The sequence below is a fragment of the Xenopus laevis genome, chromosome 4S (assembly GCF_017654675.1).
Source record: "Xenopus laevis strain J_2021 chromosome 4S, Xenopus_laevis_v10.1, whole genome shotgun sequence".
In the NCBI taxonomy this organism is placed as follows: Eukaryota; Metazoa; Chordata; class Amphibia; order Anura; family Pipidae; genus Xenopus; species Xenopus laevis.
This window is the reverse complement of record NC_054378.1, coordinates 15,537,526-15,671,645: the sequence shown is the minus strand read 5'-3', so window position 1 is coordinate 15,671,645 and position 134,120 is coordinate 15,537,526. Positions and strand designations below refer to the sequence as shown.

Below are 134,120 nucleotides of genomic sequence, written 5' to 3'. Positions count from 1 at the left end.
GGTGAGGTACTGGGCAGATGGGAGGTAGATGTGGTAAGAGTGGGCATTGGGGTAGATCAGAGGTATAAATGGACGGGATGTGGGCCCCCTGTAGTTACACCACTGCTAACGTAACGAGTGTAGGAGCTGTAGAGCCAGACACACAACCCTGAGCCATCAATATATCTGGGCAGTGTCGGACTGGGATGCCAGGGGCCCACCAGAAAACCTCAGGTTGAGGGCCCACTTTCCAAACTTCTATACCTCCTCTCCTCACTCAAACTCTTTATTCTCCTAGTCTCTTTTCTTTATATACTATACTATATTCTTCCATTATTAAGCCTCTTTGTTCTCATAAAGAAATAGGGAATGACCATGAAATAGGTCAATAGGCCGTGGTTAAAAGCAAAAGGCCCACTGACCCCTGGGCCCACCGGGAGTTTTCCTGGTATCCTGGTGGGCCAGTCCGACACTGTATCTGGGCCATTATGATTTCAGGCAATTTATTAGCAGATGCTCTAAAATAAGGACGTGATGGCTCAGATATGAGGCACTGCCTGCGAATCCTGCTGTAATGACTCCGTAGCTGTAGGACAATTATCCTGTCCCATAACATGAGTATCACACACCCTACAAAATTGGACTCATTCATGGTCTTAATCCCAGCCGTGATAGAGAAGAGCTTGCCTTCTGTTTATCGTTCATCCTCGTTGCTACGAGTAGGGAGCCTAGCAACAAAGCAATGTTATATTTAACCGTTGAAACCAAAGAGCTGCAAATCAAAACAAATATAAAGAAAAACATATTAAAAAAATGTCTCGTTGCTACGAGTAGGGCGCCTAGCAATGAAGCAACATGTTATATTTAACCTTTGAAACCAAAGGGCTGCAAAACCAAAAGAAAATAAATAGGAAAAACTTTTAGAAAAAAGTCTTGTTGCTAAGAGTAGGGAGCCTAGCAACGAAGCAACATGTTATATTTAACCTTTGAAACTAAAGGGCTGCAAAACCAAAAAAAAAACATTAAAAAAAGTCTTGTTGCTAAGAGTAGGGAGCCTAACAACGAAGCAACATGTTATATTTAACTTTTGAAACCAGCTTCATAAATGGGAAGAAATGTCTTTCTCTACGTTTGACAAATTAAACCTGGAATTCTGGGGAGAAAGGGCTGATTTTGTTTATTTTTGTATTTTGCTTTTTGGACTTATTTGCCACTTCTGTTTATTGTGTCCCTGTATGGCCCATATTCATATAGGTAAACAAAGGAGATCAGAACCGCCATTTCTGCTTCTGGGCTGCTTTCTTTCCGATGGTCAGGCAGGGGATGGGGATTAGACCCACTCGAAGGACTCACTAGGGTTTTGCTGTTGATTTGATCTCAGTGGAGCAGGGGGAGCATTGCAAAGCAATATAATAATGCAAGGGCACCCTCTAGAGGCCAAACCCCAAATTAGCTTTTCATTGGGGAGCCAGTTCCCTGCTTGCCCATGGGAAAGAGAACAGCCCAGGAGAGGAATTACTAGAATAAAGAATCTGTGCTTTATAGTGGGGTCACGTTTCTAGTATAGGTCAATGACAACAAGCCTAGGCATCATTAAGGCGGACTTACCCTGTTGGTATTTCTTCACCCCAACCGAAATACAAAATACATGTGCCCACACTGCTAAATATTCCTGGGGAATTACCACTGAGCCCCTGTGTGAAAGTGCAGTTCCCAAACAAGGGGAGGGTAGGTGAGCGCAGGCCCTGCACAAACCCAATGTAACTCTCACTTCTCTGTTTATATCAGTCGGAATCAATGAGTCAACGGCTTAGCAACAACCTCGAACATCGAAATCGAACATATACACCTCCCCATTCACTCCCTTCTGTCTCTCTGAGCTGACTGTCAGCTAGCTCATCCTGGGTGTCATCTGAAGTCACTCAGCATTCCCCCATCCTTTTTTACTGTAACCTAATAGGGAAGTTTAGCCAAAGAATCTCCTGTATATACAATACCTTGTACTGGATTCATACTTACTGTACCCCAAGTAATAAAAAGGGCCCATCATTCAAACAGCACCCCCTAATGGTCAGTGTCTACTGCAGCTGCCTTCATGTTTGCCCCTCAATAAAGAGTGAGAATAAAGACCATTCCTTTACCTGTGGGATGCTGTGGTTTTAGTTAAACATCTCTATAGAGACAGATTGCCTGTTCACCACTGGTACCAATTACCAACCTACGTATAAACCACAGAGTCACATCTTACCACCACACAGGAGCCTCAGTTGGTGCCCATAGCCCACAGTGGAGTTAAGAATAGTTTTTAAGTCTCTCTCATCTCTTACTGTAAAGGGAAGTGTGTGGGTTCACTAGTGAGTTATTCACTAAGTGACAACTGTCCACATTTGGGTGGGGGTTTCCCTGAAGATATGAATCCCCCTTCCACAATTAGCATGCCATTCTATATCAATCCCATAGTAACAGTGGGATTATAGCCTCTGGGAAGGGAGTGTGGCTGTGGGATAGCAGGTATAGTAGGGAGAGATGGTGCCTATAGTAACAGTGGGATAATAGTCTCTGGGAAGGGAGTGTGACTGTGGGATAGCAGGTATAGTAGGGAGAGATGGTGCCTATAGTAACAGTGGATAATAGTCTCTGGGAAGGGAGTGTGACTGTGGGATAGCAGGTATAGTAGGGAGAGATGGTGCCTATAGTAACAGTGGGTTATAGTCTCTGGGAAGGGAGTGTGACTAAGGGATAGCAGGTATAGTAGGGAGAGACGGTGCCGCTATAGTAACAGTGGGATAATAGTAAGGGAAGGGACAACAGTTACAATCTATTTTTGGACATTCCTTTCTAAAGAACTGTATTTAGAGTAATCTAAGAGTCCATCCACTGCTTTAAGTGACCACCCACCCATGAGCTGTAAATCAAAAAGGCAGGAGTAAGACACACAGAATACAAGAGAGGCTGAGCAGTAGGTGTTGGATTTCTGAGCACAGGCCAAATATTTCTTAGAGTCAAAAGACCCTAAAGTATTAATTTAGCATCATCAACAAAGAGAGCCACAGGGGAAATAGTAATACATCATGAAAATGTGAAAGCTCATTATTCATATTTATTCTATTATTCTTACACAAACATTTGCAATGAGCAGTTACCAAAGCTCAACCTACTTTGTATGCAAGAAATCTGGTAAAGGAGTCATAGTTTTACTTCTTTATAGGAAAACCCAAATCTGTTCCTCTCAGCAGCACTATACATTTATTTCCATAGTTCAACAAATTCCATGGGACTCATAATCAGTGCTTCAGATGTAGACCGCTTGGAGACACCCAACATATTTAGTAGTTCTCCAAATCCCTAAACACAGGGAGAATATCCCATCCAAAGATAGGTCTGTAACTCTGTATGCTCTGTGAAAGGAAGGTTCTCTGTTGGACCAGGGATCCATAACTATTTTTCCCCTAGTTTATAGGGAGCCCATAGCTCATTTCCACCTAGTACCATGAGTGGGTTTGCTGGAGAGCCTGAAGCATAATGCACCAATATCAAGCTTTGATCCCAAAGTTGATCAAAGTCCTTAGAAACATTAGGGATCCGGAACCCTGTGAACAAGAGCAGCTTCTGCTTCACCAAGGAAGAAACACCAGCCAAGTGTAGAGGCTGCTGTCTGGAATGAGACTTCTATTCATCATGGGGATCTATTTCACCAAGGTGTAACTGGTGAGACTCTTTACACTTTAACTGTCTACTACAGGTAGTAGACAGTAGAAACTGCTTATTCTTGCTATACCACTATGCTTCACATTTGCTTCTCTGCTTTTACATCAGTTATGTCTTCAGTTCATATCTCACCCTAATTGTTTCTACAATAGCAAAGCCTCAGCATTCTCAACAAATCTCAACCCTAACTGGCCTGACCAGGTCCAACCTCCATGGGGCAGCCCCATAGTTTGAGAATGACTATGTTAGATCCGTTTAGACAATGTACCCTCTGCTTTAGATTATAACTCACTGGGGAAAAAATAATAGAAGAGGCACCTAGATTTGTGAGATCGGTGAGGGCAAGTTTCTCCTTCCACTGATATCAATAGATACAAAGCTTTGAGATGTAGACCAAGATCTTGCCCCTTTAAAATGCTTCCCCTTGTCCACAAAGATTAATGCAGTCAGTCATTTTACCTGGGTACAAGCACCAACCCCAAACTTGACCATGGGAAGGAAAGCAACAACGGAGTAGGACATGTAGATCTTAAGATCTATCCAAGAACCAGGACATTGGATTAACTTCTTCAATGGAAAGTTCCTAGTAGGGTAAATGCAAATGAGCCAAGGTGTCATCCCTCCTCGACCATATAAACCAATTAATAAGTAAGAGATTAGATTTGGGCGTAAGAAGATGGGACATAGTATCCAAACAGTATGTTGTTGATGATACGGAATGTATCAGACCCCTGACGGAGGAAGTGTCAGGCATGACCTGTAGGGAGTTGGCTCTGGAGAATGAAAGACAGCTACTGGCCAGGAAAGAGAGAAAGAATGTCAAACAGGATAGAGTCCCCCCGTGACAGGGTTGGGTATCTGAGTGTTATTCAGGTGGGGCAGGTATTGAAGCACATGGCAATGGGATATGATTTCCTAAGAAGGAACAGTCAAGCTTCTGGAATTGGAATATTTACTCTTTGTGAGAGGACAGTGCAAAGTGGTTTGAGAAAGGGAGAATTATCTGTGATTCTGAGAGGACAGAACTTTGAGTGGAGATGCTGAGAAACCGTCCTCTGCTCCATCCTCTTGTCCTCTCTTTCTTCTACTATTTTTTCCATTATGCCCCTCCTCTTTGTTCTCCACACTTTATCCATCTTCTAACCCCATCTTCCTCTTTTATTTCCTAGCCTATTCTCCAGTTTTCTTCCGACGGGTTCTTTCCTACCTTCTCCATTTTTCCCTATTCCTGCCGATTTCCTTTCTGCTCTACCCTTATAGTCTTTCCCTCCTCCCATCTGCTCTCCCTATGTTTTACTTTTCTTTAATTTCTTCTTTCGCATCAATTCCCACCTTCTCATTCAACCCATTCTCTCCTTCATGTCACCCTTTTCACACTTGCTTTGCTTTATATGTTCCCTAACTTCTACTTTCCAACTTACTTGAGGAGCGGGATGTTTGATTTCAAACTGAAGATCAGCAAATCCTTCCGGCTGATTGGTTGCTATTAATTACATGTCAGTCTGTAGTATGTCGAGAAGTTAGAGCTCTAAAACAAGATCATTGTATCATTCATCCATAGCTCCAAGAATATCTAGAGCAGCAAGTCTTTTCACCCCAAATCTCATTCAAGATGGGTTTTCAGGTATCTCTATGTCTCCTAACTGGCCTACAAGCTGAGCTCCCCTGACCCCTTCTCCATGCCCCGCAGTGGGTCAAACCCTCAGTTTAGGAACCACCATCTTTCACTGTCCCATTAGTTGTGACACAGCTCTGTATACTCCCAGAGTCAACATACTGCCAACTGCTGTTATATGTTATGTTACTAAACACAGAGCCACGTTTGCCCCATTATTACATTTCTTTATAAGGCTTGGGATATTGGCTGCTACAGAGATGGGATTGGAGATGTTTATTTAAGGATCACATTGCTCATCTGACCACAGGAGACAAAAGCAGAGCCAGTATAATGAATGGTTCCCTGCTGACACAGCGTTTAGTAACTGCATTTCTGCTCACACTTTCCAGTGCAGGACAGATCATTGCTGGGTTGGTCACTGGTGGGGGCTGTGCTTTGTAATTGCCCCTGTGAGATACGCACCCCGGAAGGTTTCCCCTGCAGCTGTGTGTCATGGGCTGGATCATTGGCTGCTCCCACACACCCAGGCAGCAGTACTACTGGGCCATCGGAACTGGAAGGGACACAAAGTGACAGCTCTATTCACTTTTAGACTGTTACTGTATTCTACTGGGATGCCTGAGCTCATGGTATAGCAGGCAGGCCCCAGCAACAGAATTGTTTATTAAGCAACAAATAGGGTTTCCTCTTCATCCTTTTAATACCAGGCATGTAACAAATCTACCCCTTTAAAGGCAGATTAACTGGATTCTTCATGCTTCTCCACCCAAATGTTGCTGCACTACAGCTCCCAGAATACTCCACACATATTATCAAAGGTTAAAGCAAGCTGGAAGCTGCAGTTCAACACCATGAGGGACAAATCCTTAAAGCAACAATGCTCAATAAAACTGTTCCACCGCCACTCAGACCTGATGCAAGGTTTCTTTAGAGGAAGAGACCTCTTGCATTTGTAATTAGTATTAGTAAGACTGCTGGAGTTATAGGGAAGGGTTGTCTATGTATGTCCCTTTAAATAATTCATTTCTCATTGGCATGTGGATTTAATATGTGTCTGGTTTTAATGGAATAAGGTGGAAGCTCCATGGCATAACACATCCACCAAGTGGTAATAATCAGAATAATGTTTACTGTCTGTTTATATGCAAATGGAGTTTGCACAAACACCTGAGTGCTGAGCTTACTTTTTCCCAGTCATTTCAGCATGCTGGGAGCTATAGTCCAGCAACATCAGAGGAGTAGTGCACAGTAAAACTATTCTTTAACTCCCCAGGGCTGGCAGCCTAGTTAAAATGTAAAAGAATCCTCCAATCAGAATCCCAGTTAATCTGTATCAATCTGCCTCCGTGTTCCTGCAACTGGAGCCGGGAGCTTTAAATCCAGTTTGTCTGTCACAGAACATCTAACAGCAGTCTGTCCTCCCTTCTGATGTCATTCCAGTGTCATGTCATGTACCCCAAATAACCCACTAATCTCCCTATGTAACATAACAGCAAGATGCCTGATCTTAATTATAATGGCGTATCTCTGCTATTAAACCAGCAGTTTTGGTTTTTGGTTTTAAGGCAGTGCTATATGGTATGTGAATTGTCTCTGTTTTAAGAAGACTATCGTTGCATGTATTGCCTTTGAGAAGGGCTCTTCAGCTCCTTTTAGGCCTTCATACCCTACCAGTATGGTTCTTTTGTTCCCATAATGCTAGTAAGCTGAATTCTCTCATGTCTAATAGACAGACAGACAGATACAGTAGGTGATAGATGGACAGATGGATGGATAGATAGATAATAGATGGGTAGATTGACCGAGAGATAATAGATGATGGATGGAAGGATAGATAGACAGACAGACAGACAGACAGATAGATAAATATATTTGGATGGATAATAGATAGATAAATAGTTAGATAGATGATGGATAGATACATAATATATAGATACATAGATAAATAATAGATAGAGATCGATACTATAGATCAGGGGTCCCCAACCGCGGGGCCATGGCCCAGAACTGGGCTGCGGACACTCCCGAACTGGGCCACAGAGCCCAGCCCACAATTAATGTGGCACACCGAATTGGACACCGGCACACAGAATTGAACAGCAGTGTGCCCAAATTGGATGCTGCGTGTGCAAACTTGCCGCTGGACCCGCCGACCCCACCCTGACTCTACTCCCGATCCCGCCCCGACGCCAACCCCGGTCCTTGCAAAAAATGTTGCTTTTGCACCGGTCCCCGATCCAAAAAAGGTTTGGGACCGCTGCTGTAGATGGATAGATAGATAGATGACAGACAGACAGACAGATAGATTGATAGATAGATAATATATAAATAAATAAATAGATAGATGATGGATATATAATAGATGGGTAGATTGATTGAGAGATAATAGATGATGGATGGAAGAATAGATAGACTGACATATAGATAAAAAGATAGATGATGGATAGATAGCTATATGGATGGATGGATACATAATAGATGGGTAGATTGACCGAGAGATAATAGATGATGGATGGAAGGATAGATAGATAGATAGATAGATAGATAGATAAATAGATAGTTAATAGATAGATAGATAGATAGATAGATAGATAGATAGATAAATAGATAGTTAATAGATAGATAGATAGATAGATAGATAGATAGATAGATAGATAGATAGATACTGGATGGATAGATTGATTGATTGATTGATTGATTGATTGAAGAGATAATAGATGATGGATAGATAGATAGATTCTTACCCATAAAATATGACAGGAATGAAATAGATCGTAAGATCACCAGTCATTGCTTTGCTCAGTCAAAATAGAAATATTTATTGAACTTTTTGCAGCGTGACACATGGTTCACAGGAACATATATCATTTTGTCTCATCCCTTTATTAAGAGGTGGAACAGCGAGCAAGACACACATATAGAATTATTCATTATTGGCTTTTGTATTTATCATTTTCCCATAAACGGATTCTGAAAGATCAGAACAAAAGCAAAAGGCCATTGAGTAACATGGTAGGACGAAGACTCCGCTCCCACACGTTCACACTATTGTTCTTGTGCGATCAGCAGGCACTTTGTGGTGCAGAACTTGTGCAATCAACCAGGGCTTTGTATTCAACTCTGAATCATTGATAATTACATAAACACAGGCCAAGGGAACGTACAGCCAAAATGCCAGCTGGGGGTATGTGAGTATATTACAGAACTGACACTTAGCTACTGAATACTCTCACATCCCAAATAGATCTGACTATGGGGCAAATTCACTATGCGCCGAAGCGCCTATAGCTAGTGTCAATTCGCTAGCGTTGGTCATTTTCGTTACTTCGCAAATTCACTAACGAACGCTGGCGTAAATTCGCTAGTGTTACTTCGCACCCTTACGCCTGGCGAATTTTCGCTACGGACGTAACTACGCAAATTCACTAAAGCACGCAGTGTACTGAACGCTACCTTTTACGCTAGACTTCCTTTGCCACCTCAGACCAGGCGAAGCCAAATAGAGTAGATAGGGATTGTTTCAAAAAAAGTTCAAATTTTTTCTGAAGTCCCAAAAAACGCTGGCGTTTTTTCTACATTATGGGTGATAGGCTGAAAAAGATCGATAAACTTTTTTGGGGCTCCCCTCCTTCCCCCCTACATTTCCTAACTCTTGGCAACTTAACTATACAGTGGGCACATGTATAGGGCAAAAAAAAATTATATTTGATGTTTTGAAGGTTTCCCAGGCATTTGTAGTGATTGTACATATTCCTCCATTGAAATTTGACTTTGGCGCCGAATGCAAATTAATCATCGCTGGCGTAACTTCGCTTCGCTTAGCGAATCAACGCTAGCGCAACTTTGCAACCTTACGATACCCCTGAGCGCAACTTCGGATTTTAGTGAATTTGCGTAGCGCTGGCGAAACTACGCCTGGCGAAGTGTGGCGAAGTTACGCCTGGCGCAACTACGAATCTTAGTGAATTTGCCCCTATGTGTTTATAATTACTCTTTTCTCTCTGTCCAGTGGCAGATTAATAGACATGGGGCCTCTAGGCTACACCCATAGACATTGCGGGGCCTCCCCAAAGCGTGTGTGATCGGCTGGGAGCAATCGCAACGCCCAGCATCCCTAGTAGCTCCTCCACTGTCCATAGGCCCCTTCTAGGCTGCTGATGGGTCCGTATACTTGCACATATCCAGTGCAAAAAGATAATTCAGGTATGGGACCTGTTATACAGAATGCTCCAGACCTGAGGTTTTCCGGATAATGGATCATTCCGTAATTTGGATCTTCATACCTCAGGTCTACTAGTAAATCATGTAAACATTAAATAAATCCAATAGGCTGGTTTTGCATCCAATAATATTTTAGTTGGGATCAAGTAGAAGTTACTCATCCCTAGGGGGATTACTGGAAAATGACACCCTGCTTGACCCATTGGGAGGTGCCGGTCAATTCTTTTTGACTCCCGATCTGAGGAGATCAGGGCAAGTACAGAGGAAGCCCTTGTCAGTGTTCTATATGCTTCTATAAATAATAATGTATGTCACAAATGGAGAATGGAAATATAATTTAGTGAGCAAGAATAATAAGACAAACAATGGGACCTGGGAACGCCACCTTCAGCTGAACCTAACTCGTTTTCTTTCCACACCAACCTGGCCTACTCCTCCTAGTACATTACTACCAATAGCAAATCCAGAAACCCTGTTCTTTCAACTTCTTTGGGAAATCACTGACCCTTCCCTTTCCTCCTCTTATCACGTAAATACAACTGCCGAACCCTGTTGCCTTTTCCTTTGTAACCTTTCCTATAGATTCTGCCCCTCCAAGATATTCTCTGTATTAGACAATTATACGAGAAAAATAATCTTTTTGTCCTTCCATCAAAACAACTTTCACTGGGAAAATGTGCCTGGGAGAGTTTGTACCTGTTGTGCTTCCTCATACCTTTGTGATGTTTCGATATTAATCATATAATAATGAAAAAAATGCTATTTTCAATCTTGAGAAATCCATAGAGATGCTGAGGATGAGAGATTTGTGAATGTGTCATGTGAATGTTCCCGTTCTCTTTTGGGAGAACATCAGCCACATTGCGGTAAATGTAAAAGACTTTAATTGTTTGAGTAATATATAGAGATTACTTAGCCTGTCACCTGTAGTTGTACCCTGTCTGCCATGGAGCACTGAAATGTAATGGGGGGAGGGGTGGCCAGGTGTGTATGGCCAAAATTAACCCAGATGCCAAACATGTGTAGTGGCTGGTCCTGTTTATGACTGATATCATAAAATGTTAACTAGGAATACAGTGTTATTTTTTTGTAGTGAGGCCCGAGGAACCACAATTTACAGGCCCAGATATAAATAAAGTAAGATGTTCTGTCCTTCAGTTATTGGGGATGCTACTATACCTTATTTCCCACAGTCACACTCACTTCCCAGAGACTATTATCCCACTGTTACTATAGGCACCATCTCTCCCTACTATACCTGCTATCCCTCAGTCACACTCCCTTCCCAGAGACTATTATCCCACTGTTACTATAGGCACCATCTCTCCCTACTATACCTGCTATCCCACAGTTACACTCCCTTCCCAGAGACTATTATCCCACTGTTACTATAGGCACCATCTCTCCCTACTATACTTGCTATCCCAACGTCACACTCCCTTCCCAGAGACTATTATCCCACTGTTACTATAGGCACCATCTCTCCCTACTATACCTGCTATCCCACAGTCACATTCCCTTCCCTGAGACTATTATCCCACTGTTACTATAGGCACCATCTCTCCCTACTATACCTGCTATCCCAAAGTCATACTCCCTTCCTAGAGACTATTATCCCACTGTTACTATAGACACCATCTCTCCCTACTATACCTGCTATCCCACAGTCGCACTCCCTTCCCAGAGACTATTATCCCACTGTTACTAGAGGCACCATCTCTCCCTACTATACCTGCTATCCCACAGTCACACTCCCTTCCCAGAGACTATTATCCCACTGTTACTATAGGCACCATCTCTCCCTACTATACCTGCTATCCCACAGTCACACTCCCTTCCCAGAGACTATTATCCACTGTTACTATAGGCACCATCTCTCCCTACTATACCTGCTATCCCACAGTCACACTCCCTTCCCAGAGACTATTATCCCACTGTTACTATAGACACCATCTCTCCCTACTATACCTGCTATCCCACAGTCACACTCCCTTCCCAGAGACTATTATCCACTGTTACTATAGACACCATCTCTCCCTACTATACCTGCTATCCCACAGTCACACTCCCTTCCCAGAGACTATTATCCCACTGTTACTATAGACACCATCTCTCCCTACTATACCTGCTATCCCACAGTCACACTCCCTTCCCAGAGACTATTATCCACTGTTACTATAGGCACCATCTCTCCCTACTATACCTGCTATCCCACAGTCACACTCCCTTCCCAGAGACTATTATCCACTGTTACTATAGGCACCATCTCTCCCTACTATACCTGCTATTCCACAGTCACACTCCCTTCCCAGATACTATTATCCACTGTTACTATAGACACCATCTCTCCCTACTATACCTGCTATCCCACAGTCACACTCCCTTCCCAGAGACTATTATCCACTGTTACTATAGGCACCATCTCTCCCTACTATACCTGCTATCCCACAGTCACACTCCCTTCCCAGAGACTATTATCCACTGTTACTATAGGCACCATCTCTCCCTACTATACCTGCTATCCCACAGTCACACTCCCTTCCCAGAGACTATTATCCCACTGTTACTATAGGCACCATCTCTCCCTACTATACCTGCTATCCCACAGACACACTCCCTTCCCAGATACTATTATCCACTGTTACTATAGACACCATCTCTCCCTACTATACCTGCAATCCCACAGCCCCACTGCTACTATAGGCAACATCTGTCCCTACTATATTTGCTTCCTTCAACAAGGCTATTGGCATTTTCTCCCCACATCTCTCTACTGAGGAAAGATATGCTTTGGATACAAAGCGCTAGAAATTGGCAAGACTGCCACCAGTAAGATAAAGGTTTGCTTGTGTGCTTTGCAGCTGATGGCAGAATTACAAACTATTCACCACTAATCAGACAAGCAATTAGATGGTTGAACCTGGAGACGAACAAAATAAATATAATTCTAAATAAACAAAATATTGCTATTACAGCTTCTAATATCAGATGAATGCTGAAAGCAGGCCTGGAATCAGTTGTTAAACTCATGCTTGGGCTTGTTAGTTTCATCCTAAGATGCAGCAGTGTTGCTTTGTACCAGCACGTGTGCAGCAACATATCCCTCCCTGCCTGCCAGTCAACTGGAACTCAAACAAGCCAAGCGCCTTGTTGTTGCCCTGGAGACAATAAAGAAGGCAAGTCTATTCTACCAACCCCATTGTTTGAAAGTGGCTCTTATTTCTTTTCATTTATGGATTTGGAGCATCCCATTGCTATTAGATTTCCATATGTGAAGGAGCAGGAACTGTCACGTATCTGATACATACGCTGGTAAGTGTCAGCTCTAGTCCATATATTTGATGAGGCATTGTGCAGAGCAGGAATCCTTCGACCAATCAGTAGTTTCAGATGAAAAATAGCTTGGATATCCCTTACAGTTTATATACTAAAAATAGAGTATACTGTATACACTGTCCTCTGGTTTTATTTTAGCTTTACCCCCTGGGAAGTTAAACATTACACCCTACATTAAAACCAGCCGTGCCTATAAACCAGCCTATAGGAAAGTGATTCCTCTTGTGCAAATTGCAAAGATTGGATCACCTCTTGTGCACAAACTTCATCTGACCTCCTTCTGTAACCCCCCTGCTTGTACCTCTCCGGAGCCAGTGATTTGGTATTTACGCTGTAATAGCGCCGATTGCATGCCGAGATCTGAAGTGTCCAATCATAGCAGGAGAATGACATACCGCACTATATAATTTTGTTCTAAAGAAAGCCAGAGAGGTCACATGTTCATGTTCAGGCACAGGAATAGGCAGTCATTTCCCTTATTATGAGCTGTCAACTTGGAAGTGCCAGTTGCTATACACTTAAGGCATAAGATTTTTGGTATGTGGCTATTATTCACTATACTATATGTATGATGTGATATGTATTACTATGGATAGCGGTCGGTTTCGGGTAGGACTTACCTGATGGTCCCTTCAACTTTTCTGAAGCACAGAGCATTCACTCTTTATAATCAGTTCTAGGTTGTGCTTGTGTTTTCATTCATCCCCAGCAGTGTTTTTTTAATTTGGCCCATTGGGTCAATCAGTTCTGTGCCATATAGGATTGGCCAGTATTTGGCTGCCTTTACAGCTACACAGGCCCACCTTCCTGAACTAAAGTTCTTTCTATACTTGAAGATCGCAAATCTTTGTCTGGTATGGACACCTTGTGGTGGCAGATATGTGGTGGAACAGTTGGGTCATAGTAGGTGCCAGCTGGAGAGGACCATATGGTTCTTGCTGCAACAGTATTTTAAGCCTGTCTGCTAGATATCAGGCCAATTGGATTGGCCCTCAAAAAGGGTGCATGTGCAGGCAGATAAGCTGTCAACTCGGTCTGAATGGGCCAAATAGGCAGCGTAAACCTGCCCATGCCATGCATAGCTATTTTTAGATGCAAGGACCCAATGGATCATGGGTCAGGGTTATAAACCAAAGCAAAATTGCTTTTGGGAATTAAGGCATGGAGCCTGTTGAAGACTAGAGTCGAGTCAGGAGCCCAGTCAAAGAGGAAGGTCCAAATGGTTGTGAAAGAGGTAAGGTTTGGGCAGACGAGGGTTGGGTGGATGGCACTGCACCTTAGAGAATGACCAATATCCATGGCTTACTCGCCTCCACGAGCTGCTTTATGCTGTGCTTCATTACCTTGTGACATCTCCATGCAATTAATCATTTGCGTTAATCATAATTACATGTAATTCTCAACGAGAGAACTCCTCAATCACTAATTACACGCTAGCGTCCCGGGCATATGCTAATTGTCAGGGGTGCAAACAAGTGTCATTTCTAACATAAAGATCAAGCTTTCCGGATGACAAATGTCAGTAATTAGTAGATTTGGTTAATTGGGAAGAGAGAGGCGCTGATTAGTACAGAGAACTCTGGGACTGGGTTGGCAATTCTGCTGCTGACGGAATGCACCACCATCAGAAGAGGGGACTCAGTAAGAAGATTATAGCTGAGCCTTGATATTACATTGGGTCCTGGACTGTTCAGAAGACATGGAAATGAAGTCAGAACTAACCCTAGCATCCACCCCAGGGTTTAGAGGTTACGATTCCTCGAGAGCAGTGGTCCAGTGGTTTGCCGATAACATGTTGCTCACCAACTCCTTGGATGTTGCTTACCAACTCCTTGTATGTTGCTCCCAGAGGTCTCCTGGTTTGTAGACAATTTTGGTTGCATAAAAACCAGGTTTATGGCCAAACAGAACCACCTGTAGGATGCCAGTCCACATGGGGTCTATCAATAGCAAACCACAGCACTTATTTGGCATCCCCTGGAACTATTTCCATGTTTGTGTTGCATGTTTGAATATCCCATAGGGTGAGGACCACATGGGTACATTGAGGCTGTCTTCTCCTGTCAGGTCTCCTTAGGCTCCCTATTATGATCCAATTAATGGCAAAGGACCCAAACAGTCAGATCATCCAGATTTGTCAGATTTATTCAGATTATCCAGATTTGGCACAGCATGTTGCCAAACTAGTAAACATTTGTGCTACCCACGCCAGACAAATGGATGCTAGAGTGCACACCCAGCTTCAGTGGCTGATAATGAGCTTCCGACAGACATCAGCCAGCATCACACCCAAATTCGGTGCATCACCAGTTCTTAAATCCAGGGGTGATTTTGGTTTTGCTCCCAACTGGTATGCATGGCTGTGTGCCACTGTAATTTTTTTTGCCCCAGCTTTGCAGAGGAATCTCCACCACTTCTTCTCAAATTCATTCCTTGTGTTCTACATCTTCCAGAAGGGTAATCACTAAGGAATCTGCAAGCAAGGGGTTGGCGTTGATATGTGGGTCATGACCAAGGGGTAGGTGCCCAGAAATATTTTTGTAAGGGCCCATGAGGTTTCAAGTTGCTCTCCTGCAGAAGACACAACTTCCAAGTCAGCTAAACATATATTAAATAAAGAGTCGTTGTAGGAAATATCTAGATTCTTGTGGGGCAGAGCTGATGGGGGCACAAGAGTAGAAGGGTTTCAGTTCTGCCAAGCCCATCTCCCTGGTTTCTAAGAGATGGCGCCTCATATGGGCAAGTTGTGACACTCCAAACCTCAAATTATTACGCAATTAGATTAAGAGCGTGAAATATAAGATGGAATTCACTGGAATGTTTCCCTTTTATAATCCCTAGTTGCGAGTGGGAAGATGTAGGAAATAATAATTTCATTATTACTCACAGGGAAAACCTGCCAGAGTTCGGAGTTGGGGGGGGGGGATTGAGCCAAGAAATCTGGCTGCCGTTCAGTGTCTATTATTATATCTGCTCCTGCCATTCCTGCCCAGGGATCTGGCACGGAGGGGAGTCAGTGTTCCCGCCCGGCAGAGGAGAAGCCTTTATTCAGGGTTTAGGAGGAGTAGGATCCAGGCCTGGCCTCTATTAACCATTATTGCTTCTGCTGCAACGCGGCCCGTTAAACCAAGAACACATGAGATTCTTGGAAGCCGCCGAAACATCGGCATTTGGGTTTCAGTTGAGGAAATGTGATTCTGATTTGGCTGCTAGATGGGCCCAAATTTCTCTGGGTGATATAAAAGGGGAGGTAAACCCAAATACACAGTTTTGCATATAGTAAACAAATTTCATTCTAAGATATAATACACATTCATTGCAATTTTCAATAATTTGAAACATTTGTAACCTGAGTGGTATCTGTCTGTGCGTCTATTCACTGCACTGCTGGTTCTGACTACATGCATCATTGAAACAATGTAGCAGCTGTGAGCTTGGCTCAGACCAACCATGCCTTCAATTCCCACAATGCTTTGTGTAGTCTGTGATGAACAGACTTGCAATGAAGGAAAATCACAGAGATACAAGGCATTTTGCTAACTGAAGTCTTGGTTGAGTGGAGAGCTAACTTTGACCTAATCTTTACTGTAATGTAGAAAGTGATATTCTGAGATATTTTGCAGTTCATTTTTTATTATGTTTTTGAGTTATTTAGCTTTTTGTTCAGCAGCTCTCCAGTTTGTAATTTGATCAGTAGGGTTGCTAGGGTCCAAATTACCCTAGTAACCATGCACTGATTTAAATGATAGACTGGTATATGAATAGGAGAGGGTCTGAATAGAAAGATGAGTCATAAAAAGTAGCAATAACAATACATTTGCAGCCTTAGAGAGCATTTGTTTTTTAGATGGGGTCAGCAACCCCCATTTGAAAGCTGGACAGAGTCAGAAGAAAAAGGCAAATACTGAAAAACTACACAAAATAAATAATAAAAACTGAAAAGTTGCTTAGAACTGAACACTCTATTAGTTAACTATTTAATTACAGTTTACGGCTCCTTTAAAAGGACACGTAAAACTGTATATGAAATTGGATGCACATGCAGCAGAAATAGACCAATATGTAAACTTTATGGTAGGGATGCACTGAATCCAGGATTCAGTATGGGATTCGGCCAGGATTCAGGCTTTTTCAGCAGGATTCGGATCCAGCCGAATCCTTCTGTCCAGACAAACCGAATCCTAATTTGCATATGCAAATTAGGGGCGGAGAGGGAAATCATGTGACTTTTTGTCACAAAACAAGGAAGTAGTGCATCCCTACTTTATGGCGAGCTCAGATATTACTACACACTACTCTCTACACAGCAGGATTATGTTGCGTGCCACCAGCTTCTACAGTAGATTTATATAAATGCCTTTCCTCTTGCTCAGGATCACAGAGGTATGAAGTATCTCTTGGCCAGAGATTGGCCGCCCCAGCGTGCAGTGAATTGTAATTTAATTTGGGGTGGCATGTCAGTAAGCTCTGCAGATATCACATCATTGTTGTGCTTGACATGGGTCAAATTGTTTGATTTGTGCAAGGGATTTGGAGGGAAGCAGAATGGGGCTGAAGATGGAAATCCCATTATCAGGCCAAACCCCAGGGACGGGAGAGGAAAATCACTTTACAGGTTTCAGGAATGAAATGTAAAAGCTTTTTCTCCAAGCTCTGAGCTCAGGGGAGGACGAAGCAGCTTCCATCCCAAACACACATTCAGACACACCGATTGCCACAATTACTGCTTGAGAATGGGAAAGTCATCGGATCCTCATGAGCCGCATTATTCAATAAGCCCCAGGCTTCACACCTGCACTGAACAGAGAGGCAGAACCAGCCCAAGCAATACCGTTTACGGGCAGCCAGTTCTTAGTCAAAACATTTCCTCTAGGATACTGCTCATCCCAAATAACAGTCTATATTAGTGTTGATTTGTTAAGTTCAGAACCAACCCCTCCCTCAACTTTGTGGTCCGGACGAAGGGTCACTTTCTAAACATTGACTTAATTATGCTAAATTCAGGACTGGAACTGGGAGTAGTTGGTAGAAGCACTGACCTGGGTACACCTTTTTTTGTAAAAAGGTGGGGAGGGTTATTCCAAAAGTAGCAGCACAATTTTTGAAGTGTCTCATCATCATTGGACCAGTTCCTTGTCATTCCTCTCCCTTCTTGTATCACCTAGACTGTGTCCACCACTAATTCTTCCAGGTAGGAGTAACTGTGTAGTAGGACCATGGGGTGATGGCACAGATAGCCACCCTTGCTGTGGGTGCCTAAAACTTCTTTGCATGCAGTTGCCTAAATCTTTGACCCAGAACAGTTAGTTGGCAGTATCCTACATTGCATTGCACCTGAAGAGAGGCTGTGGTGCCTCATGTGACTCTTCTACCGTTGCAAGGAGAGCAGTGGCATAACTAGATGTTACTGGGCCCCATAGCAAATTAATTTTAGGGTCCTCAGCATATTCAGAGTTTGACCGGTTTTACCAAAATCTATAGAAACTGCTCATTAGTTAGGGCCTCATGGGCCCCCCTATACCTCCTGGGCCCCCCTGCAGCTGCAGGGTCTGCTTCCTCTGTAGTTATGCCCCTGAAGGAGAGGTCAATATAATAAACGGTGCTGAGTCTTGTTTCGAATATGTCACAAGGGTTTCTCAAGATTTCTTACCTACATATAAATCTAAAAGCTTCAGACAAGCGGAAAAGCGAAATGAGCCCCATGGCTTTTTTTAACCATAGGTATCTTATCAGAGAGGAAGCTGCAAAATGTAAATACACATCCTTCTGTTTAATCATTGCATCTAGGGAGCAGAGCTAGGGGTTGTGTTGTGACAACCAAGGGTTGTGTGCACATAGTAAGGAAAAAAACATGTAGGACTTACTGTTTTAGTCTGGGACTTTTCTGTTGCTTGGAATAAAGTCTAGTCATATAAAAACTACATTTACCGCATCATGGGAAAAGAAAGGATTCCTTTAATTTAGCAGGTTCAGATATTTCAGGTTCATTGTCTCCACTGCAGGCCCCTTTACCCTGTGACAATTGGAGATATATATAACATTTAGCCTGCTTTGGTGTTCCAGTGGTAGCAAGAACAGTAAATCAGAATTCACTCAAAAATATTCCCTGTTTTTTGTTCATGCTTCACCAACCAGCATCCATTGCTCTGGTTTCTCTTTTGTGGGGTGGGGTCACTGAGGTTGAATAGACAGAATGAAAATTTTGAAACGAGAATATGATATGGAATAAACTTCAGACCAACCATCAGATCCCTCAAAAAGATCTATAGGCTACCACCTCCCCACCCTCTTTTTATGCCACTTATTCCTTACTGCCTTACGTCCTCCCTCAAACTTCTCCACCTCTCCATGCACTAGCCTTGGATATCAGTCGTCTCGCTGATCATACAGGATGGAAAAATTTTATCAGGTACCACTGAAGAAGCCCGAAATATTGGCAAAACTTTTATTCTGAATCATCAGATAGAGGTATGATTCTTGCATATCTGACTATCCAGCTCTTAATGTTAATAGAGAGTCGAGCAATCTTTCCCTGCGACTAATCATAATTGTAAATGGGTATGGACACCTTTATCCTCTCTCCCATCTTTTACTCCACTCCTTAAGGTGGCCATACACGCTCGTTTGGCGATGTCGCCAAACGAGCGGATCTTTGAGTCTATGGTCACCTTTACACCCCAACCTCCTCTTATCTTACCCTTACTCCCATTCTCCTGTTTTCTATTCCATTTCTCACCTCAATTCTCCCTCCCTGCCAATGTGACCCTCACTCCCATCTCTTCCCTCCTATTCCCTTTCTCAACTCTTACTGCCATTTTCCTCCCTTCTATCACCTTTTACTCCTCAAATCTCCTAGAGCTTCTCTAAAGCTGGCCATAGACGCAAAGATCCGATCGTACGAATCATCGTACGATCAGACTTTCCCATCTCTCAACCTGCCACTAACCATTCAGATCAAATAAAGTACAAAAGAACAGATCAGCAGATGTTCTGCCCCTGACAGCAATCTTTTGAAAGTTACGTCTGACAAAAGCTAGTGTCTCCCTCTGAAAATCGTACAATCGGCAATAAATGCAGAGATATTATCGGCAGCCGCTAGATATCTTTTAACCCATAGTCTCCATCTCCGCCGGACGAAAAATGTCAGGGCTCTCCACACACGGCCCGAAAATCGTACGAATCCTCCATACGTATGATGAGATCTTGGCCAGCTTTATACCTACTCCAATCCCAAAAAAATTTCCCTCCACCCTTACATTTTCTCAAGCCTCCTCGAATCTCACATTCATTCGTATGCCCAGCTTTCTATTGTCTCTTTGCATCAAACTTCCTCAAAATTGTCCTCTACAATCAGCCTCGACATTTCACACCCTCATTCCCATCTTCTCCCTCTTATCCACCTCCACTCCGCAAAATTCCCCAATGTCTTTTTATCTCACTCTCATTCCCATTTTCTCCACTTATTCCCTTCCAATTATCAAACCCCAGTCCCCTCTAATTTCACACACTCATCCATTTGTCTCCTTTCCTAAAGCTGTCCATAGCCTTGTGTCTGACAAAGATCGTCCATTGCAATCGACCTACCACTAACCATTTAGATTAAATAAAGTAGCAAAGAGAACAAATCAGATGATTTTCTGGCCATGATTTGAAGGGCAGCAATGGTACGAAAGTTATGTCTGACAAATAGTAGTGACAGTCGCCCGTTGATATAATCAGATAAGTAATACATGCAGAGAAATTATCGTTATCAGGCAGAAACTTTCTTACCTGTCCAATTAAATGACCTATCGCCATGGCAAAAAAATGTAGGGACAATCCCCACATGGTCCAAATATCGTACAAACTTTCCTTTACCTTTGTGTCTAAAGCCATCTTTACCCCCGTACCCTTGTAATCTACAGTAATCGTAGTTCCACAGAGACAACTGCATAACTATGTGACTGCTTTGGGGGCCAGGCATAAAGAAGACTTTTGGAAGTTTGATTGACACTTTATATGCATATGAAAGAAAGATTTTTTTGCAAGCTATACAAATGTTTCTGTGGGGCCCAGTAACTTCTATCCATACCACTGACTTAAAGAGAGGAACCACTTGCCTATTAGTGAGCTCTATGTTTGCTTATTCCTCCTGCTCTCTCTGCTCACAGGCCGGACTCTTTCTCTCTTTCAGCCCTTATCAACACCCATGCGACCTTTCATCATCTCTGCTCTATTGTTACACTCTCCCAACGGGAGTCACAGGTGCCGGGAATAACACATGAGACAGGCTGAGGTAACAAGGAGAGATGAGAAGAATTATCCAAATATTATGGTGGCTTCTGGGTCACAGTCTTTAGCAGTTTCTATTGTTATTATCAAGCTGATGAGAACTAACATGTCATTTGTTAAACTGTTGAGCCTTGCAGGATATACTGGATCTCTAGCAGATCTATCACATCACTGGCATGTGGCCACACAAAGGAGTATGGGCCGTTGTGTATCCCATTCCCTGCTTCTACACACACACACAATTACTGTGTACTGACTTATAGTACTGTATCCTCTTAAATGAAAACATAACCTACAGATTTATTTGCTAATGTCCCAAAGAATATTATAACACCTATAGCATATACATATCAGTGGTTTTTACATTGTTGCCCTTGAGCCACCATTTTGTGGTGTTCTCTGTGTCACTCACTGACACCTGACAGAAAAAATGATGACAGGAAGAAGCGGGAAAGTAAAGGCACAGTTCTGCTCACTGATTGGCTGATGTAACCTAGCATGCACATGTGACCATAGTTGAATACAAACAATGCAGCAAAGACTGCTCTTCCCACAATGCCTTGCACCCCTTTTACAGGTCTGGTAGTCTCAGAACATGCAAGGCATTGTGGGAACTGTAGTCTTATTAGGAAGAGTACTCAGCACTCAACAGGTGCGAATGCTAAAATACTACGGTTCCCCCCTTTTCTATGTACAATAAGTGCCTTTTAACATCTACCTCGAAGAGGGGCTACACATGCAATAGATTGTCAACTATTGAATTTATAATCTATTCCCACACAAAAAAATGTTGGTCTGGAAAGCCTGCTACTTCCTGTCCAATTACGGTGGGGTTTTATCTTGTAAACAGGAACTACAAGAGAAGGAAGAGCTGGATATCAGCCATCTTGTTCTTCTCATGAGCACAAAGCCAAGAAGCTGATGTATAAATAGGGTTGCCACTTTTTCCAGAAAAAAAAAATGGTCTTATATATTTAACCTTTTTCCCAATTAATAACATTGGGATCAACCATCATTTTTACCAGCCAGGCCGGTAAAATACCGGCCAGCTGGCAACACTATGTATAAAGTAGGTTAGATATAGGATATCTTTGCCAGTGCATACAATGTTCTGATGATGAAACAAGTCTTTGATAGGCAGATAAAACATATTTCTATTTATATATGAGATAGCTTATATCTAATTGCCCAGGTGGATAAAGCCATGAAACATTAGCTATGCTCCACGTAACACATTACCTGCTGCCTGGGGTGTCACACACACATGATTAAGTCCAGCCATTCTTATATTATTCATGTGATCCTCTCACATACTGCAATAAAAATACTTTAGTAGCCTTACAGAGCTTTTTTTTTTTTTTTTAGACTGGGTCAGTGACCCTCATTTGAAAGCTGGAAATAGCCAGAAGAAGACGGCACATAATTCTAAAACTATTAATAAAAAACCGTTGAAGACCAATTTAAAATTTGCTTAAAATTGGCTATTCTATAACAAACTAAAATGTAACTTAAAGACGAACCACCACTTTAATCTGTATATTTATACTTTTGTCTGTACAGCTTTATACATGTTTATTTATTAAATACTGTCAAAACTGCATCCTCATAATGAAGCATCTAGAGCAGTGATCCCCAACCAGTAGCTCGTGAGCAACATGTTGCTTCCCAACCCCTTGGATGTTGCTCTCAGTGGCTTCAAAGCAGGTGCTTATTTTTGTATTCCAGGCTTGGAGGAAACTTTTGGTTGCATAAAAACCAGTTGTATTGCCAAATAGAGCCTCCTGTAGGCTGCCAGTCCACATAGGGGATACCAAATAGCCAATCACAGCCCTTCGTTGGTATCCTCGGGAACTATTTTCTTGCTTATGTTGCTCCCCAACCCTTCTTACATTTGAATGTGGCTCGAGGGTGAAAAAGGTTGGGGATTCCTGATCTAGGGGAAACGGTATGGCAGCATGCATCCACATTTATAAATACAAATACAGGTATGGGACCCAGTGGCGTAACTAGAGTGCGCTGGGTCCCCCTGCAAAAAAGTCTTCCGTGAGGCCCTGCGCACTCCATCCCCCTCCTCCCGCCAACTTCCTGTCCTGCCTCTGCCCTGCCCACATCCCACCTCCATCCCACCCACTCCCGCCCAACTTGCATTCCCCTTCCTCGCCACAGGTAAGAGAACAGCTAGGGAGGAGTTTTTTTTTATATTAGCTAAAGAGGAGTCTGCTTCCTCTAAAGTTACGCCACTGATGGGATCTGTTATCCAGAATGCTTGGGATATGGTGTTTTCTGGATAAGGGATCTTTTTGTAATTTGGATCTTCATACCTTAAGTTTACTAGAAAATAATGTAAACATTAAACAAACCCAGCAGGCTGGTTTTGCCTCCAATAAGGATTAATTATATCTTAGTTGGGATCAAGTACAAGCTACTGTTTTATTATTACAGAGAAACAGGAAATCATTTTCAAAAATGTGGATTATTTCATTGTAATGGAGTCTATGGGAGACAGCCTTTCCGTAATTCAGAGTTTTCTGGATAAAGGGTTTCTGGATAACAGATCCCATGAGCCCAGAATAACACCATCATATTGAAGAATTTTACAGAAATGCTTAGAGAGCTCGCTAAGCTGCCCCTGCCTCATATCGGATTGTCTAGGCCAAAATAAAAACAAAAAAATGTAAAGACTACAGGTAAATAAGGTGCATTGTGGCTATATGTGTTCTGATTTATGGAACACAATAAGCTATACGCCTCACACAGCCGCAAAGCCTTCACAAGAGACAAATGACGCTGCTCGTGATTTGTGGTGCTATTTTCCATCAATTAATCCAATTGTATTATTTTCCACAGATTCCCCCATCCCCCAACTTGCAATGAAAGTGTATTTGGGCCTGTTCTCCACACAGGGGGACATGTTGGTTTCTATAACAACACATCAGATTGATGGTGTGCACTGGCTGTGAGGAGGAGGTGGCTCTGACTGACTGAGGTTTATATACGTTATCCTGACCAGAGAGAGAGAGGGGTAACAACAGTAGCTGAACTGACAATGGCCCAATGGAATATGCCACAACAACAAGATGGCTGACTAAACACAGTGACACGGTGGGTACGACATCCTGTGAGGAGAATCCCGGCTTCTACATTCTCATACCATTTCAGATCTCTATTAGCTCTTTCTTTGCATATTGCTGGACCATCCCTCGGGGGAATCATTTAAAATTCTAATTATGATCTGATTGGTCGTGTTCCCATCACATTATCAAAGCAGTAAAATTGCACCAAGGTATAAATAATCTGTGGTGACATAAAATAATTACAACTGCAAAATTGCAGCTATGGAACCGCGAGGAGCAAACGTTTAAAGGGGTTATTCACCTTTAAATTAACTGTTAGTATAATGTAGAGAGATATCCTGAGACAATTTGCAATTGGTTTTCATTTTTTTATTTGTTATTTTTGAGTTATGTCGCTTTTTATTCAGCAGCTCTCCAGTTTGCAGTTTTAGCCATCTGGTTGCTAGGATCCAAATGACCCTAGCAACCATGCATTGATTTGAATAAGAGACTGGAATATGAATAGAAGAGGCCTGAATAGAAAGATGAATCATAAAAAGTAGCAACAATACATTTGTAGCTGTAAAGAGCATTTGTTTTTAAAGACGGGGGTCATTGACCCCCATTTGAAAGCTGGAAAGAGCCAGAAGAAGACAGCAATAAATTCTAAAATTATTTAAAAAAAAAAAATTTAAACCATGCACTGACTTGATTAAGAGACTGGAATATGGAGATATGGAATAGGAGAAGCCTGCTAAGAAAGATGAGTACTAAAAAGTAGCAATAATAATAAATGTGTTGTCTAAGGGCAGGGGCACACGGGCAGATTCGGCGAGATTTAGTCGCCTGGCAACTAATCGCCTCTTCTTCGGAGCGACAATCTCCCTGAACTTCCTTCCCCCTGCTAAAATGAAAAATCGACTGCGACAATGCACTCACGGCGCTTTGATTTCTGAAGTCGTCCGAAGTTGCCTTGTGAGGCAACTTCGGGTGACTTCAGATATCAAAGCGCCACGAGTGCCATTGCACTGGCGTTTTCTCATTACAGCAGGCCCCGAAGAAGAGGTGATTAGTCGCCAGGCAATTAAATCTCCACGAATTTGCCCATGTGCCCCTGTCCTTACAGAGCATTTGTTTTTAGATGGGTCAGTGACCCCAGTTTGAAAGCTATAAATAGTCAGAAGAACAGTGCAAATAATTAAACTAGTAAAAATAAATAATGAAGACCAATTCAAAAGTTTCTTGGAATTGGCTATTCTATAACATACGATCTTTCTGGTCAGGGAAGCCACCATAATGGCTGTGGCTTTTAGATTCAGTATTCAGTGACTGATTCATAAGCTGAATTTAACCAATCAGTTACTCTTCTTCTACACACTTTTGTTCTATGGAGTGTTAGAGCTCAGCTGCAGCACTGAACTCCAACACTGCACCAAAATAGTAGCCAGGTATTGTCTTCAGGGTGGGCGAGACAGTTTTACTGTTCCTCTCAGTACTTGCGTGTCCCTAAATGGATTCTTAATGAAAAGATTAACTCTTGAGTCTGAAACCGCCACGGCTTTGGATAAATTCCTGAATTCTGAGTCCAGGGAAAGGCAGAGATTACACAGAAATGATCCTACAGGAAGATGACATAACCCCAATGTGTCGGTCCAGAGGAAACGTATGAAATGGATCACAGTGCTGCGTGGTGGGAAGAGATTCTTTAAAGTCCTTAAGAGGGAGCGCAAAGTGGTGACTGTATCCAAGGCAGACAAAACAGTAGGGACAGGATGAACGGTTTGGAAATGAAATCTATGCAGCCTGAGAATGAGGGATTTCGTCTTCATCCAGGCCCAGCTGTGTGTCCTCTCCAGTTCCATAGGAAGGGGGCTTGCTGCCAAGTACATGTATGGGATCCGTTATCCGGAAAGACGCTCTGCCATTTTTTTAATCAACTTATCCAAAATTTCAAAAATGATTTCCCTTTTCCCTTTAATAATAAAACAATACCTTGTACTTGATCCCAACTATACATAATTAGTCCTTATTAGAAGCAAAACCAGCCTATTGGGTTTATTTACTGTTTACATGATTTTCTAGTGGAGATCCAAATTATGGAAAGATCCATTATCTGTAATACCCCAGGTTCTGAGCATTCTGGATCACAGGTCCCATAACTGTAGTATATTATTTTCCATGTTGAAAAACCAGTGATTGATCAGGTTAGTGACATCAGACTGCGGTTATTCTGAACACAACTGTATATGTAATTGTATATACACAACTGGGGTTGTGCGCCAGAACAGATATAGTATGTGTATATGTGTGTATATATCTTATAGCCATTCTTATACACAAAGGTATTCCATAGAGAGAGACATTACATTAGGAAAGGAACAATGGGACACCAAATCACTCCCACCTCTGGAAAGGTTTATAGTCTAGCCTTTAGATGTCCCACAATAAGCACAGAGTGTGTATAAGCACAGCAATTCTGCAGGAAAGGGCTGAGCTTGAAGGTTCAGATAAGGAGTTAAATTTAGTGTTAGATGTTGAATTGTGTAAAACAATGGTAAGAAAGGGTTTTACACAAAACTTGGGTAGTAGGAAATATTCTGAATGAGTGTGTTACACAACTATGTTTTAACAGGAACAGAAACAATAGTACAGGGAAGAGAGTGGGAAACGGAATTTTTAAAATTTTCATTTTGATACATGGGCGCAAATTTACTTACCTTCGAAGTTGTGCCAGCGTTGGCTTGGCCAGGGCGCCGCTAATTCACTAAAATCGGAAGTTGTGCTCAGAAAGGTAGCAAAGTTGCGCTACCGTTAATTCATCAAGCAAAGTGAAGTTGCGCTAGCGATGCCTAATTTGCATACGCGCCAAGTTAAAGTACAATGGACGTATATGTAGCAGCAAATACATTACACTACACAAGCCAGGGAAAGCTTCATAAAATAAAATATATTGTGCCCACTGTATATTTTAGGTGCCATATGCTTGGGAATTAGAAAAAAATTCAACTTTTTTTGAAGCAAGCCCTATCTACTCGCCTGGTCTGAGGTGGCGTAGGCAAGTCTGGCGAGGTAACGTTCAGTAAAATGCGCAAGTTAGTGAATTAGTGTAGTTACATCACTTTGCCATAGCGCAACTTCACCTGGCGTAAGGGTGCAAAGTAGCGCTAGAGTAGGTCCACTTCTCTAGCGAATTTACGCCAGCACCCGTTAGTAAATCAGCGACGTAACGAAATGACGTCACACTGGCGAATTTTCGCTAGCGTTAGCCACTTCGCCCTTTAGTAAATTTGCCCCATGGTTTCCATAATTGGCAAGAACCATTTTACACCTCCCTATCAGAGCTTTCTTTTAATGGGCGAGTCCAAAGTTGGGCTTGCCTAAATATAAGCAATAACTCCTGGGACTGTAGGATAACAGGTATAGTAGGGAGAAATGGTGCCTATAGTAACAGTGGGATAATAGTCTCTGGCAAGGGAGTGTGACTGTGGGATAGCAGGTATAGTAGGGAGAGATGGTGCCTATAGTAGCAGTGGGATAATAGTCTCTGGGAAGGGAGTGTGGCTGTGGGATAACCGGTATAGTAGGGAGAGATGGTGCCTATAGTAACAGTGGATAATAGTCTCTGGGAAGGGAGTGTGACTGTGGGATAGCAGGTATAGTAGGGAGAGATGGTGCCTATAGTAACAGTGGGATAATTCTCTGGGAAGGGAGTGTGACTGAGGGATAGCAGGTATAGTAGGGCGAGATTGTGCCTATAGTAACAGTGGGATAATTCTCTGGGAAGGGAGTGTGACTGAGGGATAGCAGGTATAGTAGGGCGAGATTGTGCATATAGTAACAGTGGATAATAGTCTCTGGGAAGGGAGTGTGACTGTGGGATAGCAGGTATAGTAGGGAGAGATGGTGCCTATAGTAACAGTGGGATAATTCTCTGGGAAGGGAGTGTGACTGTGGGAAAGCAGGTATAGTAGGGAGAGATGGTGCCTATAGTAACAGTGGGATAATAGTCTCTGGGAAGGGAGTGTGACTGTGGGAAAGCAGGTATAGTAGGGAGAGATAGTCTCTGGGAAGGGAGTGTGACTGTTACCTATTAGGATGCCTTTTCCACAATGACACTGTACTTACAAGATTCAAACATGAATTGGATATTGGATAGTATAGTCATGTCAGTTGCTCAATCATACAGTGGTGGAGTTAGCCAAGTCCAAATAAACTTCAGGGTACAGACAATAATTCCACTGGAGAGCTGGTTACAATGCAGTGTTGTGTTTGTAAATGTCACGAGGTTTTTGTTACAAATAAAAATCTAAACACAGTCCTAAATTAAAGGGTAAGTACAGTGTCAGACAATAATTCCACTGGAGAGCTGGTTACAATGCAGTGTTGTGTTTTATTGAAGATGTATAAGCACTACATGTTTTGGACCTCTAGGGTCCTTCCTCTGGTGCAGTTGAATGAAGTGTGCTTTTTTAAGGCCTTCAACCCCCACAATCCATCAGAAAAAGTGATATCACAACCCAGAAAAAAAGTGACCCTAGAGGTCCGAAACATGTAGTGCTTATACATCTTCAATAAAACACAACACTGCATTGTAACCAGCTCTCCAGTGGAATTATTGTCTGACACTGTACTTACCCTTTAATTTAGGACTGTGTTTAGATTTTTATTTGTAACAAAAACCTCGTGACATTTGGGGTTATCTGTGCCTTATCTAAGTATCAAAAGTTTAAAGAGCCAAATAAAACCCAAAAATACGGGTGAGTCCATCAGTACACAGATATAATCGTGCACCATTAATGGAATTTTCCAGGCTGGGTATTTACTTGCCAACTGCCTCATTCCGCCAGGACGAGATTTTAAAGATGAGTTGCAAGTTGCCAAACCGGTTGTGTTGCCTTTTTTGTTGTTGCAGCAAAGATGGTATTGTTTAATCTGGGCGACAACTGTCTATGTAAGTGAATCTCCAGTGCCGGAACCATGACTCGGTTTGATTGGGGGGCACAGTCCTGACTTGCAAAATATTCAGAAAGACAAAGAAACTGTATCCAGCCATATTGGCTGTGAACCTTGAGGGTGGTATCTGTTTGGATGATGAACAAAGAGAATGCCAGGTGGCTGCCAAAGGACAAAGGATCCCCTTCCCTTAGTAAAATAGGGAGTGCCCATTATAATGTTAGTATAAGGCAGACAATGGGAGGAAATACAAACATCGGAGGGAATCAAACCTAGAAGCCCACAAGTGCAAGGCAGCACTGCTACTTTCTGTTCCATTATGCTGCCCCCCAAAACTTTGGGAACATGGACCCCTAGCAGGCAAATATCTGCCTCCCTTATTGTAATACCCCTTAAAGCGGTTGTTCAGCTTTAAATCAACTTTAAGTAAAACGTAAACATTGATAATTTATTGTGGTGTTTGTGTTATTTCGCTTTCTGTTCAGAAGTTCTCCAGTATGGAATTTTAACAGCTGTCTGGTTGCTAGGGTCCAGTTTAACTTAGATACCAGGCAGAGGTTTGAACAAAGACTGGAATATGAATATTTCGAGGGAATGAAAAGTAAGTTAAGTAATTTAAAGTAACAATAAAATTGTAGCCTTACAGAGCAATACCTTGTTTTTGGCTGCCGGGCTTATGGACTCCAATTTCACCCCCATTTTCCGGGCTTAGTGACCCCCATTTTATAATTTATTGTGGTTTTTCAATTATTTAGCTTTCTGTTCGGAAGCATTACAGTCTGGAATTTCAACAGCTGTCTGGTTGCTAGGGCCCAGTTTACCCTAGCTACCAGGCAGTGGTTCGAACGAAAGACTAAAATATGAACAATCGAAGGAATGAAAAGGATGTTAAAGGATAAATAAACCTTTAAAATAAGTGAATGTAAAATGAGTGCTATTCTAAGCACTTTTGTCATTTACATTCATTATTTGTTTTTTTATTCCAAGATATCAAAGGACTCATGTATTGTTAATATGAATGAATTATGTTACATCAGCGCCACCTGCTGGTCAGTTCCGAACCAGCCTGACCACCAAGTAGTCAAGGAAGTTGTCAGGAGAAAGAAAGAGGCTGCACTGATGTTCTTCTGCTTAGGAAAAAAATTGAAACCTCTCTCACATCTTTCCTAAGCAGAACATCAGAACAGCCTCTTTCTTTTCTCCTGACAACTTCCTTGACTACTTGGTGGTCAGAAACTGACCAGCAGCTGGCGCTGTTGTAACAAAATCCATTCATATTAACAGTCCTTTGATATCTTCAAATAAAAACAAAATAAACAATGAATGTAAATGACAAAAGTGCTTAGAATAGCCCCCTCCTCAATTTTACATTCACTTATTTTAGGGTAAGTCCACACTGGGCTGTTTTGGGGAGATTTGGTCGCCTGGCGACTAATCGCCTCGTCTTTGCGGCGACCAATCTCCCCAAACGCCTTCTCTCACTCTGCGCCAGCTAAAATGAAAAAACGCCGGCGCTAATCACACACGGCAATTCGTTTTCCGAATCTCCCAGTGTGGAGTTACCCTTAAAGGTTCACTTATCCTTTAAGTAATGAAAAGTAACAATAAAATTGTAGCCTTACAGAGCAATACCTTGTTTTTGGCAACCCCTATTTGAAGGCTCGAAAGAGGCAGAGGAAGAAGAAGAAAACAAATGATCAAGACCAATTGCATACTTGCTAGGAATAGGACATTCTATAACATACAAAAAGTTAACTCAAAGGTGAACCACCTTGGTAGGGAGGGAAAATACAAACCCAGCTTGAAGGAATGGATTTCCTAGGCACGCTCAGGGCATTCCTGAAGCCTTTCCAATGGAAACTGCCCTCCAAAAGTGTGGGTAGAAGACGGAAAATACGCACAGCGGCCGATATAAAGTCATTTGTCATGAAAAGAGAAACAGAAGGATTAAACAGGCAGAATATTCCATGAGTGGCTGGAGGAAGAAATATCACACAACTGTCAGCCTTTCACATGCCGAGAACATCAACCACCAAAATCCTCTGCTGATTAACGGAGCAGCTGAGCAACAGGGCACATTACACAGAACAGAGAGACTCGGAGGGCAAGATTATTTCTAGCACAGAGAGGGTGCTGGGGGGTTGCGGTGGTGACGATTTACTAAACTGTATGGCAGTTACAGTCATGCTTTTGGACCTGCCCTCCTGCTCTCACACTGTCAGCAAGCGGCTTGGCCAAGTCATTTATTATACAATTGGGAACCGGCAAGAGCAAAACTCTTCCCAAATTACACTTGTTTCATATCCCTTTTTCCAGGCTGTGTATTTTGTCAATGGAGAGGCCACAGGTTGGACAGAACTGACAGAAAGACATTTCACCCTACTCTTGTCTAAAGTTGTTCTGCATGGCAGTTTACCCTCCACCCCCTGCCAGTCTGCATGGCCCTACCTAGTGCAACAGACAGGAATTAGGAGAACGTGGTGAGTGTTTCAATGTTGGCACCAGACTGGATTCACCAAATCCAAGATTTTGGGATTGAACCAAAATACAGCCAAAATGTGCAGAAATTGTTACAAAGTTGCCCAGAGCGTTGAGGTCACATGACAAAGGGTTGGGATTGGGTTCAGCTTAACACTTTGGGATTTGGGGTATCCCTAAAGGCAGCATCTGCCATCACCGGTGTCTTCTCTGGAAAGAGGAGTATGATAGGCTACCATGAAAATTATTTTATTATTTTTTTCAGGTAAAATTCAAGACAAATTCTCCGCATTGTTCCCAGCTGCATACAACCAGCAAATGAGGCCTGCAAACCTGTAACTACATAGACGGACAAAGACAAAGAAGTGCTACACAAACACTCTCACCGCTTTTTGTAGCCGTCTGTGACTCTGTCTGCCCAGATCTGATTCATATACCAGAAGATATTTCAGCAGCACTCCGACTATGGTGTCATTTTATTCGTGCCTCAAGCTAAGCGACGTTTCGAGCTTATCCAGCCCTTTATCCAACCCTGTGACTAGTTAAATACATAGATAATAAATACATACATAATAGCAGTTTAAAAGCCTTCTCAATATGTATCAAAAAATAACAATAAATTCCAGTGTTCAAATACAAAGTGTCCAAAAGTAAGTAATTGGACACTTTGTATTTAACTACTGGAATTGGATATTTTATTGTTAAACTTTTGATACATATTGAGAATGCTTTTAAACTGCTACTATGTATGTATTTATTATCCATGTATTTTAAGGGATCCTGTCATCGGAAAACATGTTTTTTTTGTTTTCAAAACGCATCAGTTAATAGTGCTACTCCAGCAGAATTCTACACTGAAATCCATTTTTCAAAAGAGCAAACAGATTTTTTTATATTCAATTTTGAAATCTGACATGGGGCGAGACATTTTGTCAATTTCACAGGTGCCCCTGGTCATGTGACTTGTGCCTGAACTTTAGGAGAGAAATGCTTTCTGGCAGGCTGCTGTTTTTCCTTCTCAATGTAACTGAATGTGTCTCAGTGGGACATGGGTTTTTACTATTGAGTGTTGTTCTTAGATCTACCAGGCAGCTGTTATCTTGTGTTAGGGAGCTGTTATCTGGTTACCTTCCCATTGTTCTTTTGTTTGGCTGCTGGGGGGGAAAAGGGAGGGGGGTGATATCACTCCAACTTGCAGTACAGCAGTAAAGAGTGATTGAAGTTTATCAGAGCACAAGTCACATGACTTGGGGCAGCTGGGAAATTGACAATATGTCTAGCCCCATGTCCAATTTCAAAATTGAATATAAAAAAAATCTGTTTGCTCTTTTGAGAAAAGGATTTCATCGCAAAATTCTGCTGGAGCAGCACTATTAACTGATTCATTTTGAAAAAAATGTTTTTTTCCCATGACAGTATCCCTTTCACAGGGTGAATGTCAGTGGCACTGATTGGGAGCGATGTTTTGAATTGAGTGAACCTCCCCCCTCATAAAACTATTTAAGGATTGTTTGTGACACGTTTTGTAAGCTTGATAAAGGGCTGGATAAGCTCGTTATGTCGCTTAGCTTGAGGCACGAATACATTTACACTTTTTTCCCCATAATCGGAGTGCTGCTGAAATATCTTCTTGTATTTGTAACTACATAGACTGAGTCACTTAGTTGATAAAAGCATATAAGCAATATGGCAGCTCCCAGCAAATCTGCCGAAAAGGAATGCTCTGAGCACACTCTGGCCTTTCCAGTCCATTTAGGGGAAAACAAGCCTTACTTATAAACAGCGCTGATTTACCCTTTAAATAAACAAGTCCTGCCCAAGAAAGCACTTGAGACGGCACCTGAAGCTGCAAGTGCATGACGTATTTGAAATCACGGCTGGATATTACAAACAATGTCACATTAGCTCAAGCGAAGGCACCGATCCAGGCTGTTAATTTATTTCGGGGCAGGATGTGATCCAGACGACAAAAATAGCAAAGCAGAGATGAGTAGCATCTGCATCAAGTCAAACAGCAAAAATGCCTTCCGCGTGGATGGGCCCCATTCACCAGGGCAAGTAACGGATTTCCACGATAGATATATAGCGCCAGAATCGTGCAAGCAACAAGTCCAAATGAGGACAGCTGCACGCAAGACCCTGAACACACAAAGTTCTACTGCAACGGTCTTTTAAAGGGAAACTATACCTGACTATGCTTACTCGGAAAGCTCCAAACATATGTATTCTCCATTATAAGAGTACTTGTAGCTTGTGCTTTGTTATGTATATGCAGTCAATGGTTCCTAGGAAGCAGAGCCGGCCAAGTAGCTTTGGGTGAATACAAGGGGTGCAGCCTAACAATAAATGCAGCTAATAGGATTTGGACAAGAAAACACACCAACAATGTTTTCTGGTATTGCATTGCCCCTATTTTTGAAAGATGGGTTGCACCCTCAGCAGGCCCCTTATTTCATATAAAATTCTCCAGTTTCTATTACCAAGCCTGGCAAGGTACAAAGTCTTAAAGGAGAACGAAAGAAGTAGGTAGAAATGCTGTAAATTATATTTTGGGCTTCTGAACCAGCCCAAGGCAACCACAGCCCTTTAGCAGGGAAGATCTGTCTCCAAAGATGCCCCAGTAGCTCCCCATCTTCTTTTCTGCTGATTCACTGCACATGCTCTGTGCTGCTGTCACTTACTGAGCTTAGGGACCCACTCACAATATACAGTACACATAGCATATAAATGTCACAATATAAGGCTGATTAGTAATTAATACAGATAATTACTACATGGCAGCACAAAAACCAGTGCAATTAGCATCAGAATTTAATAATCAGCAAACCTGTAGCATCAGTTTATATTACAGGGGAAGCTCATTTTCTCCTTAATAATTTGTGACGACCCCTAAGATTAGCTTCTCAACAGCTGTTCAGAGTAGGGATGCACTGAATACACTATTTGGGATTCGGCCGAATCCCTTGTGAAAGATTTGGCCGAATACCGAACCAAATCCCAATTTGCATATGCAAATTGGAGGCAGGAAAGGAAAAAGTGGGAAAATAATGTTTTACTTCCTTGTTTTGAGATGAAAAGCCACGTGATTTCCTTTCCCACACCTAATTTACATATACAAATTAGGATTCTGTTCGGCCACACAATGATTCGTACGAATCCTATTGAAAAAGGCCGAATCCTGACCAAATCCCGAACCGAATCCTGGATTCGGTGCATCCCTAGTTCAAAGCCCACTGAGCATGTGAGTGTCACAGACACTTTCCAAGATGGTGACCCCCTGTGACAAGTTTGAAGTCCTGGATCATTGCTGCTATTGACAAGCTGAAACTTTAGGCTGGTGCAATAAGTTCAGTATATAAAATATGGCATTTTTAGCCACATTAATTTTAAGGGTTTAGTTTAAAGGAACGGCAGGGAAAGACACTAGGAAGAAATGTAGAAAGTTCAAATGCTGGCTTTAAAAAGTAGTGGGATATCCAACTAAACCAACACTTTTCCCACTCAAAATGGAAAGTTTAGAACCTTTAGGCTTGGACTAGGCGTTAGTTTGCAGGGAATTGCAACACTGGAAATGCTGTCAGAACTGCCCTCTAATCAGTTTAGCTGGCGGTTGCATCACCAGAGGTTCCCTGTATGTAGAAACAGTCAAATAATATACTATTTCCATTGTTTCCTATAAAGAACAATGGTTGGCCAGGGTTAAGAAGGTGAACAATGGAGTCTATAGACAAAGCTGCCGGTGCTTCCGCATATGGAAGAGCACGAGGATCTATTGGGCAGTTAACATGTGGCAGGTGAGGGGACTATTCAATGTCACCCAACACAAGATACCAGAGAGTTCTAAATAAACAAGGGCACACAAAGGAACAGCAGAGAGACGCTGGCCATAAGCCATTGATAGTGCCTAGCTTATTGCAACACAAGGGGGGCATTGAATCAGGCACGCACAAGGGCTGGCACAGAGCCGGGTCTCCAGATTTCAGGAGTACACACCATTTAAGGGATACTGAAGAGGGACAACAAAACTCTTCTCTGCTCAGGTCAGCTGGAGTCTGGCATAGAAAAGGGCTGCTTCTGCTTCAATTGAGACCTGCTAAAAAACCAAGACTGGCATCCCTTATAGTAGGGGTGTCCAAACTGCGGCCCGAGGGCCACATGCGGCCCAGGATGCATATGAATGTGGCCCAGCTTGGTTCCAGAGGAAACGTCATGTCGCAAAGGATATAGGAGGAGGAGGAGGGACTCTGTCCATTGCCCAGCTAGTAATAATATTATAATAATAAGTCTATTTAATATCCAGGTGTCCCATATTCCAGTGTATAGCTCCATCTGGTTATCCAACTGACATTGTAGTTCTTTTCTGTGTATTCCCTTTACTTTTACAAATCAAACGTGTTTGTGTATTTCATGTGTGGCCCCAGACAATTTTTCTTTTTCCAATGTGGCCCGGTGAGCCAAAAGTTTGGACACCCCTGCCTTATAGGTAACAATACAAATCATTACACACAAACTAGATAGTGTCAACACCTATTGACGGAGTGATACACATTTTATGTTGCATATAGAGAGGCCGTCCATGTGCAGTCACTCATGTCAAGTCTTTATTTCCCACGGGAGCAGCCCAAAAGCCTGCAATGTAATAAACACAAGCAGCCTGTTGGGTTCTAATAAATTAATGTGTATTATTGACCCGACGATTGTAATTTGGAAGGATGGACACAGGGGATGTTGTTCTACAACTCATTGTTATACAGTTAAACCCTAAAACCATCCCTGGCCAATAGAGGGGGGGAAGCAATTTTCTATTACACGCCTCACTTCCTGCTGTGTATCGGCACAATTATGAATGGGGAAAAAATAAGGGCATGTTATACCTACGAGTGAAGGTACCAATAGGCTTGTATTTAAAGGATAAGTAAACCTTTAAAACAAGTGAATGTACAATTAATGAGAGTGCTATTCTAAGCACTTTTGTAATTTACTTTGTTTTTATTCCAAGGTTTCAAAGGATACATGTACTATTTATATGAATGAATTTTATTCCAAAAGCACCACCTGCTGGTCAATTTCCAACCAGTCTGACCATCGAGTAGTCAAGGAAGTTGTCAGGAGAAAGAAAGAGGCTTCTTCTTAGAAAAGATGTGAGAGAGAGGTTTCTAATTTTTTTCCTAAGTAGAAGAACATCAGAGCAGCCTCCTTCTTTCTCCTGACAACTTCCTTGACTATTTGGTGGTCAGACTGGTTTGAAAATGACCAGCAGGTGGCACTGTTGTTACAAAATTCATTCATATTAACAGTACATGTATCCTTTGATACCTTGGAATAAAAACAAAATAAATAATGGATGTAACAAAAATGCTCATTCATTTTACATTCACTTATTTTAAAGGTTTACTTATCCTTTAAAAGCATATTGTGTTTCAGTAACACTGTCCCTTTAATATAAAGGCTCACTCAGTCACACCAGGGCGCAATGAAGGGGATTCTCCAGGTTCTTGCGGAAGCATTCTAGAAACTTAGAGGCAAGCTCATCATCCACCAGCCGACTGTCGCTGGACAGGGTGACATTCATGACTTGTTTCTGGCAGAGCTGCGGGTTTCCTTCCTCCCCTTCGGTCAGGGCCAGCTCGACTCGTGATCGTCCGACGGCCAGGATGCAGGATTGCGGGGGGTTGATTACTGCGCTGAACCCGGTGATTCCAAACATGCCCAGATTGGAAATGCTGGAGGTCAGAGCAAGGTAAGAGAAAAAAAAAAAAACACAAGGTGAGATAAAAGTATGACAAAATAATGAACAGGGAAGACAAACTGAAAAAAAAAAAAAAAGATACACTGATGTTGCACTTCCCCTGTGGCTTAGGTGCCAGCTCGCTAGGTTTTAGAGCAGAAGACAAGGGGGTGACAAGCAGTCACACCAAACACCCAATAGACTAAATCAGAGGAAGTACTTCTAAGGGCATAGACACACGCTCAGATTCTGGGAGATCAGACGCCCGGCGACAAATCTCCTCTTCTTCGGGGTGCTTAATCTCCCCAAACTGCCTCCCCGCCCGCCGGATGGCACTCGGAGCGATTTGTTTGGCCGAAGTCACCTGAAGTTTCTCCGTGAGGCAACTTCGGGCGACTTCGTAAAACGAATCGCTCCGAGTGCCATCCCGCCGGTAATTTACATTCTAGCCAGGCGGGGAGGCAGTTTGAGCCGATTAGTCGCCCAGAAAAAGAGGAGATTTGTTGCTGGCCGACCAATCTCCCTGAGTTTACCTAAGGCAGCATAGTACAATTCAGCCCTTTTGGTTAATAAAGACTGTTAGGCTAAAGGCCCCCATACACGGAGAGATAAAAGCTGCAGACAGACCGAGTCGGCAGCTTATTGGCCGGCGTGTGGGGCCATTGAACGGGCTTCCCCGATCAATATCTGGCCAATCTCGATTGGGCAGGTTAAAAAATCCCAACGGATCGTGGTCGCATCTGTGCGTCCATGCGGTCCCACGATCCGACCGTCCGTATCAGATCCATTATGATCCGATAGCTGGGCCCTAGGGTCCACGATCGGATCAACCTGATATTGCCCAGTTCAATGTGGGCATATCTGGAAGAGATCCGCTAGTTTGGAGACATCTCTAAACGAGCGGATCTCTTATGTCTATGGCCACCTTTACTCACTAACTTACCTGAATGACCCTCCTTGATATTCCTCAGGTAAAAGTTTCCCATCTCGGGCTTTCTGTGCCAGGACCTACAAAGTGGAAGAGAAGTAAAGTCATGCCAGCCAGCAAAACCCAGTAAAAGCCACATTAAAATGATCCAAACTGGGCCCTGCACTCGGTTCGATTCTCTAGAGACAACCCATAGAAAGCAGAACACTATTTAAAGGGGCACTATCACCAAGTCTTTATATAAACCTATTTATAGCTTACCCAAGTTTGTTAAGCTAGTTTATTTTCTTTAGAATAGATGCTCAGATATTGTTTTGTTTGCTGTGCTTTAGCTAAGTTTTCTTATCCATTCCACTCTCCTGGCTGAATCATACCGATGTTGCTAGACAGCAGTGCCCTAAATTAGCTGCTCGGATCTAAACACCGAAACTAAACAAATGGGTTTATTTATTGTTTACATGATTTTCTAGTAGACTTAAGGTGGCCTCATACAGAAAGATCCGCTTGTTTGGCTATGCCACCAATGAGTGGATCTCTCCCCAATATGCCCACCTTGTGGCCGATATCGTACTGATCCAATCGTGAGCCCAACAATCTGATCATAATGAAAGGAATATGGGCAGTCGGATCACGGGATCACATAAAGGATCAGATGTGGTCCGCAATCCAACGGGATTTTTATCCCTGCCTGATCGACATCTGGCCAAGTTTCAGCCAAATATTGATCGGGGAAGCCCATTGGAGGGCTGTCGGCAGCTTTTATCGGCCTGTGTATGGCCACCTTTAAGGTATTAGGATTCAAATTACAGAAATATCCATTATTCGGAAAGCCCTAAATCCTGAGCATTCTGAATAACAGGTCCCATACCTGTGCAATAAATGCGGAACTACAGTTGCAGGATTAAGAATCCAACATCCCTACTTTAAGCAAGAGGTGCCAATAGATAAACACTGAATATATAGTGAATAAAGTACCCCCTCTTGTAAAATATAAGGATATTATAAGTTACCGAGGAGTTTCATGACCATATAAAAACACGAGGCCGAAGGCCGAGTGTTTTTATACAGGTCATGGAACTCTGAGGTAACTTCTAATATCCTCATATTTTACAACTGGGGGTACTTTATTTATTATAATACACAAATTTCAGTGAGTCATGTGACAGAAATGACATCAGAACTCACCGTTTATAACTGATGACATCAGAACTCACCGTTTATAAGGATATAATTTACAGGATATTCATATCTTTTGTGTATTATAAAGATATAAATTACAAATCACACATGGGAATTAGAATAGTATTTACAGGACACTAACTTATGTACAGGCATGGGACCTGTTATCCAGAATGCTCAAGACCTGGGACATTCCGGATAACGGATCTTTCCATAATTTGGATCTTCATTCTTAAGTCTACTAGAAAATCATGTAAACATTAAATAAACCCAATAGGCTGGTTATGCTTCCAATAAGGATTAATTATATTTTAGTTTGGATTAAGTACAAGCTACTGTTTTATTATTACAGAGAAAAAGGAAATCATTTTTCAAAATTTTTGATTATTTGGATAAAATGGAGTCTATGGGAGATAGCCTTTCCGGAACTTTCTGGATAACGGGTTTCCGGATAATGGATCCCATACCTGTATTATAAGATGTGTTGTAACGTACTACGGACATGTGGGTGCTATTGGGTTCCTAGATCACAAAGTTGGGTGTAGAAGGCAAGGAAATGGCCCTTTCTTGCAGCTTAGAAAGCTTCTGCCCTACTATGATGGTTATTATGGAATTAGATGTGTTTACAGGCAGCAAGTGACAGGATGGTTTCACCGCTGGTGTGTAGGAGAGAATGCTGCAAAAAAAAGGTATTCACTGCAATCATAATTCACCAGTGATAAGCTTTCTCCGGGCACCTACTCACTGGCAGATATAAATATATAAAGGCACTATCCTAGAGGAAATAAGTTTCACACAAAACACGTTATCATTAATTCTCCCCAAGCACGCAGAACGTTAAACACAAATGGCTTCCAGCGGGGAGAAGTTCAGAGAACACGTTGATTTTCAGAGAGAGAGAGATGGTGCAGCCAACACTTTCATGTATAAATAAGGCAGAGAACCCACAGTATTGGAGCATTTAATAACTTAAATATTAAGGGAATGTTAGCAATAAAATGCAGATTGCCTGCAGAAATATCTCTGGAATTAGTTAAAAGGATTCTATTACCTGCAAATGTGTATATTATATTCCCCTTTTTGTGCTTACTCATATAGCTGGCCTAGTCCTGCCCTGCTTTATGGCTCAGATTCTAGCTATCTGTATAACAGACCATTCTGTCCCAGTGGCTGCACAGATCCTGTCTGATCCCCATTTGAAGCAGCAGTCCTGGTCTGCTTTATGGCTGAGATTCTAGCTATCTGTATAACAGAGCATTCTGTCCCAGTGACTGCACAGATCCTGTATGATCCCCATTGTAAGCAACAGTCCTGTCCTGCTTTATGGCAGCTGAGATTCTAGCTATCTGTATAACAGAGCATTCTGTCCCAGTGGCTGCACAGGTCCTATCTGATCCCCATTGGAAGCAGCAGTCCTGCCCTGCTTTATGGCCGGGATTCTAGCTATCTGTATAACAGAGCATTCTGTCCCAGTGGCTGAACAGATCCGATCGGATCCCCATTGGACGCAGCAGTCCTGCCCTGCTTTATGGCTGAAAACATAGAGTGGTCTTACCACAACTGCACAAAATAACAGCAGTACAACTGCCCCTGCCAACCTGTAACTGTTCACATGAGCATCAGACAGGGAACCTTGAATTCCTTAGTTTTTTATGGAGTGGCGATTGACCTCCGTGCAATAACACTTCACTGTCTGTACCTACCTTGTGCCCTACCTTATACCAGCCCCAAGTATATTAAGTAATATTAAGTAATGCTGCTCAGTTGCATAATAAAATGATTGCACAAGCAACTCTGCGTCACTAGACTCTCCCCATATACAGTGAAGCAGCACAAATGGCAGCTGACACAGTGAACTATATCGCTAATAGAGAGGTCAGTTAACACTGAATTCCATGGAGCTAATGAGATCAGATGGCAGGGAATGAGCTTTGGTGGGGTGTGAGGGCAGAAATATTACACTGTAGTACAGTTCTGTCTGTACTTGTCTCTGAACAGAACCTTTGTGCAACAGGGAGAACGCCCATCTCACATGGCTGCTGGTGCATGGATTGCTTCCAAGTGTACTCTCATGGCGCTGGGATGCCTCTGGTGGTGTGGCACACAGTTATATGTGAGTTGGGAGACATACAAACACCTTTGCCGGATATTCAAGAAATTACACTAAAAACAAATTTTTTGATTATTAGGAACATACACTTAATTCACCAGCACATTTCACTTTGGGGATCTCAAACATATGGCGTCACGTTATTCTGCACAGAGAGGGTTAAATACCTGCATGCTTGTGTGCTGCACACCTGTACACTGCTATGTATGTTTGTGCCTGTCTCTTTATTTCTACATTGCAAATTATGTAATATTAGGTATAGCAGAGTAATAGAAAACCAACAGTCATGACTTGCTGCTGATTCTGTGTCATTGAGTCATTTATTGAGGCTTGTTCCAGATAATAGCAGTGTTCAACATAATAATAGCTTGTTCTAAATAATAGCAGTGTGGAGTTCAATTAGTGAGCTCATTCATTCTGTGAAAAAAACAGGCGTCAATTTTGGCCCGTATTTAAGGAAGGAGCAAATGTCGTGCTGCTGGTTATAGTGCATTTCTCTCTGAAAATCGGAGTCAAATTGGTCGTTACAGACTTTGATCAGAAGAACAGCTTACTTTGATTAGAAAGTCGATTGGAGAGGGGATCGTATAAAGAAGTACAGAAAATGATAGGCTGAAAATTATCTCAAATGTTTTAAAAATGGCAAAGAAAGCCTGAAAGACATGGAAGAAAACGGAAAACGACCATTGGAATGGACAGAAGAATAGCCAAAATGGCAAAGACTCAGCCAATGATCAGCTCCAGGAAGATGAAAGAAGGAGTAAAGTTACCTGTGATACGGTTACAATTAGAAGCCAAGCTATCGGCAAGAATCCCCTGCAAAGTCCCATTGTTGAAAAAAAGATGTGCTGAAGAGCTTACAATTTGCCAAAGAACACATTGACTGGCCTAAGAGAAATGGCGCAACATTTTGTTCTTTTTGGGTCTAGAGGCCACAGACAGTTTGTCAGATGACCCCCCAAACACTGAATTCAAGTCCCAGTACAGAGTGAAGCCGGTGGCACAAGCATCATGATATGGGGATGTTTCTCATACTATGGTGTTGGGCCTATTTATCACATACCAGGGATCATGGATCAGTTTCAATACATTAAAATACTTGAAGAGGTCATGCTGCCTTATGCCGAAGAGGAAATGCTCTTAAAATGGGGGTTCCAATAAGACAACGACCCCAAACACACCAGTAAACCAGCAACATCTTGGTTCCACACCAACAAGATTGACGTTATGGAGGGGCCCACTCCCCAGATCTTAACCCAATAGAAAACTTGTGGGGTGACATCAAAAATGGTGTTTGTGAAGCATAAGCAAATGAAAAGAAATGCAGAAGAATTGTGGAACAGGTTGTTAGAAGTTGGTGGAGTCCATGCAACACAGATGTGCAGCACAGAAACACTGCTTATACAACTCAATATTAGTTCAGTCATTCAAAGGAAAGCAAAACCTTGAAACGTTTTTCAGTTTATACAGTAAATGTTTGAGTTTGGAAAGAAGAATGGAGGGACCGTTATAGTTTGGAACAGCATAATATTCCCTTTTCTGAACTTTCTGTAAAGGAATAACAAAAATAAATCGATTTTTCTTCCCGTTTTTATTTGGAAAAGAATGTGCAGTGGTCCCAATGCATTTGTGTGTATGGAAATAGAAGCTATTATAAGGATTTTGAGCTTTCTTAACTTTTTTTTTTTAAACACACTGCTATTATTCTGAACACAACTGTATATTAATATGCCTCATTCTTAATGGACCAGTAACACCAAACGTGAAAATTATTAGTTTTAACAGACATACTATTTATTTCTATCTGCACATGTAAACATGTTTCCTTGTGTTCAGTAACCTGTAGAATGTTTAAATTTTGGAATTGCCCCCAACTAGAAGTTAACTTTCATGTCCATTTGAGGTCTCACTCTGGGCAAAGTCAGACAATTACCAAAACTGCAGTGGTTCAGACTCAATAACACAGAGGAAGTCTTTTATGTTTAATGAAGTCACTGAGAGCTGCTGGAGTGAGAAGCTGAGGACAATAGGGTTTGCTGAACTGATAAATAAACCCAGCAGTGTCCCAACGTGCCACTGATCGGAGACGAATTGGACAAGCCAATCCCAGCCCCTTGGCATTATTATATGATTGCGGGAAGAATATCTTATTGGGATTGGGCAGTGACTAAAAGGCAGGACCCCCACCGAACCCAGGGTTCTCTTGGAATTGATTTAAGCTGGTTAAAAAGAAATGTTGCTTTCATGCTTCATGGGGTCTGTGGAATTCCGTACACAAAATTCAGTGTACATCAGGGATTTGTCTCCCTCCTGATGCTGCTGACATTCAACTCCCAGCAACCTTGGATAGCTTCTAGTAACCCACGTTCAACCAGTGTTAGTTTAAATGTTTAGGACCCAATAATACTGGACACAATAGATGGTACAATTAAAAGCTGGATGGATGGATGATTATAATCTTACACACCTTCCAAAGATGACATTACCCAGAGTAGAGGCCCTAGGACTCTGTATATCTTTAGATTCTGCCCCAGTCTGGACACACCAGAGTCCCTCTCACCTTTGCAGAAGCAGCGATCTCCTGGATCCCCTTGCTGGCTGCTTGCTTGATGATAGGAGTGATGAGTCCACGGTCGGTGGCCACTGCAATGGAGATATCAATGCTTTCCAGTGGTGTAGCTTCCTCCCCGTTCCAGGTCACATTGACATTAGGCATTTGCTATGGTGGGAAGAGAAACACAAATAATGCAGGAGTTTCCACTTGGAGCTTCTGCCCACCCCCATTAACTCAAGGCTATATATATATAACAGCAAATGCCACCTTAAAGGAATTGTTCAATATAAAAATAAAAACTGGGTAAATAGGCTGTGCAAAATAAAAAAACGTTTTTTAATTGTTAGTCAAAAATGTAATGAATAAAGGCTGGAGCGACTGAATGTCTAACATAATAGCCAGAACACTACTTTCTGTCTTTCAGCTCTGTGGTTTTCTCCGAGTGGTTACCGGGCAGTAACCAATCAGTGGCTTGAGGGGGTCACAACTGTTTGCTTTTGAATCTGAGCTGAATGCTGAGGATCAATTACAAACTCAGTAAACAGTTATGTCCCATGTGGCCCCCCTTAAAGTCGCTGACTAACTCAGCGTTAAGCTCCCCATAGACGCAAAGATTTTTTCTTGCCGAACGACCGGGTTGTTCACCTTTGAGAACTTTTAGTATGATGTAGGGAGTGATATTCTGACAATTTGCAATTGGTTTTCATTTTTTTTTTTATTATTGAAGGTTTTTGAGTTATTTAGTTTTTAATTTAGCAGCTCTTCAATTTGCAATTAAGCAATTTGGTAACTGAATAGAAGCCCCTGAATAGAAGGATAAGTAATAAAAAATAGCAATAACAATACCGTATATACTCAAGTATAAGCCGACCCGAGTATAAGCCGAGGTAACTAATTTTACCTACGAAAACTGGGAAAACTTATTGACTCGAGTATAAGCATAGACACAACTACAGCCCTGTCTCCCAGCAGTGCACATTCCGCCAAAGCGACCCCCCCAGCGATCAACCAAACTTCTTTGCAAAGTTGATGGTGACAGAGAATTGCCAAACGGATTACTGTGTGCATTGTCCCACTGTCCCACTACCATGTGCAGAGGGTGCTGTGTGATATTGCCATCACTGTTATTCTTTCATATAACCAACAGAGGGCGCACTGTTATCCTTTCATATAACCAACAGATGGCGCTGTGTGATATTGCCATCACTGTTAATCCTTCATATAACCAACAGATGGCACTGTGTGATATTGCAGTCACTGCTATTCTTTCATATAACCAACAGAGGGCGCACTGTTATTCTTTCATATAACCAACAGAGGGCGCTGTGTGATATTGCAGTCTCTCCCCAAGCGAACTGTTGATATAGGAATGATTAAAAGTGACTGCAATCTCTGCTACTGCCCGCTGATTTGAGTATAAGCCAAGGTAGACTTTTTCAGCACATTTTGGATGCTGAAAAACTCGGCTTAATACAGAACATTTGTTTTTTAGAAGGGTGTCAGCGATGCCCATTTGAAAGCTACAACGAGTCTGAAGAAAAAGGCAAATTATAAAACTATAAAAAATACTAAAAACCAATTGAAGAGTTGCTTAGAATTGGACCGTTCAATAACATAATAAAAGTTACCTTAAAGGTGAACCACCCCTTTAACTATCACTCCAATTGTCCTATAAGAAGGGCTTCCTAACTCCTGCCACTGTACCAAGTTCCTCCCTTGAGGCGACAGTCTCACAATCTGGGAACAACTGCTGTAAAATGTGAGTTTATGCACACATATGGCACCAGTACCCACAAATAATCTGGGAGCGCACCAAAAATATTTGTTGGACTTGGAACAAACATAATTCAGTGTTTGCTTGGACCACCCAGCCCTGGGCCCACCAGAAGTTGATAGTCTGCTGTCCATATTGCTATGTCCCAGAATGCACCCAGTAGTCCTGCAGAATGCAGCCTGCCCATAAGAAAAGCTCTTTAAAGATCCAAATTTCAGACCGGAAAGACCTAAATGACACAGATTCAGAAAACAAATGGGGCACTGATAGGAATTACACCTCCAGTGCAAGGACAGCGGCCTGGCACAGTTTCAGGAGTTAGAAAATTATTAGTTGAGTAAAATACAGCACATGCTGTGTAATTTCCCCGACTGAAATCATGGCATATGGGCAGGTCTGTGGTTAGCCTGGGCGTCTGTGACAATGTAAACGGGGAGGGATGCTGCATGCGAGGAGTCAGTGAGCTGCACGGAAGATGAAGTGAACTTTAACTCCCCAGCGGTCAAATTTTAGCATTTAAAACAAAAGGCAGAAGGGAGGCATTTGTTGCCTCTAGACAGTGAAATGCTCTATGTTAGATGAGGAATTTCCCTACCCACTACAGACGGCCCTGCTGAACATGGGGAACCTTGGTATACACCAAGTAGAGTAGAGATGGGGTACAAAGTAAACGGAAAGTAAAAGACTGAACCCAGATTTCATGCGTCTGAACCTGCCAGCTGCTAGGGGATGATGTTTGCAACAGCTGGTGCTTAATGCAGTGATTCTGTTTCTGAACAGATTACAGAAGCAAGCTGCAATAGAAGGGGGACCTGCCAGGCACTCAGAAAGGGTCTCTTTTGAGCATGGTACAATGTGTCTAGCATTAAAGGAAGGTACATGGGTAGGGCACGAGCAGTTCCTTTGGGCAAGGTAAAGTACAGCAGCACAGCAGGCCTGGCAGTGCACTGAGCTTCTGTGCCAAATATGCTCAGGGGTGCTGTTGCCGGGTGAGACCTGGCACACGTACCCCAAACTGGCAGGAAGGGTGCTCATTATGACCATAACCTAGAGAAGAACATTAAAGCCAATGGCAGTAGTAGGCCTAAAACAAAGCATCAAAGTGCCTTGAATGTAAATCACCCGACAAGTGTCTGTGCAAGTAAAGTAGCCAATACTATTTTGGTTTAGACTGTTGCTCTGATGAAACTAGGTCTTAGAGCCAGCAATGGAGCTTAGCATTCTTAGCAACTATCAAATGTCACTGGTGTCTGCGGCAGTCTCTAGTAAATGGCTCAGCTGGCGCTTGCCTGGCTACAGCCATAGGGGGGCCCAACAGGGCACTGTTGCAAACTTTCAGCATTTAAATCTCTCGCATGACAAAAATGAACACAGATTCCCAGTGATTTCAGTGTTTGGGTTTGTGGGAGTGTCATTTATACGATACCACGGCCTTCACGGACAGGCTTTAGGTCTAGAAACATGATATACATTACGGCAAGGGTTAAGCTCGACAGTGCAACACAATACCGCACACAAGTGTTGCTGCTGCCAAGATGTCCCGTTACTGTTGCGTGAATGCAGTGTTCCTGGGATGTGAGGAATGTGTGCTAGCAGTCAGCACAGCCAATACCCCTATCAGATTTAACCAGCACTCTGATAAGAAGGGGTCTGTGCCAAGCATGAGAGAGACAACTGATATTAATCTCAAATGTAGCTAATACTGCACTTGGCTGCCTAATAGTGAAGTTGTTGTGCAAGCGAAGTGTATACTAATATACAGAAACTTAAGTACATATGCTGTACTGAGACTGCTATAATGATTATGGAACCATTATTGTCTTTTGTTATTAAAAATGCAAAATAAAAACCTTTTAAAAAAAAAAAAAAAATACTGCACTTGGGCATCTACAGAGTAATGGCAGCCTCAGACATTCAAGGCTTGAATGCTATTCTACTGCATTTTTTAAAAGGACAAAAAAGGTAAAGTCACTGGAGAGTGCCAATTTTTTTAGTCACTCCAGTGATTCCAATAGCTAAGCCTCATACCCTGGGCCAGAGCCTCTCTTCTTTTAAAAAGCCTGGGGTAGGAGGTTAGTATCGTATAATTTGGCAACCCTCTGTGACTTTCCTTTCCGTGTTCTTGAACGGTTTTTAGTCAGGACCCCTCTTGTTTGTCTTCCAGTCTGTCAGTCAAAAGACTTCCTAGTTGCTAGAGGAGGATCCGTGAGGCCATAGCAGTTGGGTAGCAGCTAGAATTCCAAAATGGAAAGCAGCAGGACTAAATCAAAGTGCAGATAGTGTTTCATCACTTCACACATTTAGTGGGTGCACCCAGAAAATCAATGAACACAAAAATATAGATTTCAAAAGAGTGCAAAGACTAATTGCATTTACCTTCAGTGCTGCTGCGGTGGCTTTGATGATAAAGTCATTCACTGAAACCTTTATATTATCTGGGGAGGAAGGAAAAAAAATGTGAGACTTGCACAGGAAATATTGCATCCCCTATAAATTACAAACATTTTAGTGGCACTCAAGGAGTTCCATAACTATTGAAAGTCTGCAGTCTATTATACCGATCACAGAACGAATACAAGGGGGAAGTGACATCAGCACCAATTATAACCAGATTTAGGATGTTTTGCCAGGCCTGCTGCAGTAGGGGTTCCTGGTCATGTTGCATTAAGAGAGCAATGCGATCCTTTGTGTTGCTATACAGCTGGGCATTTGCAAGCTGTCTCTGCCATCATATTGGTCCCACAAAGCTTGGCAGGTGCCAGCACAAGCCAAGGAGAGTTGGTCAATAGACATTCAGATATTGCTGTCCCCCTGTCATGGAGATATACTGATCAAGCCTGCAGTGGGAAATGGGTGCCTTTGTTCCGGAACTGTCAGACTGAGCCAGTGACCTGCTGGGAACCCCTGGCCAAAGAGAGAACGAATGACAAATTACGGGAGACGCCAATATGCACATTGTATGGACTCTTCCTTTAGATCATGGGTGGGGGAAAGTTTTCACAAAGAACAGGCTGGTGTTGGAAGAGGGGGCTCTTGGCAATGCACGGTCCGAGCTACTTTAGATCAGGGAAGATTAAACAGCTACTGTCCAGTTACTATATAACTAAATTATTTGCACTGACTTTTAAGGACCCACACAGAAAACAAATGTCCTCAAAGAGTAGGGATTGCTGTAAGATTTAAAGGAGAAGGAAAGGCTAAACTTAAGTAAGATTTATCAGAAAGGTCTATAAAAATATACCAGTAAACCCGCTAAAGCAATGCTGCTCTGTCAAAAGAAACACAACATTTCTTTCCTTCTATTGTGTACGCATGGGCTTCTGTATCAGACTTCCTGTTTTCAGCTTAAACCTCCAGGGCAGGGCTTGAGCATGCTCAGTTTGCGCCTCTCTCCCCCTCCCTCCCGTGATATGAGCCCAGAGCTAGAAGTGAGCAGGGAAGTGATGTCACACCAAGGTAATATGGCAGCTGCTATCCTAGACAAACAGAGAGCATCTAGAGCTGTTTACTCAGGTATGTTAAAGCATTCTGCAGAATCAATACAGTCTTATAGCTTGCATTACTGTGATTAATCTCTTGGCAATAAACTGGTTCGGAAGCTTTCCTTCTCCTTTTTTGGAAGCTACCCTGTATATGTAAATCCAACTGTTTGTAGGTACAGAACTTAGATTCTCTATACTGCTCCTGGGCTGCTCTCCTACACATGGTCTGGGTGTAGGAGGGGCTTGAGGAGGATGTTTTCCTATTGCACTGATCTTGGGAAGTAACGGTAATGACAGAAGGAAATCTTTTGCCCAGAGCACCAGGTTTTTAAGCAGCCTGGCAGAAAAATGAAGCGCAGAGTAGTGGCATCCAATAGGCCATTTACCTCCGAAATAATAGTCTGACTAGATGAGATTAATTAAACAATGAAATTGCATTAAAGTTCCCCTTGTAATTTAGGGCCACTATGTGTAAAACAGGCAACATACTATCTGGAATCTGCAAATTGTCTATTCATTTTAGGGCGACAAGTACAGTTGTTGTGAGAAGCAAATACATTCCAGCAGCACCTAAATGGCTCCCTAATTATGAGCAGAGCTCCTCTGAATACTCGGTGTCCCTACTCCACGGAAATGTCAGACACCAGGACTGTGACACCGTAGGCTGTTGTTTCAATTATTGCAAACCAAGCGAACATTTGCACAACGATTAACTAGAAAAGGAAGACGCTGCTTGGCAGATGGAAAGGGCAGAGGGTTCCAGGCCACAAATGGGGCAGAAATTAAAATCAAAGGGGAACGCAATCCAAAAACTGCTTTTTGCCTAATTAAAAAAATATGTAATTCTAAGCTACTTTCCCCATACACATTCATGATATATTTGTATTGGTTATGTGTAAATGTCATTGCTATGGCAAGGCCATATATATATATATATATATATATAAATATATGCCTTTTGTGTATTATATATATATATATATATATATATATATATATATATATATATATATATATATATATATATATATATATATATATATATATATATATAATACACAAAAGCCATGAATCTTGTAAATTATATCCTTATAAACGGTGAGTTCTGATGTCATTTCTGTCACATGACTCACTGAAATTTGTGTATTATAATAAATAAAGTACCCCCTCTTGTAAAATATAAGGATATTAGAAGTTACCTTGGAGTTTCATGACCTGTATAAAAACACTCGGCCTTCTGTTTTTATATGGTCATGAAACTCCTCGGTAACTTATAATATCCTTATATTTTACAAGAGAGGGTACTTTATTCACTATATATATAAGTAGAGGGAGGGAGTGGAGTGCACAACCATAAGAAAAAATCGATACCTGGGTGCTAGTCTATAGATATATAGAACAATACTGCACAGAATGACAGCACTCCAAGGAAGATCACAGCGAGTCGATATTGCTAAAGTGGAGGTCTTTATTGAAGATCCAACGTTTCGGTTCCTTACTGGAACCTTCGTCAGGGATAATAACACACAGTGCACAAACAAACAAACATTTAAAGACCAGAAAATGGCGCCAAAGGGGCTGTCTTAGAGCGCCCATCAATCATCATTAACTGTACAATCAAAAAAACACAACAACGCTTTAGTGTCAAAATAGAGAAATGGGTATATTATGTAGGGGTGAACCTGGTGCTTAGCAAACGTACGAGTGACCCCCAGAGAGTGTTGGGCAACAAGGCGATGTACAGTGAGAACCTGTCCTTCGTGCAGTATCAATGGGTCGGAAGTGAATACTTCCGTAGGAACTGCAGAGCGGAGAGACGCTCGCTACGTTGCTAGGCAGCGCGCCTAGTGTTAGCGTCTCATAGCGCCAGCGTGGGTAGCAACCGATCGAATCTCGCTGTCACTCCTACCCATTGAGGTGGAGTAGGCAAGGCATCCAGTACTAAGCGGGGACACAGGTGGACCACGCTACGGACCCCAGTCGCACCCGGCCGGGCCCCGTCGCAGTCCACCCACATCACCGCCGTAAATGGCGACGGGCTAAGCGAGGGCATTATGCGTGCAGGCAGCACTTACGGATACTCCTGCCATATGAGGTGGAGTATAGTTAGAGCCTAGTCTCGGGTGGGGCTATAGTGCAGGCCGGATCATGCTGCACAACCCAGTCGCTTCCGACCGGGCCCCACAGCAGTCCGGCCATGCCCCCACCGTCACAGACTACAGGCAATGTTCGAAAGAAAGATACTAACTGGCTATCTAAAAATACAAAATTGGGATGCTATAGGTGTCCGACCCATTGATACTGCACGAAGGACAGGTTCTCACTGTACATCGCCTTGTTGCCCAACACTCTCTGGGGGTCAGTCGTACGTTTGCTAAGCACCAGGTTCACCCCTACATAATATACCCATTTCTCTATTTTGACACTAAAGCGTTGTTGTGTTTTTTTGATTGTACAGTTAATGATGATTGATGGGCGCTCTAAGACAGCCCCTTTGGCGCCATTTTCTGGTCTTTAAATGTTTGTTTGTTTGTGCACTGTGTGTTATTATCCCTGACGAAGGTTCCAGTAAGGAACCGAAACGTTGGATCTTCAATAAAGACCTCCACTTTAGCAATATCGACTCGCTGTGATCTTCCTTGGAGTGCTGTCATTCTGTGCAGTATTGTTCTATATATATATATATATATATATATATATATATATATATATATATATATATATATATATATATATATATATATATATATATATATATATATATATATTTTATACATACTGTATATATTATCATTGAGAAAGAGCACAGTTGGTGTTTGAAATTTCTGATTTTTTCAATAAATCTTGATTTTTCACAAGTATTCCTGTTGAGTGCGGTACTATGTTACTTTATTTACCAGCACCCGGGCAAGTTGAACATTAAGCGGGAGTGCAATGAGATTGTGACTACAAAATTCACTTAGACAAATACAAGAGATCCTCTGCACTCAACCCATTATCAATATATTAAGGACATTAAACCATTTTGTGCCTTAAGCTACTAAAAATGCCTTACCCTTTAAAACAGGGATTGTGTGTCCATATATTGCAATATATTTAAGATGACCAACTACGTCACAGTCATCCCTTGTATTGCCAGTCCTACACTCACCTTTCATCGAATTCATTAAGAATCAAATTGTTCATTCTACAAAGGGACTAAGTTTAACCTACAATTTACTTGCAGCTTTTTTAGTAGCTTAAGGCACAAAATATCTCAATGTCTTTAATATATTGATATTGGGTTGAGTGCAGAGGATCTCGTGTATTTGTCTTCTGAATTTTGTGGTCACAATCTCATTGCACTCCCAAAGCAGCAAGTAACTTGCAGGTAAAACTTAGTCCCTTTGTAAAATATATAATTAAGCAATTGAATTCTTAAGGAATCAGATGAAAATTGAGCGTAGGACTGGCCAGATATGGGATGACTTTGACGTAGTTGGCCAGCTTAAATATATTGCAATATATGGACAAACAATCCCTGTTTTGTTTAAAGGGTAAGGCATTTTTCAGTAGCAGTATGCACAAAATGTCTCTGTCTTAAATATATTGATAATGGGTTGAGTGCAGAGGTCCTCTTGTATTTGTGAATAAGCAATATGTGCCCCAGATCCAAGGCTGAAAGTGTGGTACCAAGTCTTGCACAGATAGATGGCATCAGCGGATAAGCCCTCCATTAGCAGCACTAAGTCGGCCATGCACAAAACACTGGATTAGTTTGAATATATATTTCTTAGGCTTTTCTTTATCTGAAAATGCATGGAATGGACAGCCCTGCTGTGCAGAGATAAGCTTTTCTGCAGAGCTCCAGTGGTCTGTGTGGGATATATTTAACCCTGTCTGAAGCTATAACAAATTAAGTGGAAATGGACAATTGCCCCCATGAGATTCAGATGGTACATAAACAAACAGACAACTGCTCTGTAGCTGTATGCCTTTTTAAAAATTGGCTGCTTCAGATTTTGGCCCTTCACTTTCTGCCAGAGCCCAGGAATAGTGGTGGCAGTGAAGGACATTCTAAGTGAATTTAGCCTGCACCTGGCCTGCTCTCTTTCCTGTGTTCTGGAATAGGACACTGGCCTTGGAGCTGGCTGGATTTTTCCCCCAATGCAAAAATGTAAAACCACTTGTGGTCATACAACTTTGCTTTACACCAGCCATAGACATAAATCTAATGGCAAAAACACCTTAAAAGCGTCTCGGCAAGGAACAAGCCCTTCCGGACCAATGGAAAAGAGAGCAGCCCAAGAGCAGAAATGACAGCGCTGTAACTAGTCTGTTGATTGGCTAACATAGCAGTAGTAGCTTGTTCCTATGTGTCTTGTACTTGAGAATAGAGACAGGTTATTTCAGGTTATTCTGATGGCCGACGGGAAGCAGCAGCATCAACCCTCCAGGATTTTGACATACAGACTCCGATTCTGACCTTTGGCCAGCTCTTTTCTCAGTTGCAGCACAGCCCCCAAGTCGCAGTCTGTAGTGGCGTAGGCGTGTGGGATGCTGGATTTAGATTCTGTTAACCTCTTGGCTATGACTTTTCGGATGTTGCTGGCTGGTATTTCAGAAAACATGCCCTGAAAAGGAATTTTAGAAACATGGTTACGCTGAAGCTCGCCCGCTGGTGTTGTCAGGACTTCCAATGTGCTACAGGATGTAGTAGGGTATGGGACAAGAATACAGGCATTTTAAATGTGCATTTATTTAAAGTAGCATTAAGTAGCATTTTGCACAGCACTAATACATGCCCTTATAAAACCTATTACCGCAACTGCACTTACCTCTGTATGGGGCTTTCCAGGGATGGACACTGGGGGGAAACTTGGCCGTCCCGAGACGGGTGCTGGAGACGCTGCAGGTGGGGACGTCGGTATCTTCTCTGGAGGTGGGGTCGGGGTGGCTGGTATGGGCTTCTCCCCTGGTGCCTTCTTCTGTGCTAGGAATTTTAGAGCATCCCTAGGGAAATATAAAGCTACAATCATATTCTCAGTAGGGATGAACATTTGCTCATATTTGAATATACAGAGTGAATATTTTATGAGAACTGAGATTATACCAGTAGCTGAGATGATACCAAAAGCTTGTGGTCAATGATGACCAACACCAATAGCTCATTCTGACCAACTCCAAAAGCTTTCAGTCTATGCTGACCAAATCCAATAACTCACACCTAGGGAATCAACCTCAAAATACCCATCTTAGATGCAGGCGTGTGTGTGTATAAAGTCCATCAGGTAGCTACTGGCTGATTGATAAAACAACAGTCGTGAACAATACTGTGTTAATGGTACATAACTTGCTCCTCATTCAATTTCTCACTTCTCTCTCGCTCCCTCAACAGCATTCAGTGTGATTAATAGCAGCTCCTGCTAAACCCAAGGAACCCATGTCAGAAAATCTATTTATGTTACAGAGTGATATATGGTATATTAGTGTACAAAGGCGTGCAGCACAGTCTGGCCGCTGAATCCATTGTGGTTATACTTGTGGTTAAATGGGCACAGCAGCGGAGAATACAAAATCATTTGGGAAATTTTTATTGTTGATTTAAGGTATGTGGGGTTTTACAAGATTACAAACAGCAGTTGGTTTGTCAAATTGATTACTCATTCAAATGACAATTTACACTTTAAAAGTATAAATCTATTTTACACCATGCTCACTTTTTCGACTTTGCTCCCTGTCCCAACCACTGTAGATACAGGTCAGTGGAATATAAGAGGTTATCGTAATCTCCATTTTGCTGAAACCCTGGAGGTAGTCACAGCAGGTCACTGGGGTATAAGCTCCAATTCTATGTAAGTTAGGGATGCACCAAATCCACTATTTGGGATTCGGCCGAATCCTCCGTGAAAGATTCGGCGGAATACCGAACCGAATCCGAACCCTAATTTGCATATGTAAATTAGGGGTAGAAAAGGAAAAAGTGGAAAAATCCTTCTTTTGTGACGAAAAGTCATGTGATTTTCGTACCCACCCCTAATTTACATATGCAAATTAGGATTCGGTTTGGCCAGGCACAAGGATTCCACCGAATCCGAATCCTGCTGAAAATGGCCGAATCCTGGATTCGGTACATCCCTAATGTAAGTGGTGGGGGCTAGAACCCTAGTCTGCACCCAATCAAAGCCATGATGCTGCAACCCAATATGCATAATGTTCTCTTCTATGGGTTCTTTACAATGGACGGTAAGGGAAGAGGACTGTACTAGAGTCCTACAGCGGGTCAAGAACCCGCAAAAACCCGCGTTAGGTTGCAGTTGCACTCTCTAATATGTAGAGAGTGATATTCTGAGACAGTTTGCAATTGGTTTTTATTTTTTATCATTTGCGGTTTTTGAGTTATTTAGCATTCTATTCAGCAGCTCTCCAGTTTGCAATTTCAGCCATCTGGTTGCCAAGGTTCAAATGTCCCAAGCAACCATGCACTGATTTGAATAAGAGGCTGGAATATGAATAGGAGTGACTGAATAGAAAGATGAGTAATCATAAAATAGAAAAAACAATAAATGTTTGGTCTTACAGAGCATTTGTTTTTTTAGATGGGGTCAGTATGAGTAATTTTTATGTAAAGGTCTGTATTTAACTTGCAAATGGAAGCTTTGTCCCTAAGGGTAAGGACACAAGGGCAGATTCAGGGAGATTTATCGCCCCGGAAATAAATCGACTCTTCTTGGGGGGCAACAACTGCCTTCCCCTAGCTTACAGCCGGCTATAATGAAAAATCGCCAGCGTCATGGCTCTCGCGACACTTTGTTTTCCGAAGTCGCCCGAAGTTTCCTCATGAGGCAACTTCGGGCGACTTCGGAAAACGAAGCGCCGGACATCCCACTGGAGATTTCTCATTATAGCCAGCGGGAAGGCAGTTCGGGGAGATTGTCGCCCTGAAGAAAAAGGGGTTTGTCGCTTGGGCGACTAATCTCCCCGAATCTGCTCGTGTGCCCGTAGCCTAAAGAACACTGCAAGATGTCAAGAGATTAATCTATGTGTATGTAACTGTTAAACATAAGAGCAGTAACATTTACTAAATATCCCAAAGAGCACACAGCATTGCTTAGAATTCATTAAGAGAGGGGAGTATCTGCAGCCCGTTGCACACACAGCATATGATCAGCGAGGACAGATAAAACCCCAAAAGGTGAAGAAGAGTGGAGTCTATTATTTTCAGGGCAACAGAAATTAGCAGGTAAATTGGATGTCAGATCGTGCGGAAGAACCAAAGAAGCCCAGGGCAGGAAAGACAGTAGTAAACTTACTATACAGAGATAACTGTGCAGCTTCTGAACCATAAGCAGCTCCATGCTGCCCCCTACAGATCTCAGAAGGAACTAGCAAGGTTAATTATCATCTCTGGTCAAAAAGCTGCATGAGAGTAGGGAAAATATGGCTTGTGTGCCTAGAATGCCAGTCTTAAAGATCCAGATCTATAAAATGGGGCGTTTAATACCACAAATCAGTCTAACAGAATGCTCTGGGCACACAATAAACTATACCCTCTGTACTGACTAAGGGAATCAATATGGCACCTCCTACCCATATGTATAAATACAAATATACAGAGAAGGAATGTTCTGGGCACACAATAAGCTCTACCCTCATACTGTACTGTCTAAGGGATTCAATATGGCACCTCCTCCCATATGTATAAATACAAATATACAGAGAAGGAATGTTCTGAGACAAACACTGTGTCTATTAAAGTAAAAAATAAAGGGAACACATAACATACACAACAGCAGAGGCAGCCATGCTGACAATATAATACTATAATGTATGCACAATTCCCCATATACCATGCAGTTCTTCCCTCCACCATAAAATAGAACGACTGTAAAAACGAAGAAAAAAACATAAATATTACAAACAGGGTCTCCTTAAAGGCACAGACCGCAATTATTCTTGTGCGATTTAAATTATATGGCATTGCTTTAACAATTTATCTTTCTAAAAAAAACTTCAAACTCGTTTTCTAGGACATAAAAAGAATGCAATCCGACGGTATTTGAATTTATAATTACAGCAAATGCGCTCGGATTATAATGGCATAAATAAATCGGGAGTACACATTTAGCCGTTTCTAAAAATATATCTTTCCTTGCTTATTTGTAATTCATCCAGAAGTAACTGGAGACCCCCCAGAGGACTTTCGATTTAGAAAAAGCTTTTTACTGGGTTAGAAGACAGCCCCCATCTGCAAAACAAATGCAAGTGCTCTGCTCGAAGGGGGCGGGGGGGGAGATGTTATTTAACCATTGCAACCCTGGAGAGTAATCCTGTAATCCTATTGGTTGGAGTGGCTGTGCATGTGGGGGCGGTTAAAATTATTTTCAAGAATAGTAAATTAAAAGCAGCGGCTTTAGGGTAATGATTTACACGTTTGGTGGCGAAGAAATGAAAGCGGATTGTTCTGTAGTGCCCCGGGGTATTTTTGGCACATAAAGGGACAATGTTTCATGCTGAAAATACAATTATTTTTTTTCCTTGGGATGAATTAGAGGATCAAACAAGCTCATTTGGTTCAAAGAAAACATTACAAGAAAAACATCAAATAAACGAAATTTGCAACAAAAAAAAAATGTAAAGGGGCCGTAATGCCCGCGGTACCAATTAAATGGATGTTGTTGTTGCCATGGTAACTCACCACCAGTTAGGCTGTAATAAGTCCCTAGGGATGAAGGGTAGAGAGGGGGGGGGATGTTGTCTTAACAACTTCGAAGAATTGAGAAAGCATAAATTAATGTGACACGGACATAATTGCCGGTGCCCAGCAGCTACGAGTCCTACAACTGTAACCGACATAAAATGAATGGTGTTGGATGGATTATCTGCTGCCAGCTAAGGTCACAGGGGTTTTAACCAGGTGAAGACTCACAGGACACTGCTGCTTCTAGTAAAAACATGCTCATGTATATACACCACATTATTATACTGATGATGATGAGCACCTCATGATATTATGAGCATCTTCTGCAGTTTCCAGCTATGTTTGCTTTTGTGCAACCAACACTGTAGTGAGCAGGGTTAGAACCAACGTGTAGCCCATCAGAACATGAGAATGTTTATAAAGGGGAACAGAACCAAGTGTCAGTTACGCCTGAAGTATGAATTGTTTTTAGATTGACCTATACTAGATATACCATGACCTGGATGAATGAAAATCTTCATAGTCAGAATGTACAATGTACTGCTGGGCTGAGACAAGACAGGACTTCGTACCAGAGAGCACGCAAATCGGATTTGAACTGGAAGAAGAGCCTTGGTGTGTCAGGATTCAGACAAATATCTTATCACATGGTCATGTGCTTTAATATTTGGCCCTGAAGCCTGGAGACCTGGAATTTGCATGGGCAGTAAAAGTGCTTGCCATTAAACTCGTCAGCGGAGTAAGAGGAAGCCTTTAGTGAAAATGCAGTTTATCCTATCACTGCACCGGTACATTAAAAAAAAAAAAAAAAACTTACTCTTTTGTGATTATTCCTCGATGCCCAGTGGGGGTGATGGAACTGGTGTCCAGCCCATGCGTGTCAATGATGTGTCGAGCTGCAGGACTCATGCGCAGCCTGTGGAAGGAGGAAGAATAAAAGATCATTTACAGTTATATCTGGGTCAGTGGTTAACATTGCTGCCTTGTAGAGCTAGGGTGATTCGAGCCAAGACCAAGGTGTATGTTTATTCTGTCTGTGTGGGTCCCCCCCACTCTCTAAAAATATATAGGCAGGTTAATTAGCTCCTAATGAAACTGACCCAATGTGTGTGTATATGATAGAGACCTCAGCACACATCACTGACACGTGGATCCAAAACCTTCCCCAATTCTGAGCGTTTTAATGTTGCATCTCTGTAATGCTTTTCCTAATCAGCCCAGGGCTGTCAAGGTTTGATATTCAATGTTATGCATAAAGAGCTAAAAGGCAGCTTGAAATGCATCATGGAGTCACACACTCAAAGCAGACCCAACTGGTGATGTGTAATTAATATCACAGATAGGATTTTCACACCATCAAGTGCTCATGCAGTGTTAAAGGGGACATATAACCTCCAAAACAACCTAATCGGGGGCCCATGCCTGGACAGAACTGTACAGAACAGAAGTGATAGATCAGTAATAGCATAGTCATAGAGAAGTATTGAAAAACCACAGTAACAAATAGACGAGGAGACAAGTAGCTGCAATAATATATAAAACGTAGTTCACACGGCATGACGTGAGCAGGAAATGCGTACGGAAAAAAGCAGAACATCAAGTCGTGAGTACGTATCAAATAATAATAGAAGTATACAAGGAAAAATAAAATAGCCAAATCACTATTTCCCATTTTTAAAGAACCAAACGGAGAAGACGCTGAGAAAACACACTGAGAAAAACACGCAGAGGTAACACAGTATTCTGCTTCCTCCTGCTATCCCATGATGCAATGCGGTGCACCCTATGGGCGGAGATAGTCTTGCAATGCAGTGGGATATAACTCACTAGGAATATTCGGCTGTAAAATAAGCGAGCGACTTGTCGCTGAGAGTCGCTTTTTAAAAACGCGGGCGACAAATCTTCCCGTGTGAACCAACCCTAAGTGACAGAAGCAGAAAGTGTCTCCTGATGCTTCTCCGCTCAGTTCAATAGCTCTGATAATACAGCAGTGTGTTAATATCATGAAAATGAAAGGGTAAAAAATGATTAATGCACATTGCAAAAGTGCTCAAAAGAGCACTGGGAGCAATTTTACATTAGGTTGCGTCTGAGGGTAAAGTACAAATGTGGCCATAGACGTAACAATTCCGATCTTTCTTGGAAAAGATGTTTCCAAGAAAGATCGTTTGTTTCAATACACACGTGTAGCGCTGAATCGTCAGATATACAGGTAGAAACAATAAAATTCTACCTGTATCTGACGATTCAGCACTGATAATGGACGATGTTTGGGTTCCTTCAAAAACGCCCGATCAAAATTTTCAGTCCAGCCCGATCGACGAGCCGACCGATATCCAAGTCTTTTCCCACCATACTCGCACAGAAAATCGTATGAAAATTCCTTTCGTACGATATTATCTGTGCGTCTATAGACCCATTTAAGAGTGGCGTAGACGTACCTTTGTCAATGTCATGACATTTCCATTTCAACATTGAAAGTGCAGTAAAAGGGACTTGATCTTTACTTACGCCAAGCCTGATGGTATCTCAGTATAAAGGTGGTACTAATACATGTACTTTGCCAACATTCTTGGGGCAGCAGAACATGCCATTATATAAGAATTCACCCCGCTCTACCCAGAAAACCCTGTGGTGTCTTTGTGCATCATCAGTAGGTACAATGCAGTGCAACAAAACCAATGGACACTTTTCTGCTAATTATCAGTTGTCAATATGCTGATCAGGGACACATTACTGGATATGCAATGAACCAACAAGGCAGCCAGACAATATGGAATGATCAACTAAAGGGGTTGTTCACCTTTAAATTAACTGTTAGTATGATGCAGCAAGTGATATTCTAAGACAATTTGCAATTGGTTTTCATTTTTTATTATTTGTGGTTATTTAGCTTTTTATTCAGCAGCTCTCCAGTTTGCAATTTCAGCAATCTGGTTGCTAGGGTCCAAATTACCCTATTAACCATGCATTGATTTGAATGAGAGACTGGAATATGAATAGGAGAGGACCTGAATAGAAAGAGGAGCAATAAAAAGTAGCAATAACAATACATTTGTAGCCTTAGTGAGCCATTGTTTTTAGATGGGATCAGTGGCCCCCACGTGAAAGCTGTGAAGAGTCAGAAGAAGGCAAATACTTCAAAAACTATAAAAAAAGAAAAAATGAAGGCCATTTAAAAAGTTGCTTAGAATTAGCCATAATATAATAAAAGTTAATTTAAAGAGAACCACCCCTTTAAGGTTTTGCATTAGCCACTTTCTTATGGACCACAGATTAAAGGGAACAGTACTTTTAGTTAGCTGAAAGGGCTCCTGAGATGCAAGTAGATATACTATGGCAGTCTGTAGACCGAAACTCATTTTGCTTATGCCCCCCCCCGGCTTGTGTAGCCTCTAATTACATGTGCCATACTACATGTGACCCGCTTAGGGACTAACAAGAAGGATAAGAATTGCAAAGCAATACACAAGCGGGGAGACATACCCAAGTTTTACAGCTGGGGCCACAGGCTTGGGAGCTGGCACATCAGTAATTTGGGTGGCTGTTGGGACTGCTGTCGGGGACACTTTAACACTGGGTACGTCCACTTGCTTCCAGTCTTTCCCTTCTTCCACCAGCAGGGCGATCAGGGAGCCAAGACGCACGTTCTTACTACCCTCTTCCACCTGCAGTACACAATATTCACATTAGAACGGAAACAATAGAAACACTCGCGTGTCGAAAGAGTGAGCATTTACCGGTATTCATGTAACAGCAATCTAATCTAAGAAATCTTGTTAATAAATATGCTAATCATGTTTGCACAAGTCAGAACGATGATTTATGTGCAGATAACCAGAGCAAACAAGATTATAGACATGAAGAACATGAAGACTGCCTATTTTTTGGCTAACTGCAAAGAGGTAACTTAAGGTACAGGTATGGGATCCAATATCTGGAATCCCGTTATCCAGAGAGCTCCGAATTACGGAATGGTCATCTCCCATACACCTTTCTTTTATCCAAATAATCCAAATGATAAAAAATTATTCCCTTTTACTCTGTGATAAAACAGTCGCTTGTACTTGATCCCAATACTTAATCATTATTGGAAGCAAAATCAGCCTAGAGTTTATTAAATATTTACATGAAAGATCTGTTATCCGGAAAACCCCAGGCCCCAAGCATTCTGGATAACAGATCCCATACCTGTACTGACAAGTAGGGATGCGCCGAATCCAGGATTCTCTCTTTTTCAGCAGGATTCGGATTTAGCCAAATCCGTCTGCTTGGCCGAACTAAATCCTAATTTGCATATGCAAATCTTTTCCCCCTCCCAACCCTAATTGGCATATGCAATTAGGATTTGGTTCGGTAGTCGCCGAATCTTTTGCGAAGGATTCGGGGGTTCGACCGAATTTAAAATAGTGGATTCAGTGCATCCCTACTGACAAGTCACCACATATATGGAGCCGTAATACAGTAGAACCCCTCATTTTACATTTTTGTTTTGTGCTCCCACGTATATATATTATGCAGAATACATTTTCCTGATTTTACATTTTCCTGGTCCACGGAAAAACGTAAAATGAGGTTTCTACTGTATTTCACTTTCTATTTTAGTCTTTTGGCTCAAGAAAGACACAGGTGGCGAGTCTCAGCAATGTTTTGAGATGTCACCCTACCAGCTAAGGTCCATTCCGCTACAAAAGGAGAGGAAAAGATGCTTAATCCATTCGGCCTGTCAAAATGAAAATATCGATTGCGGTCTCTGCCTGGTATCAGAGATCTGATAAATAGCACCTATTGACCCGCTGGTATTTCAGGCACAATATCTAGAGCTGTAGCTAAAAGATGGATCAATGAAACTGATCTTTCCTAGCTGATGTGCAACGAACGCTCGGGTGGTATAAAATTCCTAAATATCCCCCAGCCTCCACCCAAAAATAATGAGAAGAAATTAAAGCTGCTAATACCAGGGGTTAAATAGAACCCGCTTAAAAAATAGAACAATAAATGTGCAAGAAATTCCTTATTTAACGGTTTCAATAAAAATGGCAATGGCACGTCAGCCAGTTAATGAGATGTGTATCTGCTTTGTAGCAACGCAGTGTATGCAATAAAGTGAGACTTGATATGTATGCAACATGGGAAGAGAGACAGTTTAGTTTTATAGGAACAGAAGGTTAGATTCCGATACAGTCTGGGTCACACAGGAATTCCCAGTTTGGCAGGAGAGCGCCCCCAGCAATTTTACACTTCAATGGCTTTTAGCTTTAAATTAATAAAAAAAACATATCCGATGGCTAAAGGCTCATTCTGATATATAAAGCAGTTGTTTGAGCATTTGTAGCTGCAGGTACATTCAGGTCACTACAGACATTCAAACGCCATAACAGTGCACCTAATTTTCTACAGGTAAAACCCATGTCAAAGCCCCTCCATCCAACTGAAAAAGGGAGAAAATATAATGTCTTGAATACTGGTGAGGACTACAGGTGAACTGACTTTCACTACAATATTAAAGAATATGTAAACCTTTAAAATCAGTGAATGTAATATTAATGGGAGTGCTATTTTAAGAATTTTTGTAATTTACATTCATTAAGTATCTATTTGTTATTCCAAGATATCAAGAGATACATGTACTGTTAATATGAATGCATTTTGTTCCCACAGCGCCACCTGCTGGTCAGTTTCCCACCAGTCTGACCATAAAGTAGTCAAGGAAGTTGTCAGGAGAGAGAAAGAGGCTGCTCTGATGTCCCCAACAAGACATTTTCCACTAACGTATCAGTTCCACTGGACCCCTTATAGTTCCCCAGCAGTTGCAGTGTCTGTTTAAATTTGTGGCTGCAAAGGGCTTTTTTACTCTGAACACTAGGGGGCAGATTTATTAAGGGTCGAATAGAAAATTTGAATTTTCAAAAATTTTTATGGTCAAAACTGTCAAATTCAAGTTGTGAATAATCCAAACTCGATTCAAATCTTAATACAAATTTCGAGATTTATCAAACCGTGGCGCTTCAATTTTGAATTGGACTTATTCACCACCTAAAACCTTCCCGAATTCATGTATAAGTCAATGGGAGAGATCCAGGGACCAATTTAAACAAGTTACTAGCCTTCCTGACATTCGAGTTTTTGTCTGAGAAAAACTCAATTCGAGATTAGTCAAATTTGATTTGAGTTTTTGTCAGTAAAATTAGTTCAAGCTTTAGATATTCGATTTTATTCAGTAAAAACCTTCCAATCGAATTTTGAGGATAATCGAATTTATTAGAATTAAAAAAAATAAATTAAAAAAAAAAACTCACATGAAACCGAAATTCGACATTTGATACGTGGGCCTATAACTAGGGATGCATCGAATCCAGGATTCGGTTCGGGATTCGGCATTTTTCATCAGGATTCAGATTCAGCCAAATCCTTCTGCCTGGCCGAACCCTAATTTGCATATGCAAATTAGGGGCAGGGAGGGAAAGTGCGTGACTTTTTGTCAGATAACAAGGAAGTAAAAAATGTTTTCCCCTTCCCACCCCTAATTTGCATATGCAAATTAGGGTTCGGATTCGGTTCGGTATTCGGCCAAATCTTTCCCCAATGATTCAGGGGTTCGGCCGAATCAAAAAAAGTGGATTCGGTGCATCCCTACCTATAACGTTTGGCTGTTTATATTCTCTTCACTGATGGTTCTGACTCTTGAAACACTAAACCAAGCAAGCGGATTAACAGATCAGAAAAAGAATGGACTTCTCTTTCAAAATGCAGAGCCAGAGAATGAAAAAGGATAAGCAAATGCTGCTTTCAATATGAAATACATTTACAAATAAATAACTTTAAAGCCAGTGCAAACTTAATCAGGGTTGGACTGCGGGGCCCGCCAGGGCTGCTGTCCAGGGCCCCCCTGCATGCTGTGCATTTGCGCACTATGTTTTGCCAGGAAGGAAGAATCCAGCGAATCTGGGTGCGGATCTGGGCGAGCAGGGCCCACAAGAGCTGAGGGCCCACCGGGTTTTTTCCCAGTGTCCCACCGGCCCAGTCCGACCCTGAACGTATTTAATACGGAAAAGTAGCTTAGTTACATTTTCTATTCTTATGCAAAGACTTACTCACTTAATAGCCCAGTGCCATATTTCAAGCACGGGGCAGGAAATTAGTGTGCCTGAGTAAATGTAATCAACAATAAACATAATAAGGGAATATGAGATTCAATAAAAGCTGCGTTTTATAGAGAGAAGTACTTAATGCAGAACACAGGCTAATGAAATGAAAATAAATGCATTCTGAGCTAAACAGCAAAGCGGAGAGGCTGGGATATAAAAAAAAAGGAACATTTGGCTTGTTCAGAATGCAAATGGCTTGTGAAGCATACAATGCACATCAACATTCTGCCTGTCAGTCTGGAGACAGAAGGCATGAGTCGTGAACGGAGAAGAGCAGTGGAATATGTTGTTCCTTTATAAATAAATCCAACGCTGTATCAGGTCTTTTTTCCTTGCAAAGGAAATAATTTGTTATTTAGGGTGGAATCCATTTAAATGGTATACAACAGTTTCCTTAAAATAACTATATACCTTACATACATATAACAGCAAGGGGCTTATTCCATTTATACTTTACTGATAATGATTCCCCGCCCAACCCTATTAAATATTTAAAATATACTCCAGTTTCCTGCCACATACCAAAAACATACAGACAGGTTTATTGGCTCCTAATAGCTGCCTCTAGCAAGCGGGAATACGACTGGGACATTAGATTGTAAGCTTCACTGGGGTAGGGACTGATCTGACTGATACACCGCCTCTATAAACTGCTGCAGAATGTGTCGGCGATATATAAATATTAGTCCATGATCTCAATAAAAGGCATGTCTGCTGAATGGTACATTAACTTGGGAATCTAGAAAGGCCACACATATACAAACAATCACAGTGTGTGTGCATAAGAAGCACTGGTTTTTATAAGCTGCTTAATGGTTTCATCATGGAACATAAACAGAAAGAGAGTGAGTCCATGGGCACAGAGGATTATACGGTTTTTGGACCCATGTGGGTCATAAAGGGGCAGATACATGCTCAGAACGAGCCTGCTGTTATAAAGGCAATTGTAACAATGTTTCATTAGCAGTCGGGCTCAGTCCGAGGGCCCCCTGTAAACACTATGGAGGTTAATAAACAAACAAAAAAAAGTGAACTGTTTCACTATAATTACCCATAAAAGTCTCAGAGATGCTGAAAGCCAAAAATGTGCCGGGCCTCATAGCTAAGAATGGGCCCTCAAAGGCAACTACAGATACAAAGAAAATAGGAGCTCAGTGTAGAAGTTTGTGTAGCAAAAGACTAGTTTGTTCAGCGTAAAGGGGGTTATTATCCTGCACATTATCTCAGCCGTTTTTAATTGACACTGTTAAGGTAAGGGCATACCTGGAGATTCGGGGGAAATTAGTTGCCCGGCGACTACATTTCCCCGAACTGCTTCCCCCGTGTCTTCCACCTGCTTCAATGAAAAAACACCAGCGCCAATGCACTCGCGGCTCTGCGATTTCCGACGTTTCCTCACGAGTAAATCTCCCCGAATCTCCAGTTGTGCCCTTACCATAAAAGCAGGGGATCTCCTAGCTTGTTCTTGCCCCTGTGTACCAGTTATTTGTTGTGTTGTTCTATATTGAGATTAGCCCTTTCAGACTCACATCATGAAGTCATGAAAAGAGGTGCTGTATGAAGTTGGGTAGTGTTGATCACTGAGCAACTGATCACAGAGACAGACAGGATTGGATACATCATATATTCTAGGCAGTGTCATAGAATCCAAGGGTCCACCATCCTGGCCAGTGACACCGATCCCCTAAAACAAGAACAATCAGCCACCTCCATTATCAATGATCCGGGGCAGTGAGGTCCACCATGATTTCTCCAGGCATCCCAGTAGTCCGGTCCAACTCTGAATGTGGTTGTAATAAACTATGAGAGCAGCAGGAGTGAAGGCCACTAACAGTGAAATTTGTAGACAATGTCTATTATCTACAACCCTGATTTTATGTACCTGAATCTACATAAAAAGAAAAAAAAAATCAAAGTTCTACTGTACATGCATGCAAGCTATAGTGCAGCCTGAGGGTCATTTAGGGTGAGAACTGAAGCAAACGCATAAATGCTGCCAAAAGGTTTTCTTGGAAATATGTCTGATATAGACATGTATATAATTATTGTTATGGGCTAAGGTGAGTCCCGGTCCAGGCTACAATCATTTATGTACTGATGTATAATGGGAAGATGAAAGCATCCAAGGTTCCAGTTAGGCAACAGGCAGAACATGTCCTCTTTAAACTGGAAAAGTTACCAAAGGTCTTGTCTGCCAATGGGATTTTGAACATTAAAGGGGTTGTTCACCTTCAAACAACTAGTTGTTTTCAGATAGATCACCAGAAATAAAGACTTTTTCTAATGACTTTTTATTTCCTATTTGTGACCGATTTTCTAATATTTAAGTGTAAAGTGTAATTTTTCCCCTTTTGAAGCAGCTCTGGGAGGGGGGGGTCGCCGACCCTGTAAACTGTTCTAAATTGATACATTTAGTTGATACATTTCTTATCTTTGTCCCTGCTGAGCAGAATCTCTGGGTTTCATTACAGGCAGCTGTTAGAATTGATACAATAGTTGCCAATACTGCAGAGATGCTGCTGAGAAATATATCAACTAAATGTTTGCAGAATAGTAACAATTTAGAATCTGCACCTGAATTACTGAGCTGCCAGACTGAAACACCAGAGACATTAACATTCAACTTTAAACTTAGATTTTGGAAAAACAGTAAAAAAATAAATAATGGAAAATAATTGAAATGTAAAAACAACTGAATTGAAAAAAGTGTTTGGAAGGTGAACAACCACTTTAAATAATCAGATTATGGCCTGACCAGAGTAATGGGTTAACATATAAACTATGGCTGGTCTGTACTCTCTGGCTGCAGATCCCAAACCTTAGGGATACAGATCCCACTAATAAGGTCAGCCTGCACTCTAAATATTTCATAAGACAGAAAATGCAATAGGCCTCTGAGCTATTCCAAGTCCCAAGGGCTGTAGGTTGTGAAGAAAATCCTAATGGCATTCCAAAGAAAGGACACAGAGGTCACGTGGTGTGAAAAGGACAGAGACTAAAGAAAATCCATATAGAATATAGAGAATATAGAAACAAGCTGGTTCCAGAGACAGCATTTACATACAGCTCTCCAACTGGGAGAAACAGTATTTGTCTTCTTAATAAATATCATTTGAGCAGCCAGAAGACTGGCTTTGTGACCAAAACATAGACATCCTGTTGTCACTCCAGGATAGTAAAGGTGGCCGATCTCTCCCCGATATGCCCACTTTCAAGGTGGCCAATATTGGGCTGATCCGATCATGGGCCCTAGGCCCCAAGGATCGGATCATAATGAAAGCAATATGGGCGGTTGGATCGCGGGACTGCATCAACGAACAGATGCAGCCTGCGATCCGACAGGTTTCTTTAACCCTGCCCGTCGGAGGGCCCCACACAAGGGCCAATAAGCTGCCGACCCGGTCTGTCAGTAGCTTTTATCGGCCTGTATATGGCCATCTTAAGAAAGGAAGGGTGACCAGAAAAGGGCCAAGGAGCTCTGCCACGTAGCCAAGGATGGATATCTATACATTAAGAGTCCTGAACGGGTCCATTTTTTTGGAACCCGGACCCCCAAGTACCTTATCAGCAACCTGGAACTGCTACCCGCTGACCATCAAGAATCAGTAAGTGCTGTCATTGTATACTGGAAGTGACATCATCGGAACTAGGCGCGATAAGAAAAAAGGAGTAAAAATCGCTACTGAGAAGACCCACAGCCAACCCGCGTCTATACCCACACCCGGAATTTCTACCCGCAGGGTACCACAGGTTTTTGCCGGTAACCCGGAGGTACCCTACCAGCTGCAGGACTCTCAGAAACATGGTAAGGACAGACAAGGAGATGGTTTAAAGGTGGGCACACATGGGCTGTTAAAAGCGGATAACTCGGTTCATCCAGACCAAAAAAAAAAAAACAGCTTACTGGCCAACTGTTGGATCTTTATCTGGCAAAAAAAATCCTGCTTGAGGACTGCATCACAGTGTCGATACGGTTCTCTACTAATTGGTCTGCCTAGGCCTCCATAATAATTCAATTGTTGGCCTAGAAGCTAAACAATAATAAATTCAGATTAGGCCCAGCACAGCAGTGGCCAATCAGGTAAAGCTTCTCATTTAGCGACCTCACCAAATAAGCAGATCTTATAACACAGTAATAATGAATGAATTTAATGAAATTGTACCCCACCCCTTCCACAGAATAGATGCGCCCTAGGCAAATGCCTCTGCTGTTGACCCTTAGTCCTAGCGCTAAATTTGACCACTTTGCAAACAGCATGGACGCACATTCTCACACTAGCAAATGCTGGTATGGGTACTATTATAAGGAATTCTTGGGACATGGGGTTTTTCCCCCCGAAAACTGCATCACTAGACCTTAAGGATACTTAAAAAGAAAACCCAAGAAAATCAGATGTATCTGCTTATAATGGACTCGATGGCACCTTTAATTAATGGCTTTCTCAATAACGGGTTGCCGGATAAGGGATTCCTATAGGATGCATGACAGGCCCTGCGGGCTAGAATGATTTATACAACAGGGTACCAGTTGGCAGACACTACTTGCATCCCAATTATGAGCTAAGAGGGGGGGGAGGAGGTGGTAAACAATACAAAACTATTTATGTATATTTATTGGAAGAAACCTTTTTAAAACCCATTCCAGGTTTTATATTGCCATGAAACAGATGGTAAAGTATAAGTGCCTTGTTTATGGAGCATCACCATCCCATTCTGCATTTTAATTGTATATAAACAGGAGGGAGCTGCCTGAAGGCATTACCCATGCATTCGCTTATTTTTGCTCTTTCCAGATACAGGATTCCAGGTACAAAAATTCAACATTTCAGGTGCAAAAATAATTCTATGCTGGTGGGAAAAGACTGGGGCAGTGGACACATTGTATTCCAGCTATCTCACAAACAGGACCCAGTATAATGTAAATATCTGCAAATGGGCTCAAACTTAAACAAGCAGAATTACCTGTGAATTATCTCCTTATACTACACAATGGTCATGGAATGCCTCTGTGACGACCCAAAGATATTAATCTACTTCACAGAATAGTTCCTTAGACTCTAATGTCCCTACAAGGCACAAACGCACCCCTCATTCACTCCCACAAATTCAAGTCTATATTTACACCTCTTCCCAATGAAATGTCTTGTTAGTCAGCATTCCAATCAGTCAGCTAGTCCCTATCCAAAAATATAGTGCTAGCAAGGCAATCAAATCAGCACCAAGGACAGTGCAATGTTCGAGAGATAGAGAGGGGCAATGGTTAGTGTATTTATATCTATCTATCTATCTATCTATATATATATATATATAAATACACCAACCATTGCCCCTCTCTATCTCTCGAACATTGCACTGCCCTTGGTGCTGATTTGATATATATATATATATATATATATATATATATATATACACACCAAGTATTGTACAAAAACCGCACTCTCAGGGCTTCTCAAAGGTGTAGAAAAAGAAAATGTATTTATTTCGACGTTTCGGCTTCTGTACTGAAGCCTTTCTCAAGTGGTGTATATATATATATATATCACACTGATGGGGTCACTGACCCCAGAAGCAGAACCTTTTGATCTATGAAACTACAGTTGTATTGTTACTGTTACTTCTTTATGCATTATCTTTCTATTCAGGCACTCTCCTATTCAGCAACCAGTCTCGTATTTAAACCCTGTTAGGTTGCTGGGATAAAGTGGACCCTAAAAACCAGATCACTGCTGAAACTCCAAACAGGAGAAAGCTGCCGAACAAAAAGCTTAACTGAATCAAAACCACAGAAATATTTTTTTAAATGAAAATCATTCGCAAATTGTATTAGAATTTCATTATTAATCTAAAAGGGGAACTATCGCGAAAATGAAAATGTAATTTAAGCTTCATCATACTGAAAATTTCTAAACACAATCAATGAAATATTCTGCATCGTTTCTGAAATAAACAAATGTATCTTTCTCTCTCAGCATCTGTTTCTCTTCACTCTGTTTTCATGCAGCAGTTGGGTGTCAGATAGTCAATGACAGTTACATCCAATATATCTTATAGGGGGGCTCCTTTCCTAGCAGATGTATTAGAGCTCACTCAAATATCTGATTCCAGTACAAACAAAATCTAACAAAATAACTGCCTTTTGCACAAATTTTGCATGTAGAGAGACATGATGGCTGGTGATTTTAATAGAGTGAGCTCTAATACATCTTCTAGGCAGAAGGAGCCCCCTATAAGATTTATTGGATCTAACTGTCAATGCGTATCTGACACCCAACTCCTGCATGAAGAGAGAATGAATAGAAACAGATGCTGAGAGAGGGACAGTGAAGATAAATTGTTTCAGAAACACTACAGAATTTTTAATTGATAATATGTAGAAAAGTCTTATTTCAGTGTGATGATGCTTGTATTAAATTTTTATTTTCGCAATAGTTCCTCTTAAAGGTTAACTACCCCCTTAGTATGATATTGTCTGTAAGTTAGATACAAAATAATTGTCCTATTAATTGTCCATGCTTCTTTATGCTGTTTCTCTCCTTCATTAATGTAGCTGTTGAAGACCATAAGGATAGTACAGTATACAAATACATATATAATGCTCATTTTTTCTGTGAGCAATGTAACAGCTAATGGCTCTATGGATATGATAAGCCACACAATAACACTTTCATATCTCTCATCTATAAGCCAAACCAATTGCTGCTACAAATAGCCTCTATAAATAGCCCTCCCGAGCGCAAGAGAAACCTCCTTTAGAGGTACATGAACTGAGCTATTTTAGTAGGATTTGCCTGCGGTGCTCAGCTCACTGGTGTGTGCAATAAAATCTAGACAAGGAATGATGCTTTTCTAAGTAAAAAGGGCCCCTGCCAAGGGCCGCAAGCAACTGTAATTCTTTCCATCAGGAGCGAGATGATGGCACGGAACACTCCCGACGGAACAAAGAGGAGAATCCCAGAAAAAGCCAGTTCTGAAAAGACTGAATTTGTAGACACAGTGCTGTCACAAGCCCCTAAATACTGTATCTAAAAAAAATAAAAAAAAACAACTGTTTTTATTTTTACCAGAATTTTTGCCAGTACACCATCGTCGTTGGATTCCATGGTAACCACGGCTTTGTCCGTTTCGATTTCACACAGGGCATCTCCCGCATTCACAGCCTCCCCTTAAAGACAGTAATGGTTTAAACAATGTTAAAGGGGTGGTTAACCTTTAAGCATGTTATAGAATGGTCAATTCTAAGCAACTTTTCAATTGGTCTTCATTATTTATTTTTTATGGGTTTTTTTATATTCCTTTTTCTTCTGACTCTTTCCAGCTTTCAAATAGGGGTCACTGACCCCATTTAAAAACAAATGCTACAAATGTATTGTTATTGCTAATTTTGTATTACCGGTACTCGTCTTTCTATTCAGGCTCACTCCTATGCATATTCCAGTCTCTAATTCAAATCAGTGCATGGTTGCTAGGGTAATTTGAACCCTACCAACCAGAATGCTTAAATAGTAATCTGGAGAGCTCTTTCATAAAAGGGTAATACTAAATCATACTAAGGGTAGGGACACACTGGGCGATTTGGGGAGATTTAGTCGCCCGGCGACTAATCGCCGCGACTTTCCACAACCAATCTTCCCCGAATGCCTCCCCTCGCTCTGCGCCTGGCTAAAATGAAAAATCGCCTGCGCTAATCACACGCGGCGATTCGTTTTCCGAAGTCGCCCGAAGTTTCCTCGTGAGGCAACTTCGGGCGATTTCGGAAAACGAATCGCCGTGTGTGATTAGCGCCGGCGACTTTTCATTTTATCCAGGCGCAGAGTGAGAAAAGTCGCTGCGATTAGTCGCCAGGCGACTAAATCTCCCCAAATCGCCCAGTGTGTCCCTACCCTCAAAATGAGCTCAAAGCTAAACAACGTAATCATTAACTTATCTAGCCATGTACTGACTAAAGCAGAAAGAGGGGTCCTGAACAAAGGTTTAGGTTTCATCCCTACACACCCCACAGATAAATTTTAATGCAAGGTAGACTTTCATAAATTTATTCAAAGACTAAAATTAAAAATGCATATTCTGGACAGAAATTGTGAACCTGCTGGACATGTGTTACATAAAAGTGATTTACTGAAGGTTAAAAGTTCTTTACACCTGGTGTTACCTGCCAATCGTTAGAAACCTTTCAGAATGTCATCTTACATGAGGTTTCAGAGTTGTGGGGTGTACATAATATATCTGACAAAAGAAAACTGTATATATCACAAAACCTGAAAAGGAGGCATTGAAAAGCCTACAGAATAATGAGAATATTGTAATCAAAAAGGCAGATAAAGGGGTAGTATAGTAATCCTCAATAAGGAGGATTACATTAAAGAAGCAATGAAACAGCTCACTACCCCTGACCATTATTAATTAGTTGACCATGACCCCACATGGGATATTAAAAAAATGGTTGATGATAACTCTCGTATGCCTTTGATTGTGAGATCATCACTGAAAGTACAAAACATTTTTAATCACACCACACCCCAGAACTCCATTACTGTACCCGTTACCCATGGTACACAAAAAATTGGTTAAAGGAAAACTATACCCCCAAAATGAACACTTAAGCAACAGATAGTTTATATCAAATTGAATGACATATTAAAGAATCTTACCAAACTGGAATATATATTTACATAAATATTGCCCTTTTACATCTCTTGCCTTGAACCACCATTTCGTGACTCTATCTGTGCTGCCTCAGAGATCACCTGACCAGAAATACTACAACACTAACTGTAACAGGAAGAAGTGAGGAAGCAAAAGGCAGAACTCTGTCTGTTAATTGGCTCATGTGACCTTACATGTGGTTTGTATGTGTGCACAGTGAATCTTACGATCTCAGGGGGCGGCCCTTATTTTTTAAAATGGCAATTTTCTATTTATGATTACCCAATGGCACATACTACTAAAAAAGTATATTATTATGATAATGGTTCATTTACATGAAGCAGGGTTTTACACATGAGCTGTTTTACTCAGTATCTTTTAATAGAGACCTACAATGTTTGGGGGGTATAGTTTTCCTTTAAGCCGTCTGGACGTCCCATAGTTTCAGGAATGGGCAACTGTTGTCTCAATATGTTGATACCTTTTTACAGGAGGTTGTACAAAAAATACCATGTTTAAAAGATACCGACTTCTTGATAAGACTGTCAAAACTGGGTAAGGTGAAGCCTGAAAGCATCTTCTGCAGTATTGACGTTCAGTCCCCTTACACTTCAATTCCCCATGAGGAGGGAATGATATACATAGAAGAAATGCTATTGCTAGAAAATATACCGCACACTAAGGGGCACATTTACTATAGGTCGAATATCGAGGGTTAAATAACCCTTGGTTAATGAACCCTCGATATTCGACCATCGAAGTTAAATCCTTCGACTTCAAATATCGAAGGATTTACCGCATTTTGCTCGATCAAACAATTAAATTCTTCGAATCGAACGATTCAAATGATTTTAATCCATCGATCGAACTATTTTCCTTCGATCATAAATTACTTAGAAAGCCTATGGGGACCTTCCCCATAGGCTAACATTGGTGCTCGGTAGGTTTTAGGTGGCGAAGTAGGTGGTCGAAGTTTTTTTTAAAGAGACAGTACTTCGACTATCAAATGGTTGAATAGTCGAACGATTTTTAGTTCGAATCGTTCGATTCGAAGGTCGAAGTAGCCAAAAAAATACTTCGAAATTCAAAGTATTTTTCATTCTAATCCTTCACTCGAGCTAAGTAAATGTGCCCCTAAGGTTTACTTTATCCTAGACCTACTGGCCTTGGTTTTGAAGAAAAACTATTTCAGGTTCAACAAGGACCATTATATACAATTGCAAGGGACGGCCATGGGGATTAATTTAGCTCCAAGTTATGCGAATATCTTTATGAATGCTATTGAACAAAAACTCATCCTCCAGAATCCCTTGTATAATGATAAAATCGCCTGCTACTATCGGTTTGTGGACGATATCTTCTTGATTTGGGACTCAACGATAGAGGAACTAGAATCCTTTCTGTCTTTCCTAAACACACAACATCAAACGATAAAGTTTACAGCAGATTATAGTCCCAAAATCATACATTATCTTGATGTAAAGATTAATATTGAGAAAGGAGATTTAAATACTGGATTATACACTAAACCCTTGGAAAGGAACAATATTCTATTACATGATAGCTTCCACACAAAGAGGTTTACCCAAGGGACAATTTTTAAAGGATAAAAAGAATTTCCTCTGACAATACTAAATATTTGGAAGCCTCGAATAACTTGATTGAGAAATTTGTTGATCGGGGTTATGACAGAAACATTCTAAAACAAACAAGGGATGAAGTATTATTACAATCACGTGATGTCCTTTTAAGGAACACTAAAGAGAGAAACACAAACAATAGGATCCCATTTGTTACAGAGTAAAAAAATTGAATTTATTATTAAAAAAACATTGGTCCTTATTAGGACAGGATCATACTTTTGGTAAACTTTTCAAAGACTGACCGATATTCTCATACAAGAGAGGGAAAAATTTGCAAACTCTCTGGTAAGGGCTGAGCTGGATAGATCTGACCACAACAGCAACACCAGGTTCCAGCTAAACCAATAAATTGGACCTTTCCATGCCTAAATTGCAGTAAATGTAACTCAATAATAAAGGGTGATTACATTACACACCCACACCAAGGGCATAAGTATCACACCTGTAATTCAGATCACGTAATATATGCCCTTAAATGCCCGTGTGGCAAACTATACTTGGGACAGACTATACGGGCAGTCAGGATAGGGGAGCACAAGAGGTCTATAACTTCCTTTGATCCTAAAAATAAAAAGACAGACACACCAGTTGGCCATCATATCTTTAATGAAAGACACAGTGCAATAAGCCTAACATGGATAGTTTTACAGAAGGTGAATATGCCTTGCAGAGGGGGTGACAGAAAATCATTGCTCTTACAACAGGAAGCCAAATGGATAGAATTACTGAACACAATAGAACCAAAAGGAATGAACGAAGCTTGGAGCTTAAAGGGATATGGTCATGGGAAAAAAAGAATTTTTGAAAATAAATCAGTTGATAGTGCTGCTCCAGCAGAATTCTTCACAGAAATTAATTTCTCAAAAGAGCAAACAGATTTTTTTTTATATTCAATTTTGAAATGACATGGGGCTAGACATTTTGGCAATTTCCCAGCTGCCCCTGGTTATGTGACTTGTGCTTGCACTTTAGGAGAGAAATGCTTTCTGGCAGGCTGCTGTTTTTCCTTCTCAATGTAACTGAATGTGTCTCAGTGAGACATGGGTTTTTACTATTGAGTGTTGTTCTTCGATCTACCAGGGAGCTGTTATCTTGTGTTAAGCCGGCCATAGACGCAAAGATCCGATCGTACGAATCGTGGATTCGTACGATTTTCGGACCATGTGTGGAGAGCTCTGACATTTTTCGTCCGGCGGAGATCGGTCGTTTGGTCGATCAGACAGGTTAGAAAATTTCTGTCGCCTCCCGATAATATCTCTGCGTGTATTGCCGATCGTACGATTTTCAGAGGGAGACTGTCACTAGTGTTGTCAGACATAAGTATCGTACGATTGCTGTCAGGGGCAGAACATTGGGTGATCTGTTCTTATTTGATCGGAATGGTAAAGACTTTGATCTGAATGGTTAGTGGAGGGTCGGGAGATGGGAAAGTCAGATCGTACGTTGATTCGTACGATCGGATCTTTGCGTCTATGGCCAGCTTTAGGGAGCTGTTATCTGGTTACCTTCCCATTGTTCTTTTGTTTGGCTGCTGGGGGGGGGAGGGGGTAATATCACTCCAACTTGCAGTACAGCAGTAAAGAAGTTTATCAGAGCACAAGTCACATGACTTGGGGCAGCTGGGAAATTGACAATATGTCTAGCCCCATGTCAGATTTCAAAATTGAATATAAAAAAATCTGTTTGCTCTTTTGAGAAATGGATTTCAGCGCTGAATTCTGCTGGAGCACTATTAACTGATTCATTTTGAAAAAAAAAATTTTCCCATGACAGTATCCCTTTAAATGTAGTATACATTTTCTAATCAGAATGTAATACATATACTTGGCCTTAAGATGGAGCTAGTATGTAATTGTTTGATCACATGATGGTTGTGGGATGGGATTGTTGGCCTTAAAAAGCCTTGTTCACTCAGTATGTTGTTAACTGCACCAGAAGAAGGACCCTAGAGGTCCGAAACATTTAATGCAAATGAATCTTGAATAAACTTATTACCCACTTCAACACATCAGCTCTCCAGTGAAATCTTATTTTCAACATGATACTTCCTCTCTGGACTTGGCAAAACCAGATTACTGTTTGACTGAGCTATCAACAAGACACACGGTTTGTGGCATCAAATTATCTCTATTTTGGACAAAGCTAAACAACTCATTTAATAACTGAATTTTTGCAAATCTGTATCCATAATGAAAAATGATTCAATAAGTGGGTTATAAACACACTGTCTGGCACTGCCAACTAATTAGAATAGTACCCTAATTTAAAAAACAAATTACAACAGATCTTTCCGTAATTTAGATCTCAATACTTAAAGTTTACTAGAAAATCATGTAAACATTAAATAAACCCAATAGACTGGCTCTACTTCCAATAAGAATTAATTATATCTTATAATTAAGTGCACGGTACTGTTTTATTATTACAGAGAAAAAGGAAATCATTTTTATTTGGATAAAATGGAGTCTATGGGAGACGGCAATCAGTAATTCGGAGCATTCTGGATAAAAAATATCTATATATTCTATCAGTTTGTCCAGCGGCTGCAGATACATGATATGCTTGCCATTAACAGTTCTCTCTCGAGAGAACAGGGTTAATCTTAGATGCCTAGAGTAAAAAATATAACATGACCCCTCTACTTAAATGCTAAAAACATTGTATTCAAACAGCTTATCTGTGGGCCCTACAGCCCTAATGGAACATAAATTACCTATTATTATTATCTGAATCAAACACACAGATGTTATCAGCATAGGATAAAATGACATGCATACAGGACCCATTTTTCTCCTGTTACTGGGCTTACTTGGAATTAACTTGCAGAATGATTGGCATCGCAGTTTAGCTTAGCTGCAGTTTATGCAGTGCAACAGTGCCTTCTGCTGGCTACACAGAAGTTCTAAAAAGTATTGGATAGAAAAGAACAGTAATGACAGTATATATAATAACCATGCCGGCGGTACCTAAAACAGAAACCATATAAATCTGTGAATAAAAGGGAACTTAAAGGGGAACTAACAATCAGTATACATATGCTATGTTTAAAACCTGGTATTATTTAATTTTTTTTCCAAAGCCACAAGGCTATAGTTAGTTGTGTGCCCAGATGAAGGGAGGGTGTTAGGGTGTTCCACCCCAGAAACGTTGAATGGTTTGGTTGCTAAATAAAAGGGGATACTCCCCGACTGCATTAACTTGAGTGTGTGCGGATCCGACTCTATACGTGTACGTTGCTAGGGGGCCCGGCCGGGTCAACGGAAGAACGCACCACCATTGCAGGACTGGTGAACTACAGGTGTGCGGTAGGAAAAATTACATTGTATTCAAGTTGTGTGCCCAGAACATTCCGTCTCTGTATGTTTTTATTTATACCTTTAAATAGCTAAATACTAAAAGTATTGCGTACACAGAACTTTCCTTCGTTGCAAATTTATAACTAAAGAAATCGGTTGGGGATGCTGTGTTTCCCTTAGACTGTACAGTATGAGAGTATAATCAGCGTTAGTGCTTGGGGAGCACAGTAGGAGTGCTGAGCACAAACACCTCAATGAGACTGCATGGCTTTGATTGCTCAAGCAGTGGGTGATCAAACTCACCTTCTTTTTTCAGCCACTTAACGATGTTTCCCTCTTCCATGGTAGGGGATAGGGCTGGCATGAAGATCTGGACGCCGGGCACCCCTAGAGGGGAAGAGAAAGATATCAGTTAGAATATCCAGGCCTATATATACCATACGACTGTAGGTTCCTACACCTGACAGCAGAGCAAGGCATTGAGATGCTGAATAAACATGAGCATCCCTGTGTAAACAATCACATCACTGTGCCTCTGGGCATCTTTTAGCTTCATGGCCACCAGAATGTGCCGTCACCGCTCACTGCATATAAATGCCACTTGCCATAGGAACTGCGTAGCAAACTTGATTTTTTAGCTCTATAATTGGGATTCTTAATTAACCTCTCCCTTTGGAGGTTTGCGCATTGTCAACACTCCCTAGCAGCAGCGTAATGAACCATAAGGGGCCTGGGACCAGCGTGCCAAGTGTTACACCTGCTCAGGAGAAACCATCTAATGGGATTAGCAGGATTACACAGGACCCGATTTAGAAGGTCAAAAGCAGAAGATCTTATTTTGCTAGTAAAGCTGGCCATAGATGCAAAGCTCCGATCGTACGAATCATCGTACGATCGGGCTTTCCCATCTCCCGACCCGCCACTAACCATTCAGATCAAAGTCTTACCAGTCAGATTAGTAAAAGATCAGCAATGTTCTGCCCCTGACAGCAATCGTACGATATCTATGTCCAACCAAAGCTAGTGACAGTCTCCCACTGAAAATCGTACGATCGGCAATACACGCAGAGATATTATCGGCAGCCGACAAATTTTCTAACCTGTCCGATCGACCATCGACCGATCTCCGCCGGACGAAAAATGTCGGGACTCTCCACACACGTTCCGAAAATCGTACGAATCCTCGATTCGTACGATCAGATCTTTGCGTCTATGGCCAGCTTAAGAGACTGAATTCACATAAAGACATTTTTGTCAAATTGTGTGTAGTTTCCCCTTAATGTATTACTTAGCAAGAGTCCAGCATGGGAACCTTTCAGTTACTGTAATCGGGTTATGGCTGGCTGACTGTAGGGGGTGCATGTTGTTGGATCAGATTGAGAGATCCGCCATGACAGCAGTGAGGCAATTCCTGGAAGGAATGTCATGTTGGTACAGATGCTCTCTGAACACAGCAACACTGGGAAATACTAAACCACACAGACGCTTATCCAAATGGCCAAGCTGATTTCAGTTGGCATGGAGAGGGTACCCAATGAGAATATGAGGCATGGCAGCAAATGAAGGCCACAGAGTCCTTGCTTGTTTAATGCGGGTCAGTTCATTTGCTCAGCACCTGCAACCGCCCCCCACCAACGCTAAACCACCAGGCTAAAATTACGGCCTTTTTTTAAAGAGAAGCAACAACCTCCATTGTGGATAAAATATGTATACATTTGCAAAATCAAACCTAGCACTTGGCTCATGGCTGCGTTTAGCATTCCCATCGAGCCTACAAACAGCAGCAGGGAAGGGTGAAGACTCTTTACACTATCCTTTTGTATCAACAGCTTTGTGTGTTTAACTATAGGAATGTTTGTGCTATACATGCACACACACATAGAATACAGTATGGGCGTGTTTATGAAGAATGAGGGCGCAGAAGAGAACCAGGGGATGTAAACAGATGAAGAGTCATCTGATAATCTGTTATCTACACACCATTTTACCATTACACTATTCCTAATGAAATGAAATGAAATTCCTAGCCCCCTCTTGAGGGCTGACCTCATTTTATCGGCTTCCCTGCAGGCAGGGGGTAAAGCAGCCGGAACATCAACTGGTCAGCTAGTGCCACCTACTGTATTTAATGCACACAGCAGCCAAGAAATCTATGGAAGACAGCACTGAATTCCCCAGTATGCCAAACTGCAGTCTCACTAACCTAGAGGCTAGACCAATTAGGGCTCATTATTTAATTGATATCTGTTACCTTGTTATGAGCTAAGGGGGCCCAGCATGAACGTCAGTTAGGGGAGATTTGAGTATTTATTTGTGCCCTGGGTACCCCTGGAACTATAGCAGGGTGACTGTTACCCCCCAATGATTCTATATATCTGTAACCTTGTTATGAGCTAAGGGGGCCCAGCCTAAAGGCCAGTTAGGGGGAGATGCTTTTTTGATGCCTTTGATTTATTAGTAACAGAATGACTATTATGACCATAAGGGTAGGGACACACTGGGCGATTTGGGGAGATTTAGTCGCCTGGCGACTAATCGCAGCGACTTTTCTTCTCGAATGTCTCCCCTCACTCTGCGCCTGGATAAAATGAAAAGTCGCCGGCGCTAATCACACACGGCGATTCGTTTTCCGAAATCGCCCGAAGTTGCCTCACGAGGAAACTTCGGGCGACTTCGGAAAACGAATCGCCGCGTGTGATTAGCGCAGGCGATTTTTCATTTTAGCCAGGCGCAGAGCGAGGGGAGGCATTCGGGGAAGATTGGTCGTGGAAAGTCGCGGCGATTAGTCGCCAGGCGACTAAATCTCCCCAAATCGCCCAGTGTGTCCCTACCCTTAAGGGCAGATTAATTTTCCCTTTGTGCCCTGGCTGCACCACATTTCCCTGGCCCCGCTTGTATTTAAGGGCACCAGACGACTGCACAGAATTATGTAAATCCATCAGTGATTATCATGTTTTTTCATATCTTATCATGAATATATGGGTTTAGTGAATTTTGCAGCCACAACTCCCACACCCTGGACATGGACTATGCTCAATTTTTGACACTACTGGAGTGTGATAGATATTAAATATAGTCATATGAAAAAGTTTGGGAACCCCTCTCAGCCTACAAAGAACATCTGTATGGCAGGACCCCTCTCAGCCTACAAAGAACATCTGTATGGCAGGACCCCTCTCAGCCTACAAAGAACATCTGTATGGCAGGACCCCTCTCAGCCTACAAAGAACATCTGTATGGCAGGGTGATGAGAAAGAAGCCCATTCTGCACTCACGTCACAAACAGAGTCACTTGTTGTATGCAAAAGCTCATTTAGACAAGCCACAGTCATTAAAGCCAATAAAGTGCTTTAGACTGATGAGACAAAAATTATTATTTGGTAATAACAAAAAGCGATTTGCATGGAGGAAGAACACCGCATTCCAAGAAAAACACCTGCTACCTACTGTCAAATTTGGTGGAGGTTTCATCATGCTGTGGGGCTGTGTGGCTAGTTCCGGGACTGGGGCCCTTGTTAAAGTCGAGGGTCGGATGAATTCAACCCAACATCAACAAATTCTTTAGGATAATGTTCAAGCATCAGTCCCAAAGTTGAAGTTATGCAGGGGTTGGATACTGCAACAAGACAGCGACCCTAAACACACTTTCAAATCTACAAAGGCATTTATACAGAGGGAGAAGTACAATATTCTGGAATGGCCGTCACAGTCCCCCGACTTGAATATCATCAAAACATCTATGGGATGATTTAAAGCAGGTTTTCCATGCTTGGCAGCCATCAAATTTAACTGAACTGGAGAGATTTTGTATGGACAAATGGTCAAAGATACCGCCATCCAGACTCATTAAAGTCTATAGGAGGCGTCTAGACGCTGTTAGGCTCAACTAAGTGTTAGTGATGCACCGAATCCAGGATTCGGTTCGGGATTCAGCCAGGATTCGGCCTTTTTCAGCAGGATTCGGTTTCGGCCGAATCCTTGTGCCCGGCAGAACCGAATCCTAGTTTGCATATGCAAATTAGGGGTGGAGAGGGAAATCACGTGATATTTTGTCAAAAAACAAGGAAGTAAAAAATGTTTCCTTTCCCACCCCTAATGCAAATTAGGATTTGGATTCGGTTCGGTATTCGGACAAATCTTTCGCGAAGGATTCGGGGGTTCGGCCGAATCCAAAATAGTGGATTCGGTGCATCCCTACTAAGTATTGATGTAACAGCTCTGCTGGGTGCCCAAATTTATGCAACTGTCTAATTTTGTTATGATGCATATTGCATATTTTCTGTTAATTCAATAAACTTTGTCATTGCTGAAATACTACTGTTTTCATAAGGCATGTTATATATTAAAATGAAGTTGAAACTTTGAAAGCTCAGCCAATGATAAACAAAACTCCAAAGAATTAAGAGGGGTTCCCAAACTTTTTCATATGACTGTAACAATAGGGCTGACCTTAATGCCTAAAATACCTTACTTTCCTAAAGCTGGCCATTCATATGGAGATCCGCTCGTTTGGCGAGGTCAACAAACGACTGGATCTCTCCCAATATTTACACTTTGAGGTGGGCATATCACAATGACCAGAATATGGGTGGTCGGATCGAGGACCGCATCAACAAACCAATGCAGTCCTTGATCTGATGGGATTTTTAACCCTGCCCGATCAACATCTGGCCAATTTACACTGCCCAATAAGCTTCTGACTTAATCTGTTGACAGTTTATGTCTGTTTGTATATGGGGACCTTTAGGGTGGTGGCAGTCGGGGAGATAAGTCACCCGCAGTAGAGAAGATTTGTCACTGGACGACTAATCTCCCCGTCTGCCTCCACCCTAACTCTCTCTGTAATCAGTCTCTATCTGATTTAGACAGCCAAGTGTTAATACAATAAATAACAAATAGTACTATAAATTTAAAATTATAAAGAGATACTTATTAAAGGAATCAGCCAACAAGATTAAAAACACAAGAGCAAGCAGTCTTCACTATAAGGAGGGGCCCCTGCACTCACATGTATACAATTTATATTAATAAGATGCAGAGAAGTTAAAATTCTAGACCCAGTGAAAAAAAAATCCCTGATGCGAAGGTCCAAAAAATGCTTGGGACCTGGTGCTTTCCGGATAAGGGATCTTTCAGTAATTAGGCTCTTCATACCTTAAGTCTAATAGAAAACCATTAAAACATTAAATAAACCCAATAGGCTGGTTTTACTTCCAATAAGGATTAATTACATCTTAGTTTGGATCAAGTAAAAGCTACTGTTATTACAGAGGAAAAAGGAAATCATTTTTAAAAAATTGGATTATTTGGATAAAATGGAGTCTATAGGAGACGGCCTTTCCATAATTCGGAACTTTCGGGATAACAGATTTCCGGATAACGGATCCCAAACCTGTACTTTGTTTTGGTGAAAGGTGATAGCACTTGCAAGTACTGCTCTTTGAGAGGAGAACTAAAGCTTAAGGCTAAGGGCATACAGGCTCTGGCTGTTGTCAGGCTGCATATTTTTGCAGAATGAGAGAAGCAGATCTGCTCTGTGCCCCTGCTCCATTGATTTGAATACGATCAGCCCGTGTGCACTCACACACACCGGGTGAAGTCAGCCAAAATACTGACCTCAGATTCAGCTGCGCTGTGTGTTGCCGCACCCTGGCTGATCAGATTCAAATCAATGGAGCAGGGGCACTGAGGAGATCTGCTTCTCTTATTCTGCAAAAATACGCAGCCTGTGTACCCATAATCTAACTAAAGAAGTAGCTGGAAATGTTGTACATAATGTTTTGGGCTTCTGTACCTGCCCAAGGCAACCACAGCCCTTTAGCAGTAAAGATCTGTGTCTCCAAAGATGCCCCAGTAGCTCCCCATCTTCTTTTCTGCTGATTCACTGCACATGCTCTGTGCTGCTGTCACTCACTGAGCATAGGGACCCACTCACAATATACAGTACATATAGAATAGAAATGTCACAATATAAGGCTGATTAGTAATTAATTCAGATAATTACTACATAACATGGCAGCACAGAAATCAGTGCAATTAGCATCAGAATTTAATAATCAGCAAACCTGTAGCATCAGCTTATATTACAGGGGAAGCTCATTTTCTGCTGGATAATTAGTGACGAGCCCTAAGCCTAGCTTCTCAACAGCTGCTCAGAGCCCACTGAGCATGTGAGTGTCACAGACACTTTCCAAGATGGTGACCCCCTGTGACAAGTTTGAAGTCCTGGATCATTGCTGCTATTGACAAGCTGAAACTTTAGGCTGGTTCAATAAGTTCTGTATACAACACATGGCATTTTTATCCATATTCGTTTTTAGTTCTTTAAACATCTTCAGAGCTGTCAACTTAAAGGAAAACTATAACCCCAAACAGTTTAGTTCTCTATAAAAATATATTGCATAAAACAGCTCATATGTAAATCCCTGCTTCATGTAAATACACCATTTTCATAATAATATACTTTTCTAGTAGTATGTGCCATTGGGTAACCATAAATAGAAAATTGACATTTTAAAAAACAAGGGTCGCCCCCTGGGATCGTACGATTCACGATGCACACAAACAAACCATACTTGTTAGGTCACATGAGCCAATTAACAGACAGAGTTCATTCAGTCTTTTGCTTCAACACTTCTTCCTGTTCCAGTTAGAGTTGTGGTATTTCTGGTCAGGTAATCTCTGAGGCAGCACACAGACCATCACGAAATGGTGGCTCAAGGCAAGAGATGTAAATATTTACTTAAATATATAGACCAGATTGGTAAGATTCTTTAAAATGCTACTTAATATGATGTAAACTATCTGTTGCTTAAGTGTTCATTTTGGGGGTATAGTTTTCCTTTAAGACAGCTGCCGCACCAGGGAATTGTGGGGTTGTTCACAGGAGAGGAAGGGGGTGCCTTCGTGTGATGTCACTGCTCAATGCACAGTGACATCACTGAATTCTCGCTTGGTGTGTGCAGTGGACAAACTGGGGGAACTGAATAACTTTCAGGAGGGAAAATCAGCGGACGACTCTGCATCTTCCAGTCTCTCATTCAAATCACTGCCTGGTTGCTAGGGTAATGTCATACCTCCCAACATTTTGGAAGTAAAAAGAGACAAAATTTTTTTTCCTGCACGTAGCGCAGCAATTTTTTTGACCACACCCCTTTCTGTGGCCACACCCCCTAATTACCATGTTTGTTTTACAAAATTTGGCAGGTTATGAAAGTTTGAAAATATTTCTCCTTATCTAAACTGTGTTTTTGTGTCTCAAAATTGTTACAAAGTATATTACCGTATATACCCGAGTATAAGCCGAGTTTTTCAGCATCCAAAATGTGCTGAAAAAGTCTACCTCGGCTTATACTCGGGTCAGCGGTATCCGAACCGAGTAGCTGAGTTTGCAGTCACTTTTAATCATTCCTATACCAACAGTTCACTTGGGGAGAGACTGCAATATCCCACAATGCCCTCTGTTGGTTATATGAAAGATTAACAGTGACTGCAATATCACACAGCGCCATCTGTTGGTTGTATGAAAGAATAACAGGGACTGCAATATCACACAGCGCCATCTGTTGGTTGTATGAAAGAATAACAGGGACTGCAATATCACACAGTGCCATCTGTTGGTTGTATGAAAGAATAACAGGGACTGCAATATCACACAGCGCCATCTGTTGGTTGTATGAAAAAATAATAGGGACTGCAATATCACACAGTGCCATCTGTTGGTTGTATGAAAGAATAACAGGGACTGCAATATCACACAGCGCCATCTGTTGGTTGTATGAAAGAATAACAGGGACTGCAATATCACACAGTGCCATCTGTTGGTTGTATGAAGGAATAACAGGGACTGCAATATCACACAGTGCCATCTGTTGGTTGTATGAAAGAATAACAGGGACTGCAATATCACACAGCGCCATCTGTTGGTTGTATGAAAAAATAATAGGGACTGCAATATCACACAGCGCCCTCTGTTGGTTGTATGAAAGATTAACAGTGATGGCAATATCAAACAGCACCCTCTGCACATGGTAGTGGGACAGTGGGACAATGCACACAGTAATCCGTTTGGCGATTCTCTGTCACCATCAGCTTTGCAAAGAAGTCCGGTTGATCGCTGGGGGGGTCGCTTTGGCAGAATGTGCGCTGCTGGGAGACAGGGCTGTAGTTGTGTCTAGGCTTATACTAGAGTCAATAAGTTTTCCCAGTTTTCGGAGGTAAAATTAGGTACCTCGGCTTATACTCGAGTATATACGGTATTTGCACCTGTACCTGTTCTGGGCTCTTTGCTAAAAGCCAATTAAGTGAGAAACTTTGTTTCTTTTTCTGGCTGTTCAGTGCATGGAAAAGAGGGACTTTCCAGTACAAATGAGGGACTGTGGGTTGAGCTGTCAAAAGAGGGACTGTCCCTCCGAAAAAGGGACAGTTGGGAGGAATGTAATGTGTCCCCTTGCTACCTGCTTCAATTCCAAACTGCACAGCTGCTGAACAAAAGCTAGATATTTTAAAAACAGCAAATAATAAAAAATTGGATTTACGTCAGGGGCAGCTGGTGTTACTAATGGCAGGAGTTTTTCCTCAGGGGCAGTTGGGGAATTAACGGGGAACTCCAGCTTCCAAACCAAAAGTTGATAAAAAGGCCTACATAACACAGAAACCCCTAATATACCCATAGTTACATGTTTCTTAAAAAATTATGAACAGAAGCCATTTTCTATGCTGAAATCCAGCGGTTTACCAGTTCTTCTCTTCTTTCTGCATCATTTGAAATCCTAGGAAGGAGGGACTAAGACAGCTTACAGACAGCATGCAGGAACTACATAACCCACAATGCATTGCCCTTTCCTTATTGAAATCACATGTGCAGGGAGTTGTGGGGTTTGGAGGATGCAGGCTGAGGACAGATGGCTGTTGATACAAAGTAACAGTAGTCAGTCAGCTCAGCAAAGTAGTCAGACAGATTAGCAGGAGAGCAGGGGGCTAGGCTTAGGGAACCATTAAAAATCATGAAAAGTCTGCATATTTTTTAATGGCTGTATATTGCAAAGTTGCTTGAAATTGTGTTTACTTTTCAAAAAGCTTAAGTTATGTTTGTGTGGAGTTCCCCTTTAATATTATAAGTTTTAACTCAGGGGCAGCTGGGGTTCTAATGGCAGGGGTTTAATCCCAGGGGCAAGTGGGGAACTCCAGGAGTCAGCTATAGAGGCAGAGAAACAGTGAGTTAATGGGTTAATAGCATTTTCCAGCAGTAAGCAAAGCCCTCTTGTTCTTACTTACCCCTGAGGGTCCTGGCTGTGTGAAACGCCCTCAGGTTGCATTCTCCGCTACGAGTCCGGAGACCCCCGAGAAATGACCTAATAAATCCCTGACAGCCAAGTCTCAAGGAGGCGGCCATATTGTGACACCACCTGAAACCAGGACCCCGCCTTGGGCTGCCTATTACCCGCCTGATAAATAAAGCTGCCGAGGATACTGCCGACCCACCGCACAACCCGAATAAGAAAGATCCCCGTGTCTACGTTATTAAGAATAGACAGAAATATTACAGCGCTGCACCCGGGTCCTGGGGGACAAAGGCTGCCCCGCCGCCGCCTGGTTTCCGATCAGGACCCGAGAATAGCGGTCCGTCACGCTGCCTGACAAAAAATCACAAACAATATCCTCGACTGTGCTGGTTAACGCTGCTGTCGCATTGTAGGGCTGGCGTAGCGTAAAGCGACTTTACTTCTGTTTAGGAAATGCGCACAAAAACCCGAAACGATGCTTTACATCTAGCAGAACTGTGAGGACCCCGGATAGGGTTGTCCTTAATTATGCCTGTGTGATTGTTCTCTAGGCACTGTATGCATTGCTCTGCTCAGTGTCTCTCCCAGCCCTAATATAGAGCAATATTCCAGGGCTTTCCTGCTGCACAGGCCTGAGAGACATGTACTACTGCAATAGAGACAACTGCAATCAGACAGACAATGCCAAGGTAATGCATGGGCAGCTGCCAGGGAAATGTGACACATGGTGCAGGTATCAGTATTAATACTGTATTTTTGCTTCATGAAAGCAGCTTTTCCATTTAAATTAATGCAGCAATCGCAATGTCACTGCTATTGAAAGGAGTGTCTGGCTGCTTATCCTTTCTGCACTTTTAGTTCTGACTCTTGAAACTCTGTAGCAGAAGCAGTGTCGGACTGGGCCGGAGGGACACAGGGAAAAAACCAGGTGGGCCCTGCTTAGGGTTGCTACCCGGTCGGTATTGTACCGGCTTAGCCGGTAAAATACCTGCCAGGACCGGGGCCGGTATTACAAATTTACCGGCAATGTAGCTGCTGGTAATTTAACAAAAGCCCTTGGCCCTCCGGCAGAAACTTACCTCTCCTTCATCTTCTGCCCCTCTCACGATGGGGCCCCGCCCCTTTCGCATCACAATGCACGCGGCTCCGCCCTATTTTACGCCACAACCCGCCCATTTACACGTGGCCCGCCCCTTTTTACGTCACGGCGTTACCGCCCCCATCACTGGCCGGTATTTTTTTTTTTTTTTAAAAAAAGGTGGCAACCCTAGCCCTACTCCCAACTGGAAACCGCTGGCACTCCCTCCAATCCCTTGCTGATTGCGGCAAGAAGTAAAAGGTATGTGCGGGGGGCATTGAAAAACGCGCCTCGAGAACCTTATGACTGGGGTGAGGGCCAGTGGCGGAACTACCGGGGGAGCAGGGGGTGCGAGCGGGCCAGGGCCCGCACCCCCTCAGGGCACCCTGGCAGTGCCACACGCCACTGAAATCAACCTGGCAGCCCGCCGTATGGAGGGGGCGGGGCCTGGCTGCGCATCACGCACCAGGGCCCGCCCCCCTCTAGGAACGCTGCTGGTGAGGGCCCTTGATGTGGCAGCACTGGTGGGCCCATACACCCCAGTCTGATGCCGAGCAGAAGCCAACTGATTTACAGACCTGGAGGAGAGGAGACTTGTGCTACATTGTTTCCACAGTCAGAAGCAGAGAATAGAAAGTGACAGACAGTGATTTCAATAGCCGTTACAGGTACACGTAACAATAAAACAAAAAAGAAGTTCTTGTAATGAATGTATATTGTGATGACTGTATATTAGGAAGTTAGTCTTTAAAAGTAAAAATGTAGTTTGTTCCATTTCGCTAAAACTTACACGGCCTAACGCGTTTCGTATACTCCCAATACGTAATCATAAGTGCCTATGATTACATATCAGCGGATACTAAACGCGTTAGGCCGTGTAAGTTTTAGCGAAATGGAATAAACTATGTTTTTACTTCAAAAGACTGGCTCCTGGAGTGCGTGCTCATTTTGTTTGGTTGCATCCTCACCTTAAACTACGGGTTCGGGCGCAGCACCCGGGCCAGCTGTCACCCTCGGTGAGTGTGTTATAAGCTGATATTAATAATCTACCACAGAATTTGAATCAATTGTACCTGAAGGCGACGCACCTACACCCAGGTCACTCTTCCTATCGGGTGAGCTGCAGTTCAAGTTTACTTTGCAGCTAATTGCATAGTTCGGAGACAGATGGTCCCGAACCAATTGTCATTTGATCAGTAATTTAAATCAGAAGGATAAAAGCCGGATATATATATATCCAAGGAATGACGCACTCCAGGACTTCATAATGAGATCAAGCAAAGTGAAGTTTGTCTTTTTTATATATATATATATATATATATATATATATATATTATAGTCAACTACAAGAGGTCCTCTGCACTCAACCCATTATCAATATATTTAAGACAGAGACATTTTGTGCATACTGCTACTAAAAAATGCCTTACCCTTTAAACAACACAGGGATCGTTTGTCCATATATTGCAACATATTTAAGCTGGCCAACTACATCAAAGTCATCCCATATCTGGCCAGTCCTACGCTTAATTTTCATCTGATTCATTAAGAATTCAATTGCTTAATTATACATTTTACAAAGGGACTAAGTTTTACCTGCAACTTACTAGCTGCTTTCAAAGTAAAACTCCCAAACTTGGCTGCCCTTTTATTATGTATTTTGTGGTCACACCCTCATTGCACCCCCGCCTAATGGTTTTAAAAAATAGTGGTGAGCACAACTTTCCCTTGTTTGTTATAGTTATACAGGAGCAGTGACCAGCTCCATGTTGTAGCTCCCACCCCTCCCAGCTATAGTCAGGTGATCCCACTGGTGTCTAATAAAAGGGCAGCCAAGTTTGGGAGTTTTACTTTGAAAGCAGCTTGTAAGTTGCAGGTAAAACTTAGTCCCTTTGTAAAATGTATAATTAAGCAATTGAATTCTTAATGAATCAGATGAAAATTAAGCGTAGGACTGGCCAGATATGGGATGACTTTGACGTAGTTGGCCAGCTTAAATATATTGCAATATATGGACAAACAATCCCTGTGTTGTTTAAAGGGTAAGGCATTTTTTAGTAGCAGTATGCACAAAATGTCGCTGTCTTAAATATATTGATAATGGGTTGAGTGCAGAGGACTCTTGTATTTGACTATATGTATTTTGTGGTCACACCCTCATTGCACCCCCGCCTAATGTTTTTAAAAACTAGTGGTGAGCACAACTTTCCTTTGTTTGTTATAGTTATAGTTATACAGGAGCAGTGACCAGCTCCATGTTGTAGCTCCCACCCTTCCCAGCTATAGTCAGGTGATCCCACTGGTGTCTAATAAAAGCCAAGTTTGGGAGTTTTACTTTGAAAGCAGCTAGTAAGTTGCAGGTAAAACTTAGTCCCTTTGGAAAATGTATAATGAAGCAATAGAATTCTTAATGAATCAGATGAAAATTAAGCGTAGGACTGGCCAGATATGGGATGACTTTGACGTAGTTGGCCAGCTTAAATATATTGCAATATATGGACAAACAATCCCTGTGTTGTTTAAAGGGTAAGGCATTTTTTAGTAGCAGTATGCACAAAATCTTAAATATATTGATAATGGGTTGAGTGCAGAGGACCTCTTGTAGTTGACTATATGTATTTTGTGGTCACACCCTCATTGCACCCCCGCCTAATGGTTTTAAAAAATAGTGGTGAGCACAACTTTCCCTTGTTTTATATTTATATATACATATATATATATATATATATATATATATATATATATATATATATATATATATATATATATATATATATATATATATATATATATATAACTAGCACAGAGGATCCGCACTCTCAGGTCTTTATATAAATATAAATTTATTTTTGTATGCAAGACTAACGTTTCGGCCTCCTCCGAGGCCTTTCTCAAAGTGTCTGGTGGTGGAAGAAACACACTTAAATACAGGTATTGGCGGGAAACTAGACAAATTGGAACTGACGTGGTAATAGCGTCACAGAAACGTAACTAGATTTAAATATCACTCATTACATACAAACAAACATAAAAATTGCAAAGTACAAGTATAACTAAAGGTTATAAATCTACTCATTTAAAACAATCTATCCCTTATACAGAGAAAAAAAAAACATGATGTTATGTAACAATGTTGCAAATCGTTGGTAATATTGTATCTACATAGTCATGCTACATGTCATTACTTTGTTACTTAAACATCTTAAAATTGAGTAAGAATAGTGGGTCTAAACGGAGAGTCATTCTTTCTTTATGCTAAATACTTTGTCGATTATTAAAAATATTTATTAAAACTGCCACTCTGAAGACGGGGTACTGAATCTTTTATTTGTTCACCTCATTTTGTTAACTAATTGGAGCCCAGCCCCTACGAATTAGAAAAACAGTGCTGGCTAAACCCATATGAATTAGCCCTATGAGACCCATAGCACCATCTAGCTGTCATGCTTAAATATTAGGTGTAGTTATTTCAACCGGGGCTTGTGTGACCCGACAATTATATATATATACCCGGAACCGTCACCAACAAAATGTATATGGATCTAGACTATATGAGACTAGCTATCAAGGAAACTATCATTCTAACAAATCTTCAGTGTCAGCATTACATCCCAGCGTCCTCCGTGTGTAATGTGTCATAGTAAATGTGAATCAAATAAACAATATTAATTATAAGCTAAACATTATTTAAGCAGCCAAAATGCCATGATTAAAAAATTGAAGTGTGTACATGTTAGGTGTGCATACCCCTGCATGAAAACTAAAGGCTAAAAAAGAACACAATACTAAGGACTGTGTGAGTGCATAACATTTACATAGAGAAGAATAAATGCATAAAATATATACATAAAAAATAAAAAAGTGAAAGAAAAAATGTGGGAAAAAAAATAAAACAAATATATATATCACAGTCTATATCAGATCCAAATGTAAAGTTCCTTTCGCAAAGTCTCTTCATCAAGGATGGCTAAATTAACTGTCCAACTATACCTACTTCGGGTAATAGTGTCTATATACGGGGTTTGGTGAACTTGTCAGGTAAACATATCCATCACGGGCCCCCGCACCAAAACAAGGCACCATCAACGGGGGAGTCGGGAACCCCGCACCCTGAATGCTGAACGTCACCAATTCCCCCTGGATTGTCGATCATCCAAAAGTAAAAACCCATCAAAAAGTTCGTCCTAGTTATGGGCTGTTAGAATGAGCTCCGCACAGGGCTTGCGGCTCACAATCTGAGTTGCTCAACTTACTGTAGGTGTCGGTAGCAGAATTCCACCGCTAATTCACCCAAGCTATGGGGAAGTGGATGTATGCGGTGCTCGTGATCAGCCGGTCCCTTTCCAACAGTGCCGTTGAGAAGTGTCTGACATCGCACGATCAGAACTCTCACTGCCGATCGCCCGATGACACTGTATATTAAACAAGCGGCACCTTCTCTGGTCATCATCCTGCGCCACTCTATCAAGTACATCCCGCTCCAAACGGACCGCTTGCAGGTAAGTTCCAATTCAAACACTGGGCCTCAATCAACATCTTGAACTTCAGAGTGGCGATTTCCTCTCCAGACCATTATGGGCCTCTGGGGGATATGTCGAGACGTCAGCACACATTATGTCTATTAGCACCATTCCTGCAAAAAGCGTTCCTTAAATAGGTTATTATTATGTCGAAGAAGCTCGGGTGCACGGCTTAAAATTCCACAATGCAATCCACGAAATAGCCAGCACTCACGAATAAAAGTTGAAGTTATATAAGTTATATATATATATGGTTCTGGAAGCCAGCACAGCTCGTCAAATGGTCAATTTTACCTGGGTGCAAAAAGCCCAAAAAGTAGAGATATAACAACGGATGAAGCTTGCACTCACAGGTCTTAAAAAAGAAATTTTCAAGTGTTTATTGGATCAAAAAAACAAGTAACGTTTCAGCTAGCACTCTAGCCTTTCTCAAAGTGCACACACAAACAAACATCATGGTTGATGTTTGTCTGTGTGTGCACTTTGAGAAAGGCTAGAGTGCTAGCTGAAACGTTAAAATCATATCACAGATATGTAATCATATTCCTGTATACAAAATGCGTCAGGATACTGATGATTTTAAGGGGGCGATGCACCCGCACCACTTGTTCAACTCGGTGAGTGCGTTTCTTTCCTCCTGATCTGTGACCAAGTGATAAAGTTTGCGAACCCAAACCGTAGGACCTGGGGTATATACAACCAGGTCACTGTGACAGAAGGGTGATAAATATATACACACACAAGAAGATTTTTCGTTGCTACCCATAAATACTATAAGGCTATTTCAGCATCTAGAATTGATTTAGATTGAAAACATTTGACACTGAACACTTAATCTGTATTTTAATTATATTTTATATTTACGTGAATTGTATTTTTAATAATGCACTTATTGTTACTTTTTATTTCAATGACCCCTTGTTTGTTACTTCCAATTTATTGTTTTGCTGTACAGTGCTTTGCCCTCAAGGAGCGCTATACAAATATAAATATACATACACATACATACATATGTGGGTGGCCTTTGGGAAACAGGGTGCTATATGTGAGGGTTATTGGGGTACCGGGGGACAAGTCTTGTCAAAAGCAGAGTGCTTATAAATAGGGTGATTCTGTGGGTGCCTAGTGGGTGTGAAAAGCCAGTGCACCCAAATGTTCTTTGTGAGTGTTTTGAGTTGGGACAGGCAGAGCTACAAGCAGGAGCCATACACATTAGGAGCAGAGGTTTAGGTATATTTAGGGGGAGGGGGGACCAAACATTCTATTAATACACCACAATACAGTACCATTTATATCTAGCACTGGCACAGGATTTCAAACAGAAGGAACTTCAATATTCTATACATCACCAACTGTATCTGTTGCAATGTGTAATCCCTCACTTTCTGTGCGTTTAGGATAAAGCACATCCAAGGAATCTGATCCCGGAACTTTGCAGACAGTTCTATAATTTGGGCTGGGTCACAGGAACTGGAGGAGGAATCAGCCTCAAGTACGGGTGAGTTATTCTTTCTTTCTGCTTAAAGGCAAGTAAAACAGCGCATCAAAGGATTTACAGTGTTTGGGATAATATTTGCATTGTCTAGTAACCCATATCAACCGATCAGGGTTTTCTTCTAAACAGAGAACCTAATGGGTTGCTATTGGTTAGCAGATCTCATGCACACGTTGTGACTTTTACTGTAGTACCCCAAAATAAATGCATGATCAACACCAGTATCCAACACATCAAAGCAGGCACAACTTACCCTTTTTATCATTTTACCACACTGCAGCTTGTGGTTGAATTAGTAAGCTTCGCTCAGGCCTTCTACGAAGGTTTCATTAGAGGGCGATATAACCTAGAAGAAAACAGAGCGTATCTAAAACCAGAAAATCGACATTGTAACTGGTACTGATATGAGCACATTCCGGGCGCAGCAGTGCCCTCCCCACCTTAGGCTCTTTTTGTTTTTTAGTTGCACTAACAAAACTCTAGAAGTAGATAAAAGAAACAGTAACACCAAAAAAATGAAATTGTTTTAAAGGAATGTCAATGAAATGCACTGCAACTCTGCACTGGTAAAACCAGTGTATTTGCTTCAGAAACACAGCTATAGTTTATATAAACTAAATCTTGCTGTGGATATATAAACAAGCTGCTGTGTAGCCATGGGGGCAGCCATTCAAGCACAGGATACACAGTAGATAAGTACTACTATAGTTTATATAAACAAGCTGCTATGTAGCCATGGGGGCAGCCATTCAAGCACAGGATACACAGTACTTATCTGTTATCTACTACTATAGTTTATATAAACAAGCTGCTATGTAGCCATGGGGTCAGCCATTCAAGCACAGGATACACAGTACTTATCTGTTATCTACTACTATAGTTTATATAAACAAGCTGCTATGTAGCCATGGGGGCAGCCATTTAAAGCTGAAAAAGGAGAAAAGGCACAGGATACACAGCAGATAATAGATACGCTCTGTAATATACAATGGGATTCTTCAGAACTTATCTGTTTAATGTGTACCCTGTACTTGAATGGCTGCCCCCATGGCTACACAGCAGCTTGTTTATATAAACTATAATAGTGTTTTTGAAGCAAACACATCAGCAGGGCAAGAGTACATTATATTTTCATTACTTTAGCCAAATGACCATTTTGGCAATTTACTAGCAGAAGCAGGTGCAGGAGATTTTGTCAATGCAAATTATCACGATAATGTATTATTCTCTGCTGGTTTCTGGGTTGAAAAAGTTATTTAACAAAAATGCAAATATCCCTTAAATGTCAGCTGACAGTTACAAATGACACGTGCCAGTCTTCTCAGGAGCCTCCGTTCCTTTGCCAACTGTCAGCTGTAACATTTGAGTGATGTTGGATAAGCAGCACTGAGCGAGTAAAAATACGTTCAGCAGTAGAGAGCTGCCCATAAACAACTTTATTTCTCCAGTCAGATGTGAGTCACGATTCTCGCCCGACGGGGAGCAAAGAAACATTTACAGACATGCCTGTTTAAATGTTACGTTGATATAACCTGTGATATATGATTGTTTTTCCACTGGCCAGGGAATCCGTACTCCTCTGCCCTTCAATTTGTTTCCTTGTTTTGAGTCAGTAATAGAATACAAACATTCAGGAAGTGTTAAGGCCATGCACCCCTGTCATCAACTAATAACCCTTTTTGTTAATGTTTTGCACATTCCTAACTAAATTTGTCACAGGCCTCTCTAGTCTTTGGTGGTTTAAATGAGTTTGGATAATATGCCATCTGCCTTGTATGCATGCCTAGATATCTTATATAATAGTCTCTGACTTTCAGTTTGAAGCCTGAATGCTATGGTAAAGCTGCCCATACACTGCCCCATATAAGCTGCTGTTCTGGCCCCTCCAGATGGATTTGGCAGTTTATAGGGCTGTATACGGGACTCAGACAACTGGCTGCACGAGTAACATCTAGCTGTGTGTAGTGTTGCTTTTTTTACAGCTCTATATCCTTGACTCAGCATGGCAAATTTGCTGCAACATTAAATCTATCTTTGTTTTCCGATAGGGATGAAATCTACATTGCACCTTCAGGGGTCCAGAAGGAAAGGATTCAGGTATGGGAACCCCGTTACTGGATTCATTGCCTCCACCCAGTTGCATTGAGGAACATGCCTCTTCTGCCTACTCATAGTTCCTGCCCTGATTCTATCTTAAGTGTAGCCCCTGGTTTTCAGTGCTGGCAGCAAACGCTTATTTAGTAACCTCTCCCTTCGGACAAGTAAAGGAACCGGTATCTTCACTGTCACTTCTTTGTTCGCCTCGGCCCAATTCTATAAATGCTGCCACTGTCTCTTGTTATTTATCGTGTCATCTAGACAACAAAACCGTATCTGTCTCTCCCGTCCGAAGAACGCCAACCTAAATATGCCTTTAATCCTTCTCCCTCTTTCCTGTAATTGTTGCCTTCCAATAAAAACATTATAGGAAGAGGTAATGAATGTATTTAATATGTTAATTACCAGAAATGCTGCTGCACTGGATTCCCCACAAGTGTCTAATAAAGAACAAGTCTATCGGCGCACAGTGGGGCATCTATATCGGGATAATGGCGCTTATTTAAGCGCTATAGAGTGAATATATGAATTGACAAGCGGTCCGTTTATTTCTGCTTCTCGTTAGACTGTTTATTTGCAGTTGCAAAATCCTTGCTAGCCCGTAGTAGGGGCTACTGCTCTACCCCTGGGGGTACACCAATACCTTGACCCATTTCTATAGACTTCAGTACCTTCGAGCAGATGGAGTCCATAGATTTCTTAAAGGAGAAGTAAAGCCTAACTAAATAGCTATAAATGTTGTACATTATGTTTTGGGCTTCTTTACCAGCCCAAGGCAATCACAGCCCTTTAGCAGTAAAGATCTATGTCTCCAAAGATGCCCCAGTAGCTCCCCATCTTCTTTTCTGCTGATTCACTGCGCATACTCTGTGCTGCTGACACTTACTGAGCTTAGGGACCCACTCACAATATACAGTACACATAGAATAGAAATGTCACAATATAAGGCTGATTAGTAATTAATACAGATAATTACTACATGGCAGCACAGAAACCAGTGCAATTTAATAATCAACCCTGTATCATCCGCTTATATTACAGGCCAACCTCATTTTCTGCTTGATCATTTGCGACGACCCCTAAGCTTAGCTTCTCAACAGCTGCTCAGAGTCCACTGAGCATGTGAGTGTCCCAGACACTTTCCAAGATGGTGACCAGTACTAAATCATTGCTGCTATTGAGTTGGGATGCACTGAATCCACTATTTTGGATTTGGCCGAACCCCCGAATCCAAACCCTAATTTGCATATGCAAATTAGGGGGTGGGAAGGGGAAAACATTTTTTACTTCATAGTTTTGTGACAAAAAGTCATGCAATTTCCCTCCCGCCCCTAATTTGCATATGCAAATTAGGATTCAGATCAGGTTTGGCTGGGCATAAGTATTTGGCCAAATCCTGCTGAAAAAGGCCGAATCCCGTACCGAATCCTGAAATCGGTGCATATCTACTATTGAGGAGCTCAAAACTTTAGGCTGGTGCAATAAGTTCTGTATATAAAATATGGCATTTTTTAGCCACATTCATTTTTAGGGTGTAGTTCTCCTTTAAGGTCTGAATCAGATCTGTAGGAGTATATAGCAGGAGACTTCTGCCGCCCATGCATGTTTTGTGCGACACCTGTACACACTCTGACACATGCTGTATATTGTCGTCCTATTGGTTATTAAGTATAAATCCATGTAACACGTGTGTTTTTCAACAGCCAGATGACCTATTTGTTTGTGACATTGATGAAAAAGACATCAGCTGCCCTCCGCCTTACCGAAACTTAAAGAAGAGCCAGTGCACCCCTCTTTTTATGAATGCTTACACTATGAGAGGTACGAACCCCCTGCAGACCAGGGGCAGGGATCGTGGGAAGGCAGTTGCCCCTGTATATAGAGGGCAATAAGAAATGTTAAACACCCATATCTCAGCTTTGCTTCCCACCCAGGAAGCCACTTATGTACAGTATGTGTATCTGTATCTAACTAGTCACAGCTGTTATCCAACATGGCAGCCCTTAGGATAACTAGTCAAACAGTTGGGCTATGTGTGCAGCAGCTTGGATCGTTGTACAGCAGCAGAAACCTGTATTTCTGAATCAGCCAATGACCCATATCCTCATGTCAAATCATTCTCTTTATTCTGATAAATGCGGATGCATTGTACTAAATAAATCCGCTCTGCCATCCAGGTACTGACCTCTCATTCTCTCTGGTTTTCTACTACTGGGCTGCTCTCTTTCCTGTGGTTAGGCAGTGGGTTGGGTTCCATCCACACTGAAAAGCCAGTGTTTACCCACTGCACTAATATTTCTGGTGTAAAATTACAGCTCTGTACCTGGGTATGTTCTAGAGGGAGACACTTTCCACTTGTCCACAGGCAGGGTTGCTCACTGGCTCATATTTAATCCCTATTAGATATAAAACCCCGTAAATGACATTAGGCCTTAATTTAACTTGAATCCTTTATTTTCTGATTTGTAGATGCCGGTGCTGTGATCCATACTCATTCCAAGGCTGCTGTCATGGCTACTCTGATGTTCCCAGGGAAAGAGTTTCTCATCACACACCAGGAGATGATTAAGGGGATTAAAAAGGGCACCTCTGGTGGCTATTACAGGTAACTACGCCAATGTGCACCGTGCATATGACAGTGGGTATATCAAGGAAAAGAACAATGAAACCAGTGCCCTTTTTAGACATGAAGATTTCCTTATAGATTTCTGATAAGAAAATCCCTTTTACTACAGCCTGTCACTCTAGCCAGTCAATCATTGGACACATTAAGTTTTCCATGCATTGTAGAAAGTATCACAGGCAGCATCACACGTTATATATGGGATTCTATCATGATCTGGACATTCCTGTGTGTGATTTGTCAATGTTTCCATGTTCTCTTTCTTGTATGAAAGGAAAATATCTGCCCCATGGAGGATTTACTGAAATGCATTCAATTAAACATATGTACTTGGTGTTTTGTCTGCTGTCATGTGATGGGTCCTCAACCAGACACTATTGGGGTTAGTTTGTGACCTCTGTGACCGTACAGCAGGGGTTAGTGAGATTTTCATAGAGCAACAATTACAATCTTTCCCAATTAGCAACCTCGTCCTGGTTAATGGAATCCAATATCAACCTACCCCACCAATATTGAGAGGTACAGTTGTCACCCCTTGATACTTCCTGTTCATGGGCTGCTCTCTTTCCATGGTCAAGCTAAGTGGGGCTTAACATAGTGTTAGACTGTTAATGCAATGTAGTTTAAAGAATTAAACCCCAAAAATTAATGGATAAAAAAGCCATATTTTATATACTGAACTTTATTGCTCCAGGCTAAAGTTTCAGCTTGTCAATAGCAGCAATGATCCAGGACTTCAAACTTGTCACAGGGGGTCACCATCTTGGAAAGTGTCTGTGACACTGGGGGCTCTGAGCAGCTGTTGAGAAGCTAAGCTTAGGGCTCTTCACTAATTATCCATCAGAAAATTAGGTTGGTCTGTAATATAAGCTGATGCTACAGGGCTGATTATTAAATTCTGATGCTAATTCCACTAGTTTCTGTGCTGCCACATAGTAATTATCTGTATTAATTACTAATCAGCCTTATATTGGGATCTTTTAATTCTATGTGTACTGTTTATGGTGAGTTGGTCCCTAAGCTCCGTAAGTGACCGCAGCACAGAGCATTTGCAGTGAATAAGCAGAAAAGAAGAAGTGGAGCTACTGGGGCATCTTTGTAGACACATCTTTAGTGCTAAAGGGCTGTGGTTGCCCTGGACTGGTACAGAAGCTCAAAACATAATGAACAACATTTCTAGCCTATTTCTTTGGTTAAGCTTTTGTTCTCCTTTAAGAGTGTGCTCTTACACATTCAGCCTACGGTTATACTGTTTACCCTTCTCCATAGTGTTCAGAGGATGGATAGAGGCTGAATTTGCTTACCCAGTGGGAGGTTTTAGTAGGGCTAATGCACATGATACCAGATTTGACCTTAAGTTACCCTTTAAATGATACTTTGCATATCTAGTGAATTTGCCTAGAGATAAAGGCCACATTTATCCTCTCTCATTTCATATGTGCGCTTTTGCTTGCATTCATCTGCCCCTCTTTAGATACAATGACATGTTGGCCGTGCCCATAGTGGAGAATACTCCAGAAGAAAAAGACCTCAAAGAACGCATGGCAAGGGCCATGACGGAGTATCCAGATACCTGCGCTGTGCTTGTCCGGCGCCACGGAGTCTATGTCTGGGGAGACACTTGGGAGAAAGCTAAAACCATGTAAGTAAAAGTTTTATGTTCTTGTTTGCTCTAGGACAGGGGTTCCCGTTTCTTAACCCGTGAGCCTCATTCAAATATAAAAAGAGTTGGGGAGCAACACAAGCATGAAAAAAGTTCCTGGACTGCCAAGTAGGGCCCATGATTGGCTATTTAAAGGCCCCTATGTGGACTGGCAGCCTACAGGAAGCTCTGTTTGGCAGTACATTTATTTTTTATAAACCACTGTCTCTTGCCTCCAAGCCTGGAATTAGAAAAAAAAGAACCTGTTTTGAGGCCACTGGAAGCAACATCCAAGGGGTTGGTGAGCAACATGTTGGGGTCACTGCTCTAGGGCAATAAACTTCACCCAGTCCATAACACAACATATATTTATACTAGAGTGGATTCATTCACTTGATGCTTATTTCCTGACTCTCTCCAGGTGTGAGTGTTACGATTATCTGTTTGACATCGCGGTTCAGATGAAACAACACGGATTGGACCCATCAGCCGTCCCTACTGAAGAGAAAGGGATTGTTTAACCTCATTGCCTGGGTCGGATAGAACTTTTATCTTCTGTTCCCGTGATTTACACTTCCTCCTGTTTGTTACCGTGCCATTTCATTATAACGACGATCACTCATCAGTGTGCAGATTCGAGTATCCGTTCCCCCCCGTGCAAGTGGAAAGGATACCGTGAGGCCTATTGTTTCAACCGGACCTGTTTTGGAGCAAGTAGAACTGATTTAGCACAAATTTTGTTCTCCAGTTTGGGAATTTCAGCAACTGTCTGGTTACTAGGGTGCTATTCCCTAAAAGATGAGAATACAAAAATAACAGTAACACTGTAGCTTAACAGAGCAACAGACTATTGGTTGCTGGGGTCAGTGACCCCCTGAGACCCAGATGCCATTTTAAACTGCAAATTGGAAAGACTATAACAAATGAAGACCAAGTAAAGAGCACAAAGAATAGGCTATATGGCATACACCATTTATCTAAAGGCAAAGAACCCCTTTAAAAAACTGTACTCGTAATGATCGTATTTGAGAAACAGATGGTTATGCTACCATTGCAGTTTGGTGGATTTTATTTCTTCTAAGCCAATTTCCCATTACAAAGTTTGTATAGTTCATAAATGTCAGGTGGTCTAGAGGTTTTCCATTTATGATCTAAACCCAACTAATGATGCTCTACCTCAAACTGGTAGTTTGTAGCTGTTAGTATTTGTAGTCGTCGTAGAGTCGTAGTATTTGGGTAAGCAAGGCACCTTATTCTGTTCTTTTCAACTGTTGGTAATGTGCACTTGTGGGTAGAAAAGGTTTTAAAACACCAACATTGAGATTGTTGAGAGCTGATTGGTTGCTTCCGGCAACTATGAATGTGCTGTTTAGTAGGGATGCACAGAATCCACTATTTTGGATTCAGCCGAACCCCCGAATCGTTTGCGAAAGATTCGGCTGAAAATCAAATCCGAACCCTAATTTGCATATGCAAATTAGGGCTGGGAAGGGGACATTGTTTTTACTTCCTTGTATTCTGACAAAAAGTCACGCAATTTCCCTCCCCACCCCTAATTTGCATATGCAAATTAGGATTCGGTTCGGCTGGGCAGAAGGATTTGGCCGAATCCTGCTGAAAAAGGCTGAATCCCGAACCGAATCCTGGATTCAATGCATCCCTAATGTTTAGGACATAAAGTGTTAGAAATTCTCGAACCCGCAACCGACCCTAACCCGCCCCAACCCACACCTGTCCCGGCCTGCCTTTCCCTCTCTGTTTATAGACCCGCATCCGACCTCCTGGCAGTGATGTCACAAAAGGGCCCGGCATAAGTCTAAAAATGTAGGCACTGACAGTGAAGATTTTGTGCAAGAACCGGCCTGACCCACGTGTTTCGTTCCAGCCCGCACATCACTATTATGTTACTTTAAAATATACGTATCCTGCCCCTTATAACTCTATTTTTATGTTGCTTAAAAGACTAGTAGCACCAAAAGTGGACATTCTTATTATGATTGGTCTTATAATTTATTCGTGTTCTTTTCATGTAAAAAATATTTTATTTTAAGCTGAAGTTCTGGTTTTATTGCAATGTACACCTTTGCTGTGTTCGGCCATCTTTTATCTATCTGAACAAAGCCCACCTACTCTATTGAGATCAGTGGAGACTTTGATAATACAATAATACATATTCATAAACTGTCCCTGAAAGCCTTTCCAGGCAATATAACCCCTTATTCAACAAAAGGCCTAGCGCTGAATATGCTTTTTACTCATTCTTTTAATTACTAGCTTTATTCGTTATTGCACTAAAGGGGATAAAAAAAAATGACCAGTCCACGGATTAATCCCTCTGTGTAATGCACTGCTTCTCTTTTCAAATGCAGCTTTTTGAAAAGGAGGGGTTTGTTTATTCAGGGCTCCTTATCGCTCTCCCTTTGAACAATTGACCCTATTTATAGGGGGTGAGTTTAGTGGAAAGACAAACCAATTTTCCGATCAGTCCTTTATAATGGCAAAGACAAAAATAATTAAAATATAATTTTTTTTTTTTTTTTTAAATTGACAAAAATAGATTTTTAGCAAAAGTATTTTAAATGTATATTGCCCCTTTAAATACAATTATTGTGCCCACTAGAAATGTGGCAAGGAAGGGTAACTTCCATTACTCTGGCATCATTCCTGTAACTCCCAGCAGCCCATGGAATTGTAAAGATACCTGTTCTACTCTATAGCACAAATCTATAACTAAGAAGCACACACCCCTCTTCTTCCTTCATGCAGTCATCTGCTGCCTCATAGATGGGGCACATATAGGAACATTAAGTACATTTCCACCCTGGTCCCCGCACCTGGGGAGAGGGGTCAATAGCTGAGATTTTCATGGGAAGTTTAGTAATGTTATATAAAAAATGGAATTATACACAGCCTGTTGTCTGGTCCAATCAGCAGTTAGCTTTTACAGTTCCAATGTTGTTAGAATAATAAAAGCAAACATCTGATTGGTTGGTTGGGGTTGCAAGGCTGTGACAAAGTAACTGTCACCCTACAGCGCACCCAGATTTTTCCTGACATTCAGCTGCTTGGCTCTTGTCTGTTTTATTAAAGCATGGAAATGTTAATAAACATCTTCTATAAAATAATGGTTTTGGTGCATATTTACTTACTAACATTGGCTAAATCGTGCTTAGTACAGAGAATATGTATGCTGCCATATTTTTGTGGTATCTCTCTGTACAGGCTATGAGCAAACTTAGGGGCCTGTTCCTGCTGAATTGTGCTTCGTACAGGGGAATACCTATGCTGCCATATTTTTATGGTATCTCTCTCTGTACAGGCTATGAGCTAACTTAGGGGGCTGTTCCTTCTGAATTGTGCTTACCTATGCTGCCATAGTTTTATGGGATCTCTCTGTACAGGCTATGACAAACTTAGGGGACTGTTCCTGCTGAATTGTGCTTAGTACAGGGGAATACCTATGCTGCCATATTTTTATGGTATCTCTCTCTGTACAGGCTATGAGCTAACTTAGGGGGCTGTTCCTGCTGAATTGTGCTTAGTACAGAGGAATACATATGCTGCCATATTTTTATGGTATCTCTCTGTACAGACTATGAGCAAATTTAGGGGATGATCCTGCTGAATTGTGCTTGGTACAGGGGAATACCTATGCTTGTATAGTTGTATGGATTTGTTCTGTATGCCATAACTAGTTTTATTTTGGTACCTTTAACCCCAATAATTTCATTATGTACCTGTTTTATTATAAGGAGGGGACGATGAAAGCAAATGAAAATATTAAGGGGAACACTGTGGCCATACAGAGTGAAGCAATGCAGTTGTGGCAAGGATAAGTCCTTTGGTACAGCGGGGATATATTGGCTGCATCTTCATGCAACTGTCAAAACACTTCCTTTATCAGGATAGATCTGTTCCCCTGAAGATGCCCCAGTAGCTCCCCATTTTCTGTTCTGCTGATTCCGAGCACATGCTCTGCGCTGCTGTCGCTTACTGAGCTTAGGGACCGACTCACAATATACACTGTACTGTATATACAATATAACTGAGTCACATTACATGGCAGCTCAGAAACTGGTAAAGTCTGCATCAGAAATGAATCCTCACCCCTGTAGCATCAGCTTGTTTTCTGCTTGATAATTTCCCACGCTCCCTAAGCTAAGCTTCCCGACAGCAGCCCAGAGCCCACTGAGCATGTGCAGTGCCACTGACACACACAAGATGCCTAACAAGATCCAGGGAGCTGCTTTGCAGTGTGAAGGGCTGGGTTTATTACAGTTATAGGGCTGCTGTGCAGAATATAAAAATAAAGACTTTTAGCCTCTAATAAGACGTGCTTAATTAATGAGAGCTGCCAAAAGGCAAAGTGACTGGGTGCCCTTGGTGCTGCTTCATTCCATTCCACCCAGATGATGAAGAAACAGAAGAATTTTCGATGATGTGGGGGTGTGGGTGTAGGCGACTAAGACAAGGCGGAAAGTTTAACATAACAATAAGGAATTTGCATGTTCTAATTGCCCCGGTAGCCTGGGTTCTCTCCATTTACCACTCACTTCCTGACAGCCCTTTTCCTTCTAGGCATGAGCTGGAGATTGCACTTCAATGTACTCAGAGCTGCCAAATGCCTGGATGTCATAAATTAACTCCTGCTGTGCCTCCCTCCCTTCTTTATTCACTTGCTGCCGTATTTAAAGGCTGACAAAGCCGAGCTCTGATTGGCCAGTGCAATGGTTTTTAGTCTGATTTCTGATGCCAAAGTCAACAGGCAGGGATAGTCATGGGTTAGTTTTAATTACTAGAGGCAAATATTCTCTGTGTAGAAGCGGGGTTTAACTTTTACTCATTACTATAATTAATTAGTCTGTGCAGGGTGGGGGGATGTTTGATCCCTGTGTGTTTATATATGTATACAGGTGGGAGCTGCCATAGTATTTCTCCCAGATATGCGAATAGATAGAGAGAGAGAGAGAGATGATAGATAGAAACACATAGAGAGAGATATAGACAGACAGAGAGATGGATACACAGAGAGATGATAGATAGGATATTCACACTGGGGAGTAGTAACATACAGTATCTTATCCCACTTATAAACCACAAAGTGTGACAGAGATTCTATAGTTTTTCCCACTCTGTGGCTTATAATAATTGGGGTAACCTCCCTGCTATGGCCCATGTGAGTTTATACATTCTTGGTTCTACATGGCACCTTTGTGAGGCATCCAGGGTGCAAGGACACTACGCAAATACCCATTTCTGTATTATATGTGCTGAGCTCTATCCCCTATGGTAATATCTTTTGATATCACATGAACTATGATGTCACTAGATGGACACAGTCATGCTTATGACTTCACTGAAAAGTGAGCATGGCCAGGCCAAGGGGTAGGCAGAGTAGTCAAAGGGGGTGCTTTTAATTCCTTTTTACCCATGAGTAATGCTTGGCTTTAATAATATGATTATCACGAAAAAAACACCTGCCCAAACCCCTTCTCATTACCGTTTTGTGGCTGTCTTCGTTCTGAAGGTGCTCCCCACCCCTGGCATGTACTTTGGAGTCTTCCGTTCTGACGGCGTACTCATTGATCACCCGCTGGCGCTGCAGCACATGCGATATAGACTGCGGTGCGGCCGTGCATTAGACGCCATTACAAAGACTGGCCAGCAGAGAGAAAATGGGCACTGGAGTATTTGCGGCCTGGCACAGGTACAGATAGGGGCTTAGGCCTGTTGGGGCAGGGCAATTATTGGCTAATATGGGCAAATTGGGAAATGGTGCTTGGCACAGGTGGGGGGGTTAGGCTTGTTGTGGGCAATATATTGATGGCTAATATGGGCAATGGTGCTTGGCACAGGTACAGATGGAGGGCTTAGGGTGTTGGGGCAATAATTGATGGCCAATATATGGGCAATGGTGCTTGGCACAGGTACAGATGGGGTACTTTATTTTTGTTTGGTATGGTTGGAAATGCTAATAATGGGGGGCAGGACCGCCATCAGAAATCGCACGGCCCCATACGACAAAATTTCCTGGGCCCCCTGGGCTGCGCCCACCGCAAGCCCCACCTACAGGTCCGCCCTCCCCACCCCACCACACAGTAAAAAAACAAAAAAATACTGGTGGCTAGGGTTCCCACATGTTAATAAAAAATAAAAACATATTGGTGGTCAGGGCCCCCCATAAAAAACATTTGTGGCCCTGGCCCCCCCATTAAAAAATATTGGTGGCTAGGACCCCACATGAGAAAAAAAAATTGGTGACCAAAATTGGTGGCCAGGGCCCCCCCCCCCACATTATAAGAAAATTGGTGGACAGGGCCCCTTAAGCGTCCGTGCCTTCCCAAAGTCAGCAGCTCTCAGAAAGATGGGGGGCCCGGCTAATCAAGTAAGTATGGCGTGGCTGGGCTCCCCTTACCCTCGGGCCCCCTACAACTCTCCCCCCTGATGGCTGCCCTGATGGAGGGGCGCTTATTGGAACCCTTGCCTAGGGTGCCAAACTACCTTGGCCCGGCCCTGCCGATCAGCCCACATTCAGCAACATTGGTGTCAGAGGGAGAAGCGGGTAGAGGGCAGCTGTTGTGCCAAGTGCACCGATGGACACAATTGGGCACCCACTGCTACAGGTAGTATATGTTCTACACAGTGGAACAAGTCATAGACATAATAGACATATGGTGGCACTGGGGTGTGTGTGATGAGCTGTAGGAGACATTGAATACTGTGGCAATGTGGAAAAACCAAAGGCAAATTATAGATATTGAAATGGCAAAACCAACAGATCCAAAAACAATATTTATCCTGTAACATATCATTAATCATCACAAATACAATTCATATTATATAACGAGAGAGACACCTATGGGAGAGAGGCAGCTGTTTTGCTTATTATTTGTACGTGTTTATTATCAATTTGTGTTTATTGACCTTTTTTTTTTTTTATTAGTGCCAAGCCCTGCCCTACCCTTTGTGCGGCACAACGAGAGACTAGTACAAATAATAATAAAGAGAATAGAAAGAGGAACATTGTCAGAGGAAAAGTGTCAGTTTCAGTTATATAATATCATCATCATGTATGTAATATATGGGGCAGCACCTCCAATCGACCACCCCTAAAGAAAACTAGATGTGATGTGGGGGCAGGAGTTTGGAAGTTGGATATATATATATATGTGTATATATAACTTGAATCAAACGCTTGCAGTCTGAACCAGTCTTCCATAAGCGTGGGTCCAGGGTCAAAGCATTTATGTATAGTTCAAGAGGACCTGCACTCCTTGGTTAGTGAACCAAAAATATTTTTATTTTTCAAACTTGTGTTTATATATATATTTTTTTAATAATTTTTATATTATTATATACCTAATAATTCAGAAGGGCTATTTGGACTGCCATCGACAGACCCACAGGTGCTGTGGGTACAGGGTACTACAGGGCTCAGTGGGGAGCACCGGCAGCTATTTAAAGCCAGCAGTGACCCCACTATTAAGCCATAGTATAACGGACTGGCGGTGATTAGGGTTTATGGCACCTCTGGTCTGCGCTGGTTCACCTAGGTGCCGTATTCACATAACAGACTAGGGTACTTCAACATAATAGTAAGAATGCCCACCTAAACAGATTAAGGCAAAACATAATGTGGTTTGTGGATATGCGCTCTAGGGTCGCCAGTGTGGGGTACTCCTGCTACCCACACGCCTATTCAGGTGCCCAAAATTTGCCCAAATACATGCAAACATATGCACAGATGTGTACTGTGCCAAAAAGGGGGGGGGAATGGATAAGGGAAAAAGCTGAAGGCAAGGGAAGGAAATAGCAATGCTGCAACACCAATGAACATGTGTTAAAGAAAGTCAAATAAAGCACCCCAATGGGAGTATCTCATTGAGGCCCCGAGGGGCCACAGTATCCAATTTGAAAATCCATCTACGAAGTAGCGCCTGGTCACGGTTCCCCCCTCTGTCAAGGGGTGGCTGCAAGTCAATAATCATGCATTTAAATGTGGGTAATGTCATGTGTGTCCTTTAAGCAAAAAATGCTTAGCCACAGGTTGGAGAGCTTTCCCCTCCCTTAGAGCCTTACTAATGGCAGATCTATGATTGCCTATCCTGTCTTTGAAAGTTGTTCGCGTTTTGCCCAAATAATATAAACCACAGGGGCAGGTGATAATGTATACTACAAATGATGAATTGCTGCTCAGTCTGTGCATAATTTTAAACCTTTTCCCTGTATGAGGATGGGGAAAATCGGAGCCCGTGATGAGACATCTGCAGGTAACACAGTCCGGACATTTGTAGCATCCCATTTTTTTCTGTTGGGATAGTCAGTCTGTGTCTGTGTTGGCTGGCCTCAGAAAATCAGTGCGCATCAACTGGCCTCTCAGGCTTCGGTCTCTCCTGTATCCCATAATAGGTTTTGGTGCCTGATGTAGGGACATGTTTAACATGGACCAATGCTTAAAGGGATCCTGTCATCGGAAAACATGTTTTTTTCAAAACGCATCAGTTAATAGTGCTGCTCCAGCAGAATTCTGCACTGAAATCCATTTCTCAAAAGAGCAAACAGATTTTTTTATATTCAATTTTGAAATCTGACATGGGGTTAGCCATTTTGTCAATTTCCCAGCTGCCCCCAGTCATGTGACTTGTGCCTGCACTTTAGGAGAGAAATGCTTTCTGGCAGGCTGCTGTTTTTCCTTCTTAATGTAACTGAATGTGTCTCAATGAGACATGGGTTTTTACTATTGAGTGTTGTTCTTAGATCTACCAGGCAGCTGTTATCTTGTGTTAGGGAGCTGCTATCTGGTTACCTTCCCATTGTTCTTTTATTTGGCTGCTGGGGGGGGGGTGATATCACTCCAACTTGCAGTACAGCAGTAAAGAGTGATTGAAGTATTTCAGAGCACAAGTCACATGACTGGGGGCAGCTGGGAAATTGACAATATGTCTAGCCCCATGTCAGATTTCAAAATTGAATATAAAAAAATCTGTTTGCTCTTTTGAGAAATGGATTTAAGTGCAGAATTCTGCTGGAGCAGCACTATTAACTGATTCATTTTGAAAAAAAAAAATTTCCCATGACAGTATCCCTTTAATCACACTAGCTGTGAGTTGTCGGGATGCCGCTGTGTAGGTGGCTGTGAAGATCATTGGATGAGGGGGGCTCTGTGTGCGTTGTTTTTTATCTAATAGATCTGATTGAGTACATGTCAAGGCTCTTTCTAGTTGTCTGCAGAGTAATTCATCCGAATAGCCTCTCTCCAGGAACCTATTTAACATTTCGCGTAACTGGATCGTAGCAGTTTCCCTTGAGCTGTTGTTCCTAATCACCCTTAGGAATTGTGAATAGGGTATGCCCCTTATGGTAGCCTGAGGATGGTTACTCCCAGCATGTAATACTGAATTTCGATCCGTCGGTTTTCTGAACAGTCTGGTTCCTAGATCTGATCCTGAAAAGAAAATGTTTAAGTCCAAGAAATCAATATTGTCATTGTCAGAGTTCAAGGTTAGTTTGATAGGGCTATCCAGTTCATTAAACTGTTGATGAAAAGATAATAGTGTCTCTTTGGTGTCAGTCCATATCAGGAAGAGGTCATCTATGTAGCGGAAATACATGAGGATTTCCTTTCCTAACCATGGGCATATGTGGGCAGATTCATATTCCAGCATGAAAATGTTAGCGTAAGAGGGCGCGAGCGCACTACCCATAGCAGTCCCAGAGATTTGTAGATAGAAGGATTTCTCAAATCTGAAAAAATTCCTCGTGAGGGTTAGTTCCAACAAATGTAGAAGAAAGTCAATAGGCACTTGGTGTGTATGTGAGGCTAGTAGGGCCTTCCTACATGCCGCAATACCCTGGTCGTGGGGTATAACCGTGTATAGGCTCTTGACATTCATGGTAACCAACAAGCTGTTAGGAGGGATATTTTTTAGTTCATCCAGTTTCCTGATGACATGGCTGGAATCTTGTGTATAGGATGGCATCAATTTGACTAGCGGCTGTAGGTAATAGTCAACAAATATAGCAACTGATTTGTATAAGGAGTCGACTGCAGAAATAATTGGTCTGTCTGGTGGTGAAGAAAGGGACTTGTGCACCTTGGGTAGTGTGTAGATAATGGGTGTGCGGGGGTGCTCTGTGATAAGATAGCTATATGTATTTTGGTCAATCCAACCCGCATTTCTGGCCATAGCTAAAACGTCATCTAATTCATGCTTAAATTTTAGAGTGGGATCTCCAGTCAGAGGTCTGTACGTAGTATTGTCTGCTAATTGGCCTAGAAGTTCCTTTCTGTAGTACGCATAGTCCAACAGGACTATAGCGCCCCCCTTGTCCGCTGGTCTAATGACCAGATTTTCATCAGCCTTAAGGGTTTTGATAGCTTGACGCTCCAATGGGGAGAGATTATTGTGCATCCTGCAGTTACCTTTGATTTGTTTAATATCCCTACTTAAGATGTTGCCGAAAGTGCATATGGCCGCTGGGGTATTCGGTGGCTCAAAGTTACTCTTATTTTTGAATTTAGGAGTGGCTTGTTCGGGTGTACCCCTGAAGTGCTCTTTTAATTTCAATTTCCTTTGAAATCTATGTATATCAATAAGTAAATCAAGGGGATCAGGTGTATTGCTGGGGACAAAGGATAAGCCCTTTGACAGTAGTGTGACTTCACCAGGGGTCATAATGTGTTTGCTAAGATTGAAAACTATGTTCTCTTGCCCCTGGGGGGGTTTTCCCTTTAGGTTTGCGGCCTCCCCGTCTGGTGTGTCCCCTCCTCCTGTTCCTCTGTCTTTCCCTTTTTTCGAACGTGTATTGACCCCTAAAAAAGGTCTTGCAGTGCTAGTGTCAGGTACTGTGTCTGAGTCTGTCGATTGGTCGGAACTGTCAACCGTGAGTAAAGTCCTAGGTAGTCGTCTCCTTCTAAAGGGGGTTCTATGGTTTTCTGACCTCAGTCCCAATAACCACCCATATACCCGCTTCAATTTGTAGTCATCCGATACTTTCTTTAGTTTATTTTGTTTGAAATTAGTCAAATCTTGTTGGTATTTGTCAGTTGCTACCTTCAGTTTGCCCAACCAGTCGGCTACGTTATCAGTTTTAAGTGTGTCTAAATATAGATCTTCAAGTTTACTGATCTCCTCCTTTACAAAGATTAATTCTTTACCTACTTGTTCGACTACTATTAATATCAAGTCAAATGAACATTTATTTAGTATGCCGCACCACTTGCCACAAAATTCTGGGTTGCTGCGACCTATGGTATATATATATATATATATATATATATATATATATATATATATATATATATGCTATATATAGTATATATTGTTTGGCATTGCTTCTGCCCTTCTTGGGAGCTGTTGACCAGTACAGTAAAGGTTCATCTATGGGAGGAAGAAGGACCTGAAAAAATCCACATTTCATAACCAGCAACATTGTGATCAGGCCCGAGTGTATCTCTCTTGTTAATCAGCGATGTTCGCTCTTGTTATGACACAATCCAAGAAGCAAATATTTACCCTGGGATTTGCATAAATGCGGCTGTTGTAAAATAGAGGAAATTAAATTAACAGCATTTCCTCTCCACAAATTCTGCAGTCACCTGAGGGCACTGAATTAATTGGTGGATCAAAGGGTTGCTGTGCCTGGCACTACGGTAATTTGGAAGGATGGCAATGATTTGATTTCTGCCATCACTAAAAGGCTATTAAATCTTATTATATTATTAACCCCTTTTTCAGGCTCCCCTGCTGTTCTCTAGCTGGTTGCATTAAGCAGCCAATCAGAAAGCTTCCTGCAGTCTTTTAGAAAGACAGAGGGAACCTTCCTTGTTCCTACCCACTCTGTCCTATTAGAGGGGCAACATCAGCTGACTTTAGGGAAAGACCACAGGTTTGGAATCTCTTCTATCTACTGTATCTGTCTGTCTATCTATCTATCTATCTATCTATCTATCTATCTATCTATCTACTGTATATTGGGGCATGGAGTATGATGTTAAGACTTGGGGTTCCCAACTTATGGGGCTGGCCCATGTAAGGAGACCCCATACAGTCAGCAGGAGGGCCAATTGACCTAAGATTTTGGGTAAATATTTATCTGCTGCCTAGATTAACCATGGAGGATTATCCACCTTCACTGTTTTGGCCAAGGGGGACTCAGGCTAAGGTTAAACCGCAATGAAAGGATTGAACAACAAAAAAAAAAATATTTAATAAGAATTCTTTCTGTAGCCTGGAACGCCATGGTGTGAGCACAGGAGAGGTACCTTGGTGGAATGCAAGGGACAGGATCAAATTGGGTGTCCCAGGGCCTAAAAAACTGATACCACGGGCTCACATTTCACTGTGGGAATATGTATGGGCTGATGTCCTTGACACGGGACCAGTGTGAGATCCTGTAATACTGTACTGCTATTACTGTAATTGCTGTAATAGGTCTACTAGGGTTGCCACTTTGCAAACAAGAAAGTCAGGGCATGGGGCATGTGAATTTGGGATGGGACAATGACGTTAAGTGGGCCCTTACAGGGCTGTCCTGATCAAATCCGGATAGGTGCCAACCCTATCTACACCCACTGGGCAGCTGAAACCCTGTCCAACCTGCCATTGTCATTAATAGAAACCTCCTGATATCACTTGTACTGGCAAAAAAACACAAACAACAGCATTTGCAGGCCAATATCTGCCCATACTAGCAATGTCAGGTGGTTCTCCTTAAAGTCAATGTTTTTCCACCCCTTATGCCCAGATCCCACTTTGGCTCAAGAGTCCAGAACCATCCACATCTGTCACATCAGTGCTGCTCAACCATCATGGGGTTGTTAAACTTTTTCAGTTCAATCCCCACATAAGGGTTGACTTTTGGCCAGGGCCTCCTTTGAAGGTCCAGTCTCTAGTTGGGCCTCTGAGCTCATGAAATAAGTACAAACATAGGAAAATATCAGTGTCGCAGTCATTGATCATACAGTATACCTGAAAATTAGGGATGCACCAAATCCCAAAACCGTCAAATCCAAAGGCCAGGCCGAACCGAATCGGAAGCCTTTAAATCTTGTGACTTTTGTTCATGCAAAGGAGAAGAAGGAGATCTCAACTATTTGTTTGTTTACCTTTCACTTTAGATTCAGTCAAACCCTTCATGAAAGATTCGGGTTTCGAACAAATCAGAAAATAGAGGATTCAGTGCCTTCCTAGACTCAATATCTAGGGCATCAAATACATATTCATCCCAAGTCTTCCCTATAGTTTGAGAACCACTGTTATAAAATACAGCCGCGGCCCTAAAGCCAATAAACACTGTCGACTCGGCTGACATCAGAACGACAGGCTGGTTTTGCCAGTGTGTCTCACCGGCTTAATATCTGTGGTTTTAATTATCTGGAAAATCAAACTCTGTGTATCTTCCCACCCTAGAGCTGAAAATCAGGTTTGCGGGTGAGGATAAAAGATGATTTATCACGCCTTTGGCCCAAATCAATTAGTCTTACAAATCTTTTAATGCAGTGAAACTTGGGTTCATTTATTATTTAACAGGGCGTCTGTTTTGCCTCCAGAATAGCTTTAATAGAATATAAGCCTTCCTGCCATATACTGTATAAATATATGATAAAAAGCCCACCCTTCTAATAGTTAGTAGAGTCCCCTTTTCTGAGATTACGGCAGCACCCAGAATGAATACTTAAGAGACAATACCATCAGGGTTAGATTTACGTAGCAGGCACCCCTAGGCCCACTGCCGTTCGTCGCCCTGTCCCGTGCAAATTTTCATAATCGGGACTGGGGGATTGCGCATGGGAAATTTAAAAAATGATCATATCTCCTGCATGTTCCCAGTGTTTCTGAACCCATGTGAATTTGGTTGGGCAGCGTGCCACCCCCTAAAATCCTGCCACCCTAGGCCCGGGCCTTGGTGGCCTTTCCACATATTCCGGCCTGATACCATGAGGCCATTCAGGCACCTGTTTGCCATGGTTTAGACTCCATGAGTTTCTCTGTTAGAGTAAACATTTGTGGATTAGGGAGGATTTACACACAGACACTAAATTACTTGCCTGTTAGAGATGCCAGTTGTCCTGAATGACTTTATTTTAGGATGGGAAACTCTGTAGCAATATTAATGTCCTATAAATGAAAGAATGTTTATACCTGCAGAAAGGGGATGAAATAAGAAAAAATAAAATAGTGGTCATTTGGGGAACAGTAAAACAGAGCAGAATACTAATTATTTAATTTGATATGATCCCCATTGTAAGCAGCAGCCCCGTCCTGCTTTATGGCTGAGATTCTAGCTATCTGTGTAACAGAACATTCTGTCTCAGTGGCTGCACAGATACAGGACATGGAACCCTCTAGCTTAATCTTAATGGGGCTCTAATAATGGCTTCTCTCACTATATGGGTAGACCCATTCTAAGACCTCACCATCTTAGAGTTTCTTTGTGACCTCTAATATCATTATCTGTTACTGCTTAGATACATATGAGCAGGACTCTCCCTACAAACCCAGAACTCAAGCCGGATTGCTACCATCTGTTCCTGAGATCAATTCTGGGTTTCCAATACACAAAGCGAATAAAAAAGCTCTTTATCTTAAAGGACACCGGTCCTGCCTGACAAATAGGGGAACAATTATCCGCACTGGGTCGATATAATCCAGGGCTTATCTGGTCGGCCTCTCAATTTCTTTTCAATTATTCCATTTTCATTTCCAGACACATTGGCTTATTTTTATTCATTATTTTTATTTTGTTTGGAGACAGATTGTTACCCGCAGATGGAGCAGTAGGCCTGCTGTGTGAGAGCTGTTGGTCTGGAGGATTTTGTAGAAGATGAATTTTGCAGACCCATCATGGATTCATACAAACAAGCCTGACAAAGCAAGAAGTATAATTTATCTAATTAGCATGCTGATTGGTGCAAGAGATTGGTCATTGCCATACCATCCAATCAGTATGGAATGGCACCCAAACCTGAACTTGTGGTAAGGACAATAAGAGTGATCAGAATAGGGGTGGGTCAAGGTCTTATGGTGACACCAAATACAGTACCCCTTCTTAACTTTGTCTGGAGATTTTGAAGGCAGGACAGAGGGCAGTGCAGAGATCCAATGGAATTAACGTACAAGGTTAAAGGGGAGCTAAACCGCTCCTAGGTCTCTTGGTCTCCAAGTATAGAGCTACACAGCAAGGTTGGTGTTCTGCCACATGTTTTTGCCAGGCTCCTTGAGGAAGAGCATGCACAATAGAATGCAACTGGCAGCGACCAATCCTACTTGCAATTTAAAGGCCAGGAACAGTCGACACTTCATTTCTGGCCTCTCCAGTTGATGTGGTTGAGAAGGGTTAGGGGAACAGTGTGAATAGTGGACTTTTTTCCTTCCACAAATCACATGCAGTCAGATTATACAGTTGAGGAATCTTGAAAATAGCAAGGATGGGATTTGTGGCTGTGAGAACTGGACAAATGTGGCAACCTTGAAATTGTAGATGGGAATGGGGCCTACTTTATTCCTCCTGTTGGGAACCCATCAAGTTCTTGGACGCTAGACAAGTTGCAGACCCTGGAACTGGCCCACTGTGGCACCTGTTGAAAACCCATATGGACCTGGTCCTGTTCAGTCCCACCACCCTGAGCACATTAGCAGTTATTGTGGTTAAATTGCTGTCGCCCTGTTATTGTGAGCATCAGCGGTGGTGGTGTAGTGCTGCAGCAGGTGGTGGGCCCTTGACTAAGGACTCTGACTCCATTGCATCTTAGTTCTTTGACTGAACCCTTGTTGGACTTTTATTTGGTGAGGTTGGCATTGTGGGTCAGTGTTTAACACTTCTACATTACAATGCTGGCACCTTGAGTTCAGTTTGGTTTTCATCTACATAGTTAGGCACTTCTAACATCCAGGCAGGTTAATTAAACTGCCCCTGATGCGTGTAAATATGGACCTCACTCAGATTATAAACTCCATGGGGACAGAAAACGTGTTGGTGCTTTATATAAGGGAGAATCAATATATAAGGGAATTGATTTCGCTGGTGAGATGCAAATCAGCAGCCATACTGTTTCAGCAAACAGTGACTAAGCAGAGTAGTGATGATGGTTTCAGCTTGCCAAATCTTCCTGTAGTTTCTTACAACACCAAGGTACATATTCTTGGGTTAAGTAGGCCTGTGACTGAGTGCCATTTATTAGCACATTCATTTCATGTTTTTTGTATCCTTCGCTGAGTGTTTAACGTGACATTTGCTATAATTAGCCGAGCTGGTTCTGCTTGCGTCACACACACACAAATACCTAAACAAACAAGCAATTAACAGATTATTTTAAAGCGATTGCCTCAAAAACTCAGAAACAAACGAGAGCTGTGTTGGCTGCTTGGCAGCAGTTACAACAATCCTGCCCAGTGCCCAGGAGAAGGGGTAAAGTTCCAGGGAATTGGATTGCTGGTGAATGTCACTAAATGGCAAAACAATCCCAGTATATTCAGGCATGTTTACCAAGTTTTGCTGGACCAGCATCAAATTCTATGAATATCAGGAGGTCTCTAGTCTACATAGCTGAGCTTATTGCCCACCATCTACATGGGTCTCTTCCCTATCTCTGGGCTGTTCCAAACTTGGACATTCTGTCCAACCACACCAAGTTAGCACTCAAGTGGTCTCTATATGTAGGACCAGGACCGCCATCAGAAATCACAGGGCCCCATACAACAAAATTTCCTGGGCCCCCTGGGCTGCACCCACCGCAAGCCCCACCTACAGGTCCACCCACCCCACAGGTCCGCCCCCCATCACACAGTAAAAAAACAAAAAAAATATTGGTGGCTAGGGTTCCCACATGTTAATAAAAAATAAAAAAAAAGATATTGGTGGTCAGGGCCCCCCATAAAAAAACATTTGTGGCCAGACCCCCCCCATTAAAAAATATTGGTGGCTAGGACCCCACATGAGAAAAAAAAATTGGTGCCCAAAATTGGTGGCCAGGGCCCCTTAAATGTCCATGCCTTCCCGAAGTCAGCAGCTCTCAGAAAGATGGGGGGCCCGGCTAATCAAGTAAGTGTGGCGTGGCAGGGCCCCCCTTAACCTCGGGGGCCCCCTACAACTCTCCCCCCTGTCCCCCCCTGATGGCTGCCCTGAGTAGGACATATGGGTCTCTGGTCTACCTAGCTGAGCTTATTGCCCACCAACTTCATGCTTCTTTTCCCTATGCCTAGGCTAGTTCCAAACTTGGACATTCTGTCCAACCACATCCAGTTAGCACTCAAGTGGTCTCTATATGTAGAACATTTGGGTCTCTGGTAACTTGTGTAGCCACAATTAAAGGGGCTATGCTGTCTGAAGTGGTGGAGACTAGGGCAAATGGCCAGGAGAAATGGGGTGGGGAAAAACTGGAGTTGAGAGGAGACAACTCAGGCACAGAGAGAAGAGAACGATGTAGGGAAGTAGAAAAACAAAGGGCAAGTAAGACCAAATATTTGGGGGAAACAGAAATGGAATGGAGGTGGTGGTAAATGGAATATGGAGAAGCCAAGAGCCCAAAGGAAGAGAAGGTTGATCTGACAAGAGAAGATAACATTAGAAAACAGAAAAGGAATGAAGAGAGGAGATGTGCGTTGATGGACTTTGTGCCTAAGCTGTCCTAGTGGGCCACTGGTCCAACTCTGTAGGGAAAGAATTTTCACAAGTTGAGTATCTGTATCGCAGTGGTTTTCAAGTATGCTAAAGTGGGTGATTAATAAAACAATACTATAATAATATGGTCACCCACAAGCTCCCTGCAAAACACTCCTTCCCTTCCATGCTTTTCATCATCCTATTTGGCTCCAATGTGTGTGCAACAGTGTTTCAACCTGTTAAACCTCTGCCCACTCACAAGGAAGTGAAACCAGTTGAGAAATGGAGTCTCAGATCTCACTGCAATCATCGATGGTGCCTCCAGGGTCAGGTTTACAGAAACTGAGGCCCCCTACCAATGGGAATGTTGTTGGGCTTCCAACTGATGGAGAAACAAATTAAATGAGTAAGTCAGTAGTAAACATCTGATTGGTTGCTATGGGTGCCTGAACCTGTTGTTATCTTTTTGCTACATAACCTCCAGATGCCCCAAAATATGAGAGCTAAAGATGACATAATGGAGAAGCAGGGACAAGGGAAACTGTCCATCCCTTGTGATTATGCCTTATTATTATTCGGGGTTCTCCTTCAGTCAGTGGACAATGGGTTATTGTGCTCATGGAACATTCCATTGTAGCAAATTTGATAAGCCAAGGCTGCTGAAGAAAAGAATAACCCATTGATGATTCTCAGATTAAAACAATTAAGGATAAATGGACCTGGAATTGCACCTCAAAACTGCACCTCTAGGACCCTAGGGCACTTGTACTGGGGACTAGTAATGGAAGCAGCTCTACACCATTTGCCAGATTTTGTGATAAGTACAAGGGGGATCTGTTTTAATCACAGGCAATCCAAGGTGATGCTCACCTGTCACAGGTAGCACTGCATTTAGTATGGGGCACACCCTTTCCAATCCATTCCACAAGCAGAAAGAGCTCAGGGTGCAAGAAGTAGGGCAATGTGCCAAGGGCAAAATATATTGCACTATTTTTACTTCGTGGGACCAAAAGCTTACTGACAGGACTGGTGCATTTTCCCTTTAATGTCACTGAATGAGTAATGTATGAAACAATAAGAAAACAAAGTAGTAAATACCAGATAAGCAGTATTTCATCCTTCTTAATCTGGACAGCTCTAGGAGGAGCCACCATTCCTCATCCCTTTGCAAAAACATGCACCCGTGCCAGGGTGCCATCTGAAAAATGACATTTATAAGGTGACATCAGCGGCAGAGGATGATGCACTTTTTGTTTTGCCAGGGCGGTGACTAAAGGGTTGCTAATCTCGGCAGTTAATATGTTACTCTCTTGGGCTCCTTCTGTGGCCATAAAATTCTAATGTGAGTTTTATAAGGATCTCTGCCTCCGGAGAAAGAGATATTTCAAAGTAGGAGACGTTAGTAAGTGCCCTATAAATTCTGCTGCGCTTGAGCGATGGTTCACTGAATCGCAGAGCAAATAACTGGGGGTATTATAAGGTGCTGGGGAATTAAATTGTTAAACAAACAGGCCCACCTTATATTCATGTTAAAACTGTAACTGATGAGGTATTGTGATGACCTCATCATTTTTTTTATAGAATAAATTAGTGTCAGCAAAAGATCAGTACAATTTACATAGTCAAGCAGTGACAAAATTTTTAGGCCATTCCCCTATTTAGCACTCCCTTTAGCCATATTTACCCAGGCAGGCCAATAAGATCACCACACTCCATTAATTCAGGCATGCTAGTAAGATCACTGCAGAAAATAGACACAGTGTACTTCATTAATCCCAGGCATGCCAGTAAAATCACTGAAGAAAATGGATAATGAGCATATTAACCCAGGTATGCCAGCAAGTTCACTACAGAAGATGGAAAACTTGTAGTGTCTTAACCACCAGCATTCTAGTAGGATCACTTGTGAGGAGTGTCCAATGGCTCCTCTCCTCTTCAGCGACATGGGCAACCCATGGGTGATGCATCGCTGCGCTATGATGTCAGCGTGCAATGTCATAGAGTCAACATGCGACATCAGTGTCCGTTTTCGGTGCCAAATTCAAACTTATTAAGACACCAAAGCACCAGGATCCTTGTCCAAAAATAGGTACTACTTCCATATGTTCCTGGGTATGATTTCTTCTGCTATTTTCTGTTTTTGACCTTGACCTCGGCTTTGACTACGAATCCCTTTTGCCTGAACTGACCTATTGCCTGAATACGACCACAAACTTGCTTAACCCTTTGGATTCCTCATTTTCAGACTGTGTTGCTTACAGCTTCCTCCTTACATTCCCTACATTCATCTTCTGCGCTGCTAAGCCCTCACATCTCTGCAGAAAACAGATAATGAGCATATTAACTCCAGAGCTACCAGCAAGATCACTGCAAAAAAATGGACAATGTACACTCCATTAACCCCAGACATTGCACCAAGTTCACTGTGGAAAATGGGCATTCCATTAGCCCCAGGCATTTCAGTAAGATCGCTGCAGAAATTGGATAATGAGCATATTAACTCCAGCGCTACCACACCTTCACTACAGAACATGGAGAATGTATATTCCATTAATCCCAGACATTCCAGCAAGATCACTGCAGAACATTGACAATGTAAACTCCATTAACCCCAAATACTCCAGCACTCCATTAGCCCCAGGCATTTCAGTATGATCACTACAGAAAATTAATAATCATATTAACCCCAGAGATGCCAGCAAGATCACTGCAGAAAAATGGGCAATGTGTGCTCCATTAACCCCAGGCATTTCAGTACATCACTGCAGAAAATAGATAATAAGCATATTAACCCAAGAGATATCAGTAAGATCACTTCAGAAAATGAATTCTGAACACTGCATTAATCCCACACATTCCAGTAAAATCACTACAAACAAAGGAGAATAATAGCCCCAGACATGCCAGTAAGATCACTGTAGAATATCGTAGCTCTGAGAATCTCTAGGTGTTACAACTAGTTGGCACTCATCCTCCGGGTATAAAAGGATTTGCTTCCTCCAGTTAGGGTACTGAGTAGTTCAAGAGCCCACCATGAAAAAAGAACAGATTCGAGCTTAAAAGATTTCATGATTGCTGCTTCCCAAAAAGAATCAGACAGGGCAGAAGTCTAAAGAATTCACAAAGTGAGATTTGTTAATAATACAATTGCCTCCAGGGGCATCGTTTCATAGAAAATAATGGTTAATATTTCAGTTTTACTTGGTATCAGTATGACAACTCCCACACAACCACAGACAAGTATTATTACCCTTTAACAAAGCCTTGGGCAAAATGCATGCAGTCAGACTGTGGGAGAAGGTTGTGTATTCTTTGCAGGGGACTGTCATTGTGTTGCCTTATGCCAAGTCATCGCTTCTGCTTCTTCTGTTTTTCTTCAAGAACGAAACATGATCCTTTGGTAGAACCGGTTCTACTTCTAGCAGGTCAGACATACAGCAACATTATATGCCGGTCTCATATGCACCCGATGCAGTTGCCAGATTTTCATTTGATGGAAAAGCATGAGCGCCTCAAGGGTTAAGAGACTGGTCTGGAATTGGCTCCTGTTTCAACTTCCTCAGACCATTTAAAGGAGAACTAATGGGTTACACAGATACCATAAAACCACAGCTGCATAGGTATTTATCTATACTAAGCACAATTCAGCAGGAACAGACCCTAAATTACCATAAAACTATGGCAGCATAGGTATTCCCCTGTACTAAGCACAATTCTGCAGGAACAGCCCCTAAATTTGCTTCTAGTCTGTACAGAAAGATACAGTAAAACTATGGCAGCATAGTTATTCCTCTGTACTAAGCACAATTCAACAGGAACAGCCCCCTAAGTTTGCTCATAGTCTGTACAGAGAGATCCCATAAAACTATGGCAGCATAGGTATTCCCCTGTACTAAACACAATTCAGCAGTAACAGTCCCTAAGTTTGCTCATAGTCTGTACGGAGAGATTCCATAAAACTATGGCAGCATGGGTATTCCTCTGTACTAAGCACAATTCAGCAGGAACAGCCCCTAAGTATCTTCATAGCCTGTACAGAGAGATACCATAAAACTATGACAGCATAGGTATTCCCCTGTACTAAGCACAATTTGATATTATTATACTATATTTTACTCTGCATGGTCCCCAGTAATGACAGGGTCACATTTATAGATACAAGGCCGGTCCTAGCAAATGTGGGGCCCAATTGGGACCATTTTGGCAGGGCCCCCAGACGAAGTGTTGCAGACAACTGACACACCAAGTATATAAGAAAATAGGGGCATACAGGACCAAGATAGAATTGAAATAGGGGCACACAGGGGAAGAGACAGAGAGGGAGGAAAAAGGGGCACATAGTGCACAAAAGATTGAAAGCAAATAGAGCCCAAAGGAACAGCAAAAATGGAGCACATAGGGACACACAGGGTAAGAGTGAGGAAGCGAGAGGAAATAGGAGAGAGAGAGAGGAATAAATAGGGGCACACGGGGCAAGAGTGAGAGAGAGAGAAAGGGGCATGAGAGAGAGAGGGGAAGGAAATAGCAGAGTGGACTGGACCAATCAGGATTGCGGCAAGTTGGACCGATACTGGTTGGGAGTGGGCTCAGTCAGGTTGGGAGCGGCCTCAGTCAGGTTGGGGCGTGCTGGGCTTATCAGAATTGGGGATGGACTGGACCTGTGTAGTTGGGGGCAGGCTGGACCTACGAAGTTGGGGGTGCTAGGCAGTGTTATGTTCTGGGGTAATTATTGTCTGTGCTCACCCCTGGTGCGGGGCCCCCAGAGGAGCGGGGCCCTATTGGGCCCAACTGGTCCAATAGGCCTAAAGCCGGCCCTAAATATATATATCGTTAGTGCCAGCTATGGTTTGCGTGCCAATCCCATACGGCTCTGACTTCCCTGGAAAGGATCATTATTTGCCATTGCTTCACACAAGAAGCCGCTGATCTATAAACGAAAGCACAAACATTCTCACCCTATTGTCCACGGCAGACTTGGATCACATTGCCAGATACACCCAGGAGCTGGATTGTGATCCGCAGATAAGGGTAAACTCGATTCACTGCTGCGGTTTATCTTCATTGTCTGGTCTGGGCAATAAAAAGACGTGATGTCATATACCTATATAAATTCCAAGAGGATTTTATATACCCTACACTTACCCTTGCCCTTTTGTTACACCTCTTAGGAGAGAAGCTATAGACTTGCAAGCAGAAACCTGTTGTTACTGCAAAGAGAAACCATGTCAGAGTTGGGTCCCTTGCACCCTGCCTAGGGTTGGACTGGAACCTTGGGGGCCCACCGGGGCTGCAAAAAGAAGGGCCCTCCTGGCTGTTCCTGGGACCTCTCCAAACCTCCCGTCCCTGGCATGTGCATGAGCAAATGTGTTACATGCACAAAAGTTGCGCCACGCACATGTGAGATTGCTGCCGTGGCGTAGGATGTGGTCTTTGTCGGGCAGCCAGAGGAGCAGGTCTGGGCCAGTAGGGTCCCACCATGCCAGTCCAACCCTGACCCTGCCCATTGCTCAGACCCCAGCAAACCTTGTGCACTGGGCCTGAGGTAGAAGGGCCCTTGAGGGTTAGGCCCCAATGGGATTTTCCCTATTTTTCTTATGGACCAGTCTGACCCAGAACACAACATACAGTAAAGTTACTAGAGCCTATGTCCTACCTACATACACCAGTGCCCGTACTTGTATTTAAAAGGCATAGAATCCAGCACCCACCATATGCCCAGTGGCGTAACTACTCACCGTGGGCCCTGGTACAGGATGGGCACCCAGGCCCCCTGGTTGGGCCCTCCCCCTATGAATCGCGCGCCAGAGTTCTGCTGGTATGCACACTGTAAAATCTCCCCCTGCCCAGCCGCCCGCAATTACCATTATCGCTGCTCCGGCGAGCCCCACCTCCTACACCCCTGGTATTTACGCCACTGCATATGACTGGTTGGCTCTGCAATGGGGGGGATAATGGTGTAACTAAATTGTGCTTCCTAGCAAAATCATTTCAGGGCCCCCTAAACTTTAACATATAGTGTGCATTTTGGAAAAGGAGACAGAATGGTTGTTTACAATGTACCATTTCATATATGACATCAGTGTGCTCACCGACAGCGCCCATTGTTGCATCACTAAAAGTGCAGTTGCGACCGTAGCTGAGCACTATATTTTAAAGGGCTGGTTCATCCTTCAGTTAACTTTTGGTATGTTATAGAATGACCAATTCTAAATATCTTTTCAGTTGACCTTCATTTTTTCTTTTTTTATAGTTTTTGATTTATTTTGCCTTCTTTCCAGCTTTAAAATGGGGGTCACTGACACCATCTAAAAAAAAACAAGTGCTCTGTAAGACTACATATCTATAAGTATTGCCATTTTTATATTACTCGTCTTTCTATTCAGACCTCTCCTATTCATATTCCAGTCTCTTAATCAAGGCATGGTTGCTAGAGTTATTTGGATCCTAGCAATCAGATTGCTGGAATTGCAAACTGGAGAGCTGCTGAATAAATAGCGAAATAACTCAAAAACTACAAATGATAAAAAATGAAAACCAGTTGCAAAAAATCATAGAAAATCACTCTCTACATAATACTAAGGGGCAGATTTATCAAAGGTCGAGGTGAATTTTCAAATGAATAAAATTCGAAGTTTCAAGCTATTTTTTATGTACTTCGACTAGGGAATAGTACAAATTTGATTTGAATTTGAAAAAAATTCGGAAATTTGAATATCGAAATATATCATACACTGTCTCTTTAAAAATGCGACTTCTACCATTTGTCACCTAAAACCTGTCGAATTGCTGTTATTTTGGGAAAAACTTTGAATCCAATTCGATCAAATGCGCTATTAATTCAATTAGCATTCGGCCGAATACGGACCTATTCAATCGAAAATGAACCTATTCGACCCAAAAAAACCTTTTTGAATTCGAAATTTATGTTTTTTCAATTCGAAATTCAACCCTTGATGAATATGCCCCTAAAAGTTAAATTAAAGGTGAACAACCCACAGGCGACTCACCTGGGCAACTTCGGGCGACTATGGAAAACGCATCGCCACGTGTGCATTAACGCAGGCGACTTTTCATTATAGCCTATGGGAAAAAACGCTGAGGCAGTTCGGGGAGATTGTCGCTCAGAAGATGAGGCGATTAGTCGCCAGGCGACAAAATCTCCCCGAATCTCCTCGTGTGAACTAACCCTAAGTGTCGGTGCGCCTCTCGGCCGCCTCCCAAGTTAGTGACAGACTCAGGGTTTTATTGATCTTTTTTAATGCCCTAACATTCTTATTGGGCGATAGCAGATTGTGCTTCAGTACATTAAATAAAGACATTAGAATGTGCAACAATATACAATAATCTAAAGCTCCTTTTATTCATAGTTCAGTAAAAACACATTAACCCTTTACACAGCTGCTTCGGAACGAATTCACATTTATACCAGTACCTGTCTGTAGAATTTCTGGAAAAAGGCTGAAAAAAATTAGAGATTCAGGAAAAACTCAGAAAAAGATCCTACAATTAAATTTTTCGTGTTTTCCCTGATCCAATTAAATCATTCTTTTTAAACAATAAATAAAGTCCAATCGTGGATTCTAGTTTGGCCGGACTTTTTTTATTTTTGATAAATAAGGCCCTAAAGGGCAAATTCACTAAGGCGCGAAGCGCTGAACGCTAGCGTTAATTCGCTAGCGTTTGGCATTTTCGCTACTGCGCAAATTCACTAACGAACGTTGGCGTAGTTTCGCTAGTGTTACTTCGCAACCTTACGCCAGGCGAATCTTCGCTAGCGACGAAACTACGCAAATTCACTAACTTGCGCAGTGTAGTGAACGCTACCTTTTACGCTAGACTTCCTTCGCCACCTCAGACCTGGCGAAGCGCAATAGAGTAGATAGGGATTGTTTAAAAAAAAGTCCCAAAAAACACTGGCGTGTTTTCTACATGATGGCTGATAGGCTGAAAAAGATCGAAAATTTTTTGGGGCTCCCCTTCCTCCCCCCTACATTTCCTGACTCATGGCAACTTACCTAGACAGTGGGCACATGCGTAGGGCAAAATAAAATTTTTATTTGCAGATTTGAAGGTTTTCTAGGCATTTGTAGTGCAGATACGTATTCCTCCATTGAAATTTGAATTTCGCGCCGTATGCAAATTAGCCTTCGCTAGCGCAACTTCGCTTTATATAGCGAAACAACGCTAGCGCAACTCCGCAACCTTATGCTACCCCTGTGCGCAACTTCAGATTTTAGTGAATTTGCGAAGCGCTGGCGAAACTACGCCTGGCGAAGTGCGGCGAAGTGTGGCGAAGTGCGGCGAAGTTGCGCCTGGCGCAACTTCGCATCTTAGTGAATTTGCCCCTAAGACTCTTATCTTTGAAATCCCACTAATCATAATGCAAGATGCATTTTATATGCTATAAAATCCGTAGTCATAGAAACAGAATCCCAGAATTAGGCTCCACTTCTGGAGCCTGTATGGTCTTCATAGAAAGCATTGAATAGACTTTTCTCAGACTCTCCTTTTCTAAAGATACTCTGACACGGTAGATCTTGCTATATTTTATTATGTCTGGCCCTGCCAACTGAACTCAATGACCATTTCTATCTCTTTCAAAAAAATTATCACACCATGGTAGGACTTTACTAGAGCTTTCCTACTTCAACTGTAAGCAAAATAAACAGAAAGGGAGCCTGGATAACTTCTTAGATAGACTTTACAGAACTCACATTAAAATGCTTGAAAATAATTTGCTTAATAAAACATTTTTAAAAACATTATTCTTATACTATATACTATATTCTTGGTTGTGGAATTACTACCCCTGCCAGGCATCTGAAGGACTTGAATGAAGGGCAGTTGCTGTCGCTTTAAGATGAATGTCCCCCATCAGGCTGGTAATCATACTGCATTACAGGAAGCTGCAGTGGGGTTCATATATACACAAGCACAATCCATCTCAGCTGGAGGTAGGATTACTGTCCTCATCACCTCAGCCTCCTTGTCATGGGTTCTATCTCAACTCATCCATATCAAAGTCCTTTCAACACCTATCCTCATCCCAATGTCCCATAATGCCTCATTTCACAGAATGTTGTGTGTGTATCTCTTCCTTCAGACAAAAGAAGAATCGTTGACACCGGCTCCTGAGTTCCTTCTTCAAACTCTTCATATTTTTTGGTTTTAACATAAATAAAGTAGTCTTTGAATCCAAGGTATCAGGCAGGGCTTCAGACTTCATTCTCCTTCCACCCACGGGCGTTCCGCCCAAACTTGTACACCAGCCGTCTCCCATCCACCCGCTCCAGGATCTCCCGCTTGTAGTAGTACCTGGCACCATACAGGAAAAACAGTGGAGATTGTCAATGAACAAACCAAACTATAGGCCCTAATGTGGAATCTCTCCATTTATCCTACAGGGCTAATGTCATAAGAGGGGCAACGTTTGCTACAGGTCTAGTGGCTAAGGGTCATACCTCATGGCGCGACTCAGTTTTTCATACGTCATGCTGCTGTTGTTTTTCTTTTTCCCCCAGAGTTGAGCCACCGCCTCTGATTTTAAGAAGCGGAATACTCCCTCTGAACGATCTTCCCACTTTATCAAGCCAGGGTTCTTCTCTGGTGTTAGTAAGATGTCGCGGATAAACTCCCATAAGTGCGTGCCACGGGGATCTGCAAAGAGGAAATGTAATCTCCCTTTAATAAATGTATCACGGAACTGAGCATAAAAGTTTACATGTATATGAGTATATGAGTAAGAGATGCCATATTGTTTTCTTAAGCTGTAAAATATGGATAAAACCTCCCTACTGACCCTACTATCCATCAGCCACACCCCCGTCCCAGAGACTATTATCCCACTGTTACTATAGGCACCATCTCTCCCTACTATACCTGCTATCCCACAGTCACACTCCCTTCCCAGAGACTATTATCCACTGTTACTATAGGCACCATCTCTCCCTACTATACCTGCTATCCCACAGCCACACTCCCTTCCCAGAAACTATTACCCCACTGTTACTATAGGCACCATCTCTCCCTACTATACCTGCTATCCCACAGTCACACTCCCTTCCTAGAGACTATTATCCACTGTTACTATAGGCACCATCTCTCCCTACTATACCTGCTATCCCACAGCCACACTCCCTTCCCAGAAACTATTACCCCACTGTTACTATAGGCACCATCTCTCCCTACTATACCTGCTATCCCACAGTCACACTCCCTTCCCAGAGACTATTATCCCACTGTTACTATAGGCAACATCTCTCCCTACTATACCTGCTATCCCACAGCCACACTCCCTTCCCAGAGACTATTATCCACTGTTACTATAGGCATCATCTCTCCCTACTATACCTGCTATCCCACAGTCACACTCCCTTCCCAGAGACTATGATCCCACTGTTACTATAGGCACCATCTCTCCCTACTATACCTGCTATCCCACAGTCACACTCCCTTCCCAGAGACTATTATCCCACTGTTACTATAGGCACCATCTCTCCCTACTATACCTGCTATCCCACAGTCACACTCCCTTCCCAGAGACTATTATCCACTGTTACTATAGGCACCATCTCTCCCTACTATACCTGCTATCCCACAGTCACACTCCCTTCCCAGAGACTATTATCCACTGCTACTATAGGCATCATCTCTCCCTACTATATCTGCTATCCCACAGTCACACTCCCTTCCCAAAGACTATTATCCCACTGTTACTATAGGCACCATCTCTCCCTACTACACCTGCTATCCCACAGTCACACTCCCTTCCTAGAGACTATTATCCACTGTTACTATAGACACCATCTCTCCCTACTATTTGAATTTACAGTTTAATTTTATGACACAACATAAACCAGGTGACAAAGTGACTGTTGTTGAATCGATTCCAACGTTCAGTTTATTTCTTTCATTAAATGGGTGTCCCCCTCCCGCGTATCCTGCACTATAGATAAGGGCTCCACTATTTACCCTTTTTGGCATATTAACAATCACTTACTGTGCTTCTTGGTGCTGGGTTTCTGAGGATGTTCATGAGCCTTTTTCCCATCGGGTTCTGTATAGACTAAAGGACAAATAAAGCCATTGTTATTCAGTGACTCTCCCCTGCCAGGGATGGTGTAATAGAGACTGTGGAAAGTTCCATATGGCGAGGGTCAGCTGAGGTCTAATGGAAGCATCAACGTTTAATGGCAAAATCTAGCTCATAAAATATTGTATATAGTGATAATGTACCCCTACTGCAAACTGTAAGTATATTAGAAGTCACTGAGGGGTTGTTCTGTGACCATATAAAGGCACAAGGCTGCAGGCTGAGTTATACAGAGAACTCTGATTATCACTCTTGTATTATAAGGGATAATGTACCCCCTACTGTAAATGATAAGGATATTAGACGTCACTGAGGGGTTCTATGACCATATAAAGGCACAAGGCTGCAGGTTGAGTTATACGGGGAACTCTGAGTATCACTTATGTATTTTAAGGGATAATGTACCCCTACTGTAAATGATAAGGATATTAGACGTCACTGAGGGGTTCTATGACCATATAAAGGCACAAGGCTGCAGGCTGAGTTATACAGGGAACTCTGAGTATCACTTATGTATTTTAAGGGATAATGTACCCCTACTGTAAATGATAAGGATATTAGACGTCACTGAGGGGTTCTATGACCATATAAAGGCACAAGGCTGCAGGTTGAGTTATACGGGGAACTCTGAGTATTGCTCATGTATTATAAGGGATAATGTACCCCCTACTGTAAATGATAACGATAATAGAAGTCATTGAGGGGTTCTGTGACCATATAAAGACACAAGGCTGCAGGCTGAGTTATACAGAGAACTCTGAGTATCACTTGTGTATTATAAGGGATAATGTACCCCCTACTGTAAATGATAAGGATATTAGAAGTTACTAAGCAGAGCCTTTGAAAGGTAGTTATAAAGAACATGTAACACGGTGATGTCTAATATCCTTATACATAAATAGGGGTTAAATTATTAATTTTAATTTAAAAAAAAGTGATGCGACTGAGGTGAAAGTTTGGAAATGTTTAGGGTTATTCAATTGCAGCACTCGAATCTATGTAATAGTATAATTATTCTTAGCTCACTTTGGTTGGGATACCTCAGAGTATATTGTCTTATTCTTATGTTTGCCTTTTTTATTTGTTTGTTTAGTTATGGTTGCCACCTCACCCTTTAAAACCAGAAATCTTTCATTCACTTCCCGTTTGCCTAATAAGAATTTAATTTGGGCGCATGCTACTGACTGCATCGGTTTCTATTCGGTCATGCATTTGGCATCTAAGTGAATCGCAGTCAGAGTCAGAGTTGAGCATGTGGATGTTACACATTCCTGGTTTTGATGGGGTGTCCACTAGTGATGAGCGAATTTATTCACCAGCCATGGATTCAAGGCAAAATTCTGAAATTTCGCCATGTGCAAATCTGGTTACAAAACTGCGGCGAAAATTCACCAGGGAAAATTCGCAGAGAAAAAAATGCAGATAAAAAAAAAATGCCCATTGACATTAATTCATTTGGACAAAGAAAGTTGCCAGAAGAAAAAACGCTCAATGACTTTAATGCATTTAGAGCGAAAAAATATTTTGTGCGCGTGAAAATTGTCACGTGTAAAAACACCCATTGACTTCAATGCTTTTCTGGAAATTCTCACAGTTTCGCAAATTTCTTCGGGACAGATTCGCTCATCACTAGTGTCCACCCCATTCATCGTTTCCTGCTGGGCTTACTTACTTACCCATGGTGTAAGGGCTGGGGGAAGGCAGAGAATGCTGATTCCGGCAGAATGTTTTACTCTCGTACATATCTACAACATAAGGAGGAACGTAATAAGGTCTTTATGTGGTGTTTGCTGAAGCATAATTAGAAACGTACCAGTGCAAAATTCATTTCCTTCTAAATCTCACCCTCTGGAACAGGTTCGGACTGAGAATTAAAATAGGCCCTGGCATTTCATGTACACAGAGGCCCAATCAGCCCACGTAGAGGCCCAAACAGCTCCCACCAGCCCACTAAATACTGACTTTCTATGGGACCTTATAGCAGCCCCTCTGGCATTTGCCAGAACCTACAGATTGCCAGTCCGGGCCTGCTCTGTACCCACCAAACCCCTAATTACCCCCATGTAAGGTGTGCAATGGCCCCTACTAATAATTCTAGGGTGCTTGCTAAGCCCTGAGGCCGAGTGCCCTCCCAATGTGACCAATCAGTGGAGTCTAACCCAACCATGCAATATACGACATATCCCCAACTGGATATTGATTCAGTTAATAGCCGTCCCTTGTGTAACCATTATACATTTTGTCAGCCCCATCAATGGATCCAGATTCTGTGTCAAACATACCATCATAGCTGTTGTCATAAAAATACCCTTCATTCTTCCATGGTGGCATCGATGAAGGCTCTGAAAATAAAATAAAGCCACTGAGAAGAGTAGGGAACTCCCAGCATTCTCCCCCAAAGGCAACACTAAATTTCTCCTGTTTAGCTGGAGATTATTCATCTACTTATCGAGGCAGAGAGGTGTATTTAAACATTTGGAAGTATGTAAATATATTCTGCTGCGTGTTTACTGTGTGTTTTGTGCAGATAATTTACCTGTTTGTTCAGTTTTTATGACAACGTTGAATGACTGTAGCATCTGGCTTCCACACTGACCTGCAAGGAGCACAATCATTGAAAATGGTCAGTACAAAAATAGTTATAAAAATAGAATATTGATGACAATTTTTTTTTATATATAGGATATAATCTCAGCCATAAAGCTGGGCAGGACTGCTGCTTCCAATGGGGATTAGCAAGGATCTGTGCAGCCACTGGGACAGAATTTTCTGTTATACAGATAGCTAGAATCTCAGCCATAAAGCAAGGCAGAACTGCTGCTTACAATAATGATCATATAGGATCTGTGCAGCCACTGGGACAAAATGCTCTGTTATATAGGGATGTCGCGGACTGTTCTGCGGCGAACTTGTTCGCGCGAACATCGGCTGTTCGCGTCTGCCGCAAGTTCGCGAACGTCGCGCGACGTTCGCCAATAGGCGTTCGCGTCAAAATCGTTCGACCATTCGACCATTCGGTCGCTAAAATCGAACGATTTTCGTTCGATTCGAACGAAAATCGTTCGATCGAACGATTAAAATCCTTCGATCGTTCGAATCGAACGATTTTCGGATGTTCGAAGTTCGCGAACTGTTCGCGAACTGTTCGCATTTTTTGCCGGTGTTCGCGAACGGCGTTCGCGAACACATTATCGGCGGTTCGCTACATCCCTACTGTTATACAGATACCTGTAGCTAGAATCTCAGCTGCCATAAAGCAGGACAGGACTGCTGCTTCCAATGGGGATCAGATAGGATCTGTGCAGCCACTGGGACAGAATGCTCTGTTATACAGATAGCTAGAATCTCAGCTGCCATAAAGCAGGGCAGGACTGCTGCTTCCAATGGGGATCAGATAGGATCTGTGCAGCCACTGGGACAGAATGCTCTGTTATACAGATAGCTAGAATCTCAGCTGCCATAAAGCAGGGCAGGACTGCTGCTTCCAATGGGGATCAGATAGGATCTGTGCAGCCACTGGGACAGAATGCTCTGTTATACAGAGCAGGGCAGGACTGTTGCTTCCAATGGGAATCAGTATATATAAGGATATTCAGTAATAATTAATGAATAATTACTTTAAACTACTTTGCTTCCTCTGTTACATTTGCTAAACGTGAAACCGCAATTTTTTTTGCAAATGTAGGTAGGGATCTGCTAAGAAATTCTTATGCATTTGCTTTCACATTATTTTATGCAGGAATTGTTGTGGTGAAACCATTTTATCGTTGAGTAGAAATTGTACAAATAATGAAACAAAAGATTGTACTCAGTTAGAGATCCTATCCATGTGTGCTTCAGGCAACAAAATAGTTTGCATACCATGCGGGTTATAGATAGATTGCATGCCAGTGTTCATATTTT

At 42.1% G+C, this 134,120-nt stretch overlaps 3 protein-coding genes across 5 annotated transcripts in view; 1 reads left to right on the top strand and 2 right to left on the bottom strand.

Moving 5' to 3' along the window:
* Positions 1-36,944: 36,944 nt before the first annotated feature.
* On the bottom strand, positions 36,945-89,164 carry pdhx.S (pyruvate dehydrogenase complex component X S homeolog). 2 transcript variants are annotated; one of them, XM_018260262.2, is made up of 11 exons: positions 89,146-89,164; positions 79,086-79,169; positions 72,262-72,362; positions 61,539-61,720; positions 58,870-58,968; positions 54,190-54,364; positions 53,838-53,985; positions 48,267-48,325; positions 44,123-44,281; positions 38,289-38,353; positions 36,945-37,340 (listed from the first exon to the last, which is right to left on the bottom strand). In XM_018260262.2, exons 2-11 carry the CDS (start codon positions 79,144-79,146, stop codon positions 37,076-37,078), a joined length of 1,314 nt encoding a protein of 437 aa, XP_018115751.1. In that variant the 5' UTR covers positions 79,147-79,169; positions 89,146-89,164; the 3' UTR covers positions 36,945-37,075. The 2 variants fall into 2 exon arrangements, with proteins under 2 accessions (XP_018115751.1, XP_018115750.1); XM_018260261.2 differs by lacking the exon at positions 89,146-89,164 and adding an exon at positions 88,059-88,506.
* Positions 88,660-104,643, top strand: apip.S (APAF1 interacting protein S homeolog). 2 transcript variants are annotated; one of them, NM_001091207.1, is given in 7 exon segments: positions 88,660-88,755; positions 95,062-95,162; positions 97,208-97,256; positions 98,960-99,077; positions 99,726-99,861; positions 101,354-101,521; positions 101,943-104,643. In NM_001091207.1, coding segments are annotated over 7 exon segments (720 nt in total). In that variant the 5' UTR covers positions 88,660-88,707; the 3' UTR covers positions 102,043-104,643.
* A 23,016-nt stretch (positions 104,644-127,659) lies between these two features.
* ehf.S (ETS homologous factor S homeolog) overlaps positions 127,660-134,120 on the bottom strand; it is a 22,100-nt gene continuing 15,639 nt past the window's right edge. Inside the window, exons 4-9 of the mRNA XM_018260260.2 lie at positions 132,754-132,813; positions 132,500-132,559; positions 131,894-131,962; positions 130,125-130,190; positions 128,587-128,782; positions 127,660-128,440 (exon numbers count right to left, since the gene is read on the bottom strand). Of these exons, the coding sequence (XP_018115749.1) occupies positions 128,341-128,440; positions 128,587-128,782; positions 130,125-130,190; positions 131,894-131,962; positions 132,500-132,559; positions 132,754-132,813 (551 nt within the window). The 3' untranslated portion in view covers positions 127,660-128,340. The remainder of the gene's footprint in view (positions 128,441-128,586; positions 128,783-130,124; positions 130,191-131,893; positions 131,963-132,499; positions 132,560-132,753; positions 132,814-134,120) is intronic.

Bases quoted from the DNA above. Each gene is read 5' to 3' on its own strand.
- pdhx.S (XM_018260261.2), bottom strand. From the start codon at position 88,176: ATGGCCGCCTCCTTGAGACTTGGCTGTCAGGGATTTATTAGGTCATTT. The intron at 72,363-79,085 runs GTGAGTTTGATC...ACTGTCTTTAAG, and splicing joins TAAGTGGCTGAAAAAAGAAG to GGGAGGCTGTGAATGCGGGA. The intron at 54,365-58,869 runs GTAAGTTTTTTT...ATATTTCCCTAG, and splicing joins CGAGGAATAATCACAAAAGA to GGATGCTCTAAAATTCCTAG.
- apip.S (XM_018259550.2), top strand. The intron at 97,257-98,959 runs GTATGGGAACCC...GTTTTTCAACAG, and splicing joins TCCAGAAGGAAAGGATTCAG to CCAGATGACCTATTTGTTTG. The intron at 101,522-101,942 runs GTAAGTAAAAGT...GACTCTCTCCAG, and splicing joins TGGGAGAAAGCTAAAACCAT to GTGTGAGTGTTACGATTATC.